The sequence below is a fragment of the Engystomops pustulosus genome, chromosome 8 (assembly GCF_040894005.1).
Source record: "Engystomops pustulosus chromosome 8, aEngPut4.maternal, whole genome shotgun sequence".
Lineage (NCBI taxonomy): Eukaryota > Metazoa > Chordata > Amphibia > Anura > Leptodactylidae > Engystomops > Engystomops pustulosus.
The window spans coordinates 101,342,624-101,486,802 of record NC_092418.1 but is presented as its reverse complement, the minus strand read 5'-3'; positions in this window follow the sequence as shown (position 1 = coordinate 101,486,802).

The window sequence follows — 144,179 nt, the reverse complement described above, 5'->3', positions numbered from 1 at the left end:
GCTATGTGACGTGTTGTGACGAAACCAGAGGAGAATCTATGCAGAATTTCTGTACTGATAACTTTTGAAACACTAGAGGTACCGTATGGAGATACAATTGTGTTCTTCTCTGACATGTCACATGATCAAGTATAGCGGCACCCGGACTGTAAATATATGATAATAATTGATCGTTCTGGCACTATCACTCATCCAAATCCAATATTTGTTTTATTATTAAAAAAGATTTCATAAATGCTGAAAGAACTAGAAGGCAATTGCTCTACGTGTATGACAATGCGATACTTATATCAATCCGGCCTTAGATGTATCAGAGATTGAAAAGTAGTGGAAGGTTTCCAGGTGTATGAATAAGAATATAATGATTAATATATGTAGACATAAAATAAACACAAAATACATAAATGTATCAAAATTAGCCGATGCAGAATTTCCATTTGACTTGTAAGAGTATCGTAGGGGTTTATTTAGGGTCCCAGTACCGTCAGTGTTTGTATTAATACATATTTGTTAAGAAAACACCATAAAAAGGGATCAAAAAGTTACACATTTACTAGGCACATACATTGATTATACATTGACATGCATTATGAAGCACATACCTTGAGACTGCTGTAGCTACACTGATGCATAAAACATATCTTGTTTAATCTCTGAGCTGAGGGGTTTTTCTGAAAAAAACTATTATAAAATTCAGGACCTTGGGAAAGCTGGATCCACATTACACACAGAGCTTTCTGAACAACCAAGACAGGACGAATCAACCTGAACTGGATGGCTCATACACAGCAGCTGGGGGATGGTGCAGCAATTGATTATTCTGCCTGGCAGGGAGAACAGTGATTACATCATCCTTTGGAGCAGTGCATAACTAAAGAAACCCCCGGAGCCATAAGCAAAGGGGGACATGACTTTGGCATGGGGGGACCTAGAACACTGGAAGTTTTTATGTAGCTGTATTCATTTAATATAGGTGGGTTCTGCTTTGAGAGGGCAGAGTGTAGGGTAGGGTGGTACTATGAGAGGGGTATGACCCAGCAGTAATTATCACTTCCTGTCCTGTGTCTCTCTTCCTCTTTCTCTCACCAGAAGACCATGGAGAAACATGCCCTCCCACCCGCCCTGTAGCATTACTACTCTACAACTGTTTACCTACTTTATGTATAATTAAGAAAACTTTATTGTACATTATTTGTTGGATCTTGACATTCTGGGACAGATTTACTTACCCGGTCCATTCGCGATCCAGCGGTGGATTCGGGTCTTCCGGACGGGATTCACTAAGGCAGTTCCTCCGACGTCCACCAGATGTCGCTGCTGCGCTGAAGATCCCCGAGGTCCGCCGGAGTGCACCTTGGTGAAGGTAAGTGCGTGTCCCGCGACACTTTTTTTTAAAAATGCGACGGTTTCTCAGAATCCGTCGGGTTTTCGTTCGGACACGCCCCCCATTTCCGTCGTGTGCACGCCGGCGCCGGTGCGCCACAATCCAATTGTGTGCGCCAAAAAAACGTGGCACTACAGGAAAAATCGTCGCAAATCGGAAATATTCGGGTAACACGTCGGGAAAACGCGAAACGAGCCCTTAGTAAATGACCCCCTCTGTATCTTGTACCATGTAATATTGCTATTTACTGCATTATGACAAGATAAAGTTGGTTTTATTCTTCTAAGCCCAGAGGAAGGACGATCCTTCAGCCATGGGTTCCCTAGAGGTTTCCTCCACAGGGGGGGTTTTCCTCTCCTGAGTGCTGTGGGATGACTCTTTGTGAGCCGGAGGTTAGCCAGATTTTATGGTTGCCTGGACATTAATTCATAATGTATATGTTCACGGCTTTTGTTTAAAAAGGAAACATATAAATAGAAACATATATTTAAAAAAAAAATGGGAGTCAATTTTAAGTAATAAAGAACGGCAGGTCTTTCTATCTGTCACAGCTTTGGAGTTGGCGGTGGAGGAGTTGGGTGGAAGTTGCTGGTCGACAAATTTTTAACTCCTAGAGGATGTTAATCCTCATGGTGGGGAACAGGCTGAGCTTTGGAAGTGGCCAGCCTGAAGGATGTCTTAATGGTAATGTCATCCAGGGGCGGGCACGGTGGTGAAGCACAGGAGTGAGGAGCTTCACAAGGGTCATTGGTGCCCTTAAAGTGGACTGGCTCTGCTAGAATGGCGGTGCAGAGCGTGCCGCCCCTTTATTGCTGCCTGGCCGGTGGGCTGTATGTCAGGCAGCTGGGGATCTCACAGTATAGGTGAATCCCATTCCTAGTAATTCACCCAACTCCTCCTCTAACTGTTTTAGTCTTGTGATTTAAATAAAGCTGTGGCCTATTTGACACCATAAAATAAAGTGTTTTGTGTTTATTTATACCGGACACAGTGTTCCCCTTTTCTTTTGAGCTGTTATGACGAAGTGAGGGTCCATCCCATATCCAAAAGTCATGTGAGAGGAAAACCATCGAGCCCAGAGAGAGAAGCGAAAGAGCTTCACTATCATAATTTTATAATTGTTTTTCTAGCAAAACCACTCAACTCTAGGATTAAAGACAATGGGGCAAATTTACTTACCCGGTCCTGTCGTGGTCCCCAATTTGGATGGATCGACAAGGATGAAGTCCGGCGCGATTCATGAAGATCGTGCACCCGAGTTTCTGCATCCGTCGCTTCCCCGCTGAGGTCCGCCAGAGTTCACCCTCTTCTTCCCGGTGCTTGTAAGTGCATGTCTTGCGACACAATTCTAAATGTTAAATCTTGCGCATTGTCCGAATCCGTCGGGTTGTCCGATGGCACGCCCCCTGATTTGTGTCGCGTGCCAGCCGGCGCCGATGCACCAAAATCCGATCATGTGCGACACAATCCCTGGTGCGATGATGCACAAAAGTGAAATCGCCGGGAAACCCGAAATTGCGCTCCGCGGACCCTTAGTAAATGAGCCCCAATATGTTTCTGCATCAGTATAGCTGCAGCCAGTGGCGTACCGACCGCGGTCGCAGTGGTCACCATTGAGACCGCATCAATGCCGACAGCGGTCGGTACGCCACTGGCAGTCGGGCAGGGGCCTCAGTCCGTCCGGACAGGAAGCTCCTGCCCGTCACTGTATAGTGCTCGATGTGGCCGTTTCCGGCCGGTCGAGCACTATTACTGGAGCGGTGTGGCCGGAAAACCAGCCCGGCGCACATCGCTCCATGAACTAGGATGCACGGCCGCGTGATGATGTCATCACGCTGCCGCACACCCCTTCCTGTCTGGCCGCGGGCTGAAGAACGAAGACGCGGGACTTGCTGCCAGAGGTGAGTGTACAGGGTTTTTTTTTTAATCAATCAGTTGTAAAAGGGGCTTATTGTATATAATAATTTGATGTAAAAATTAATTGTGCGGGGGGGGGGGGGAATATGTAAAAATTCATTGTGGGGGGGAGTAGAATATGTAATAATTCATTGTGGGGGGGGAGTAGAATATGTAATAATTCATTGTGGGGGGGGGGTAGAATATGTAATAATTCATTGTGGGGGGGAGTAGAATATGTAATAATTCATTGTGGGGGTAGAATATGTAATAATTCATTGTGGGGGGGGGCGGAATATTTAATAATTCATTGTGGGGGGGGCGGAATATTTAATAATTCATTGTGGGGGGAGAGAATATTAAATAATTCATTGTGGGGGGGCAGAATATGTAATTATTCATTGTGGGGGGGGGGCAGAATAGGAAATAATTCATTGTGGGGGGGGGGGGATATTAAATAATTCATTGTGGGGGGGGAGAATATTAAATAATTCATCATGGGGGGGGAGAATATTAAATAATTCATTGTGGGGGGCAGAATATGTAATCACTGAAATGTCGGTTAGTAGAAAGGGTTTTGAGGGTTTTTTTTTAGGTATAATTGGGGGGGGGGGGGGGCATTAGGAATTTTGTCCCGGGGCCCAGGGACTCTAGTTACGCCACTGGCTGCAGCATTCTCAAGGTATGTTTGCTTCATAATGCATCCAATCAAATGGTCGGTTTCCTTTAATTAGTTCCATTGAATTTGCCACTAAATAACTAATATTGATAAATACATTAAAAGTGTATAAAAAATAAAGCAAATGGCATAAATAAGCAAAAAAAAAAAATAGAAATAGTAAAAATGAATAAAATTAAGAATACAAACGAGTCATAGAATTAAAAATAAATAAATAAAAACGTATAAAATGCAAAAATTACTAAAAATTTTTTTGAAGTCAATTAGAGACTGGAACATAAAATCTTCCACTAATTGTCAAAGCAGAGACCTGCGTCCCATCCATTAATTATCTTCCTCTGATGAATATGACATCTCACAATCTGGTAATTATTAATGCATTAAATGATTAGTAAAACATTATCAGCGGATGAAATGTTTCCCCTTTTCTTTGTACTATTAATGTTTCTTATTTTTGGGAGCAGCGACTCGTCTCGTGGTTGTTTCCTAATTTAGATGTAACAGTCGGGATCGGCAAATATTTAAAGGAGAGAAAATCGTGGTCGTTATTAAAGACATTTGTCACATGACTTAATGATCTTCTCCTTCCATTAAGCCTCGTTGTAGGAGATGATCTGGGAGAGGGGAGGGGGGCGACGCTTCTGTTTAACCTCTTTAATATAGATCAGACGTCTGCAGGAGACATCACTTAAAGGAGCAGTTATGTCACAGCAGCCTGATCTCATAATCACCGCAGGATTAATTAGCTCAGGACCCAGCAGTGTCAGGCGCTCTCTGTTTGTTCACTTTTTTCACATCTTATAACATCTGCTACCGTAATCCCACAAGCAACTTCCAAAGGTTTTATATCTGTAGGGATGAGAAGGACTAGAAATATGCCGACTGCAGACAGTGTTATGTGTTGTACCTAAAGAGATGTGCACTGGGAGTAAATCCTCACACTGCTGTGCTCTGTGCTGTCTGTAGTGGTATATATTACTCCTGGAGAGATGTGAAATAAAACCTTTCTGTATGTTAGTAGCAGCAGGACAGTGAAATATATATTTATATTCCATGATTGTAATAATAGGGAATGTCCTCACACTGCTGTGCTCTGTGCTGTCTGTAGTGTTATGTATTACTTCTGGAGAGATGTGTAATTAAACCTTTCGGTATATAAGTAGCAGCAGGACAGTGAAATATATATTTATATTCCATGATTGTAATATTGGGGAATGTCCTCACACTTCTGTGCTCTGTGCTGTCTGTAGTGTTATGTATTACTCCTGGAGAGATGTGTAATTAAACCTTTCTGTATATTAGTAGCAGCAAGACAGTGAACTCCAGCAGACCTCGGCACAGCAGCGACACCTGGTGGACATCGGGCTCACGGACCTTAGTGAATCCCGGCAGAACCGAATCAGCGTCGGATCACGCCCTGCTGGATCGCAACTGGACCCGGTAAGTAAATCTGCCCCAATTTGTATATATATATATATATATATAATATGGCTTCACTAAGCTAAACATTGAGGGGGATTTACTAATTCTGGCACAAGCACGACTGTCGGCATCGGAGATCAGTCTCCGGAATGCACATCCCGATGTACTAAAGTGGCGCAAGGCTGTAAGTAATTAATGGGTAGACGGTAATAATCAGTCAAGCGCCATAAAAATGCCGACATCAATGAGATGTGCGCCAAAATCTTACATGGACTGCGCCATAATTTTGCTCTCTGACCATTTTTTTCCTGGTCTATTGTGCGCCAAAAATTGTGCCTAAAAATGGTGACAAAATACACATAAATGTGACGGATAATGTGGAATATTTAGGCCACTCCCACTTGCGCCAAAAAAAGACGGAGAAGTCAGGATAGTTGGAAACATCTGTTCTTTCCGGCGCAAACACATTATAAATGATCCGCAACAATTCTGCGCCCAAAACAACTAAAGATCCCATTTTTTTTAGGCGCAGTTACGATAATACATCTGCCCCATTGTATCAGCTGATAGAAAAAGAAGCAACGGGAATGGAGGAACAAATTCCGAACAAAAACTTATTTGTAATCTGTATCCATGGAGATGCACAGGTTTATGTAGAATTTATAACAATACAATCCTTACCTGCATGGCTCCCGCAGCCTTCATGTTCTGGCCAGACAACGCAGTGACATCATCAGGCGACCGGCGTTATGAAGCCCCGCCCAGCTCCACGGATTATTAATTGTATCCGTCATAAAGACAAAGAAATACATTGTAGCTGCTCTGAGTGATAACAGGAGGGGCCCCCATGTGGCAGGGGCCTGGGTTATCTGTCTGGTTTGCCCCCCTCCGCCCCCATAACGCCGATCCTGCCTTCTTACCTTGTGTTTGTTCTGGACAGAACATTTAGTGAAGTCATTCCAGGAGTTTCGAGAGCTATAACAGTTAATGGTGACAGATCAGGAGGAGAAATCTCCTTCCAGCACAATGTCACATCCCTGAGAAAGCAGCAGACGTGCGTCGTCTCCCTCATTAAGTGGCTCTTAAGATCTCTAATTAATACTGATTACGATCTTCATAACAATCTTTAAGATAACGTTCCGGAACATTCTCTGCATCTGCATAATAATCATCCACGGCTCAGCCCAGTCATCAAGGGGTTATTCCTAAAGTCTGGAATCCGGTAACCGTCCCTGTAGTAGAGGTAAATAAGGCGCCTGGTGGAGAATGAGCGATGGTCTGTAATGATAGGCCAACTTACCTACCTACTTACCTACCTGCTTCCTGGGGTAGAAGATCTCTCGGTGTTATCCTCTCTCTACCTGATGGTAGATTTCTTTTAATGCAGAGAGCACAGAGCACAGCAGTGTGAGGACACATCCCCAGTGCACTTGGAGAACCTACAATCCTGGAATATAAATCCAAATTTGACAGTCCTGTTGCTATTAACAGTATACAGAGGTAGATAGCACATCTTTCCTGCTACTAACAACATACAAAAAGATATAAATACACAATGGGGGTCATTTACTAAGGGCCTGATTCGCGGTTTCCCGACGTGTTACCTGAATTTTTCCGTTTTGCGCCGATTTTTCCTGAATTACCCCGGGATTTTGGAGCACACGATCGGATTGTGGCGCATCGGCGCCGGCATGCACACGATGGAAATAGGGGGCGTTGCCGTATGAAAACCAGACGGATTCAGAAAAACCGCCGCATTTAAAAAAAAAAAAGGGTCGCTTCACACGCGCTTACCTGCACTTGGCCCGGCTTGGTGAACTTCAGTGCATCGGGGGAACTACCTTAGTGAATCGCCGGAAGACCTGAATCCTACACACAGAGAACGCTGCTGGATCGCATCGCGAATGGACCGGGTAAGTAAATCTGCCCCAATGTCTAATACTGGCTGCAGGGAGCACAGAGCTCAGTAGTGTGAGGGCACACCTCCAGTGCAATTGGAAAAATACAATCCTGGAATGTTAATCAATATTAGTAGTATACAGAGGTAGATTACACATCTTTCTAGGAACAATACCTAATACTGGCAAGCAATGAGCACAGCAGTGTGAGAACTAGCCCCTTAGTTCTGCTGCTACTAATAACATACACAAAGGTCTGATGACACATCTCTCCAGGGACAATGTGTAACACTGAGCCAGCAATTATTGATTAGTCTCAGGTTGGACATGATAGATTTGGGGTGAATGGCCTGTATTTAGCGTTTATCACTATCTGTGTCTTCCTGACTCAGGAAGTTTTCAGTCTCTCTTTGCTTTTCAGATTATCTTAGAGATAAAGCAACAATCCGTGTAATTGCTCAGTTATGAAGACACAAGGGGAGTCACGGAGAAGAGTAGACGAGCTAATGGCGGCCGTCCTGTAGGTCATAGCCGTGTCCGTTTTATGAGCTCGGCAGCCGGCGCTGGTTCATTACAATCTTATTTATGTAAACCAGGTCAATAACGGGCGGATCCGCATCATTAACACTTCTCATCGGCTAAGACCTGGAGGATGGGGCCTCCTCTAAACCTGACTTTAAATGTTCTTCAAGCCCGGAGCCGCCTCTCCCCGGTCCAGCGCCGCTCGTTCTGTCCCGCAGGTTATCGCAGAGTCGGCTTCTTTATAGTTTATTGATAGCAACATAATGAGAATAACATCATTCAACTGGACACAACCCCAAGGTCAAAGCAACTTTTCATAAACTGCTGCTTACTTTACCTTGTAGCAGGAATGAGTGATGCACAATGGGGTGGCTATAGTCGCCATGTGTCTGTAGGAGCCGTCACATGCACACTCGGCAGTGCGGAAAGTTTATCTCATAAAATGGACTGGACATGTAACAGTCAACATGTCCAATCATTCCTTCTTCCAGCTGTAAGGAAATCAGTGTGTTTCATTAAAGGAAACCTGCTGTGAGGAACCTACTATCAGAAGTAGATCTGATGGTAGATTCCTCCTGCTGCCTCTGCCCTAATCTATAATGTGATAATCCTGGAACCGAACTTTAAAAAAACTTTATTTTAGTAACTTCAGAGGCTACTGGGGCGTGTACTAGCCTGGCGGGGCTCTGGGAGCTAAGGCTACTCCACGCCCCAGAAGCCTCTGCAGTTAATTTGCATATTACAAAAATACAGTTTTTTTACAAATTCGGTACCAGGATTATTAAATTACAGATTATGGCAAATGCAGAAGAAGGAATCTACCATCAGATCTACTTCTTCCTCATAGTAGGTTTTCTTTAACTTTACTTTTTACTTATAAATATGGAAGACTTACCCACACCTCCATCTCAACAATTTACAGCAACATAGATGGGGGTCATTCACTAAGGGCCCGATTTGCGTTTTTCCCAACGTGTTACCCGAATATTTCCGATTTGCGCCGATTTTCCCTGTATTGCCCCGGGATTTTGGTGCATGCGATCGGATTGTGGCGCATTGGCGCTGGCATGCACGCGACGGAAATTGGGGGGCGTGGCCGAACAAAAAAACGATGGATTCTGAAAAACCGCCACATTTTTTTAAAAAAAGTGTCCCGGGACTTGCACTTACCTTCACTAGGAATAGGCCAGTGAACTTGAGTGCATTCCGGGGAACTTCAGCACAGCAGCGCCACCTGGTGGACGTCGGAGGAACTTCCTTAATGAATCCCGGCCGGACCCGAATCCACCGCAGAGAACGCGCCGCTGGATCGTGAATGGACCGGGTAAGTAAATCTGCCCCAATGGGACTATAATGGAAATGTATGAGTCAGAGTCCATGAGTGACCAGAGGTCTTTGACCCCAAATAGTTTCACTCCTGATCATGTGATTGGGGTTAGTTACAGCAATGGAGCAGGACTAGGACTGTCTGGTGTCTTCAGTTCTCTGGTGATACATGAAGTACCAGCAGATGGGGGTCATCAAGCATCAGTCTTGGTCAATAGCAGCAAAGGCGTTTCTACTAAAAACTTTTTATGACTTTTTCAATGGAAAGGGCTTGATCAAACTTACACCCAACCGGACCACCGATCTGCTGTGAGGTACCATGTGGACTGCTTCCAGCTCCTCGCCCCTCCTTGTAGTGGGGTCCCTGTAGCTTTGGCTCCCAATCAGCTTCTGGCTAATACAGGGACATGGAGCTGAACAGCTGATTGGGGCGAGGTCAAGGCTAAAGATGGCGCTTCATCCATTGCCCTTCTTTTCCAGGTCTCCTCCGGAGCAGAGGCATAAGAGGTGAGCAGAGAGGAATGGGGACCCCACCCATGGGAGACATAGAGGACCCAAAGCCCATCCATTATACTGGGGGAATGCTGACTCCATTAACTCCACTTTTTTTTACTTTATTCCACTTAGTTCTACTTTTATTCCTTTCGTATGACATTAATATTCATTTCTCCCCTGCAGTTAAATAGTTAACCTATATATAGTCATTTTTTTCTTTGATTCCGTGCATTTTTATTCCGCTTTCCTCCTGGCTTAGACAGAACTTTTTTTTTTTCTGCAGCTTTTAGTTTTTGCCCTTTCCAGACATTGCCGGGGGCTTCCCTGGGCCCTACCCGGGGCACATGGGACCTTCCTATCGGGATCCAGCTCCCTCTTTAATAATGGACTGTGTAATTTAATGCATTTCTGACTTGTGAGGATGTCTGAACATATTTGACAAAAATGTGCAAATGTCATTGAGGGGGGTATAAAGAGTTCACTCACATCACCACTTCGGTTGCTATGGAAACAGTTTTGGTGTCCGACTAAAATGTCTGCATTTTGCTAGAAATGTGAAATTGCCTCGCGGTGACCCCTTCACAGACCATTATACTTGACTTCAATCATTGGGGATTTATCTCTCCGCATCACACGTCAATCAGACTGTTCATGAAAGTCAAATGAGGAGGGGAGGGGGATCCAGCCATCACAAGCAGCCAACGTCACCGGACACCAGGGGTCATCTCCTCCATGGGCAAAACTTTTCATATTTATATAGATTGACTCATTGATGAGGTCTTTAGGTTAATCCCCATCCGTCTCATCCATTCCTGGGGGTGATTGATGGAGACGAGGCTTGTGATGGCTTCTCATATCTCTCTGTGATACAATGTTACGAGAAGCTGCACATTCTGTGACAGAGGAAAAGTAACAGAGGTTCTGTCTGTATCTGTGTCTACATGTGACAATGTGACAATGTGTGACAACATGTGTTGCTACCGTCTTGTTACATTGGAACAAAATGCCAAACCAGCACTTCAGCAGAGCAAATCCAAGAAAGTTGCCAAAGTACGTTCCTTTATTCGGATAAAAAATCCATTACAACATGAGGGAAAACAAGCTGGTAATCACGTTTCCACGCTGGGCGTCTTACTCATAACCTACATGTGTATTGTAGTGTTTTACCTTGTATTGTAGTCTTTTTCATTTCAGCTGGCCGGCACGGAGGGCGGACCGGAAGGACCTCCCCGAATGATCACCTGAAACCAGGTAGTCACCTGCACCAGGAAGACGTCCAGATCATGTTGTGCCCGAAGGAGATCCCGTGGTAGGGTAAGCTGGCATTCTTTTTGTCTGCACTTGTTGCAGACAGAATATGAGTTTTTTTAGATTCGTCTTGTTACATTGTTTTATGGAATGGATTCTGGAACCAGTTCAGACAGGGAAATCCTCAATATCTGCCACTGAGCCTGATGGTATAAAAATCTGGCATAAACAACAAGAGAGATAAGATAAACTAAATTGTACCTCCCTAAATAAAAGGTGAAAGAGACTTATAGAAATACAAGTGTTTAAAACTTAGTTTTATTCCTCCCATTTATTTATTGTTTTTATTTTGTTACTTATTTATTTTCTCTATCATACAATTTTGTTAAACACTATTTACTCACAATGAATATAAGATAGTAAAACATACTGGTCCCTAAGTTAACGTATAAGTTCCTGGTAACATAATCTCAGAAACACAAGTTCTTTATGCCTACTTTTTAAGACTTTTTAAGTTTAATACACGGATGTGCAGTGCAAACATAAAAAATACTGAAAAAAATTGTTAAAAATAAAAAGGATGAGAATGAATAAACCTTACTATTGAGATAGATTAATTATTTAGTTCTGGGGTTTGCCAATTTGGGCAGCTTGTCCGGCTAAGAAGGATCCCCAATGACCGATTAGAGTTGTGTGTTCTGCCCTCACATTTATTCCTTTTTGGCTCCTACCCCCTGTCATGTTATTTCACCAAGAGGGGCTGTTCACATATTAGTTTGGCTGATCCCTCATTAGGTGCAAGTATTGTTCATACCTTATATGTTTTGACAGTGAAGTGTTATCATAATACAATTACCTCCAATTAACTGGATAACACATACCAGAGATTCTTTTATACCTAGGTTGTTTAGTGAGGTTTCTGGAGGTGTACAACTCCAAAATTCACATGGATGATAGGATGATAGGGCTAACCCTCCATAACTAATGATATAATCCCCTTACATGCTAAAAATCATAGTCCCTTTGTCTAGGATGTGAGCCAAGCCTTCTCCTTTGGAAATGTGAAAACCCTCCCTACCAATGTTTACAGGATTTGCCATAACCCAGGTGACTTGATGGGTTGCTAAGACCCCTAACAGAGATATTAAGGCCACCTAGCCCTAAAGTGTCATCAGGATTTGAATGTAGTAGAGACAATTTTTTTGTGCTATTACTACAAAAGTCCTTAAAGGGGTTATCCGGGTTTAAAAATCTTTTTATGGCCGGGCTGGGGAGGGATAGTTAAACATAATAAACATGGACTTACCTCCTCCGGCGCCGCCGATGTCCCGCGCCGCGGTCACTTCGATCCGTGCCCCTGTACACAAACAGGGGCACGGAAGCCGCGCACAGGTAGCTTCCGGTCCGCGTTGTGGACGGCTCCTCCCATCCGTCCCTATCTCTCAGCGTTGTAAGCGCTGGGAGATGGTGCGCATGGGAGCATACGGCCGGCCGGAAGCTCCCTGTGCGCCGGTGTAATGAAACCGGCGCACGGAGAAGACCGGCCACGGCGCGGGACATCGGCAGCACCGGACGAGGTAAGTACATGTTTATTATGTTTAAATAGCCCTCCCCAGCCCGGCCATAAAAAAATGTTTAAACCCGGATAACCCCTTTAAATGTTTGTATAATAGTTGTATAACATGTATAACAAATATAAAAAAGATTCCCTTGGTCACAGTGTCTGGATCTACAAATAATGTCCCAGGTTTAACAGGGTGGATTTTCATGGAGGATTTCCTATAAAGGAAGCAGCTTCTCTGTATATTTCTGCTCCTTCTTTCTCTTGTAGCGAGCAGCGTATCTGAAATCTAAAACACAGTAAAGAAAGGAGGCAAAAGATTAATATTTTGCTTTGATGATTCTCTAGAAAATGTTTGCAGAGAATCATTAGGAACCTTATCAGGTTGTGATCTGCTATCAGTGGTGTAAGGGACACAGAGATGATTCATACAAACTGCTTACATAAGGAAGAAGAAGGGAAAAGAAGGACAAAGCAACAGATTCCTTTAACACATTAGGAAAAATTTACTTACCTGGTCCTGTCGCGAACCCCGATTCGGACGGTCCGACGAGGATGAAGTCCGGCGCGTTTCATGAGGATCTTGCGCCCAAGTTCCTGCATCCGTCGCTTCCCCGCGGAGGTCCGCCGGAGTTCACTTTCTTCTTTCCCCATGCGACACAATTCTTAATGTTAAATCGGGTTGTCCGACGGCCACGGCCCCCGATTTGTGTCGCGTGCAAGCCATCACCAATGCAGCAAAATCCGAACGCGCGCACCAAAATCCCAGGAGAATTCTGCGCAAAATGGAAATCGTTGGGAAACCCGACGAAAATGCACTCCGCGGACCCTTAGTAAATAAGCCCCAGTATATTACAAAGTTTTCTATTTTCCGCTGAACTATTGATGATGCAAATTTTGTTAGATCTAGTTACACTTTAAGGCTTAAAACTTTCCAAAGTTGCTCCAGGGATCTCCTAACTTTCCCCGGCTGGACTTCGGACTCGTATGACTACTAGATCAGAGGATTGTTAAAATACAATCTGCAAAGTGAATGGGAAGTGCAGATATGATTAGAGGATGAATAATCCCTTACATTAATAATCTTCATGGCTAGAACGTTCCCCTCAACTATAAATATATCTTATGTATCATAAGATTAGACAATGGGATTTATGTTGGAGACAGAACTTTCTGTGTAACATTTATCTTCTATATTCTTTTCCAATGTAACAACCTTTCATTTTCCTACCATTGTCACTCTTCAGTGAAGTCTTAGTCATCTTTCATTATCACAACCTTTTCCTATGCTACTTCTTTCCACTTACTTCATCAAAGTCACCAAGTGGCGTCATGCAGAGATGTATCTTCAATCTCCTGGGTCCTGATGTAAACTCTGGCGGTCTGTAATAGATTGTACTGAATGACTGGGTTGGGAGCCTTGGAGAAGCTACAGGCAATGGATCAGCACCCCCTGATGACCCCTCATGCTCTGCTACTGTTAAGGTGCCGTGGTTGGGTTTGGCTGTGGCACCTAACAGGTTAACTACTCCTGGAAGCAACCACAGAGGTTGTTATACAGCAGACACCTGCCGAGTGTGGATAGGGCTCAGCTCCTGTGCAGTTTGCTTGGCCCACATCACTCCTGACTTCCTCTATGGTGGATTATATACATTTTTATCTATGGAACTTCCCCTTTTTTGGCAATTTTATTCCATTTAATTTAAAGCTGTTCAGGTTCTGGATGCAATAAAAGCAGTTGTGAATGTTATGCAGCTCCATTGAAGTGATTGAGGCTACAAACCCAGATCCCCAGATGAGCCCTTGTCCTGTTTATCAGAATTGTTTTGAATGATAGAAACCCCTATAACTCCAAAGTTAGGAGTGAGAAATCTGGCATGAAAATCCATCACAATAAACCAGGGACATTACTCATAGATCCAGGCAATGTGACTGTGGTAATCTTTAAATTTGCTATCCATGGACTCCTTCCTTCTAAAAATGTTAGAATTATGCTCTCGGGGGTGTTACCAGAGCCCCTCCATGTTGCTGCTGTTACATTGTGCAGAAGCAATTCCCCCTCCCACTGTGTGAGTGTACATCAGGCAGAGGAACGGGGAAAGTGCTGACGGAGCAGAGGGGAGAGCGACACAATGTAACAGTCTGTGAAGCTACAGCACTGGGGGGCTCAAGAGCACAATTTCAAAAGTTTATTTTAAAAGAAAAGAGGCCATGGATAACAAATATAAGAAGATTAGCGCAGTCACGGTGCCTGGATCTATGAGTAATGTCCCTTGTTTATCATATTGGATTTTGATGGTAGATTTCCTTTGGAAAAACAGATCTTTACTGGGTCCAACGAACAGAACGTTGCAAAATGAAATATTAGGTTTATGACAAGGTAGAAATGACTTTCGTCCCTGCAGAAATGGCCTCCCCCGTACATAGGAGGACAGATAAATGTGATATATGGTATAATCCGGCAGCTGGGAAGCCGCAGTTTCGGGCTCTCCACAGACCACTTCACAAACACTATTTAATACGCATAAAATACCAAATAAAATCTCCGCGAGACGGGTCCATAGAACGGAGAATCTGCATCCCTCCCGCTGCTCCTATTACAGTCACACCTGCATTGAATATTAATAAAAGTGACAATAGAGCGGGCAGACGGGAGGATTATTGACAGAACGTGCGCGCTGACCGCTCGCTGCAATTTAGTGCTTCATTTTATTATCTGCGTGCATCCACGGCGCAGGGCACAGCGCAGGCAACAAATTACATTTACATCACAAATACAAAGCTAAAAATAACTGCCCAGAAAAACACAAAATATAGCAAAAGTTTTGTGATAAACAGCAGGTGGTTTCACTGCCAGAAACTTTCTAGATGATTGTGTAAGGATATTGTCACCTCTGATGATTGGTCTGTTTAGGTAAATATTTGTAATTCTTAGAATGTAACAGTTATGGATCGTGTACATTCCGTGTTATCCTATGTTGTGCCATTACTCTGTAAGTGCCTGGATATTACTGAAACATATACAGCTGCAGGCTGCAGGAGACTGTGGGGTAGGTTCATCTTCCAGCAGGACGCCCCCCCAAACATACAACCTCCAGCCTCTACACGTGCAAAGCTGAGAGAGACGCCCCCCACAGACCTGTCACTGGCACTACAGGGGGTCCTGCAAAGTACTGACTCATTGGTGCTGATTTACTAAGGGCTCCGCAGCCGGACTTTCGTCGGGTTTCTCAAATTTTTCTGTTTTGCTCCGAATTCCGCCAGGATTTTGGTGCACGCGATCGGATTTTGCCACAATCACACCGGCTTTCACACGACAGAAATCGGGGGAGTAGCCTTCGGACAACCCAATGGATTCGGAAAAAATGCGGAATTTAAAAAACGAAATGTGTCGCAAGATCAAGAACTCACAAGCACCGAGAAAAAGCAGGTTGACTCCGGCGGACCTCGGCGCAGCAGCGGCAGAAGACTTAAACAATACTTTGTGGCTGTAACATTTTTTTTACTCTGTATATTTAATACTAGTCTTTATTTTATATTATAATCATATTCTGCAGAACTTTACAAATCATAAAAAATATATATATATATATATACACTCACCGGCCACTTTATTAAGTACACCATGCTAGTAACGGGTTGGACCCCCTTTTGCCTTCAGAACTGCCTCAATTCTTCGTGGCATAGATACAACAAGGTGCTGGAAGCTCCTCAGAGATTTTGCTCCATATTGACACGATGGCATCACACAGTTGCCACAGATTTGTCGGCTGCACATCCATGATGCGAATCTCCCGTTCCACCACATCCCAAAGATGCTCTATTGGATTGAGATCTGGTGACTGTGGAGGCCATTTGTGTCCAGTGACCTCATTGTCATGTTCAAGAAACCAGTCTGAGATGATTCCAGCTTTATGACATGGCGCATTATCCTGCTGAAAGTGCTGCTTGATGTCTCCCCCGTGCTGCTTGATGTCTCCCCCGTGCTGCTTGATGTCTCCCTGCTGCCTGATGTCTCCCTGCTGCTTGATGTCTCCCTGCTGCCGTTCCGCGCGTATCTTCCGACAAGTAAGCAGATGTGCCGAACATCTGTAATCTATTCTTCACTGTGTTCTTCACTGTCTTTTTCACTTAAATGATCCTGTGTTCACTGTTTTTATTCTATTCTTCATTGTTCTTCACTGTGTTTTTTTAATTAAATGCTCGATCTCCTGATCCTCTACATCTCTGCTGGGAGTATAAGGGGTTCTCTCCTCTCTATAATGTTAGGACATGAGAATCGGATAACATGGAGAAGGGGTGTCAGTGTGTGATGCTACATTTCCCTTTAACATTGACTATGCTATAACATATACTGAAGTGCTGTTTCTTGCAGTAAAAAACTGCCAGGTTTTAAGATTTTCTGAATTTGTCAATAAAAGATTAAATTGTAAATTGATTAAATTGAATTGTAAAATATAAACAGCAGAATTGTCATTTACTCTATAACCAACAAACCAATCATATTGAATTCAATTAAAGGAAATGTAAAGCAATGAGTAATTACTATGTGAGTAATACTGCATCAAGGAGCCCAAGCTGATCGGAACAATAGCCAGGTTGTTATGTAAATAGTAGCCACATATCTACAATCTGGACTTCTCCTTTAAATTATAAGGTTCTTTACTTTTACTTGTTGGCAATAAGCTTCTCAAAAAGTATCCGTCTGCTGTAACCCAGAATTTGTTTCTACTCAATGTAGAAGTTTGGCTGCATTCAGCTTCCCTGCAGCTCCCCCAAAGGTGTATTGAGGCATTGCAATATGTCCATTAAAATCAATGAGGGACACAATAGGATCTCCAGAAGGAGATTGGGAAAGAGGACCCTCAAATAGAAATTAGTGAATATTTTCAATCAGATTGGACCTGGCTCCACGAAGCTCTAACAAATTTATTTTTGTGTTTAAATATAGGGAAAAGCACAAAAACAGAATAAAAACATCATATAAATAGCAATAAAAAACCCACAATTTCCCCTTTTTCAATTTTACAGATGAAAGCGACTGCATGAGCGCGTTAGATGCGGGTACAGGCTGTACACAGGCTAATGAATATAATTAGGCAGCTACAATTTGTGTGGGGTTATGTTTTCAGACTATGCAAATTCCTGTGTGTATTAATAATGGATAAAGCACATGTTGAAAAAAGTGGCAGGAAAAGTGTTTATACCAATTTGGAGCAAATAATAAATGGAGAAAAAATTCAGCCAGTAAAATAAATACACATTGAGGCGTCTCTTTTCTCAGTGAAGAGGGACAGATGGGATTTAGGATACAGGAGGCTTCTGTACAGAGCAGAGCCTATTCCTGCGGAGGATGCAATGGACCCCACTGACTTCTGATGGGATCTGTTGGGTTCTCATAGGTTACCAGTGCTTAATCCTTCATATACTGGGACATACACTTATATCTGCAACAACCCTGCCAACGCATAGGCAGGCTGGTAGCATAGGCAGGCTGGTATAGGCCCTCTGACCGCCTCTGTGCCTATTTTCACTATGCCTTTGGGTAAGTGTGACCTGCATTGCTGATATCTACCATTACCGGATGGTACCTCCGGTTGATTGTATTGTTTATATGCATCGAGATCTACTTTCCCTATACTAGTCCTACTTTTGGACATAATTCATATTGGATATTTTTCTTGGCACATATTTGATTTTTGGGGCCTGTGGAGGAGGGGGGGGGGTCATTAGTTCTCTGTGTCAGTCCCATTTCCATCTGGGACACCTTGATTCCCCTTATGTTTAGATTTTCAGGAATCCCTCTTGGAAGTCATTCATGTGTATTACTTTGATATCTTAATAAAGTAAAATTGTTATTTTTCTTATAAGCTCTTCGTTGTTGGTGTTTGTCTGCACATAGAGGAAACCCGGGATCTAGGGGATCTAAGGGGGGCTACAGCTGGAGGCTACATGTAAGGTGTATGAGTATGGAGAGGGATGGGAATTGCAGTCTGATTTTATGTATATGGAGTTTTAATTCAAAACTTGCATCAGGGCCCATTGGAGTCTTCTTACATCACTGACCAAGATGATGACCGTAGCCCAATTTGATAAAGATGGCAGATCATGTCTATATCTTCATACCCATCAACCTTTAGCTGGATACTACAAGATGTGAGATCTTTCTACTATGGGGCCACTTATATACGATGTATAAATAGAGAAGGGAATGATACAATATAACCATCTGCACTGAGACTCCTCCCGGATACTGGATACATGGTCATACACACCAGGCACTGTCCCACATAGACTTCTTCTTCTCATTTCAATCATTTTTACTGTTATTGATAAAAAATGACTTATGTTTTGTCATCAATAAGTGTGAGCTCACAGCACGATGACAGCTCCTCCGCAAAATCAATTACAACCTGCCAGCTCCTGGTGAGAGGTAACAAATGGGCAAAATGGAAGCGCTGGTGGATAATTCTGTGTAATTAATGAATTAGAAGTATTAAGAGAGGCCTGGAGTGTAGATATAAATATACAGGGAGGAGGGGGGATCTATCTATCTATCTATCTATCTATCTATCTCCTATCTATCTACCTATCTATCTATCTATCTATCTATCTATCTGTCTATCTATCTATCTCATATCTATCTATCTATCTATCTATCTATCTATCTATCTATCTATCTATCTATCTATCTCCCTCATATCTATCTATCTATCTCCTATCTATCTATCTATCTATCTATCTATCTATCTATCTCATATCTATCTATCTATCTATCTCCCTCATATCTATCTATCTATCTCCTATCTATCTATCTATCTATCTATCTATCTATCTATCTATCTATCTATCTATCTCATATTTATCTATTTATCTATTGGCTCAGTGCTTTGTATATTTGATACATTTATAATGGCAGTTTAGATACAATGGGCCACATGTATCACTTTTGTGCGCCTAAGTGTAGCAGTTGCGCCTAAATTCTGGCGCACTGTTTTGCCAGAATTACCACCAACTGTGATTAAGGTAATTTCCTGCCTCTTATTAATCACTTTATTTGAATTCAGTTTAGGCGCAATTTTGGCAGATTTTCGGCGTAATGTTAGATTCGGGCACTTAAATGTGATCCCCCTACAAGCTCCTCTCTGCTTCTCCCACAGCCCTGAATGAAGATAACACTCACAGCAGCACCCAGGTGTGTGACACCCTGCACCCAGTGACCTCCTCAGCAGGGGCTTCTCCTGGAGGGGATCCCCCAGTGCTGGTCTCCTGCTGCACCCCTGTAATTCTGCACAGTATCCCCCTCAGATACCAGTGTAATCATCCTGCTACACGGGGGACACTTGTCTGTACTATTTGCAAAATTCTGCAAACTTCTCTCTGAGCTCAGGAGTTTGCAGAATATTTTGTAAATAGAAGGTGATAACTGTAAATAGAGTCTGCAGCTCCTGTCTGTAATGTATCTCATGTCTGTATTATATGTTCCAGTGTCTGGCTGAGCTTTGCTGCTAGAAATGAGCTGTTCTGCACAGGGGCTAAGTGCTACTTCTCAGTTAACGCCACCTTTGGGCTGGAGTGTTTTGCGCCTAAATGAACAACTTGCTAATGATGAATATCATTAGGCGCAGAAAAACATCTGGATTGGTAAGATAAATGAGGGAAAGCTGATTATTTTAGCTGCGCGGCTAGTTTGCCGATTAACCGCAAAAATGGCGCAAAAAGGCCAGTACGAAAAGGCGCAAAAATAACAGAAAAAAACAAGTTATAGATGTGGCCCATTTGGCTTAGTTCTATACATGGTAGATTAGTCTGTAATTGCAGTTTAGATACAGTGGAGCCCCGGACACCTCCATCAGTGCAGATATGTGTGTCGCATGAAGAATAGTGCAGCCCAAAATGGTCACGTGAGACACAAATGTGGCGCTGACACTTCTTAAAAACCTCAGCAAGCAGTTTGTACATAAAAGAATGTGCAAAGTCCGACAGAAAACTGGCGCAAATTGGGACACATTAGTAAATGAACCTCGATGTCTTAGCTCTATGTATGGGAATTGTATCTCTTGAACAGACATGTCCTAGGACAGTGATGGCTAACCTATGGCACTGGTGCCAGAGGTGGCACTCAGAGCCCTTTCTGTGGGCACTCAGACCATCATCAGAGATGACTCCAGGTATCTTCCTGCAGTCCCAGACAGCCCAGGACTTGCTGTGCACAGAGCTATTTTAAAGTGACAGCTCTACCTGGGACTATTTTCTGCTTTATTGGTGTCCTCAGGGTGCTGGTATCAATGAAAACTGTGACAGAGAAGGGAGTATAAATCACAAATTAAATTTCTGTGTTGGCACTTTGCGATAAATAAGCGGGTCTTTGTTGTAGTTTGGGCACTCGGTCTCTAAAAGGTTCGCCATCACTGTCCTAGGAGAATGCTGTAACTGACTGGACTATATACTAACCTATTGCAATTAAGAGGTTAATGATCTTCTGAAAGGGGGACCTGTCTAGAGATGATGTATCATAAATCTCAGTGCAGGGAGGATTTATGATACTTATAGCTATATTCACACTGCCGTTGCCCGCCCGTAACGTACCGTAGCGGGCAACGGCAGTGCACGGGGAGAGAAGGAGGTGAGCGCAGCTCACCCTCGCCCCTCTCCATAGAGATGCATGGCACACGGCGCCGTATTACGGGAAAAGATAGGACAGGTCCTATCTTTTTCCCAGGTACCGCTCTCGTAGGGCGCCGTGCGCCCATTGCTATCTATGGAGGACGTATATCAGCCGTATATACGTTGGCCGTATATACGTCCTCCATACAGTAGTGTGAATGTAGCCTTAGACTTCCAGCTGTTAGAGGAGACCGGAGAGTTGTTGCAACTGCTGCAGCCTAACAGTTACACCACTGCATGTATCTGCATCTATATATGTTCTATCTAACCATCCATCTATTGCATATCTCTATAGCATTACACACAACTAAAATAACATCTTAAAGGGAACCTGTCACCTGGGACCTCATTTTCACTAAAGACAGTAGCTCATTACAGCTACATTGCAAATATCTCTCTATGCGGTCTCTAAACTTTTGCATCACAATATAATTGTGTGTTATAACTTCTAGGATGAATAAGGTCCAAGAGTAAGTACGTGGGGTCGGCACACAGCCATGAAAAAGCTGGTGATTGCCACAATTCCTTTTCTATATGTTTTACAACTTACCTTGCATCCTGACAGAATCATCTGTGTAGTCCCAGGGGTTGGGCTTTTTTTTTTTGGATGCATTTAAAAAAATAACATGTGATTTGTCTGTGCTGCAGACTCCTCAGCTCTCAGCCCCTCAGCTTTGTGCTCCTGCACAGCTCCTCCCTTCTCCTCCTTCACAGAGGTCACAGCCTGGTGAGCTGACATCAGTAGGGGAGGGAGGAGCTGTACAGGAGCACAAAGGTGGGGGCTGAAAGCTGAGCTAAGTCACATGTTATTTTTTTGGAAATGCATCCAAAACAAAGCCCAACCCATGGGGCTACACAGAGGATTCTGTAAGGGTGCAAGGTAAGTTATAACACATATAGCACACAATTATAGTTTAATGCAAATGTTTTTGAAAGGCAGAAAGGCAGGTGTGCACTGCAGTTTTATTGGGCCTCCACAGCCTGTATTTAGTTAAAATGAGGAAACTACTATAGGAGCGATGCTCTGCAGCTCCGGGGGTAACTACAACAGAAGATGAATGATGCTCTATAGATTTTCTATCCATCTTTATATTTATCCCAGGACTCTGGTTCTTCTGTGTATCTATAACTATAAGTGTTGTTCCATTATTTCCTCTAATTGTCGAGCTCCATCCCTCTCCTTGTTCCGGGGGGCAGCGAGGCGGAATCTTAATGGTTTCCTTCTAAATAGAAAAAAAAACCTACACAATTATCTCCTGCGCCATTCGTCACGTCGCGGGCTCTTTAATTTAATCTCGCTGATTGTTTTTAAGGTTAAGCGGGGTATTAGGAGAATTTGCAGGACATTTATCTCACTAAATCAGCCAGGATTAAAGATTTAAAGCAGATAGTAATCCAATTATTGTGCTCGGCTGGAGGCAAACACTTCCCCGGATCCGTCCTCCCCGGATGTTATTGAAATGCAAATGACTGTCATAATAATTGTGTATTGTTTCCATGGAAGGATTAAGTCCTGACACGTGTTCATCAATTTTATCTGCCTCCTTATCTGTAGATTAGGAATTAATTGTAGCAAATCTTTATCGCACTGAACGTCACTTAAGTGGAAAGTAGGAAACTTCTCGCTTCTTCCCAAGAGGCGAGATTTAAAGGCCCAGGAACATGAATTTTATTGGAAATCTATATTTATTGTAAGTACATTTCCTACTTGGGTAACACTGGCGTTTTAGTTTAGTACCCGCATGTTACCATATATACTCGAGTATAAGCCGAGGCCCCTAATTTTACCACAAAACCTGGGAAAACCTATTGACTCGAGTATAAGCCAAGGGTGGGAAATGCATTGGTCACAGCCTCCCAAGTATATAGCCTGCCGGACCCTGCCTCATAGTATATATAGCCAGCACCTTCCCCCCATTATAAAGCCTGTAAGCCCATATCCCCCAGTATATAGCCAGCTCCCTGCCCCAGTATATAGCCAGCCCTCTGCCCGGGATATCGCTAGCAGCAGGGGAAGCCGGAATGGTGAATTTTGATATATTTTTTTACTCGAGTATAAGCCGAGTTTGGGGTTTCAGGACATTTGTTTGTGCTGATAAATTAGGCTTATACTTGAGTATATACTTGGTATATACATTGTATTTCCACAAGACTACATGGAAACTGTCAACATGTAGGCCAATCTATTATACCCCAAGACAAACCAGAGACAGGTTAAAAGAGTAACAATGGCTGCTTAGTAATCATATTATTACTAGCTTGTATATTTAAGCTTTATAGAAACTGTCAGCAGGAAGGCTAGATGATCAGGATACATAGGAGTGTCAGGATCCTGGATGTTTTTTAAGCCAATAATAATGGTAAAATGCAATACATTTAGTAGGTCTTTGATTAATTAGAGTAATTTATAAAATGTTTCTACCTTCCATGAGGGTCTTCATCAGATCTGATCATTTATAATTTGTGTGAATCTTATTTACCACTGAGTAAAATATGAAAAAAACTTGGATTCATCTGGAATTATATTGTTGAAATCTATTTTTGCCTTCAAGGCTGATTCTCCCCTTGAGCACATTGGGGCTCATTTACTAAGGGTCCGAATCGTGCACTTTCGTCGGGTTTCCTGGCGATTTCCAATTTGCCCTTAATTGCCCTGGGATTTTGGTGCACGCGCCGGCTTTCACGCGAAAGAAATGGGGGGGGGGGGGGTGGCAGTCGGTCCACCCGACGAATTCCGAAAAACCGCAGAATTTAAGAAAGAATTTGTGTCGCAAGATCAGCATTTACATGCACTAGGACGAAGAAGGTGAACTCCAGCGGACCTCGGCGCACTGACCTTTTTGAATCCCGGCAGACCCAAATCAACATCGGACAACGCGCCACAGGATTGGGACTGGACCGGGTAAGTAAATGTGCCCCATTGATTTGTTAGTGTTTACATGTAAATCATTTGTCATTTATCTTCATCATCTTCCCAGTGTTTTGTATGGTCTAATACATTTTTCAATGGTTATATAAAACCGGTCACCAAGTAGGCAATCTGATGAAGATCCACAGGTCAGGCCAAATACCAAGTAACCAAAACCAAGGACAGTGGCAGGACTCAAAAATTCATTGGATAACAGAGGATCTTATTAATTCTATGACATGTTTCCACCTTATATAGGGGTCTTCTTCAGAATAAATGACTCATGATGGAAGCCGATCAGGCCACAACCTGATATGGTGGGTTAAATGGCAGGTAGTGACAGCAGCAGAAACAGAAGCAGCCGCCTATTATTGGTCTCCAAATAGTAAAATGAGATACAAAGTTTCAAAAAGATTTTTGAAATATGTTGTGTAGAAAACATCGGGAGTCAGGTGCATTTATCCTCTAACAATGTTTCTATACGACTCAGTGGGAGTCATGGATGTCATTTACAACGAGTCACTTTCAGACACGATACATGGTCAGACATTTTGGTGACATCTTCTCCAAGGATAACAGTTGATTCTCAAGTCTCTCTGTTGGAATCTGTAGATCCATGACTGGTGTGATTGGTGGTCTCCAAAATGGCAGAAAGGAGAAGCATACGATGGCGGAACAACTCCGTAGTATAGATGCCGCTGCTTTCAGCCCATTGCTCTGCTCCTTTGATGTCCCCAACTCTGCAAGAGACGCTAATCTAGCGGGCGGAGGATGGAAAGATAAGGTGGTACAAAATATTTCTTCTTAGAGGTCCTGAGTATCACGCTATACAATATCACAGTCATTAGCAGGGACCTAACATGAGAAGGAGCGGTAAATGTGGTGCCCCTTGTCTTAGAGGACCCTATAATGTGTCTCACCCCAGAACGATAAATAAATACATTATAGAAAGTTGGGGCCCAGCACCCTTGGGCATTACAGGCTCTGAAGGCCCCCTTCGCGCAGGGACAATTGGGGTTTCATTGCTTCATATTGCAGCTTTACTTGTTCACCTGTTGTATCTCTTCTGCTCTACAAATGTTTCCGTTGTAATGATATTGTAGACTCGCTTAGAGCATCCCGAGCCCAAATCACCTGAAGCCTTGTAATATCCTCCGACAGCATCAGAACCGGTGCTTGTAGTGTCAGTGGATACACGGCGACGCATTTCAGGCTTTATTATTTGTTAATTAAATTTTCAATTAACTTTTAAAACGTTTGAGATTGTGTGTGCACCGCGTGTCCACCCCGAGTCACTTCCAATTAGACAGCCTGCTTAAAGCTGATATGGTGCTGGCAATGTAAACACTTCCCAGTGTGGGACCTTAAAACGTAAAAATTATTCACACAGTGAGCAAACACGGAGAGATTATAATTCCCTCATAAGAAAGACTTAGGACCCAGCTTCATGGAAACTCCTGGAGCTAGAAGCTGAAGAGTGATGTCACATAGAATGGAGCACGTTTACTGAAAATGGTGCAGTGTGTACTTTGTGCAGTGTCCTGTGTACTATGTGCGGTGTCCTGTGTACTATGTGTAGGGGGTGTACTATGAGTAGTGTCCTGTGTACTATGTGTAGGGGGTGTACTATGAGTAGTGTCCTGTGTACTATGTGTAGGGGGGTGTACTATGTGCAGTGTCCTGTATACTATGTGTAGGGGGGTGTACTATGTGTAGTGTCCTGTGTACTATGTGTAGGGGGGTGTACTATGTGCAGTGTCCTGTGTACTATGTGTAGGGGGGTGTACTATGAGTAGTGTCCTGTGTACTATGTGTAGGGGGGTGTACTATGTGCAGTGTCCTGTATACTATGTGTAGGGGGGGTGTACTATGTGTAGTGTCCTGTGTACTATGTGTAGGGGGGTGTACTATGTGCAGTGTCCTGTGTACTATGTGTAGGGGGGTGTACTATGTGCAGTGTCCTGTGTACTATGTGTAGGGGGGTGTACTATGTGCAGTGTCCTGTGTACTATGTGTAGGGGGGTGTACTATGTGTAGTGTCCTGTGTACTATGTGTAGGGGGGTGTACTATGAGTAGTGTCCTGTGTACTATGTGTAGGGGGGTGTACTATGTGCAGTGTCCTGTGTACTATGTGTAGGGGGGTGTACTATGTGTAGTGTCCTGTGTACTATGTGTAGGGGGGTGTACTATGTGTAGTGTCCTGTGTACTATGTGTAGGGGGGTGTACTATGTGCAGTGTCCTGTGAACTATGTGTAGGGGGGTGTACTATGTGTAGTGTCCTGTGTACTATGTGTAGGGGGGTATACTATGTGTAGTGTCCTGTGTACTATGTGTAGGGGGGTGTACTATGTGCAGTCTCCTGTGTACTATGTGCAGTGTCCTGTATACTATGTGTAGGGGGGGTGTACTATGTGTAGTGTCCTGTGTACTATGTGTAGGGGGGTGTACTATGTGCAGTGTCCTGTGTACTATGTGTAGGGGGGTGTACTATGTGCAGTGTCCTGTGTACTATGTGTAGGGGGGTGTACTATGAGTAGTGTCCTGTGTACTATGTGTAGGGGGGTGTACTATGTGTAGTGTCCTGTGTACTATGTGTAGGGGGGTGTACTATGAGTAGTGTCCTGTGTACTATGTGTAGGGGGGTGTACTATGTGCAGTGTCCTGTGTACTATATGTAGGGGGGTGTACTATGTGTAGTGTCCTGTGTACTATGTGTAGGGGGGTGTACTATGTGCAGTGTCCTGTGTACTATGTGTAGTGTCCTGTGTACTATGTGTAGGGGGGTGTACTATGTGTAGTGTCCTGTGTACTATGTGTAGGGGGGTGTACTATGTGCGGTGTCCTGTGTACTATGTGTAGGGGGGTGTACTATGTGTAGTGTCCTGTGTACTATGTGTAGGGGGGTGTACTATGTGCAGTGTCCTGTGTACTATGTGTAGGGGGGTGTACTATGTGCAGTGTCCTGTGTACTATGTGTAGGGGGGTGTACTATGTGTAGTGTCCTGTGTACTATGTGTAGGGGGGTGTACTATGTGCAGTGTCCTGTGTACTATGTGTAGGGGGGTGTACTATGTGCAGTGTCCTGTGTACTATGTGTAGGGGGGTGTACTATGTGCAGTGTCCTGTGTAGTGTGCAGGGGGTGCCAGATTCAGGATTTCTGGCGTATATTCTTCATGAATCTGGCGCCCCCTGCATTGTTCTGACAGAGTGTACCTACTTTTTTTGGTCTGACTGTGCACCAGAACGTCCCCTTAAGTGACAAAATTTGTGTCGCTTGAAGAATAGTGCAGCCGCGCCACAAAAGGGTCGAATCGTTTTTGCATGAAAGGACGTGCAAAGTCCGACAGAAAACTGTAACAAGGACCTTAGTGAATGTAAGTGCCCTAATGTCTACTTATGATACAAAGTATCAACTTCAGCCAGAGGTCACATCCCAAGAAGAGAGTGATGATGACCCATATCCATCAATGTATCCAAAATCTAAAGTATCAACTTCAGCCAAAGTTCATCTCTGAAGTAGGAAACAATCAGACATGTTTATCAATCAAATGAAACCTTGAGAACTTCTGCAGGATCAGTCTTCTCGTTGCAGCTTGATTGACATTTCTCTGTGGATATGTGTGTGAACATGGTCCTAACAGAGTTCTCAATATTTCACCAATCAGCTTCTATGGCAGTGTCCATTCATATATTCTTCCTTTGATTAGATACAGGTGCCTGTTAGACAAGTCTTTTGGGTCTGGTAATCTTCCATACTATAATGTGTTTCTGAACCTTGCTTGTACATTTCACTATTTTGCTGTATGATTTTGTATCTCGCCGCCATCTTGGTTTGACCCGGTTTGCCTGACCTCAGTATTTGTTTGTCTATGTCTTATTTATTTGTCAAACTGTTCTGTGCACTAACACAGAGTAGGGACTGTCACCAAGTTGTCACCTGAGCTTTAAAGCAGGGCCAGCAAGTAGGCAGGGACTGAGGGTGACTGTAGCACAGGTGTTGTACTTTTTCCTTGTCTTGACAATAACAGTAATTTTGACCAAGACTATGATAAGGAGGGATGGACATCCTCCAAGGTCAAATCAAGTGCAAGTAGACTTCTAGAAGATCAGCAGAAGATTCCTTCCAACAGAGTGTAAAAGTTGTTATTAGATAAGCTTATAAGTAACTAAAGGCTTGAGCATATTGAAATCTAACATTCCTGGTCCACCAATCCCTATGGATGATCTGCTGGTATTTAAGAAAGCAATGCTGATCACCCCCGGGTTCTTGCTGGACAGTAGTAAGTCCTAAACATGAGGACTTATGTGCCGGAAAACTGAATTATTTTGGAGCTTCAATAAAAAACCACAAAAACATTTTCTTAAGATGGTCGAAAGTGACCTCAATAGAATCTGTAATGTTTCATTAAGAAATATATAATATCAATAGAAAATATTGAGTAAGACATTGAAATTAATTGCCTCCGGTTGACCAAGTATATATGAAGGTGGAGTGGGTGACAGGGTTAGCAATGATCTTATTGATGATGTAGGTAATTGTTGTTGTAACTCGGGGTCATGACCATCCTCTGGGTAATGATGATATTATTGATGGTGGTGATGGTCATGATGATGACGCGTTCAGCCTCTCGAAATCAAATCAATATAACACTCAGACAAGCTCACGGTGGAGAAGCCAAGGGTTTGTCTTATTGTATTTAATAATCTTATTATCATGTAAAAATGTGTCACCATAACTATGTTATTGTAGATTCACTGCTGAAAATACGGGCATGGACTGCAGGGATGCCGATGATTTAAGCCTCTAATAATAGTTGTTTTGACTTTGAGGTGAATTAGTTGGATGAGGGTGGTAATCGTAAAAAAGAAAATCTACTGGGTGATTGTCATTTGGCTTGATGATGCGCTAGACTAGCGCGAAACGGCTTGTCGTCAGGCCGCATTCTGCCTATGTACACACCTCAATAAAGATTCCTTCGCACGAAACTGGTGAGTGCCGCTGTATTCTACTTAACTACTGGGTGATTGTGATCATAATAAAGATCATGGGGCTCATTTACTAAAGGTCCGAATCACGCACTTTCATCGGGTTTTCCGATGATTTTTGATTTGCGCCGAATTTCCCTGGGATTTTGGTGCACGCAATCTGATTTTGGCACATAGGTGCCAGCTTTCAAGCAAACAGAAATCGAGGGAGGGGGGGGGGGAGCGTGGCCATCGGACAACTCGACGGATTTGGAAAAACTGTGGAACTTAAAAAATAATTTTTGTCGTAAGCACTTACATGCATCGGGACGGAGAAGGTGAACTCCGGCAGACCTCGGCGCAACAGCAATACCTACATAATTGAGTGGATGATGGTGGTGACCATGACAAGAAGAACTAGTAGGATGATAGTGGTGATAAGGATTAGAATAATTAATTGGATTGTGGTGACCATGATGAAGATAATTAGTTGGATGATGGTGGTGGTTAGGATGACAATAATTAAGGGGGTGATGCTCCTGATGCGATGAATTAGTTGGATGATGGTGGAGATGAGGATTAGAATATTAAGTTGGATGATGTGGGTGATCTGTGTGCAGATAAATTATACGATGGTGGTAATCAAGATGGTGTTGATTTAGTTTGTGGGGATGATGTTTGTTGTTGAGATGTTCATCATTATGACAAAGATGGTGTCTTTATTATTTGTGTCCAGATTCCAGATCATTGATCATAACTATAAGTGGCTGTCAGGGCAGTTTGGTGGTCATCATAACATTGATGGTGGAAGGGTTTGGTGAAGACTGCCCTGAGCCCATGGCTGTAGGAATATTACAAGTCTGGAATCACTTCTTGCATCTTGCACCAGATTTGGTCTCTTGGGAAATGGAGGATGAGGCCCTTCTGTTGCTTGCAACCCTTTTGCGGATCTTCAAAGGTCCTGTAATGACTCTTGTGTACATGTGTATTCAGAATGGGAACATATATACAAGGATCTCATGGGTGAAGGTCCTTATTAGCAAAAAATTCAGTGGGTGGTTTGTGTGGCCATGGACCACCTAGAAGGCTTGGGGGCGGGGCTACTGCCCAAACCATCAGTATTATAATCCACTACTGGATGGTGGAGATCATTATTATGATGTTTCTTTGGCTCTTGTAGGATGACCAAAGATCATGACGATTATTTGGATGATGTTGGATCATGATAATGAGTTTTAAGATGATAGGATCAGGAAGGATAATGATTTGGTGATGATGACCACAGTCACAACCAGTTAGATTTGATGGTGGGATCAGGATGATTTTGTTGGAGTTGATCAAAATGATGGTATTTGCATAATTTCTTTGTTGATTTTCTTGTGACAGGTGATGAATGTGATGATGCTGTGGTGATGTCCATGACTTTCTTTTGGAAAATTGTATTGTGTTAAAGGGGTTATCTGGGTTTAAAAATTTTTTTATGGCCGGGCTGGGGTGGGCTAGTTAAACATAATAAACATGTACTTACCTCCTCCGGGGCTGCCGATGCCCCGCACCGCGGCCCGTCTTCTCCGTGCGCCGGTTTCATTACACCTGCGCACAGGGAGCTTCCGGCCGGCCGGATGCTCCCATGCGCACCATCTCCCAGCGCTTACAACGCTGAGAGATAGGGACGGATGGGAGGAGCCGTCCACATCGCGGACCGGAAGCTCCCTGTGCGCGCCTTCCGTGCCCCTGTTTGTTTACAGGGGCACGGATCGAAGTGACCGCGGCGCGGGACATCGGCGGCGCCGGAGGAGATAAGTCCATGTTTATTATGTTTAACTATCCCTCCCCAGCCCGGCCATAAAAAGATTTTTAAACCCGGATAACCCCTTTAATACAATATTTATGGTGAACTTTGAGTGTTGATGATTTATGGCAGTGAAATGGGTGGAGGCGCTGATATTCTTGTCATTTGGAAGATGATGTTGGTTTGTGGTGGAGATAACAGAGCATGATATTTGGAAGCCGGTGGTAGATCGTGATGGTAATTTGTTGACTAATTCAGTGATGATAATTTACTGGATGGTGGTGGAGATCATCACGACCATGATTATTATTTTAGTTTCTTGAGTATTTTCTTGTCTCACTTCCCAGGACTATCTCCCCCATTACCCCAAGATGTAATCTTAAGCCTATAAGAGCAGAATATACAGCGGTGAAATCTTCTCAGAGACAGTAGATGAGGTAATTGCACATCCCGTGTAGAGTAATGGGTGGCAGAGAGGCCAAGCTTGTTCATTTGCTCTGCATCATTAGCAAAACACGACACATCTGATGACTCTTCATACATTTGTGGAGCGATGAAGCACAGTGGAGGCCATTTAACTGAACCTCTCGTCTTATTTCTTCTCATTTTGTTCACAGTCAGCTCGAATAAATAGATGAAATGCCTCAAATTAGAGCGGAGACCCATAAAATCTCTCTGTATGGTTGGATTCTCATCTCGTATGTGCAAGTCGACTAACGGCCGTGATTAAATCTTCAGGATTCAGTGTCTATGCAGCAGATTGGTCTCAGGGTTCCTGCAGACACTGAAATACAATGGTGAGTAGAACTCGGAATGAATATCTCATGGAAACAAAACTATTCCCTGACTGGATGACGCAGAAGATTTCCTTCGGAGCCCGAGACAATTTTCGACATGTTGGAAATTTTCACATGTTACGTAAATAGAGATGAGTGGAGACCTCAGGGAGATGACAGGGGCTGTAATCAAAAAATCCATAGAACGCAACACTAAGAGGCGACTATGCGACACGGTGACTATTACCAGGATGTACAAGGTTTGCTCCAGAAATTTCTGCATTCCATTGACCTGATTGAGCAGGAAGCAAATAGATTTCTGGAGGAATTATGTAGGTTAATGGGACATCACAGAAATCCTACATTGCATTACAGATGTGTCCACACTTGGCTAAGCTTGTCTTTGGTTAAAGGGAACCTACCATTGAAATAAATCCACCCAAAATAAATACTTCATAAAAAGCTATGACTAAAAGTATTCCACTTATCCCTATGGTTCCTCTCCATGGCTGCAATGTTACATACTCGGTTTGTAAACTTATATGCAGCTCACCTGAAGTGAGTCCAATGACACTAAGTGTGTCCAATGATATTAATGGTGTCCTGAATGTAAAAGTTTACTTGCTATGTCCCGCCTCCTTGTTCCTGATTGACAGGTCTCACTGCTAGGACATGCTGCTGTATTGAAATGGTACTCAGGGACCATCTGCCAATATTCAACCACAGGCATATATATACAACTCAATTTACTTATTATTAGGTATAGTAAATGCATCAAATATTCTATGGGGCTTATTAACTAAGGGCTGGAATGGTTTGCCGTTTTCAGGATTTGCGCAGCTTTGATAGGTATTAACAGGTGTCTGCGCTGCGATTGTGTAGCACGCGATTGGTTTTTGGCGCAGCTGCGCAGCTTTTATGCGTCAGAAATCGGGGGGGAGGGGGGCGTGCCATAGGATGATCTGACTGTTCGGACTGAATTAATTTTCAAATTGTGTCGCAAGACAATGCACTTATATGCACCAGGAAGAAGAAGGTGAACTCTGTCGCGCACGATCTTAGTGAATTGCGGCACAGAGCATTATACATGGACAATGCACTTTTGGGGAACTCGCTGGACCGGGAAAGTAAATGTGCCCCTATATGTCAAATGTTTTACACAATGCCTTGCTGGAGAGAATGACCTCATCTAAGGTCCTTCACCCATTAATATTAACACCATCTATCCCATGCATGTATCTGATCACATGAAATCACACCAGTCTCCATGGAAGATTTGGAGAAGTAGAAGTCTATGGAGGCTGCAGATACATATATGAGGAAGATGTTGATGCCAATGGCTGAAGGACCTTTGATGAAATCACGCTGGTCACATGACATGAAGTGCTGAATGGTGAGAAGAAGCATATGGCATTGGGAGGAGTAGATGGGAGAGGCTGGCTGAGCAAGACATGCCTTCTCTGATGCCAGGTAAGATAACAAAGTTGATTTTATGGGTATGTGAGGTAAAGGGTGTCATTTAGTTACTTGGGCTCTGTAGGAAACTGTCACTACCTGTATTTGTGAAGAATGAGGTGACAGGTTCCCTTGAGAATTACTCAAGAACCAGATTCAATACACTCTTGCAACAAACCCTTTAAAGGCTGCAATTCATTACACGACCACTAGCAGGCAGTCTTAGGAATACATATATAAGATATGTAGAAATATCACAAGATGGCACAATATGGCATCATCTAAAAAGCTTCTCCTCCGATTACACCAAACACCAAATTACACCTTTCACACAATGATGGATCTGCCTGGAGAGGTTCAGCCAGTGAAGAGGAGACTGTGTGCAGCCACCTTCATGGCACTGTAACATCGCTGCTAGGAAACCACAAGCACCAGGGGAAATCTGGGCTTTGTCTGATGAATCCAAATTTGAGATTCCAACCACTGGGTCTTTGTGTGACTGAGAATGTGAAGGAATGGACTCTACATGCCTGGTCCCACCGTGAAGCCTGGAGAAGGAGGTGTGATGGGGCTTTGCTGGTGACACTGTTGGGTGCGATGGTGTGGGGGGCTTTGCTGGTGACACTGTTGGGTGCGATGGTGTGGGGGGGCTTTGCTGGTGACACTGTTGGGTGTGATGGTGTGGGGGGGCTTTGCTGGTGACACTGTTGGGTGCGATGGTGTGGGGGGCTTTGCTGGTGACACTGTTGGGTGTGATGGTGTGGGGGGGCTTTGCTGGTGACACTGTTGGGTGTGATGGTGTGGGGGGGCTTTGCTGGTGACACTGTTGGGTGTGATGGTGTGGGGGGCTTTGCTGGTGACACTGTTGGGTGTGATGGTGTGGGTGGGCTTTGCTGGTGACACTGTTGGGTGTGATGGTGTAGGGGGGCTTTGCTGGTGACACTGTTGGGTGTGATGGTGTAGGGGGGCTGTGCTGGTGACACTGTTGGGTGTGATGGTGTGGGGGGGCTGTGCTGGTGACACTGTTGGGTGTGATGGAGTGGGGGGCTTTGCTGGTGACACTGTTGGGTGTGATGGTGTGGAGGGGCTTTGCTGGTGACACTGTTGGGTGTGATGGTGTGGGTGGGCTTTGCTGGTGACACTGTTGGGTGTGATGGTGTGGGGGGGCTTTGCTAGTGACACTGTTGGGTGTGATGGAGTGGGGGGCTTTGCTGGTGACACTGTTGGGTGTGATGGTGTGGGGGGACTTTGCTGGTGACACTGTTGGGTGTGATGGTGTGGGGGGGCTTTGCTGGTGACACTGTTGGGTGTGATGGTGTGGGGGGGCTGTGCTAGTGACACTGTTGGGTGTGATGGAGTGGGGGGCTTTGCTGGTGACACTGTTGGGTGTGATGGTGTGGGGGGGCTTTGCTGGTGACACTGTTGGGTGTGATGGTGTGGGGGGGCTTTGCTGGTGACACTGTTGGGTGTGATGGTGTGGGGGGCTTTGCTGGTGACACTGTTGGGTGTGATGGTGTGGGGGGGCTTTGCTGGTGACACTGTTGGGTGTGATGGTGTGGGGGGGCTGTGCTGGTGACACTGTTGGGTGTGATGGTGTGGGGGGGGGCTGTGCTAGTGACACTGTTGGGTGTGATGGAGTGGGGGGCTTTGCTGGTGACACTGTTGGGTGTGATGGTGTGGGGGGGCTTTGCTGGTGACACTGTTGGGTGTGATGGTGTGGGGGGGCTTTGCTGGTGACACTGTTGGGTGTGATGGTGTGGGGGGCTTTGCTGGTGACACTGTTGGGTGTGATGGTGTGGTGGGGCTTTGCTGGTGACACTGTTGGGTGTGATGGTGTGGTGGGGCTTTGCTGGTGACACTGTTGGGTGTGATGGTGTGGGGGGCTTTGCTGGTGACACTGTTGGGTGTGATGGTGTGGGGGGCTTTGCTGGTGACACTGTTGGGTGTGATGGTGTGGCGGGCCTTGCTGGTGACACTGTTGGATGTGATGGTTTGGTGGCTTTGCTGGTTACACTGTTGGGGTTACATTGGAACAGCAGGGTTACCACAGCAGCGGCTGCTATTCCATACGGTTTGAGTTTAGTTGCACCATCAGTTATTTTTCAACATAACAATTACCCAAACACCTCCAGGCTATGTAAGAGCTATTTGACCAAGAAGGAGAGTGATGGGGGGGGGGGAGGGGAGGTACGCCAGTTGACCGGGCCTCCACAGTCACCAGACCTGAACCCAATTAAGATGGTTTGGGGTGAGCTGGACCGCAGCGTGAAGGAAAAAGGGCCAACAAGTCCTGAGCATCTCTGGGAACTCCTTCAAGACTGTGGGAAGACCATTTCAGGTGACTACCTCTTGAAGCTCATGAAGAGAGGCCAAGAGTGTGCAAAGCAGTAATCAAAGCAAAAGGACCTAGAATATAAGACAGATTTTCAGTTGCTTCACACTTTATTGTTAAAGGGGTTTCCTCGTGAAAGAACATTCTAACATTTCAATCACCTAGTGATGTTAACACAATAAAGATTGTTTTAACCCCTTACTTTAAAATGTTACTCAGTATTGCTATTTTAACTCCTATCACTCCCTAGGCTGCTCACTGCAAAATCCCAGGGTGTGGGTGGGAACTCTCTAAGAAGACACATTGGGGCAGATTTACTTACTCGGTCTATTCGCAATCCAGCGGCGCGTTCTCTGTGCTGGATTCGCGTCCGGCCGGGATTTATTAAGGCAGTTCCTCTGATGTCCTCTAGGTGGCGCTGCTGCGCTGAAGTTCCCCGGAACACACTGGAATACACCAAGCCGGGCGGAGTGAAAGTAAGTGCAAGCTCCGCGACAGATTTTTTTCTTAAATGCTGCGGCTTTTCCGAATCCGTCGGGTTTTCGTTCGGCCACGCCCCCCGGTTTCCGTTGCGTGCCTTCCAGTGCCTGTGCGCCGCAATCCGATCGTGTGCGCCAAAATCCCGGGGCAATTCAGGGGAAATCGGCGCAAATCGGAAATATTCGGGTAACACGTCGGGAAAACGCGAATCGGGCCCCTAGTAAATGACCCCCATTGGGGCAGATTTACTTACCCGGTCCATTCGCGATCCAGCGGCGCGTTCTCTGCGGTGGATTCGGGTCCGGCCGGGATTCACTAAGGTAGTTCCTCCGACGTCCACCAGGTGGCGCTGCTGCGCTGAAGTTCCCCGAGGCCCGCCGGAATGCACTGAAGTTCACCGGCCTATACCTGGTGAAGGTAAGTGCAAGTCCCACAACACTTTTTTTTAAAAAATGCAGCGTTTTTTCCAAAACCGTCGGGTCTTCGATCGGCCATGCATGCCGTCGCATGCTTGCCGGGATTGCGGCGCCACAATCCGATCGCGTGCGCCGCAATCCCGGGGCAATACAGGGAAAATCAGCGCAAATCGGAAATATTCGGGTAACAAGTTGGGAAAACGCGAATCGGGCCCTTATTAAATGACCCCCATTATCATCCATCTAGTTCTGTGGGGTGACAATGTAGTTACATTATCAGGGTACAGGTGTACACACTGACATTGTACTAACACACTGACACATAGAAAGAGAGATGTGACAGAACAGAGATGCGCGAGATGGCTATTACACAAAGGCTGACAGCCACCGGCTCACAGACCTTTATACTGCCAGCTCTGCTACATCTCTGTTCTCTGTACCTGCCTCCCCCTTCCCCTGGATCACTTATTTCCTTATAGTTTGTAGCTTCTCTCTCCTCACAATGTGCTGGCAGGAAATGAGTATCAATGTGAGCACCGTGCAGGGGGCGGGGCTACAGGCTCAGAGCAGAAAGACAAAGAAACTCAGTGTAAATGCACTATATAGTCATGAATATATGTTCCTATGTGACACATGGGTTTATATAGTGTAACTAAGACCTTCTCCATGGATATAACAATGTAGATCACGTTGAGACATCACATAAAGTTCCTTGCAACTAATAACATGATTTCTCCATAAATACATATTGTTCCCAATTATTCCTTCAGTTTTTTTTTACAAAAAGGGAGAAAAATAAAATGAATGACAAGTGGAATAGTAATTTGGGTCCAGCCTCCAGTCACTGTAGAGAGTCCCAGTATCTCGGCCTCCATTGAAGTGTCTGCATCCTCCTTGTACACGCTAATGGGGAGAACAATCAATTTCTCGTTAACTCTCTATATCTCACAGTTATTCCCTGTGTTAATTGCTGCTTTGCAGCGTGCAGTAAAGATTGTCTCCGGTGCAGCTCGGCGACGCGGTGAAGAGTCTCTGAGATGATCTCGCACCTCATTATTTTATCATTCATCATGATGTCTGTCAGCCTCATCACTTTCCCAATAACACAACATATGGAAATGAGTGTGACCTTCTCTCAGGCTCAGACTCTCATTTTCTGACTATGACATAACGCTCTCGATTTTGCTATTCCCGCGAGTTGGTGAAGAAGAAGCGAAACCTGTGGAAAAATAATAACAACCGCCAGCAATCACCGCATTTCACTTTCCTTCCTAAATTTCTAAGACTTTTGGGTTTTTGTGGAAGAAGTTTGGAAAGTTTGTAATAGATTGTAATTATACATCTCCACATTCCTGAGCAACAGGGGAGGTGGAATAGGAGACACCATTGAGATAGGGGGGAAATCATACAGACGATAGTGATGACCTGTCGTGGGATCAGTCTTTTAATGAATAATGACATATTGGGGGTTATCTGAACTAAAAAAAAATTAAGTAAAAGTTATTAATAACTTATCCATATAATAAGTCCTAAATATCAGACAGGGGGAGGCATTTCAACACAGAACACCCCCACAGATCAGATGATTTAAGAAGTCTCTAAATAGAGAATGGGGCAGGTAGAGGACAGCGCCGTTCCCTGGCTAGTGGCCAGACCAGGTTACTGCAGATCATTTAAATAGGAGTTAGGATGCAGTGACTCAATTTAGGCACAACACAGAGGAAGGCACTGTCTGCGTCTTGGTCCATTCTTTATTTATTATCAAGAACAATTGAGACCCCAAAAACTGAACAGTGTGTGTGTGTGTGGGGGGGGGGGGGGGGGGGAGTTGGTATTGGACCCTAACAATCTGATACTGAGCACTTAAACCTAGAACAGGTTATTATTTTTTTATAATTTTAAAGCAGATCCTGCAAACAGAAATGATATAAATAAATCCTCTCAGGCAGAGCAGATAGATGGAAATAAGTTTATCTGCAACACCCCTGCCAATGCATAGGCAGGTAGGAAGTTGCGAATAGCGACCTCTCTAGGTTAGGAGCTGTTAGGGAGACTGATCAGCTCTCTTGGAAGGTTCTGGAATCTAGAAATTGTGTAATTGCAACGGTAGGAAAGCAGCAGTAAGGTAAGTAACAGCAGTAACTGAAGGTAGGCAACAGCAGTAATGCTGTTATCTGTATTGTCCAATTAGGTACTTGTAAAGCAAGCTGGAAGCTGATAGGAGAAGTGCTACCACCTGACCAGGGGGGTATAAAAACCTCTGGTAGGTGAGAGCTTGTAATCCAGTCGGTAGAAAGAGTAGCAGGTCCAGTGTGCAGCTCCGTCCAGAGCTGCTGTGCACACCCACTACCAGAAAGAAGAGGTATCTCAGGACGCTGCCCAGAACTGCAGCTTCCACTATTTGGACACAGTTCTCCATGTACCAACCCAGCCTAAATCTTCTACCAGACTGAGAGTAACCTTCCTGCGGACCAGCTATCTCCCACCATCTCACCAGCTTGCTGATTCTACTGCTGCTGATGTTTGGCTCGTTGCCTGCTGTTCAATAAAGAACCATGAGCTGATTTGCACAACGTTGTCTCCGTCTGATCCCTGGATACGGCTGTAACCACCACGGGCTCCCTATCCATCACCAAAGAACTCCTACAGATACCTCAGGGACTGCCCCAGGGAGAACCAGTAATTCAGCCTCTCCCTCTATATTTCTTGCACACACCACCCGCTGGAGACCTGCCAGGCTGTAGGACAGTCCTCCGGTCCCCATACCAAGCACCGTGACACTAGCGTGCCTAGGCCGCAACTGCCAGCAACTCCGGTATTCTGGGCCCCGGCTGTCTCCAGGCCCCAAGAAAAGGCTAGGCCCCGGTGGGGAATGTTGCACATCCCATCAGCTCTGGCCTATAAACAGATGGTAAAGTTGAGTGAGATAAGTGCAGTATCAGACTACACACAGGGCTTGATTGTAGTCTGTAACCAAGGAAACACAGAGATCTGCATTGCACATGCACACACAACACAAACAAACATGGAATCAAGTCTTTTCTTCTTCTTTTTTGATTTGATGAACGGAAACACTAAATTCGGAATACTCCGAAGTTTGTGATTTTTATGCGTCTCTTACAATCCTGCAGGGAGAGTATTGATACTGGACGTTCTCCTCTGTTCCTCCCTCTATAGCGGCACTTGTTGTTGCGTTGCGGTCTGTGAGCTCCAAGTACTGGATGCATCAGCGCAGCTCCAGCCCCAGACAGAGAGGGAATAGAATAGAATACGTTATTATCCCCAAATCCCCAGCGGGAAGAACATATACACCAGAGGCTTATTACACTAGGGTGTTTTAGTTTTTATATATTTAATATTTCGTATTGTTATCATTGTTAATAATAATAATATTTATTCTCCAGAGCGCATCAGGTAAGATTTATCGCCCCTCTTGATGATGTGCAGCTCAGTGTCATAATAACATTGTAGCCATTATCCTATAACCGTCTTTATTTGGCTTCTGAGCTCCGAGACAGCTACTTATACCTCGCAGTGAGGTGACCACAGGTCGGAGCTCTCATCATTTTCAGATACAATACTGCTAATTATCCAAAAACTGCAAATATGGTCACCGGAATAAATTCCTGGAATTTCCCATAACATTTGATATTATTACACTGCAGACATCCCAGACCCTCCTGACCCTGTACCATGTATCATCCATAACATGTGATATTATTACACTGCAGACACACGGCCCCTCCTGACCCTGTACCATGTATCATCCATAACATGTGATATTATTACACTGCAGACATCCCAGACCCTCCTGACCCTGTACCATGTATCATCCATAACATGTGATATTATTACACTGCAGACATCCTGGCCCCTCCTGACCCTGTACCATGTATCATCCATAACATGTGATATTATTACACTGCAGACATCCCAGACCCTCCTGACCCTGTACCATGTATCATCCATAACATGTGATATTATTACACTGCAGACATCCTGGCCCCTCCTGTCCCTGCACCATGTATCATCCATAACATGTGATATTATTACACTGCAGACATCCCGGCCCCTCCTGACCCTGTACCATGTATCATCCATAACATGTGATATTATTACACTGCAGACATCCCAGCCCCTCCTGACCCCGTACCATGTATCCTCCATAACATGTGATATTATTACACTGCAGACATCCCGGCCCCTCCTGACCCTGTACCATGTATCATCCATAACATGTGATATTATTACACTGCAGACATCCCAGCCCCTCCTGACCCCGTACCATGTATCATCCATAACATGTGATATTATTACACTGCAGACATCCCGGCCCCTCCTGACCCTGTACCATGTACAGGGCCTGATTATAGGCGGGGCTCCCGGGGCTCGAGCCCCGGGGCTCCCACCATCTTGCCCCCCCCGGGGGCCCCCACCAGATCGCGTCCCCCGGTCCCTGACTCCTCAGCCACCGCCTCCCTTAGTCGTCCGCCCTCGCCACACGTCACCACCTCCACGCATATCCCCTTGCATGGCCTGCCCGCCCACCTGTCCGCCCCCCGGCACAAGTTACCGCCTCCCTTCAGCTGCATGGCCGAGCCGTCCACCCCCTGCCCGCCCATCCCGCTGCATTGCCAGGCATCCCCGCCCGCTCGGAATCCCGCTCATACTCCCCCGCCCCCCGAACAAGCAGCCTTACCCTGCATCCTCCGCATCCCGCACTCCTCCCCGCCGGAAAATTCAGCGGTCCTTCGCTCCCCGCACTCCCCCCCGGAACATTCAGCCGTCCTTCGTTCCCCGCGCCCACCTCCACCCCCTGCCTGAACATTCAGCCGTCCTCCGCTAACCGCCCCCACCACCCCCCCCGCCGGAACATTCAGCCGACCAATACCTCCCCTCCCCCCCAGGGATCAAGCAGTCATCCTCAGCTACCCCCCCTCCCTCCCCCCCCGCTCGAACACCCTCCTGACGGGACAGCCGAACACCCTAATAGGGTAAGTATACATTACATATTTATTTAGCAGTGTGTATATATGATGTATATTGTGTGTATATATGTATATACTGTGTATCTCTGTATATATGTATATACTGTGTATATACGTATATACTGTGTATCTGTGTATATATGTATATACTGTGTATCTGTGTATATATGTATATACTGTGTATCTGTGTATATATGTATATACCGTGTATCTCTGTATATATGTATATACCGTGTATCTCTGTATATATGTATATACTGTGTATCTGTGTATATATGTATATACTGTGTATCTGTGTATATATGTATATACTGTGTATCTGTGTATATATGTATATACTGTGTATCTGTATATATATGTATATACTGTGTATCTCTGTATATATGTATATACTGTGTATCTCTGTATATGTGTATATACTGTGTATATGTGTATATACATCTACTGTCTATATATTTATATACTGTGTATATATGATTCTACTGTGTATATAAAGTGTGTATTTGAATATACTGTGTATATGTGTATATACTGTGTATATATGCATCTACTGTCTATATGTGTATATACTGTGTATATATGCAGCTAGTGTATATATGTGTATATACTGTGTATATATGCATCTACTGTGTATATATGTAAATACTGTGTATAGATGAATATACTGTATTTATACACGCATATATTTGTATAAGCATATATATGTGCACATTTAAATATATGCATATATATATATATATATATATATATATATATATATATATATATATATATATATATGTATGTATAAATGATGTATGTTTATATGCTGTGTATATGGTATGTACGTATATGCTCTGTATACTGAATGTGTGTGTATTTCCCGTATGTGTGTGAACATGCTGTATATACTGAATGTGTCTGTATTTGCTGTAAGTGTGTATATTCTGTATGTATATGCAGCATGTGTGTATATGGTGTTTTTATACTGCATGTATATGTATATATGGTCAGTGTACACTGAATGTGTGTATATATATATATACATAATGTGCATGCCGTATGTGTGATGTATATATACTGTATGTGTGTATATACTTTATGAGTTTGTGTATACTCTGTGTATTAGTGTATAAATGTATATTGGTACATAAATGTGTGTGTATACTTGTATATATATATGTGTGCAAGCATACGAGTGTAGAACTTTATGTGTGTATATAAAGGTGTGGATATATCAGTGTATAAATGTGTGTAATTGTATAAACTGCGGGACTGGATGTCTGGTGCGGGCTGAGGTGTATGTTAAATGGGACTGCATATCTGGTAGGGAGGCGGCTGTATGTAGCTGTGTTACTGGGGGTGAGGCGGCTGTGTGGAGCTGTGTTACTGGGGGTGAGGCGGCTGTGTGGAGCTGTGTTACTGGGGGTGAGGCGGCTGTGTGGAGCTGTGTTACTGGGGGTGAGGCGGCTGTATGTAGCTGTGTTACTGGGGGTGAGGCGGCTGTGTGGAGCTGTGTTACTGGGGGTGAGGCGGCTGTGTGGAGCTGTGTTACTGGGGGTGAGGCGGCTGTGTATAGCTGTGTTACTGGGGGTGAGGCGGCTGTATGTAGATGTGTTACTGGGGGTGAGGCGGCTGTATGTAGCTGTGTTACTGGGGATGAGGCGGCTGTATGTAGCTGTGTTACTGGGGGTGAGGCGGCTGTATGTAGCTGTGTTACTGGGGATGAGGCGGCTGTATGTAGCGGTGTTACTGGGGATGAGGCGGCTGTGTGTAGCTGTGTTACTGGGGGTGAGGCGGCTGTATGTAGCTGTGTTACTGGGGATGAGGCGGCTGTATTTAGCTGTGTTACTGGGGGTGAGGCGGCTGTATGTAGCTGTGTTACTGGGGGTGAGGCGGCTGTATGTAGCTGTGTTACTGGGGGTGAGGCGGCTGTATGTAGCTGTGTTACTGGGGGTGAGGCGGCTGTGTGGAGCTGTGTTACTGGGGGTGAGGCGGCTGTGTGGAGCTGTGTTACTGGGGGTGAGGCGGCTGTGTATAGCTGTGTTACAGGGGGTGAGGCGGCTGTATGTAGATGTGTTACTGGGGGTGAGGCGGCTGTATGTAGCTGTGTTACTGGGGATGAGGCGGCTGTATGTAGCTGTGTTACTGGGGGTGAGGCGGCTGTATGTAGCTGTGTTACTGGGGGTGAGGCGGCTGTATGTAGCTGTGTTACTGGGGGCGAGGCGGCTGTATGTAGCTGTGTTACTGGGGGCGAGGCGGCTGTATGTAGCTGTGTTACTGGGATGAGGCGGCTGTATGTAGCTGTGTTACTGGGGGATGAGGCGGCTGTATGTAGCTGTGTTACTGGGGATGAGGCGGCTGTATGTAGCTGTGTTACTGGGGGAGAGGCGGCTGTATGTAGCTGTGTTACTGGGGGAGAGGCGGCTGTATGTAGCTGTGTTACTGGGGGCGAGGCGGCTGTATGTAGCTGTGTTACTGCTGGGATTGTGGAAAGGAAGCAGGAGGACGTGTATGTATGCTACACTCAGTGGGGGCCTCCACCAGATTTTGCGCCCAGGGGCCCCCACCAACCTTAATCCGGCCCTGACCATGTATCATCCATAACATGTGATATTATTACACAGCAGACATCCCGGCCCCTCCTGACCCTGTACCATGTATCATCCATAACATGTGATATTATTACACTGCAGACATCCCAGCCCCTCCTGACCCTGTACCATGTATCATCCATAACATGTGATATTATTACACTGCAGACACCACGATCACTCCTGACCCTGTACCATGTCTCATCTATAACATGTGGTATTATTACACTGCACACATCCCAGCCCCTCCTAACCCTGTACCATGTATGATCCATAACATGTTATATTATTACACTGCAGACATCCTGGCCCTCCTTAACCTGTACCATGTATTATCCATAACATGTGATATTATTACACTGCAGACATCCTGGCCCCTCCTGACCCTGTACCATGTATAATCCATAACAAGTAATATTATTACACTGGAGACATCCCAGCCTCTTCTGACCCTGTACCATCCATAACATGTGATATTATTATACTGCAGACATCCCGGCCCCTCCTGACCCTGTACCATGTATCATCCATAACATGTGATATTATTACACTGCAGACATCCCAGCCCCTCCGGACCCTGTACCATGTATCATCCATAACATGTGATATTATTACACTGCAGACACCACGATCACTCCTGACCCTGTACCATGTATCATCTATAACATGTGGTATTATTACACTGCACACATCCCAACCCCTCCTAACCCTGTACCATGTATGATCCATAACATGTTATATTATTACACTGGAGAAATCCCGGCCCCTCCTGACCCTGTACCATGTATCATCCATAACATGTGATATTATTACACTGGAGACATCCCGGTCCGTCCTGACCCTGCACCATGTATCATCCATAACATGTGATATTATTACACTGAAGACATCCCGGCCCCTCCTGACCCTGTACCATGTATCATCTATAACATGTGATATTATTACACTGGAGACATCCCGGTCCGTACTGACCCTGTGCCATGTTTCATACATTACATGTGATATTATTACACTGGAGAAATCCCGGCCCCTCCTGACCCTGTACCATGTATCATCCATAACATGTGATATTATTACACTGCAGACATCCTGGCTCCTCCTGACCCTGTACCATGTATCATCCATAACATGTGATATTTTTTACACTGAAGACATCCAGGCCCCTCCTGACCCTGTACCATGTATCATCTATAACATGTGATATTATTACACTGGAGACATCCCGGTCCGTACTGACCCTGTGCCATGTTTCATCCATAACATGTGATATTATTACACTGCAGACATCCTGGCTCCTCCTGACCCTGTACCATGTATCTCCCATCACATCATCCTGTGGCAGTGAGGTCCAGAGTTCCTGGTCTTATAGTAAAGAATCCTAAATATGATGATGTTGCAATAGTCCTGTAAGTGTCTTTGGTTTATCATGATGAATTTTGGGTTCATTTAATTAAAGGAAATCTCCTGCCTCTTTCACACCTATGAAAGCAGCGTCACTAACTCAATCTACTTTGCACCCTGATGGAATATTTGGTCTTGTAACGTAAATATGTAGGGTCTCTTTTTCCTAAAAATTATGTTTTTAAAATATGCTAATTAGCTGTAGGAGCTCGAGTGGAGGGGGGGGGGGTTGTTATTGGCTTTGAAACCTCTGCCTGGAGGGACTCAGGTGATGTCCTCCAGAGCACTTGCAGCTCATTACGATATCTTTTTTAGGAAAAGGAACCATAAAAAGGATTAAAGGGTCGTGCACCAGGGTGAAAAGAGGATTCAGTCAGTGAAGCTGCTTTGTGAGGTGAGAACCAGAGGGGAGATTTCCTTGAAGGTAGTGTGAGTAGAAGCAGAAGGACCCGGCTGATGCAGTTTTTAGTTTTACCCTTGGAACATTCTTGACCTTGAAGATCTTTCCGCTCTCCAGTGATATGAGCTGAACCTCCTTCTTCCATCGCCTCCACTAGTTACGATTCTTCTGAGGTTCTCGTCACCCGCAGTTAACATCCTACAAGTCTCGGACAATTTCTTCCTTTATTTATTTAATTGACTTTGGTTTTTTACGTCTCTTGCGCCGATACCCTTGAATCAAGTCGTCTGACGTCATTTTTTATGCAAAAATTTTCTTTGGGCTGCTATTTCATGCACGGATGAGCCGCCTTATTAACTAGCGAGTCTCTCCCTGATCTATGGAACAATTGGGAAACGGGACCTAAATAGTTCCCATATATCTCCCGCCCAAGGTAATGGCAGCAGAGACTTTACTCCTGCCTCTGCATAGTAATTACCGCGTAGGCGCCAAGACGCGGCGTTTATGTTCCCTCTGATTTGAAGCTTCTTTTCATGAACATTCTGTAAGAGGGAGGAAGAATATGCAATAAGTTCTCGAAGCAAAACGTTTCTGATTGCGATCGCTCCGGTCGTTCTTCTCCGCAATATTTTTAGTAGAAGGAAAATTCCATACATTAAGGCGATTGTTTGGAAAAACGAGGAAATATTGTGCTCTTAGCGCACGGCGGCTGCTATTACTGTATTGTGCATCTGCTGGGGATTCCAAGAGCCGGAGCTTAAAAATATACATTGTGAATAATTCATTGTACGGAGGGTTCTTAGTGCCGAGTGTTTATGGAGTTTGATGGAATGTTCTGAAAAGGTCACGTGCAGAAAGAACACTGAGCGGAAGAAGGGGGACGACTACCGAGTAGGTGACTGAACCCGCACAAGTCAATGTGGACCCAAAATTTGTGACCCCAAAATAGGTGTTAAATGAGGACCATAAGGGGCAGAGGACTGAAAAAATGGGGGATTTGCTCTGTCAAAAATGGGGTAAGGAAAGTATGTAAATAATAAAAGAAATAATAAGTTATTATCTCTGTACTAGAAGGTATAGGGTATACAAATTGCGCTGGGACACGTGACCCCGTCTCTTATACAACACAGTTACATGTTCTGCCTGTGTTATATACCCTTATTTGGGGGTATTATAGTAGTGGTATTCTTGTACATAGGGGCAGTATTATAGTAGTTATATTCTTGTACATAGAGGGCAGTATTATAGTAGTTATATTCCTGTACATAGGGGGCAGTATTATAGTAGTTATATTCTTATACATAGGGGGCAGTATTATAGTAGTTATATTCTTGTACATAGGGGGCAGTATTATAGTAGTTATATTCCTGTACATAGGGGGCAGTATTATAGTAGTTATATTCCTGTACATAGGGGGCAGTATTATAGTAGTTATATTCCGGTACATAGGGGGCAGTATTATAGTAGCTATATTCTTGTACAGAGGGGGCAGTATTATAGTAGTTATATTCTTGTACATAGGGGGCAGTATTATAGTAGTTATATTCCTGTACATAGGGGGCAGTATTATAGTAGTTATATTCTTGTACATAGTGGGCAGTATTATAGTAGTTATATTCTTGTACATAGGGAGCAGTATTATAGTAGTTATATTCTTGTACATAGGGGGCAGTATTATAGTAGTTATATTCTTGTACATAGGGGCAGTATTATAGTAGTTATATTCTCTTACACAGGGTACAGTATTATAGTAGTTATATTCTTGTACATAGGGGGCAGTATAATAGCAGTTATATTCTCTTACACAGGGTACAGTATTATAGTAGTTATATTCTTGTACATAGGAGGCAGTATTATAGTAGTTATAGTCTTGTACATAGGGGGCAGTATTATAGTAGATATATTCTTGTACATAGGGGCAGTATTACAGTAGTTATATATTTGTACATAGGGGGCAGTAGTATAGTAGTTATATTCTCGTACATAGGGGGCAGTAGTATAGTAGTTATAGTCTTGTACATAGGGGGCAGTATTATAGTAGTTATATTCTTGTACATAGGGGGCAGTATTATAGTAGTTATATTATTGTACATAGGGGGCAGTATTATAGTAGTTATATTCTTGAACATAGGGGACAGTATTATAGTAGTTATATTCTTGTACATAGGGGGCAGTAGTATAGTAGTTATATTCTCGTACATAGGGGGCAGTAGTATAGTAGTTATAGTCTTGTACATAGGGGGCAGTATTATAGTAGTTATATTCTTGTACATAGGGGGCAGTATTATAGTAGTTATATTCTTGTACATAGGGGGCAGTATTATAGTAGTTATATTCTTGAACATAGGGGACAGTATTATAGTAGTTATATTCTTGTACATAGGGAGCAGTATTATAGTAGTTATATTCTTGTACATAGGGGGCAGTATTATAGTAGTTATAGTCTTGTACATAGGGGGCAGTATTATAGTAGTTATATTCTTGTACATAGGGAGCAGTATTATAGTAGTTATATTCCTGTACATAGGGGGCAGTATTATAGTAGTTATATTCTTGTACATAGGGGGCAGTATTATAGTAGTTATATTCTTGTACATAGGGGGCAGTATTATAGTAGTTATAGTCTTGTACATAGGGGGCAGTATTATAGTAGTTATATCCTTGTACATAGGGGGCAGTATTATAGTAGTTATATCCTTGTACATAGGGGGCAGTATTATAGTAGTTATATTATTGTACATAGGGGGCAGTATTATAGTAGTTATATTCTTGTACATAGGGGGCAGTATTATAGTAGTTATAGTCTTGTACATAGGGGGCAGTATTATAGCAGTTATATTCCTGCACATAGGGGGCAGTATTATAGTAGTTATATTCCTTTACATAGGGGGTAGTATTATAGTAGTTATCTTCTTGTACATAGGGGGCAGTATTATAGTAGTTATATTCTTGTACATAGGGGGCAGTATTTTAGTAGTTATATTCTTGTACATAGGGGGCAGTATTATAGTAGTTATATTCCTGTACATAGGGGGTAGTATTATAGTAGTTATATTCTTGTACATAGGGGGCAGTATTATAGTAGTTATATTCTTGTACATAGGGGGCAGTATTATAGTAGTTATAGTCTTGTACATAGGGGGCAGTATTATAGTAGTTATAGTCTTGTACATAGGGGGCAGTATTATAGTAGTTATATCCTTGTACATAGGGGGCAGTATTATAGTAGTTATATTCCTGCACATAGGGGGCAGTATTATAGTAGTTATATTCCTGTACATAGGGGGTAGTATTATAGTAGTTATCTTCTTGTACATAGGGGGCAGTATTATAGTAGTTATATTCCTGTACATAGGGGGCAGTATTATAGTAGTTATATTCCTGTACATAGGGGGTAGTATTATAGTAGTTATATTCTTGTACATAGTTGTCAGTATTATTGTGGAACACGTTATTCATGCCCCAGGATTGATGTTGATTTCACAAGTCTCCAGTATCAGATAAATACCTACTCATAAAACACAGTGTAATGATGTATGTACACGGCACATGTATAATTTACACTTCAAAATCACATCAAAAAGAATAATGAATGCAGAGTATCAATGCAAAACAAAGTCTCGTGAATCTGCTTATAGACAGAGAACAGATGCAGATTTGTTACAGATTTCAAGGGCAAACTCCATGGGAAGCGTCGCTCTCCTAGACTTCATCTTTCCATTTTAATTACTAGAATTGGACAGTCTGACATATTTATATTTTCTGTCCTTCTTAGCTGCTGGTTCTTGTTGTGATACCTTAAGGACTACATATGATTTCCACAATTTATTCTTAGCCTCCAGAATTACCTAAAGACAGCTGTAGATCAGTAAAGGAGTCGTCTTATGAACACATGGATAATGAGCTGCAGGCAACAAAATGGTCATGGAGGGTCCAGGTCCCTTTACCACTGGGGTCCATATACCGCCCCCCCCCCCCGCCTCCTGCCATAGTAAGTATGATAGCAGCTGCATCACCTCCTACCTGTCACTTTGACCTGAAGTCAATTCTGCATCCTATCCAAACCCTATTGGAGATTATTCCACCTTCCATCCCATTCAGTCCCAGCAGACATGGTCCATTAAATGTTAGAGTTTAAAAAATTATTTGGACAAAGTATGAGGAAGTGGGTCCTAGGTGAGCATTTCCATTCCTATTCTTCTTTCAAACACTCCTCCTCTGCTCCTTATTCCACAACCACCCTGAGACTCTTCTGTTCCCCAGACTTCAGCCTCCTATGGACTCTTGATTCTTCTTCCAGTCTTCTTTCAGTAACCCTCCAACCTCTTTATTCCTACCAGACTCTTATGTCCTCTAGACCTCTGTCTCCTACAGACCCTTCATTCTTATTCCAGTCTCCTTTCCACAACCCTCCAACCCCTTTATTCCTACCAGACTCTTCTGTCCTCTAGACCTATGTCTCCTATAGACTCTTTGTTCTTCTTCCAGTCTCCTTTCCCCAACCCTCCAACCCCTTTATTCCTACCAGACTCTTCTGTCCTCCAGACCTATGTCTCCTATAGACTCTTCATTCTTCTTCCATTCTCCTTTCCACAGACCCCCAACCCCTTCATCACTACCAGAGTCATCTGGCATTGATTTATCTCTTGTAAAAATAAAATATCAGATGTAGTGAAATTCATCTGCCTGATCTTTTTCTCCATCTTCTTCCGTCAGGTCCTTACACACCTTGTACGGTCAACCACCTTCTTGCACTTGGTGGGTTAAGTCATTACTAATCTATAATGAATGAGAAGCCTCAGAGTAAAGATGCGGAATAAAAGTGCACACATTTTCCATTGCTACATATCAGCCATGAAATGCTGCAATGTTCTTGTATATGGGAAATTTTCCTCTATATTAGAACATTTCCAGGTTCCCTGCAAGGTGATATTTCATTGATTCAGCTCCTACTGAGGAATGATCTGTACCTGTAGCTGATTTCAGATTCTGGGTGGTAATATACAGTTCTTGCTGTTCACTATTTCATGGCTGATAGCCCGAGTTCTCGTTGATCCTGACCTGATGACTGCCGCCTGGTTCCTTCATCATTCCCATCATTGATAACATGATGAGGCTCACAGTGTGATGTCTTCTAGTTACCTCCGAGCATTCGGCAGGACATTGAGTGCTCACATCTACTCTGGGTTATTTACATTCAGTACTTTTCATCCTTCTTCCCCAGGTCCATATGATATATCACTCACCTGTTGTGCTGCATGTAAATGGCTTCATGAATTTTGTCTACTGTCCCCATTCTCCGGACTTTCTTAATGTGCATTTTAAATGCATGAAAACATAAAGATATAAAGGAATGGCTGCGAGATTGGTTACATGAGGTGGAAGACGCGGACACTACACCACAGGTGCACTGAAGAGAAGTCCTTACATCTCTGTAATTATCCACAAGCTGAAAATAGAATCTGAAACTTCAGATTTTAGACTATTTCTTGATGTGCATGTGCTGTGTCATGCTGGTGGCTCTCGGAAAACATCTCCACCTCCTCAATGGTGTTTGAAGTTAGTTTCAGTCCTTGGCTCCTTGCGTCTTGCCCTCGTAGGCATCTTTTCTCACTGACACATGTGGTCTCTGCTTCTATAGAGCCAGCCCATGTGCCCATGATAAAGGTGTCCCTGACCCATCATTATGAGACCCAAAGATTATACGGCACCATCTCCATGAAGGTTCCTGAGGGTTAAGAGTCAATTAAGTCTCCTGCGGAGATATCTCTTCTGCAGTGATATTTCTGATCCGAGCTTTGTGTATGTCTCCATCTCTGATTTGAACTCCTGGGAATGACCCCAGCTTTACCTGACCCTGCATATATTGGACCTCACCTTCATTCCATATCTAACCTCATCCTAAACTTCACCTGATCTTGACCATAGTTGGTGCCTGACTATTCTCTGCCTGATCCTCTGACTCTTTCAATGGCCTTCAGGGCCAGCGTTACCCAGAATCATGACAACTCTTGTACCCTATACTGGACTGGGTTGGGGTTGGAGGGAAATAGAAAAGCAAAACCAATCTGGTGAAGACTGGTGAATACTGGTGAAGACTAGGGATCTTTTGCAGTACAACCCCCAGGATATAAGCCCTAGTGGCATCACAGCTAGTTTATGGGTTCAGCTGAACCTCATTATTGTCCCAAAGGATCCTTTAGCACTTCTCTGGGCCATTAGAATGTATAAAACAGTGAAATGTCCCTGAAAATCAGCCAACGCTCTTACAAATGTTCCACCAGAAATGTACCAACCCCCTTACTGACAATACACATGTCCCATCAGTAGCAGCACCAAAGGATGCCCCAGCCATGAGGCGAATTGAACCTATTGCCTGCTACGGCAGGACCTCACAATTAAAAATAGTGGGGCAGTCGTGATCCAGCGGGCGTTCTCCGACGCTGATTCGAGTTCTGCCACAATTCACTAAGGCCGTGCGCCCGATATCCACTAGGTGTCGCTGCTGCGCCGAGGTCCGCCAGAGTTCTCCGTCCCGGTGTATGTGAGTGCTATTCTTGCGGCACAATTTTTTTTTTTACTTCCCCAGTTTTTCCGAATCCATCGGGTTTTCCAATGGCCACGCCCCTGATTTCTGTCATGTGAACGCCGGCGCCGATGTGCCACAATCCGATCGCATGCGCCAAAATCCTGGGGCAATTTGGCGCAAATTGGAAAAATTCGGGAAACCCGATGAAAATGCGTGATTCGGACCCTTAGTAAATTAGCCCCAGTGTCTCTTAAAACCGGCTGTCAGCATGTCATGAGACACAGCACGAAAAATGCACATAAAATGTATATAAATGGCTGGAAGTGGCGCCATTCTGGCGCTTTAAGGTTCTGCCTTTGTGTGTTTCACAGAACAATTACATCCTGAAAAAGTTGTGAATCCGAGAGAACATTTTGGCATAAGGTTGGGTGATCCAGTCACATGACAGGGACCTAAGTGATGCCGGTGGCCTCCATCTTCATTGGTTCCCTTATCTTCAGAGCCTCAGGTCCTCACTGCGAGCGCAGGCTGACAATCGCCCCAATATTGGATGTTCTGATCTGACATCCAGACAAACCCCAAATGTTCCTATTTCTGTACATTTCTTCCCCAGCATCGTCGAGTTTCCTGCCGTCACAGATTTCTATAGCTTTTTACTTAAATCCAATTATACAGCAAGTTGTAAGCAGCGCAGGAGCGGCACACAATCGCCGTATCTCATCACCCGGCGCGCTCCTGAAAAGCAGAGCTCAGAATTACATCTAATAAATAATCCTTCTCCAACATAAGTGATTCTTTTTGCTTGTGTTTTTTCTCTTGCTAAAAAAAGAAACGGCTTAAATAATGTTACAAATAAGACGTCAAACTGATACTTTCTATCCACGGCGGCGAATTCTGCCGGGATATCGGCTAATCATGTTATGGGTTGAAAGGTCCTTGTTTGTGAGCGTGAAGCTCGAGTTTAGATGGAAATCTCGTATCTGGTGTCAGAACGTTTCCATATTTCTCATTATAACACAATCTTATATGTAAGAAGCTTATAAATCTTCCTGTCAGGCAATTACTTAACACATATGTATTAGAAATGATGTTATAATGTATACATAATGCTATAAACATTTATTGGGATTACTGAAATGTATCATTAATTATATTTTCGGGAAAATCTTTTTTAACTCCAATCTTATGCAATAGAAACACTGGGGAGATAGTAAAGAGGCGGGGCTTATATCAAATGCACCAAATATAGAATCCAATTTTAAGGAATAAACTGAGCTAATAAGAGGCACAATGTTATAGCATCTAATAGTTCCACAGATACATCTGATCTGGAGAGATGTAAGATTACAGGACAGTTTCAGTATATAATGCCCTTCCAGTATATAATCTACATTGAGGCTCATTTACTAAGGGCTCCGCGGCCGCACTTTCGTGGGGTTTCCCGAATTTTTCCGTTTTGCGCCGAATTCTGATCAGATTTTGGCTCAATCGCACCGGCTTTCACACGACACAAACCGGGGGCGTGGCCTTTGGACAACCCAACGGATTCAGAAAAAAAGTGGAATTTAAAAAAAACAAATTGTGTCGCAAGATCAAGCTCTTACATGCACCGAAGCAGGTGAACTCCAGCGGACCTCGACGCAGCAGAAACACCTACTGGATATCGGGCGCACAGACCTTAGTGAATCCCGGCAGAACCCGATTTCCACGTTGGACAATGTGCCTCGGGATCGTGACAGGATCGGGTAAGTAAATCTGCCCCAGTGTGTCTCCTCTATATACTTCTATATAGCCCAGTATATCATCTACACTGCGTCTCTTCTATAGACTGGAGTTTATAGACCCGTATCATATACACTGGGGCAGATTTACTTATCCGGTCCATTCTCGACCCAGCGGCGCTTTCTCTGCGGAGGATGCGGTTTCTGCCGGGATTCACTAAGGCAGTTCCTCCGACGTCCACCAGGTGTCGCTGCTGCGCTGAATGCCCTGGAGTTCACCAAGCCTGAGGCTGAGTGAAGGTAAGCGCGTGTCCAGCGACACTTCTTTTTTTTTAAATGAGGCTGTTTTTCCGAATCCGTCGGGTTCTTTTATGGTTACGCCCCTCGATTTCCGTCGCGCGCGCCAAAATCCTGGGGCAATTCAGGGAAAATCGGCGCAAAATGGAAAAATTTGCGTAACCCGCCAGAAAAACGCGAATCGGGCCCTTAGTAAATGACCCCCATTGTATCTCTTCTATGAACAGTAGTATATAGACCAGTATATCATGTACACCAGTGGTCCCCAAACTACAGCCCGCGGGCCACATGCGGACCGTTTTCTTACGGCCCCCACCGTATCCAGCGCTTGGAGCGCCAGCGGCTCCTGCTGAGGCCCCCGGCAGGTCGCGGCAGTCGGGCAGGGGCCTACGTGGGGACAGGAAGCTCCTGCCAGTCACTGAATAGTGCTCGACGCGACCGCTCGAGCACTATTATTACAGGTGGAGTGATGTGGCGGGAAGACAACCCCGGCGCACATCGCTCCTTGAACCTGAATGCGCGGGCGCAAGATGACGTCATCACGCGGCCGCGCACCCCTTCCTGGCCGGCAGCAGCCCGAAGAAAGAAGACACGGGAGCCACTGCCAGAGGTGAGTTTAGGATTTTTTTTTTTTAACCAGCAGCAAATATATTTTGGCGGTCGGGGGGCCCTGATATAAAAAAAACTATTAATTATGGGGGCCTTAAATATAGTATAGGGCAGTATAGGGAATAATTAATAATGGAGGGGCGGTATGGGAAATAATTAATGGTGGAGGAGCAGTATAGGGAATAATTAATGGTGAAGGAGCAGAATAGGGAATAATTATTGATGGAGGGGCAGTATAGGAAATAATTAATGATGGAGGGGCAGTATAGGGAATAATTAATGGTGGAGGAGCAGTATAGGGAATAATTAATGATGGAGGAGCAGTATAGGGAATAATTAATGGTGGAGGAGCAGTATAGGGAATAATTAATGATGGAGGGGCAGTATAGGGAATAATTAATGATGGAGGAGCAGTATAGGGAATAATTATTGACGGAGGGGCAGTATGGGAAATAATTAATGGTGGAGGAGCAGTATAGGAAATAATTAATGGTGGAGGAGCATTATAGGGAATAATTAATGATGGAGGAGCAGTATAGGGAATAATTAATGGTGGAGGAGCATTATAGGGAATAATTAATGATGGAGGGGCAGTATAGGGAATAATTAATGGTGGAGGAGCAGTATGGGGAATAATTAATGATGGAGGGGCAGTATAGGGAATAATTAATGGTGGAGGAGCAGTATAGGAAATAATTAATGATGGAGGAGCAGTATAGGGAATAATTATTGATGGAGGAGCAGCATAGGGAATAATTAATGATGGAGGGGCAGTATGGGAAATAATTATTGGTGGAGGAGCAGTATAGGGAATAATTAATGGTGGAGGGGCAGTATAGGGAATAATTAATGATGGAGGGGCAGTATAGGGAATAATTAATGATGGAGGGGCAGTATAGGGAATAATTAATGATGGAGGGGCAGTTTAGGGAATAATTAATGGTGGAGGAGCAGTATAGGGAATAATTAATGGTGGAGGGGCAGTATAGGGAATAATTATTGATGGAGGAGCAGCATAGGGAATAATTAATGATGGAGGGGCAGTATGGGAAATAATTAATGGTGGAGGAGCAGTATAGGAAATAATTAATGGTGGAGGAGCAGTATAGGGAATAATTAATGGTGGAGGAGCATTATAGGGAATAATTAATGATGGAGGGGCAGTATAGGGAATAATTAATGGTGGAGGGGCAGTATAGGAAATAATTAATGTTGGAGGGGCAGTATAGGGAATAATTAATGATGGAGGGGCAGTATAGGGAATAATTAATGGTGGAGGAGCAGTATGGGGAATAATTAATGGTGGAGGAGCAGTATGGGGAATAATTAATGATGGAGGGCAGTATAGGGAATAATTAATGGTGGAGGGGCAGTATAGGGAATAATTAATGATGGAGGGGCAGTATAGGGAATTATTAATGGTGGAGGAGCAGTATAGGGAATAATTATTGATGGAGGAGCAGCATAGGGAATAATTAATGATGGAGGGGCAGTATGGGAAATAATTAATGGTGGAGGAGCAGTATAGGGAATAATTAATGGTGGAGGGGCAGTATAGGGAATAATTAATGGTGGAGGGGCAGTATAGGGAATAATTAATGATGGAGGGGCAGTATGGGGAATAATTAATGGTGGAGGAGCAGTATGGGGAATAATTAATGATGGAGGGGCAGTATAGGGAATAATTAATGGTGGAGGAGCAGTATAGGGAATAATTATTGATGGAGGAGCAGCATAGGGAATAATTAATGATGGAGGGGCAGTATGGGAAATAATTAATGGTGGAGGAGCAGTATAGGAAATAATTAATGGTGGAGGAGCAGTATAGGGAATAATTAATGGTGGAGGAGCATTATAGGGAATAATTAATGATGGAGGTGCAGTATAGGGAATAATTAATGATGGAGGGGCAGTATAGGGAATGATTAATGATGGAGGGGCAGTATAGGAAATAATTAATGTTGGAGGGGCAGTATAGGGAATAATTAATGATGGAGGGGCAGTATAGGGAATAATTAATGGTGGAGGAGCAGTATGGGGAATAATTAATGGTGGAGGAGCAGTATGGGGAATAATTAATGATGGAGGGCAGTATAGGGAATAATTAATGGTGGAGGGGCAGTATAGGGAATAATTAATGATGGAGGGGCAGTATAGGGAATTATTAATGGTGGAGGAGCAGTATAGGGAATAATTATTGATGGAGGAGCAGCATAGGGAATAATTAATGATGGAGTGGCAGTATGGGAAATAATTAATGGTGGAGGAGCAGTATAGGGAATAATTAATGGTGGAGGGGCAGTATAGGGAATAATTAATGGTGGAGGGGCAGTATAGGGAATAATTAATGATGGAGGGGCAGTATGGGGAATAATTAATGGTGGAGGAGCAGTATGGGGAATAATTAATGATGGAGGGGCAGTATAGGGAATAATTAATGGTGGAGGAGCAGTATGGGGAATAATTAATGATGGAGGGGCAGTATAGGGAATAATTAATGGTGGAGGAGCAGTATAGGGAATAATTATTGATGGAGGAGCAGCATAGGGAATAATTAATGATGGAGGGGCAGTATGGGAAATAATTAATGGTGGAGGAGCAGTATAGGAAATAATTAATGGTGGAGGAGCAGTATAGGGAATAATTAATGGTGGAGGAGCATTATAGGGAATAATTAATGATGGAGGTGCAGTATAGGGAATAATTAATGATGGAGGGGCAGTATAGGGAATGATTAATGATGGAGGGGCAGTATAGGAAATAATTAATGTTGGAGGGGCAGTATAGGGAATAATTAATGATGGAGGGGCAGTATAGGGAATAATTAATGGTGGAGGAGCAGTATGGGGAATAATTAATGGTGGAGGAGCAGTATGGGGAATAATTAATGATGGAGGGCAGTATAGGGAATAATTAATGGTGGAGGGGCAGTATAGGGAATAATTAATGATGGAGGGGCAGTATAGGGAATTATTAATGGTGGAGGAGCAGTATAGGGAATAATTATTGATGGAGGAGCAGCATAGGGAATAATTAATGATGGAGGGGCAGTATGGGAAATAATTAATGGTGGAGGAGCAGTATAGGGAATAATTAATGGTGGAGGGGCAGTATAGGGAATAATTAAAGGTGGAGGGGCAGTATAGGGAATAATTAATGATGGAGGGGCAGTATGGGGAATAATTAATGGTGGAGGAGCAGTATGGGGAATAATTAATGATGGAGGGGCAGTATAGGGAATAATTAATGGTGGAGGAGCAGTATAGGAAATAATTAATGGTGGAGGAGCAGTATAGGGAATAATTAATGATGGAGGAGCAGTATAGGGAATAATTAATGGTGGAGGAGCATTATAGGGAATAATTAATGATGGAGGGGCAGTATAGGGAATAATTAATGGTGGAGGGGCAGTATAGGAAATAATTAATGTTGGAGGAGCAGTATAGGGAATAATTAATGATGGAGGAGCAGTATAGGGAATAATTAATGGTGGAGGAGCATTATAGGGAATAATTAATGATGGAGGGGCAGTATAGGGAATAATTAATGGTGGAGGGGCAGTATAGGAAATAATTAATGTTGGAGGAGCAGTATAGGGAATAATTAATGGTGGAGGAGCAGTATAGGAAATAATTAATGGTGGAGGAGCAGTATAGGGAATAATTATTGATGGAGGAGCAGCATAGGGAATAATTAATGATGGAGGGGCAGTATAGGGAATTATTAATGGTGGAGGAGCAGTATAGGGAATAATTATTGATGGAGGAGCAGCATAGGGAATAATTAATGATGGAGGGGCAGTATGGGAAATAATTAATGGTGGAGGAGCAGTATAGGGAATAATTAATGGTGGAGGGGCAGTATAGGGAATAATTAATGGTGGAGGGGCAGTATAGGGAATAATTAATGATGGAGGGGCAGTATGGGGAATAATTAATGGTGGAGGAGCAGTATGGGGAATAATTAATGATGGAGGGGCAGTATAGGGAATAATTAATGGTGGAGGAGCAGTATAGGAAATAATTAATGGTGGAGGAGCAGTATAGGGAATAATTAATGGTGGAGGAGCATTATAGGGAATAATTAATGATGGAGGGGCAGTATAGGGAATAATTAATGGTGGAGGGGCAGTATAGGGAATAATTAATGATGGAGGGGCAGTATGGGAAATAATTAATGGTGGAGGAGCAGTATAGGGAATAATTAATGATGGAGGGGCAGTATAGGGAATAATTAATGATGGAGGGGCAGTATAGGGAATAATTAATGATGGAGGGGCAGTATAGGGAATAATTAATGATGGAGGAGTAGTATAGGGAATAATTAATGATGGAGGGGCAGTATGGGAAATAATTAATGGTGGAGGAGCAGTATAGGGAATAATTAATGATGGAGGGGCAGTATAGGGAATAAGTAATGATGGAGGGGCAGTATAGGGAATAATTAATGATGGAGGAGCAGTATAGGGAATAATTAATGATGGAGGAGCAGTATAGGGAATAATTAATGATGGAGGGGCAGTAAAGGGAATAATTAATGATGGAGGAGCAGTGCAGGGAATAATTAATGATGGAGGGGCAGTGTAGGGAATAATTAATGGTGGAGGAGCAGTATAGGGAATAATTAATGGTGGAGGGGCAGTATAGGGAATAATTAATGATGGAGGGGCAGTATAGGGAATAATTAATGGTGGAGGAGCAGTATAGGGAATAATTAATGATCGAGGGGCAGTATAGGGAATAATTAATGATGGAGGGGCAGTATAGGGAATAATTAATGATCGAGGGGCAGTATAGGGAATAATTAATGGTGGAGGAGCAGTATAGGGAATAATTAATGATGGACGGGCAGTATAGGGAATAATTCATGATGGAGGGGCAGTATAGGGAATAATTAATGATGGAGGGGCAGTATAGGGAATAATTAATGATGGACGGGCAGTATAGGGAATAATTCATGATGGAGGGGCAGTATAGGGAATAATTCATGATGGAGGGGCAGTATAGGGAATAATTAATGATGGACGGGCAGTATAGGGAATAATTAATGATGGAGGAGCAGTATAGGGAATAATTCATGATGGAGGGGCAGTATAGGGAATAATTAATGGTGGAGGAGCAGTATAGGATATGTGCAGTGCACAGAGGAATTTCTTATTTTTTTCTTATTTTTAAACTATAGTCCGGCCCTCCAATGGTCTAAGAGGAACCGTTAAAGGCCCCCTATGTAAAAAGTTTGGGGACCCCTGATGTAAACTATGTCTCTACTATAGACTGTAGTATATAGACCAGTATATCATGTACACTGCGTCTCTTCTAAGGTCGAGCTGCTGCATAGTAACGGATCACTGGTTCTAAAAGTTCATATTAATGTTATTAATCTTCTACTAAGGATTACAAGTCTGTTCTCTCATACAATACTGAGACTCGGGGCTGCTGAGTCAGGACGATATTAACTTGTTTGTTATCTCTGCAGGCGGACACTTGTTGTGCAGAGAAATTTGCTCTTTAAGAACAATATTTATGTTTTCTCTGCTTTCTCTACTTTTATATATTTGCCTTTTCTCTCTCAATATTCTACTGCAGTGCAGCAGGGAGGAAGTAAAGGACCGCAGTTATTTAGCAGATTGGCTGAGCCTCTTTTTTACATTGCATAATAGTTTTATCATGGAGCAAAGATAAAGCATAACAATATTAAAAAAAATAATAATTTCAAGTGATACATGGTAACAATGGGTTTTTGGATGTCTTGCATGTGTAGCTCGATCAAAGGGTTGGCCACTTCTTTTATATGTGTGTAAGTGTGGGTGGCAGGCAACTAGGTAGCTTACCAACCTGTAGGTAGTAAACCAAACCTATCCATGACATGGAAAAAGATGAAGGATCATGTCATCCTAACTGTCATGACCAATTTACCTTCCAGAACCTTATGATTCATGAATTCAGGCTTAGGGTCCTGGAAGCGAGAGCAGCTAGGATACGTAACCCTCCACCACTCGATATTTGATGGACAGGAAAGTCTGGCTGATGAGGTCAAAGATATTTCTGAGCCAAGGGCTTTACTACACGTTTCAGGAAAGTGGATCAACTAAGTTGTTCCCTTGGTAAGTAAAACTGGTTGGGTCTGGTGGCAGAAGGGTCCATGTTATCTCACAGATCCATAATATTATAAAGACCCAGACAATAACTACAAAGAAGAAGGAAAAACATAAACTTGGACGGATTGAACTGGAAACGTTCACGCAAACCCACAAACCAAGGTGGAGCCAAACTAGGATGGGCAAATCCAAACCTGCAGGAAAAATCAGACATCATGTCCAAGGTCTGGAAGCCAAATGAGCTAAATCCAAGAATGAGAAACAAACAAACCAGGCAGAGCTGAAGAATAAAGCAGCAGACATAAAAGATTGAAAGATTTTCCCCGAGGTTATGATTGGACCAGGAAGAGAGAAGAACAAGTCATCGAGACCTTAGAGGTCACTGATGCTTGGGTTCTTCTACATTTGTACTATAGGTTTTTGATCCCAAGTTTTTGAAGAACTATGACACCAAAATTACTGCGGATCCTGCAGTCTCCAGAGATCCCCAGATACTGGAGCTCTTCGACATCACATTTAGTAGTCGCGTCTTTCACACCCTCTATAAATAACCCTTATGTTTAGCTGCGGATTGTGGAAACACTGCAATGAGCTGTCAATTCTTGGTCAAATATTTGGACACTTGTCAATTGTTCTTGGTGTTTGTTGATCTTGTATAAACCTCAGAATAAAGTATCTTCACACATCCCTAATCATATAGTAATTATAGGAGCTCAGCAAATCATAACATACTGGGGCAGATTTATTACCAGTGTCATAACAACAGCACAAAGGAAAACACATCATTAACTTCTCACAAGACACCAGTCACAATTACAGTATGGATGTAATATCTATAGAATAATGCAAAAAATGTCTAACAAATACAAGTCCTCAACCTGCTGCTTTATAATAAGTGTTTTTTTTGTATAAATGACACCTATAGAATCATAAAGAATTCTATAATATAATAAGAAGAATGATAATAATAAAAATAACTTAAAAATTGTAAATTGACCTTGTTCATGTAACAACAAAAGAAGGAGACGTAGATTGCATTTCTCCAAAATTTCTTTAAAAAACATTTCATGATAACCATAAGCAACAAATTAAATGTAGATGGACATTGGATGAGATAACTTCCAGGTGATAGCATCAATATATATGAAAAATGCACTGAGCAAGCAAATACGTGTGAATCCAGACAAGTACCTGCCCCAATTTTCAGCATTACCTTATTGGTGCGGTACTTTTGAAATTGGAGGGAGTCACATATGTTACACAAGTACAAACACAAATAAGTAGAAAGGGTACAAAACTGGACAGGACTGGTACAAGTAGAAGGAAGACCCTGCCACCACGGCTCACATTCTATATCAGTGATGGCGAACCTTTTAGCGGCCGAGTGCCCAAACTGCAACCGCAAACCCCCCTTATTTATTGTGAGGTGCCAACCAAAAATTAAAGCAATAACTTATTGCTCCCTGTTCCTCAACAACATTCGATCATATTGACCTCCTGAGGGTAAGATGGAAAATTTGCATCATTTTAGCTTCTTTCCAGGGTCCCTCTATATACAGAGAATCGTGGGGCCAGCAGGAGGTCCTCCAAAGATAATTCAGCCCTGTCTACTCATTCTCCCTCTTCATATTGTCCCGAAGTAGCAAAGTAAGTATTGACTTTAATATATGACTGAAAGAAGCATCTTTTAAGTTGCTTGGAACTGCAGGAAGATTCTTTGAGTCCCGTCTGGTGTACTTGGGTGATGGCCCGGGTGCCCACATAAAGGGCTCCGAGTGCCGCCTCTGGCACCCGTGCCATAGGTTCGCCACCACTGTTCTATATGGATTGTCTCAAATGGAGCATTTACAATTCATCAATCTTCACATCACTCAACGGAAGGACTATACATAGATCCAAGCTAATAACAACCATCATCAATCTATACTCACCCCACACAATCAAATACATATTACCCAAGTATTGTCCTCCAAGTACCTACCATAATACTGCATGTCTACCATCAACTCACAGATATCTTAAATGGTATCTGTCATCACATTCTCCTAAATGGGGACCTTCTGGGAATCTACATGCTATCCTAATTGAGGGAGCAAGCCCACGTCTTTGAAGTGATGGCATATGGATAATGTATTATAAAACCCTTACAGGAGGGAATGAGAATGGTGCGTGCAGAGTATTTTAGCAGCTGATTCTACAGAAGGATCTGTGTTCTTTAGGCTAAGATAGAAGCTGATCAAGGAGTTCTGCACTCCCACCCATCAACTACCAAGACCTATTTTATCTATACAGTACAAGTCCTGCATTATAAATATTCTATATATATATATATATATATATATATATATATATATATGTATATATATATATCGAAGACAAATCCATAGCCTAAGCATCTCACCAAGTGTTGGACTTATTATAAAACTACACACATATTCCAAATGGGAATCCAACCATTTGTCCACTATAAGTAGACAAAGTATTTCACTTACTATCTAAGCCCATCCATCCACATTAGTTGATTTGCCATCAAACTATACAAATGCACAATGTTAAAGCATAAAAATTCCATATGGAGAACCTACAACCAAAGTATACATGAGCTAAAAGTAGATGACTTGGTGGAAAGAGTCACAAATATAAAGTAATTAACTGTGTGGCTTCCAAGTGGTAGACATATCCACAAGGTGTCACAGGTGCCCCAGTGATCTGCATTATGGATTGCAGACGCACTTGTCCACCTCTCCGTGTCTGCATCCTGCCCCGGGCTCACTTACCTCTCCACGCTCCTGCTCCCATCCCAGCTTCCCACTTCCCAGGATTCCTGAAATGCCGGCTTCTCCCAGCATTCCCTACCAGATGTTTGCGCTATATGCCATCGAGAAAGTTTCTGTCCTTCACTCCTTCGCTGCCAGCCCTGACCTTCACTCCTTCGCTGCCTGCAAAGACCTGTCCCCAACCATGAGATTGTCTGCCAATTTTGTACATCGACCTTGGCTGCCACTGCGGACAAGTGGCGCCTGTGGAATACTACAGCAAGTCCAACCCACTTTGCAGCAGGCTCTGGTGAAAACTGGGTGCCACTTAGATTCCGGTCCCTCATGTTGACTTGTGTCATTGCCCATGGGGTTCCAGGAGGTTCACTACCACAGAAGCCTGACAGAAGTTTTATAATTTGCATTAATCTATTTCTCGAAACATGCAAACATGCAAACATCAACTCATACTTGAGTGATGACCATTTCCTGATAAGTGCAATCATTTTCCTTCAGAATGGAAGCATCATCACAGAGAAATTAAAGCAATTACTTGACTTGTTGTAGGGACAGTGGTGGCAATCTTGCTCTTAATAGTCTATGATATGTTCACTTTACACTTAAACCAATGTATGGTTATTGTGTATAATATAGCTGTAGGGCAAACCGACAAATCAGAAGAGTAACTGCATCAAGCCTTGTGTATCTTCAGACTCTCCCATTTTATTCTAAGATTCTGAACTTTGGAAATGGTTGGGGCAAATGTTTCAAAGAAAAACCCATTTCTATGGTTACCCTTCAATTAAACATAAATCTATGACTTTCCAGTGCAATGTTAAAACCAATACATTTATCTAGACATTTCCTTTGGCTATAACTAGTTTGTAATTACCAGAAGTTTGCTTTGCATAGTAAAGTGAACCAGGGAACCTACTCAATAATTCACACAAGCACTTTCAAGTAGGTATAATCAATTATTGATCCCAACAGAAGAAATGTTCTCCCACAGATGAAGCTTTTCTCTTTTTTTTCCCTGGTTTTAGCTGAAATAAAAACCGTGTACAAAATGCATCAAATTGTCAAGCTGAAAAACATAAAGTTCAAGAGTAAAAAGGAGGTTAATCAGTGTGGAAACATATTTAGACATCAGATGGGAAGACGTACAGCGGGGAGCATGAGATTCAATGTCATGAAGAAAGTGTTCTGGATTCAACACCTGCTGTGGAAAAAGTGGAACATTTTCAAATTTACAAAATGATTTAAAAATTGAATTAGAATTTAAAAATAGCGATTTCCTCCCGAGATTGTTAACATTTTAAACTTTTAGATCAAAAACTTAAGAAAGTGAAAAATAAAGATAACACCAAAATATTGCTGCCACTGCTCTATCGGTCTTGTGTTAATGTGTTTTAAGATGGGAGATGAATACTGATGCTTCCCCAATTATTTAGTAAACTGGGGGACAGGGGGGGGGGTCTGAGGTATTGATATTAGGATAAGAAATCCCAGGATTGGACCTGATATGTTGCCGGTTCTACACCACGACAGAATGTATATGTTATGAGTGAATGTAATGTTGAATATATGGAATTTATGTATTGTAAGATGTAAAAAAAAATAATAGAAAAAAAACCTTAATTTCTACCAAAAATATTGGACATTTGAAAACATCACAAAAAAGTGATGTCTAAAATCCTACTCAAGACTATGGGGGAGATTTATTAATCTGTCCACGATGGAGTTCTGTCATAGTTTTCACTAAAACACTGTCTGCATCACGTTTATAAAGGGCTTTAGACCGTTTTCTGGCTCTCTTACTACTAGGTCGAGGGGTGTGGCATCATGCTAAAAAGGTCCGTGTGCCAAAAATACTTCTAAACAGACAAATTTTTGTCCTAACTTTCTGGAGTACAGTAAGCCAACTAATAGGATCTGCAGAGTACGACTAGAGAGTTCTATACTGCACCAGATTCATCATCCGGCACCAGACACTTATACGAATCTGGTACAGAATAAGACTTTCTAGCATGAAGTGAGGAAGACTCTGGCACAGATGTATCACCATCCTTTACTTAGGCCCTTTAGAAATAATTACAAATATTTAAAAAGCATAGAATCAGAACCACATTTCAACCAATTTTGATCCACATACAAATCACTGAATTAGTAATTAATAGTAAGAATCTGGAGTGGTAAGAAAAGGTCGGTAGATTCAACAGTGGAAAAAAGCTTCAAAGTTAAAATAAACACACCAAAGAAAATGATAGAGGTGGAAGTATAGGGCTATCCACTAACACCCCTAAATTTTCCAACTATACCTATTAATTCTACAAAAAAAAATATTAACAGATGCATATAACCACTTAGTAGAAATTTTAGATTTTTTATATGTTCAATAACAATATCAAGTTGTCATGGAGCTCCCGCGATCCATGTCGCGGATCGCGGGTACACCCGTGCTGTGCTGTGTGTCGTGTCCCCGTTCCTCAGCCCGGACTTACCTCTCCTGGTTCCTGATGCTGCCTCGGTCCTTTCTAGGCCGCACACCGGCTTCTCCAACTAGCCCGGGCTCTCCCACTGCTAGGATGCACGCCGGGTCGTCCAGACTTAAAAGGCCAACGTCCTCAGGATTGATTCTGCTAATCCAGCCTCGTCCTAATAATCCGGCACCTCCCTTCACTCCCTGCCGTATCTTCAGCATTGTTTCAGCATTCTTCATGGAACTTTCAAGGTTTCCACACCACGATTCCCACAGCAGTTCCTGTTGAAGTGATTGCCCATCAGCGTTTCCAGGCGCCTCCTTGTTTCCTGTATGTCTTCCAGCGTTTCCAGATGCCTCCGTGTTTCCTGTATGTCTTCCAGCGTTTCCAGATGCCTCCGTGTTTCCTGGCTCCAGCGTTCCTAGATGCTCCTGGTGGCTCCCGTGTTAGCTCTGCTCCAAGGACCTCTCAGTTCCTGTCTGCCTGGGTCCTGTGCCAGGTTCTGCCTGCTTGCCTGATGATTATTAATGTTCCCAGCATGAAGTAAAGTGCTAAGTAAATAAGACCTGAATCAGTCCAAGAACAATATAAAGGAGTTCTTCTTCCCCGGGGCTGTACCATGTCGGGGCTGTTTCTTCTGGGTCCGTGGTTGGTATATACTGTACGTATGTTCCCTTGCAGGCTCTGTTTGTAGGTACTGAGTATACGGGAAAACTATTCCCTCATTCCTTACCTTACTATGTGTTTGTTAGCCAGGGCTTTATATTGTTTTTGGACTGATTTGGGTCTTATTTACTTAGCACTTTACTTCATGCTGGGAACATTAATAATCATCTCTATCTTCTTTACACCTGGGCCATGTGGAATTTTTTGTCTGTATGTTACTCGTCTATCTGTGTGTCAATTTTATTTACTTGATTTTTATTGTACATGATAAAAATCTATTATAATCATAATCATCTGTTACAATTTTTTCTTTGTAGAATTGATAGGCATAAAAGTCAAAATAAAGTAAAAGTAAAAATAGCAGGTTTGTTTTTTATCGGTTGACAAAGTGAATGAACATGAGAAATTTTTGAAGGAATTCTGCTGTTCTAGACATGTTGGAGAACAAGGGACTTTGTGGTGGACATGTTGGAGACCTAAGGACAGGAACTTAGCAGAGAGACTGTTCTAGACATAAATGTGAAAAATCGGTAAGAGGTTGTTCCAAAAATTTTGAATATCTAAACAAAAATCTTCTGCGGGAACGGATTTGTTCAGGTCCTTCTGTTGCTTCATTTAATCCAAGACAAAACAGATTATGATGTGTTTACAGCTTTTTAAGGGTCGTATCGTATCATCAGTTTTTTAGGCTGAAGATGATACTTGATTACAAGCTGTAATTTGTTGCCATGGGCAGCTAAGAACATTCTTACTGTAAGACAGCTTGATAAATCTGCCCCATTGTCTTGGTGTTTTGGGTCATTCTGTTACGTAGAACACATTTCTGATTTCGGCTATTGCTGCTTTGTAGTATATTTGCTTCTTCTGCCTAAAACTTTTGCACAGGTCTGTAATTCTTATGGTAAGCAGTAGATATGCAGTTAGTCTACGGGGCTCATTTACTAAGGGCTCCGCAGCCGCACTTTCGTCAGATTTCCAGAATTTTTCCGTTTTGCGCCGAATTCCACCGGGCGCACGACCTTAGTAAATCCAGGCAGAATCCGAATCCACGTCGGACAACGCGCCACGGGTTCGCAACGGGACCGGGTAAGTAAATGAGCCCCTATGTCTGGGATTCCCTCCATAAATGTGATGAGATTATGGACACAAATAATCACTTATCTATCTAGTAATTGTCCTTAGAAATGAATTGTCCCGGTGAGATTTTTTGCAATAAAGATGTGACAAGCCCTGGGAATATGTGGACTATTCAGACACATTCAGGAGGTTGATAGATATTCAGACAACAATTAGCCGGGATCCTAACAATGAAAATAATCGAGTTCACAAAATTCAAAAGATTGACAATGCGGCAAACCCCAAGGTGCTCATTTCCATATATTTCATCATGTTTATACTCCGGACCCTATGAAAGGATCGTGTTAAAGATAATAATATGGTGCCGAGAACATTTCAAGGCAAATCTCACAAATCAGCCGCGCACAATAGCCGCCGCAGATAGGACTTTATAATGAGGCCTGATCCGCGCTCTAATTGAAGTCATTTGATTTCTCAAAAGAAGAATATTAAACCTACAATTCGGAGTGAAAAAATTTTGCCAGAGGCGAAGAGGCCACTGAAAGAATGAAAGAATCTTACCTGCAGAAAAGCACGTGAAATGTGGAAAGAAGACACTTTTTATACATTACCTTTGGGGATTAGTTTCATCTTTATCATCTTCCAGCAGATTGGAGATCTCCATTAGCTGTCTGTAGGCGCTCCCCCCCCCCCCTTTCTTTCTCTTTAAGCCTCCACGCTCCTCTCTAAAGTACACTCCTCTCTATAGTACAACCCACTCTATAGTACACTCCACTCTATAGTACAACCCACTCTATAGTACACCCCACTCTATGGCACACTTTGGGGCATATTTACTAAGGGTAATGCCGCACTTTCATCGGGTTTCTTGAATATTACCATTTTGCGCCGAATTGCCCTGGGTTTTTGGCACGCGCGATCGGATTGTGGTGCATCAGCGACAGAAATCGACAGATTTCGGGGGAAAGACAGAAATCGGGGGCGGGCCGTCGGACAACCCGACGAATTCGGACAAACCTCAGAATTTAAAAAAGGATTTGTGTCGCAAGATCAAGCACTTACAAGCACCAGGTAGAAGAAGGTGAACTCCGGTGGACTTCGGGGCAGAAGCGATGAATGCAGGAGCTCGGACACATCAGGTTAGTGAATCGCGCCGGACCCGAATCCTCGTCAGACAACGCACCGCGGGATCGCAGTAAATCTGCCCCTTTATTCTTTGTTAGACCACACTCTATAGTATACTCCAATCTACTGCACATCCCACTCTATGGCTCACCCCATTCTATGGTACACTCCACTCTATAGCACACTACTCTCTATAGTACACCCCACTCTATAGTACACTCCTCTCTATAGTACACCCCACTCTATAGTACACTCCTCTCTATAGTACACTCCACTCTATAGTACACTCCACTCTATAGTACACTCCTCTTTATAGTACACGCCACTCTATGGCACACTTTACTCTCTGGCACTCACCACTCTATAGTACATTCCAATCTACAGCACACCACACTCTATGGCTCACTCCACTCTATACTACACTACACTTTATGGCACTCTCCACTCTATAGTACACTCTAGTGTATGGTACACTCCAATCTACAGCACACTCAACTCTATGACACAATTTACTCTCTGGCACTCTCCACTCTATAGTATACAACACTCTACAGCATGCTGCACTCTATGGCTCACTCAACTCTATATAACACTCCACTCTTTGGTACACTCCATTCTATGATATACTGCACTCTACGGCACACTCCACTCTTTTGTACATTCCACTTCACAGCACACTTAAGTCTATGGTACACTCCATTCTGTGCTAATCTCTACGTTATGACTTACTCCCCTGTATGGCACAATTCTTTATGATATACTCCACTCTATGGCACACTCCACTTTTTGGTAAACTCCAATCTATGGAACACTGCACTCTATGGCACACTCCACTCTTTGGTAAACGCCAATCTAGGGAACACTGCACTCTTTTGTACATTCCACCTCACAGCACACATAACTATATGGTACACTCCACTCTGTGGTAATCTCTACTCTATGACTCACTCCCCTCTATGGCACACTCTACTAACTCTACTCAACAGTACACCCCACTCTTTGACTCACTACACTCTCTAGTACAATTCACTCTATGGAACACTCCACTCTATGGTATGCTACATTCTATGGTATTATGCATTTTATGGTACACTCCACTCTATGACTCACTTCACTATATGGTACCATCCACTCTATGGCTCTCTCTAGTTTATGGAAAACTCCACTCTATGTTACACTGCACTCTAGGGTTCACTGCACTCTATCACTTACTCCACTGTATATAACACTACCATCTTTGGTACACTCCATTCTATGATATACTGCACACTATGGTACACTGCACTCTATGGCACACTGAACTCACTCTACTCAATAGTACACTCTGCTTTGCTACATCATTAAATGCAATTTATCCTTTTAACAAATAATCCTACAAGTTCCACCATATATTTTATTATTTACTTGATACCATAAAAGCCCAGTAAATATCAGATTGGCGATTATGTATATGGAGATTTGGCAAAACCATCCTATCAATGGAAGGAAAATAAAATGCCATTGATTTTTCTATTCCCCGCGAGCTCATAAAGAACATCTACATATGACTAATCCTGATGTTTTATGCAGGAGGCAGGAATCCGCCATGCTAATTGATGAGGAAATATTCAATAAGAGGCAATTGGATTTTACTATTGGATGATAGATCTGAAGTAATAAGCCATTGTTATTCATAGTCTCTATTACATTAATTAAAAAAGTCTTTGCTTGTGAAGTTAATATTTTGCAATAAAAACTTAAAGCAAAGGAGATGCATTATCTGCCCGGATTAATCCACTTAGCTGGTGCACTCTGGGAAATTAATTACCAACACAAATAATGTGTGTAATGTAAAGCAGGAGCGGCTGTAGACATCAGCAGCTGCACACGACATCGATTCCCAATATTTCCTTCCCGTCTTTCATGATATATGGAATCCAGAGGAGATGCTGAGCCAAATCATTCACATAATGGACATCAAGGGGAAGGAGATCAATAGGGTTGGATGGGAGAAGTTCACGTGAAGTCACATTTGCATCTTTCGAAAAAATAAGTTGACGTCTTGTAGAAGAAAAGAACAACAAGATGAGAAGATGCTTCAATGTCCAGGGGAGCGTCTTCTCTGCTCGGGATCCTCAGTCCTGCTATTGTTTGCCCTTCTGCTCCGCTGTGTTCCTGGAACAAAGAAGAGCATCTCGCCTTCATCTACTGACAAGAAGAGGGAATCATGGAGGGGCAGACCAGACAATAAACTTCTTCAGTGGATAAAGTAATAAAAGTATCGGTAAAGTATAGTGAGTCTATGTGTGAGAAGGGATTGGGCTGGGATGTAGACCCTCTGGCCAACTCTGGCAAACTGTGGACGAGGACTCTATTGTTGCCTGGTTCATCGTCCTTATTGAGGTGAAGTCTATGTTTAGGGTGGCTACCCAGGTTGTGACCTCCACGAGAGACTTTATTGGACTGTTCTACAGGGTCCAGCAGGCAAAGGTAAAGTTTTACACAAATAAAAGTCAAAAGTAGATGCCCAGTCCAGGCTCGACAGGTCAGGTGGCAGCAGAACAACAGGAAGCAGACAAGAGTAAATCAGAGAAACCAGAAATATAGTGATAGCTCAAAACCAAACACATACAGTATATAAGCTTGTAGGACTTCGGGAAGCAAGTGGAAGACTTATAGGTTGTCCCTTCAAAGGTCTTCCATAATGGTCCACAGAATGAGGGACACATGTCTGATCTATGGGGGATCACCATTGTTTACAAGTCCTTATGGTGCATGGTGCATGGTGTATGTGAGCCCTGTTCATTACACTTCTATAAATTGAGTAATTTCAGCAATCCCGTAGAGGTGAATGAAGTGGTGGTCATTGAAGAGCACTACTTCTCTATTTAAATAGGGCACTTAGGCGATGTTGTACCATTGACTTTTTTAAGACCTCATTGGTTGGACCTCCAGCAAATGGACATTGAGTTAAGTGGCAACTGTGAGTCAACTGATTTATAGTAATGAGCACGGGTCAACGCGTGAAGCTAAAAAAGATCTGTGCAGACCCATATTCTTGTAAGAGCAGCAATGGGACAGTGAAACAATTTAGCAAACTTAATTTTGCTGTTGCTGGAAATCCAAATTAAAAAAAAATCTTCAAGAAAAGAAGAAATAAGTTTTAGGAAATCTCTTGAAGAGTTAAGCCAAGAGGCAGAAACTTGCAGCTAGTTTTATTGCCTGAAGGCATCTGCTCTGTATAACGTAAAGTCTGGTTTACAAATTTGCAATGGTTTTGTGAGTACACTTTTTTATAGCTACTTACTACAAGTCTCGGATATGTCAGTGTAACTTCATTGTAACCAATCTTTACAAAGTTGTTCAAACCTTGCTTTGCCTAAACTTGATGGAAATGGAGAATTTAGTAAAAAAACGTGAGAATGAGGGGTATTAGACTCAGTAGAGAATAGAGGGAATTAACAGTTTGAAGACCTCTATGATCTTCAGAAGATAAACCTCTAAAAGGATCGTGCAGTGGGCACCTCTCCTACTCCATAGTGTATGTCCAGCCCGACAAACCTTGTACAGTAAGTTGTTACATTATGAGTAGGGAGGGAAGCGGAGGGCTGTGACTTCCTTCCGGTGCCATGGATGGGGCAAAGTTCTGAAAGATTGATTAATAGCTCAACATCTAACGTAGGTTAAACAACCCAAAAGTCACCCACAAGAAAAGACATCCAGGAGTTTTCAAGACTTTTCCTGTTTCCCAATGATCTTCCATTGCCCTCATCAGTGCTGGTTTTACTTGTGGAATAGGATCTGATAGATTCAATTTATTTCATATGATGATGTTGGTGACCTAACTTTAGTTTTAGGTTGATGCAGCTCTGACCCCTGTGTAGGGACAGGAGGTTACCGTTGGTCAGTGGAAGACCAGATTGTTGGACCCTCGATGATCTAAAATAACTGGTAAGTGGTCAATGTTATTAATCCATAAAATCCCTTTAAGGCACAACCTCATACACATTTTGTAGTCATGATGTGGGGTATTGTAATGGGCAGAAAAAAGTCTATGGATTACTACAGGCTTCATAAATGATAGAAAACAGATGCTCTGCAGATCCGGAGACAAGGTCTCCAGCTAAACGAGTCACCCACAGCAGCTAATGATAATGAGATGACTCTGCTCACTCTGTCTATGTCTACACAGTAAAGCTGAAAGTGATCTGCAGAACCTGGGACATCTCTCTTGTATTATTGTACTTCTACCACAATCGGAGAAACACTAATATGAGGAGATACCTTCCCTTTTACAACTCTAAGCCTTGAAGTTACAATGGATTTGGCAGCGGAAGCCTCAGATGACATGACTCCGTCTGCGCGGGATACGTTGAGCCAAAACTTGACTTTTCTGTTTGTGCAGAGTCACTGAAATTTGGGAAACTCAGAAATAACTGAAATAAGATGCAATCAGAGTAGATTTACGCTGCCATCAGGGGGGCACATACTTCTCTGCTTGTGCACTTTATACATATTCAGCTTCACTCCTATTCCCTTCAGTAATTAATGTTACCAATGAATTGGAGCAGATTGCATTGGGTTTGCTTCATTACTTTATAATCTTCCATTTTTTAGTGTAGATCCCATAATATTTCTGCAGGTTATAGGGGACGCCATGGTCTGCCACTCATTGCTCCAGATCCTCCTGCAGATCGGGGGTCCTGGGATTATATTTGACACCTGAAAATGAGTTGGACTGTTCCCAGGATTGTGCAGAATTTATGAAATGATTTTATTAATTGGGCATATTGTCAGTGTCCAGTTTTTATTCATTTTTTTTCACTTTTTTTCCAGAATATACAAAATTAGTGCAAATACAAGTAAAAAAAATCAGTTTATAAAGTCAATTATTATATTGTTAATGTCTATTAATCAGACTAAGTAATCAGGGAGGATGTGGAAAATAACAGCACAAGATAGATAAGGAAAGTAGGTCCCACAGAGCAGACTTCCCCCTCATGGATACACAGTGCAGACTACAGGGGGTCCCTCTCATGGAGATACAGCGCAGACTTCAGGGGGTCCCCCTCATAGATACACAGAACAGACTTCAGGGTGTCCCACTCATGGATACACAGCGCAGACTTCAAGGGGTCCCCCTCATGGATACTCAGTGCAGACATCAGGGGGACCCCCTCATGGATACACAGTAGAGACTACAGGGGGTCCCCTTGATGGATACACAGCACAGACTTCAGGGGGTCCCCCTCATAGATACACAGAACAGACTTCAGGGTGTCCCCCTCATGGATACACAGTGCAGACTACAGGGTGTCCCCCTCATGGATACACAGTGCAGACTACAGGGTGTCCCCCTCATGGATACACAGTGCAGACTACAGGGTGTCCCCCTCATGGATATACAGCGCAGACTTCAGAGTGTCCCCCTCATGGATACACAGTGGAGACTTCATGAGATGGAGGAATAGAAGACAAATGGAAGATAAATGTATAGATATACAGATTTGTGATGGAGGGATAGAAGATGCGTCTTTTTCTCTTTGCATTTTGAGTTTTTTTGCCTTTGCATATTTTTTTCCACCTTTTCTGCAATTTTCTAAAGCTCGTGGAGCATAGATGTTGGTGCAGGATTTCTTACTTATCTGAGCCTCAATAGTCGCAAACAAATGCACAAAAACACCACCAGGCATAGGACACATCTACCACTTTCCTGAAGTTGTTTTGCTCCCTATTTGGTGTTTTATTGAATTATTATCAGAGATCAGCTGTAATTTTATAAACTGTTGTGTAAAAATGAAACTAGAGCTCTGATTGGTTGCCATGGGCAACTACAGCAGTTCTTCTCTCAGAAACTTCTGATAAATCTCTCCATAGACAAAATGGCAGCGAGAGTGAGTGGAATGAGAATGCCTGAGACCGACAGTCACTGGAATGAGAGTGTTTGAGACACACAGTCACTTGAATGAGAGTGCCAGAGACACACAGTCACTGGCATGAGAGTTCTCGAGACAAAGTCACTGAAAGAGAATATCAGAGACAGTCACTGAAAGAGACTGCCAGAGAAAGACAGTGTCAGTCACAGAGATGATTAGTGACAGTCAGAGACAGTCTATAAATACATATAAAATATGTTTTGTTAACCCATTCTATTTTGTTACAGTTAATAGCAGTTATTAACTATCCTAGAGCTACAGCTAGTAGCATATAAAAGTAGCAGTGAGAGTAGTGGGTGTTACATTAGGTCTCCAGTATATAGATCCGGGTCCGGCCAGGACATTGCGCTGCTCTCCTGGTAAATGCTTGTTTCTCTTTTTCTTCCATCTCTTTGATGTTGGTTATTTTGGCTTCTGTTATTGTTATGTTGATTAGAACAATTAGATCTTATGTTGATATGGAAACTGCTCGGAGGACATGAGGTCACAGAAGCTTCCATGGTGATAGGAGGTCGCGTTGCAGGATAAAGGAGGTGAATCTTTTCTCCTCTTCATTAGGCAGAGAAGTGTAACAGGCAGCGGGCAGGACTCTCTGACAGGACGGCACCGAGGCTCCAGGGGTCTCCGCCGGACTACAGATGGAGGTCCACATATGTCATGAGGATGGGAAACTTCAGCTAATTGCATGATCCTATCAATTCAGAGTAAACATCCTGTCCCCAAACTGCATCCCATGTATCATCAGCGCAGGACTAATTCCACCAACCCTGAGACTGGAGCAGAGGATTATGGGGTGAAATTGTTATTTTTCATGACACTGAGAATTGACAGAGTAACAATAATTGCATAAACAAGGCACATTCCAAAATAATCCGCCAGCAATGTCAGGGAGGATATAACCAATGTGAGGGATCAGATCGGAACGAATCCAGAGCAGACGCTGACCCCTGACCCTTACACATACCGGAGCAGAAGCTGCCGAGCGATATGCAAGAATATAATATCAGAGACAACAACAGGAAGTGAGAGGCAGTAATTATGTATCAGGTGAAATCGCTACAACACTACAATTATTATGGAACCATCGCCAAATCCAGTCTATAGAATCTAAAGATATATCCAAAATGTGATCAAAAAGCAAATAACATATAAGACTAAATAAAGAACTGAGAACAGAAGCTGAAAGTGAGCAAAACCAGAAGATCACAAATATTAATAAACGTGTAAAACAGCGTAATCAGCTGTCATAAATAATAACTTCAAAAATCTCACACATTTCTTCAATGCTTAAATATAACTTCTACAAAACAACTGCAATTCTACAAGAATATAATGACAATAATACTGCCTCCTATGTACAAGACTATAACAACTATAATACTGCCCCCTATGTACAAGACTATAACTACTATAATACTGCCCCCTATGTACAAGAATATAACTACTATATTACTGCCCCCTATGTACAAGAATATAACTACTATAATACTGGCCCCTATGTACAAGAATATAACTACTATAATACTGCCTCCTATGTACAGGAATATAACTACTATAATACTGCCCCCTATGTACAAGAATATAACTACTATAATACTGCCCCCTATGTACAAGAATATAACAACTATAATACTGCCCCCTATGTACAAGACTATAACTACTATAATACTGCCCCCTATGTACAAGAATATAACTACTATAATACTGCCCCCTATGTACAAGAATATAACTACTATAATACTGCCCCCTATGTACAAGAATATAACTACTATAATACTGCCTCCTATGTACAGGAATATAACTACTATAATACTGCCCCCTATGTACAAGAATATAACTACTATAATACTGCCCCCTATGTACAAGAATATAACAACTATAATACTGCCCCCTATGTACAAGACTATAACTACTATAATACTGCTCCCTATGTACAAGAATATAACTACTATAATACTGCCCCCTATGTACAAGACTATAACTACTATAATACTGCCCCCTATGTACAGGAATATAACTGCTATAATACTGCCCCCTATGTACAAGAATATAACTACTATAATACTGCCCTCTATGTACAAGAATATAACTACTATAATACTGCTCCCTATGTACAAGAATATAACTACTATAATACTGCCCCCTATGTACAAGAATATAACTACTATAATACTGCCCCCTATGTACAAGAATATGGCTACTATAATACTGCCCCCTATGTACAAGACTATAACTACTATAATACTGCCCCCTATGTACAGGAATATAACTACTATAATACTGCCCCCTATGTACAAGAATATAGCAACTATAATACTGCCCCCTATGTACAAGAATATAACTACTATAATACTGCCTCCTATGTACAAGACTATAACAACTATAATACTGCCCCCTATGTACAAGACTATAACTACTATAATACTGCCCCCTATGTACAGGAATATAACTACTATAATACTGCCCCCTATGTACAAGAATATAACTACTATAATACTGCCCCTATGTACAAGAATATAACTACTATAATACTGCCTCCTATGTACAAGAATATAACTACTATAATACTGCTCCCTATGTACAAGACTATAACTACTATAATACTGCCCCCTATGTACAAGAATATAACTACTATAATACTGCCCCCTATGTACAAGAATATAACTACTATAATACTGCCCCCTATGTACAAGAATATAACTACTATAATACTGCCCCCTATGTACAAGAATATAACTACTATAATACTGCCCCCTATGTACAAGAATATAACTACTATAATATTGCCCCCTATGTACAAGAATATAACTACTATAATACTGCCCCCTATGTACAAGAATATAACTACTATAATACTGCCCCTATGTACAAGAATATAACTACTATAATACCGCCCCCTGCGTACAAGAATATAACTACTATAATACCGTCCCCTATGTACAAGAATATAACTACCATAATACTGCCCCTATGTACAGGAATATAACTACTATAATACTGCCCCCTATGTACAAGAATATAACTACTATAATACTGCCCCCTATGTACAAGAATATAACTACTATAATACCGTCCCCTATGTACAGGAATATAGCTACTATAATACTGACCCTATGTACAAGAATATAACTACTATAATACTGCCCCTATGTACAGGAATATAACTACTATAATACTGCCCCCTATGTACAGGAATATAATTACTATAATACTGCCCCCTATGAACAGGAATATAATTACTATAATACTGCCCCCTATGTACAAGAATATATCTACTATAATACTGCCCCCTATGTACAAGAATATAACTACTATAATACTGCCCCCTATGTACAAGAATATAACTACTATAATACTGCCCCCTGTGTACAGGAATATAACTACTATAATACAGAAGTATATTATGTAGATGATGCCGTTGCGCTGTGGGTTGAGGCGTCTGATCTTCTTATCACTTTCGCAGACATTTTATTTCAGTTCTAGAAGAATCTTTCTAGTAACGTTCACCTTGTTGCTGTGATATTTTCGTGTAATAAGTGGCATTTTGAAGATTTTCTATGATATCTCGGATACATAATGTGCAGGAATTCTGAGGTTACGGAAGATTCTGGTGTCGCATTCCCTTTATGAGGTTACATTGAAGTGTTTACCGTAAGTAAATTCCGCTCTTGGGTGTAAGTTTGTGTCACAATCTGAGGAGTTTTCGTATGTTTGCAGCTTTGAAGCGTCTTTTTCAGGCTGCGGATCTCGCGGAGCCTCTACATCCGCAGCAGAAGATGTTATACGAGGACAACGTTACATCCAGACATCATCAGAACAAAGTATCTCTGTTTATGATGCAGGTGAGAAATCTGTCAAACGTCCACCAATGAGGGAGGCGCAAAGAAGAAAAAAAAACGTTCTAAACATTTGGGATTCTCATCATTGCCGGAGGGACATGTGATCTGCCTGATGTGCAGGCAGGAGAGGGTTAATCCCAGAACTCATCAGCCTCGTGTGCCTCATCAGCACATTGAGGTCGTCTCATTAACATGTTTCCCGAAGATTCCGCTTCATTTGTTACGTTTTCTCGCAGCTAATGACATGAAAAATTCCTTAAGTGTTCCTGCGTTATTATGAAGTAGATCAGATATCTAATGAAGTGCGGCTTCGGATTACGGGAGCGGCTGAGATTACAGCGGGGGATCGATCCTCTCCGCTTACACGTAGCAAAGACGCGCAGAAGGGGGGAAAAGTGACAGCAGAATAGAAACAATAGAAAGTATAAGGTTCTTCCACAATTTTTTAACATTTTATTGTGATTTTTGGTTATAGAAATTGCAGCACGAAATGGCAATATAACTGCAGCAAGAACTATGACAAAACTGCTCCATGTGAACTGACTCCTAGGATCATGCATATTACAGAATAAAGTTACCATCATCTGTACCATCACAATCCATCTTGGACATAACTCATAGATCCAGGAGACGGGACTGTGGAGATCTTCTTATTTTTGTTATCCATGGCCTCCTACCTTCTAAAATCAATTAATACTGATGTTGATGATGTTACCAGAACCCCTCTGTGCTGTAGCTATACTGGCTGTTAAACTTCCCCCTCCCACTGTGTGATATGACAACAGGCAGAGGGAGGAGGGGAAGTGCTGAGGGAACAGGTGACAAGGGAAACAGCGTAACAGCCTGTGAAGCTAAAGTATGGAGGGTCCACGATAACACATCTCCGAGCCAATGTGTCTCATCATCATAATTTTTATAGTTGATTTTAGAAAGAAGAAGATCATAGATATCAAAGTCAAAGGCCTGGATCAATAAGTTAGCGCCCAAACTCAGGCCTGAACTAAACTTTCAGCCAAACTGAGTGAACCCGAACCTGTCAGATTGCTGGGGAATAGGGATGAGCGGACCATCCCAATTCCCCAGCAAACTGACAATTTGATTTTTCAACACTAAGTTTTTTCATAAAGATAATTTCCTTTTAAATTAATTGAAGAATTTCCTCTGAAAAGACATAAACAGGAAAGGTGTATACGGAAAACGTATACAGTGCTCTGCGCTATGCAGAACGCTAACGAATCACTAATGAATCTCCTGCATCCATCCCCGCACTGCAGGTCGTCTATGGGATTCTCAGTCATTAAATTGTCGCTGTAGTAAAATAGGACCTGAATAAAAAAGCTGTGAAGTATGTGATGCACCCAGTGAATTTTATTACATTTTTTGTGGGAAGGAGGAGGAGAAGCAGGTAGAGGAGGAGGATAAGGAGGTAGAGGAGGAGTAGAAGAAGGCACAGGGGGAGAAGGAGGCAGATGAGGAGGAAGTGAAGGAAGAAGAGGGTAAGGAGAAGGAGGAAGAGGAGGAGGAGAAGGAGATGAGGAAGAAGAGAAGGAGGTAGAGGAGGAGGAGGTAGAAGGGGAAGAGGAGAAGGAGGAGGAGAAGGAGGCTGAGGAGGAGGAAGTGAAGGAAGAAGCGGAGAAGGAGGAAGAGTAGGAGGAAGAGGAGGAGGAAGTGAAGGAGGAAGATGAAAAAGAGGAAGAGAAGAAGGAGGAGGAGAAGAAGGAGGAGGAAACGGAGAAGTAGGAGAAGCAGGAGAAAGAAGAGAAGAATAAAGAGGATAAGGAAAAGGAGAAGGAGGAAGAGGATAAAGAGGAGAAGGATGAAGAGAAGGAGGAGGAGAAAAGGAAGGAGGAGGAGGATTGCTGAATCAACCATCTGATTTATTTCTTATACATTATGGATGAATAAAATATGGTGCTGAGGGCCTCCTCACTGATGGAGACGTCACATGGATTTTCTGGCAGGATTAGAGAAGCTTGGATTCTAATTGACAGATCCTGGAGGAGATTGTAACAGCTCCGCAGCAGTAACGGGAAGTAACCACGAGGAGCGGCACCACTGACACCGATGTGCGGTTCTCCGGCGGTTCTCCTGTGGTTTCCCAATGTGAGAGAACCCAGCAGGACGACCGCATGCAGGAACATCTACAGGGACCCTCAGTAATTGGGACAATCCAGGCATCTAGAAGGATTCCCAATGACAAAAGTGTCTGATAATAACCAAGATAAGTTTAACGAAGATGGAAATGCTAATAAATAATCCAATATTTCATATCCACAGCAGCAATAATGAGAAACTCTCATAGGAATAACTCCTAAAAGACATCTTAAAACTGAATTCTATTAAGGTAAAGAGCACCTATAGGATCATAGAGGAAATTATAGACAGATACTGACCAGTACTGATCTGAATAAAGCACTTGGGGTGAGATAGAAACTTACTATTAGCACCAGCATCTTGTGTCCATGACTGTGTTTCTCCGCTATCACCCAGCAGTATCAACAGAGTCATATAGGACCTTATAGACAGATACTGACCTGTACTGATGGCTATAAAGCACTTGGGGTGGGATAGAAACTTCCTATTATCTCCAGCAGCTTCTCTCTCTGTGTCTTGTGACTCCCTCAGCTCCAGCACAATCCCCCTCCCCACTCCATAGACTTTGTAATGTGATGGATGAGGTACCCTTGCTCTAGATCTATATGAACCTGAAGTATTACTTTATCCAGACATTGAGCAGGAAGCAAATAATTATTTTATATCTATTTATTATCAGTCAACAAGTTCCGAAAAAAAACTCAAATATATTTTGCTTAAAGTATCACAAACCAAAGTGAATCGAAGGTTCATACTGTGTAGCAGCTCAATCTGACGGCATATTGGGGCTCATTTGCTAAGGGTCCGAACGCCGCACTTTCATCGGGTTTCCCGAATATTTCCATTTTGTGCCGAATTGCCACGGGATTTTGGTGCACGTGATCGGATTTTGGCGTATCGGCGCCGGCTTGCACGCGACAGAAATCGGGGGCGTGGCTTTCAGACAACCCGACCGATTAGGACAAACCACGGAATTTAAAAAAGGAAATGTGTTGCAAGATCAAGCACTCACATGCACCAGGAAGAGGTGAACTCCGGCGGACCGCGGCGCAACAGCGACACAGGAGAGAACTTGGACGCATGATGTTAGTAAATCTTTCCCATTGTTGAATTGGCGACATTCCACATTCTACGGATTTATAAATATGGTGCATGCTTATCTGCTGTATAGAGACGCCATAGCCGAGGTGCAGCTACATCGTGCATCAAGCGGCCGTGTATCATCTCATCCAATCTACTTTGGGTGAGATTAAACCTTGTTTTCGATAGTTTGTCGCCTATAACTCTTCATATGTGATGATGAGGAATAATTGGGCATCTGACCAACCTAGTGGGGCTGTAAATATCATGATTATATTTGGACATTATACTAGAGATCCATATTACATACAGTAGAGATTTGGGGTGCTTTGGATTGGCAACAAACGCCATAGGGAGGAGCGCGGTGCGGCCATATTTATGGGGAAGGATCCTTTTCTCGTGTGCGGTGGGCAATACGCTCATTCATATGGATGGACGTGTGGTCCATTGAAATATGGAAAAAAAGGAAAACATTTAACAGCACAAAGGGCGAGTATTTCGGGAAGGCAGATGATATCCAGTAAAAGCATAAAGTGACTGAATGTCTCCAGTGTCTGCAGCGCGTACCGTACATGTATAGTGTAAGGACGCGGCCATACAAGAGACAAAAGAAAGAGCGCAACAATGTATCATGTCTGAATAATCGGATAATAAGGCTATAGAACACGGAGCGCCACATACATGGAACGTGCGGGGGCGGAAGAATTTACTGCATTGTGTGAACATGTAAGAAAGGATCAAGTACTGCCATGAGGAAGGTCACCGCCATCATCAGACTGAGAAGACAGTAAGTACCAGCTCATAAGTGGCGAAGGTCGTGTTGTAGATGATGCCTGAGCTAAAGAAAACTGTTACTCAAAACAGCCAATTATCGCACTTTTAGTGACTCACATAAATGTGGATTTTCATGCAGTTTCTTTGTTTCTTTCCCAGTCAATCAAACAACAACTTTTTTTTATTAGAAGCCTCCAAAGAATCCAACTAATACAGTAAATCTCTGGAGGAGGAGGGAGACGCAGCTGCAGGTTCATACTTCTAAAGGGAGCAGTAGTGAGGAAGTATCTGATTGGCTCAGCCATGATATCATAGTGGGAAGAGCCCGCCCACTCGTGACACTAGTGGGGCATAGACAGGCAGTGGCACAGGGGACAGTATGAAAAGGGTTCCCCATCATGTGAATGAGACACAGGTGTGAGTGTAGAGGACACATCTATACATCTATGACTAGACCCCTCCCCAAACATTGTGATCTCATGTGATGTCTGGCAATTAGCCATGAGTCGTTGTCCATGATCCGGCTCTTTCAGGTGAATGACAAGAGTCAACCTTGAATCAGGTAGCCGACCCCTTATCCTGTTAAATTTTGGGTTAATAGTGGAGCAGAGATGTGTAGTTGTCTGCCTAACAACCATTCTCAATATAGTAGCATAAGGAGCTGCTCAGGAGTCAGAAGAGCCGGCTCTATGTAATATCTGATCCAAATGATCCATCCAGACTTCTCATCACTACTGGCAAGTACTAAGTATTATACATCCTTCCCGATCCCTGTACTGAGATTTATGATACCCCACCACTTCCGACATATCCCCTCACAGGAGATCATTAACCTCTCAGCATCAGTAGTAGCAGCAGGTCAGTATATAGTCCAATAGGGGGGGCTGTAGAGAACAATGCATCTGCTGGGGTTACAGGATTCTCTTAGGATGCATCTGGATGGAGGAGATTGTACTCCATTCCCAGAAGATGTAAATACCACTGTATCTGATCCATATAGCATCAGGCTATGGGGGGACATGACCACTGGGTGGAATGGAAGGAAAGATGAATGTGGCCAAGTACAGAGATATCCTGGAGGAGAACCTCTTCCAGAGCTCTGGACTTCAGAGCCAACAAGACAATGACAAAAAGACTCCTGGCTGTACCAGCTCCAAAGCTGCTTCTACTCACCAGTAAGCAGAGGGGCTGAATATTTATCACTGGGGATGAATACTGCGCATTACTCGGGGGGACAGAGGGTGTATTACTGGGGGGGAGGGCAGGGAACACATTACTGGGGGAGGGTCAGAGTGCATATTACTGGGGGAGCAGAGGGCACATTACTGGGGGGCAGAGTGCACATTACTGGGGGGCAGAGTGCACATTACTGGGGGGGCAGAGTTCACATTACTGGGGGGTCAAAGTACACATTACGGGGGGGGGGCAGGCAGCACAATACTGGGAGAAGAGGGCACATTACTGGGGGCAGAGTGCACATTACTGAAGGGGCAGGGTGCACATTACTGGTTGGCAGAGAGCACATTACTGGGGTGGCAGAGGTCACATTTCTGGGGGGCAGAGAACACATTACAGGGGGTGGCAGACTGCACATTACTGAGGGACAGAGGGCACATTACAGGGGGTGGCAGACTGCACATTACTGAGGGACAGAGGGCACATTACTGGGGGTAGAGTGCACATTACTGGGGGGCAGATTGCACTTTACTGGGGTTGCAGATTTCATATTAATGGGGGACAGAGCACACATTACTTGAGTGCAAAATGCACATTACTGGGGGTGGAGGGCAGAGGGCACATTACTGGGGCAGAGGGCACATTACTGGGGGGCAGAGTGCATATTACTGGGGGACAGAGGGCACATTACTGGGGGGCAGAGTGCACATTACTGGGGGACAGAGGGCAAATTACTGGAGGGCAGAGTGCACATTACTGGGGGCAGTAGGCACATTACTGGGGGCAGAGTGCACATTACTAAGGGACAGAGAGCACATTACTGGGGGGACAAAGTGCACATTACTGGGGGGACAGAGTGTACATTACTGGGGGCAGAGGGCACATTACTGGGTGGCACAGTACACTTTACTGGGGGGCAGAGGGCACATTACTTGTGGGGGCCAATTGGCACATTACTGGGGGGCAGAAGGAACATTACTAGGGGGCTGAATGTAATTTACTGGGGGCAGAGTGCACATTACTGGGGGACGGAGTACACATTACTGGGGGGACAGAGTGCATATTACTGGGGGGACAGAGTGTATATTACTGGGGGCAGAGGGCACATTACTGGGTGGCACAGTACACTTTACTGGGGGGCAGAGGGCACATTACTTGTGGGGGCCAATTGGCACATTACTGGGGGGCAGAAGGAACATTATTAGGGGGCTGAATGTAATTTACTGAGGGCAGAGGGCACATTACTGGGGGGCAGAGGGCACATTACTGGGGGTTGCAGAGCGCATATTAATGAGCGACAAAAAAAAGTTTTGATGTCTCCAATTGCCTGCAATGAAATATACTTTCCATTCCCCCTGCATACTGGTATCTACCATACATGGCTCTGACCCCCGTGCGTTGTGCTCTCCTGTTTCCAGGTTCTGTATGTGAAACTTTTCCCTTTTTACTTTTTCTTCCTCCTAATAGCTTCCCATGAACTTTCAGAGTTGATATTATTATAATAATGTTACTTTTTTGTTGTTGCTATTAGTCTTATTTGTGCTCTTTCCATGACTAACGCCTCTTCCGCAGATTCTGACTAGTCCCCACATATTTCCCGCCTCTATAACTTATAATGGGGTTTTATTTTGCTAAAAACTCCTTGTAAGATTGTGATAAGAGGTTCTGCGCTTCCTTCTCATTCCATCAAGCTGCCGGCATCAATCTTCCCTGATGGGCGCGCACTCTTCATGCATTAGTCATTATTACCGATCGCTTTTTGGGTTCTTTTCATTGTTTGGTTTAATGAAACAGAAAATCATTTCTACCAACAATTGCTTTTCTTATAGGAGTTTATGTTACATCATCCTCTATCGTCTCCCCTGGTAACTGGATGAAAGTTCTTGAGGCTTCTATATATATCCATAAGTATCTATAATAATGTTAAAACCTCCTTCCTAATAGAGTAAGCCATCTCTGACCCCTCTATGACTACATCCCCCTCCCTCCCAAATAAACAGCGAGCTGCCAAGTCCTGTGTGTCCTGACATCTTTCTATCATAGCCAGCAGTGGTCAGGGGTCAGCATGGGCGCTCTGACCCCTCTGTGACTACACCCCCCATACACAGCGAGCTGCCATGTCCTGTGTGTCCTGACACCTTTCTATCATAGCCAGCAGTGGTCAGGGGTCAGCCCGGGCGCTCTGACCCCTCTGTGACTACACCCCCATACACAGCGAGCTGCCATGTACTGTGTCCCGACACCTTTCTATCATAGCCAACAGTGGTCAGGTGTCAGCATGGGCGCTCCTACCGCTCTGTGATTACACCCCCGTACACAGGAAGCTGCCATGTCCTTTGTGTCCTGACACCTTTCTATCATAGCCGGCAGTGGTCAGGGGTCAGCATGGGCGCTCTGACCCCTCTGTGACTGCACCCCCCCATAAACAGCGAGCTACCATGTCCTGTTTGTCCTGACACCTTTCTATCATAGCCAGGAGTGGTCAGGGGTCAGCATGGGCGCTCTGACCTCTCTGTGACTACACCCCCCATACACAGCGAGCTGCCATGTCCTGTGTCCTGACACCTTTCTATCATAGCCAGCAGTGGTCAGGGGTCAGGATGGGTGCTCTGACCCCTCTCTGACTATAACCCCCCCCCCATGCACAGCGAGCTGCCACGTCCTGTGTGTCCTGACACCTTTCTATCATAGCCAGCAGTGGTCAGGGGTCAGCCCGGGCGCTCTGACCCCTCTGTGACTACACCCCCATACAAAGCGAGCTGCCATGTCCTGTGTGTCCCGACAACTTTCTATCATAGCCAACAGTGGTCAGGGGTCAGCATGGGTGCTCTGACCCCTCTCTGACTATACCCCCCCCCCCCATGCACAGCGAGCTGCCACGTCCTGTGTGTCTTGACACCTTTCTCTCATAGCCAGCAGTGGTCAGGGGTCAGCCCGGGCGCTCTCACCCCTCTGTGACTACACCCCCCATAAACAGCGAGCTGCCATGTCCAGTGTGTCCTGACAACTTTCTATCATAGCCATCAGTGGTCAGGTGTCAGCATGGGCGCTCTGGCCCCTCTGTGATTACACCCCCGTACACAGGAAGCTGCCATGTCCTGTGTGTCCTGACACCTTTCTATCATAGCCAGCAGTGGTCAGGGGTCAGCATGGGCGCTCTGACCCCTCTGTGACTGCACCCAACCATACACAGCGAGCTGCCATGTCCTGTGTGTCCTGACACCTTTCTATCATAGCCAGCAGTGGTCAGGGGTCAGCATGGGCGCTCTGACCCCTCTGTGACTACACACCCCATACACAGCGAGCTGCCACTTCCTGTGTGTCCTGACACCTTTCTATCAAAGCCAGCAGTGGTCAGGGGTCAGCATGGGTTCTCTGACCCCTATCTGACTATACCCCCCATACACAGCGAGCTGCCATGTCCTGTGTCCTAACACCTTTCTATCATAGCCAGCAGTGGTCAGGGTTCAGCATGGGCGCTCTGACCCCTCTGTGATTACACCCCCCATACACAGGAAGCTACTATGTCCTGTGTGTCCTGAAACCTTTCTATCATAGCCAGCAGTGGTCAGGGGTCAGCATGGGCGCTTTGACCCCTCTGTGACTACATCCCTTCCCCCCTATACACAGCGAGCTGCCATGTCCTGTGTGTCCTGACACCTTTCTATCATAGCCAGCAGTGGTCAAGGATCAGCATGGGCGCTCTGACCTCTCTGTGACTACACCCCCCATACACAGCGATCTGCCATGTCCTGTGTCCTGACATCTTTCTATCATAGCCAACAGTGTTCAGGGGTCAGCATGGGTGCTCTGACCCCTCTCTGACTATAACCCCCATACACAGCGAGCTGCCACGTTCTGTGTGTCCTGACACCTTTCTATCATAGCCAGCAGTGGTCAGGGGTCAGCACGGGTGCTCTGACCCCTATCTGACCATACCCCCCATACACAGCGAGCTTCATGTCCTGTGTCTCCTGACACCTTTCAATCATAGCCAGCAGTGGTCAGGGGCCAGCATGGGCGCTCTGACCACTCTGTGACCACACCCCCCATACACAGCGAGATGTCATTTCCTGTGTGTCCTGACACCTTTCTATCAAAGCCAGCTGTGGTCAGGGGTCAGCATGGGCACTCTGACCCCTCTGTGACTACACCCCCCATACACAGCGAGCTGCCATGTCCTGTGTGTCCTGACACCTTTCTATCATAGCCAGCAGTGGTAAGGGGTCAGCATGGGTGCTCTGACCCCTCTGTGACTACACCCCCCATACACAGCGAGCTGCCATGTCCTGTGTGTCCTGACACCTTTCTATCATAGCCAGCAGTGGTCAGGGGTCAGCATGTGCGCTCTGACCCCTCTGTGACTACACCCCCCATACACAGCGAGCTGCCATGTCCTGTGTGTCCTGACTCCTTTCTATCATAGCCAGCAGTGGTCAGGGGTCAGCATGGGCGCTCTGACCACTCTGTGAGTACACCCCCATACACAGTGAGCTGTCATTTCCTGTGTGTCCTGACACCTTTCTTTTATAGCCAGCAGTGGTCAGGGGTCAGCATGGGCGCTCTGACCCCTCTGTGATTACACCCCCCATACACATTGAGCTGCCATGTCCTGTGTGTCCTGACACCTTTCGATCATAGCCAGCAGTGGTCAGGGGTCAGCATGGGCACTCTGACCCCTCTGTGACTACACCCCCCATACACAGCGAGCTGCCATGTCCTGTGTGTCCTGACACCTTGCTATCATAGCCAGCACTGGTCAGGGGTCAGCATGGGCGCTCTGACCCCTCTGTGACTAAACCCCCCATACACAGCAAGCTGCCATGTCCTGTGTGTCCTGACACCTTTCTATCATAGCTAGCAGTGGTCAGGGGTCAGCATGTGCGCTCTGACCCCTCTGTGACTACACCCCCCATACACAGCGAGCTGCCATGTCCTGTGTGTCCTGATACCTTTCTATCATAGCCAGCACTGGTCAGGGGTCAGCATGGGCACTCTGACCCCTCTGTGACTACACCCCCCATACACAGCGAGCTGCCATGTCCTATGTGTCCTGAAACCTTTCTATCATAGCCAGCAGTGGTCAGGGGTCAGCATGGGCGCTCTAACCCCTCTGTGACTACACCCCCATACACAGCGAGCTGCCATGTCCTGTGTGTCCTGACAACTTTCTTTCATAGCCATCAGAATTCAGTGGTCAGCATGGGCGCTCTGATCCCTCTGCGATCACACCCCCCGTACACAGGAAGCTACTATGTCCTGTGTGTCCTGAAACCTTTCTATCATAGCCAGCAGTGGTCAGGGGTCAGCATGGGCGCTCTGATTCCTCTGTGACTACACTCCCCATTCACAGTGAGCTGCCATGTCCTGTGTGTCCTGACACCTTTCTTTCATAGCCATCAGAATTCAGTGGTCAGCATGGGCGTTCTGATCCCTCTGTGATCACACCCCCCGTACACAGGAAGCTACTATGTCCTGTGTGTCCTGAAACTTTTCTATCATAGCCAGCAGTGGTCAGGGGTCAGCATGGGCGCTCTGACCCCTCTGTGACTACACCCCCCATACACAGGAAGCTTCTATGTTCTGTGTGTCCTGACACCTTTCTATCATAGCCAGCAGTGGTCAGGGGTCAGCATGGGTGCTCTGACCCCTCTTTGACTACACCCCCATACATAGGGAGCTGCCATGTCCTGTGTGTCCTGACACCTTTCTATCATAGCCAGCAGTGGTCAGGGGTCAGCATGGGCGCTCTGACCCCTCTGTGACTACACCCCCCATACACAGGAAGCTTCTATGTTCTGTGTGTTCTGAAACCTTTCTATCATAGCCAGCAGTGGTCAGGGGTCAGCATGGGTGCTCTGACCCCTCTTTGACTACACCCCCCATACACAGCGAGCTGCCATGTCCTGTGTGTCCTGACACCTTTCAATCGTAGCCAGCAGTGGTCAGGGGTCAGCATGGGTGCTCTCACCCCTCTGTGACTACAACCCCCCATACACAGCGAGCTGCCATGTCCTGTGTGTCCTGACACCTTTCAATCGTAGCCAGCAGTGGTTAGGGGTTAGCATGACAACTTGAAGAACTGATTATTTTTTTCCTACATTTACTGGTTCAAAGGAATATGTAGAAACATTTGTTGTTTAATCCCTGATCCAAGTGGTTTTGCTCAAAAAACTATTATATTTACAATTTACTTTTTTACTAAGGGTCCGCGGATCGCACTTTCGTCGGATTTTTCGAAATTTTTGGGATTTGTGCCGCTGTGACAGGTATTGAACTGGGGATTGTGTTGCAGCTGCCCTAGCTTTCATGCAACAGAAATGGGGGGGGGGGGCGTTGGACAATCCGAGTGATTCGGACTGAGCGCAGGATTTAACATTCAATTTGTGTCGCAAGACAATGCATTTACACCGGGAAGAAAAAGAAGAAGCTGAACTTCGGCAGACCTGAGGGAGGAAGCAACACATGCAGGATATCAGGCGCACGATCTTCGTGAATCGAGACTGGTTGAATCTTTGTGAATCTGGTTGGGCAATGCATTTTCGGGGATCGCGCAGGACAGGTAAGTAAATGTGCCCAATTCTACGGAGCTTACGCAACTTTCCAGACAAGACTAATTGGATGACTCATTCACAGCAGCTGGGGAATGTTGGCATAATTGATTACTTCTGCCTGTCAGAGACAACACAGTGATTACATGATTCTCTGAAGTAGTGCAATTGGAGAAGCTCTGGGGCAGCTACAAGAGCGACAGAGCCTCATCATCCTGAATTTTATAATAGTTTTTTTCAGCAAAACCACTCATCTCAGTGATTAAGCAAGATATGTGTCTGCATCAAAGTAGCTACAGCAGTCTCAAGATATGTTTGGTTCATAATACATGAAATCAAATGCTAGATTTCCTTTAATGTTATAGCTTGAAAACCTTCTCTAAAATCTGCTGATGCCTCATATAAGTTTGACTAGAGACGGATCACCCCCGGTGTATGTCTCCTCCATTATTCCTCATACATAATCTCAATGTCTGGAGGCTGCGGTAAAGCTTTTTGCTTTTTACATGAATCCTATCCTGAATCCTGTGAATACATTATTATAGAAAACTATGTTTCATTTTTTAGCTAAAAATCCTTCCAAATCTTTCCTCGCAGCAAGAGTTCATTCGGGCCCCTCCAGTAAAACCTTCCTATTTTCATGAGAAATGGAGGTTTTTTCCATTTTCTAATGTGCAATGTGGTGTTTAACATACTGACGACTTCCATTCAGGAATGTTCTAACCTGTGACAGTTTTCGTTTCCGGCCGCGGCTTCTAATACATCAGTACTAAATATTCCCATTTCAATGGAAGGACTAAATTAAAGGAGGCCCCCGGCCGCGACTCCTTTGTTTCTCAATTTCTTTGTGTGCAATGTGTGGCTTTCGTTGCATACTAAGAGCACCTGGCGCCGGCTCCTGCCGCAGCGCTGCCTCGCGCATGAACCCATCCGTCTCTTTATTCTTCAAAGTAACAAAAAAAAAAAAAAAAGCATCGGCAAAGTTATTTTTACTGTCGGGTCAAGTCATCTCCATCTCCCGCTCCCTGCGCCCCTCCCTCAGCTCCATTTTCAGATTTTATTAGGGACAGTGGAACACGGCGGATCTATGAATATTTTTTCTGTGAATCCTATGGACCTGGAAATGAGTTGTATAAGCGGCCGCTGTCCTTGTACAAGGCTGTGAATTCTGTTACAGATTCGGGATGCAGCAAACTTTAACTTGACACTTACACACTGAAACTTGATATATTGGGGGTCATTTACTAAGTGCCCAAATCGCTATTTTTCGTCAGGTTTCCTGAATATTACCGATTTGTGCCGTTTTTCCCTGAATTCCCCATGGTTTTTGGCGCATGCGATCGGATTGTGGCGCTTCGGCGCCGGCATGCATGCGACGGAAATCGGGGGGGCGTGGCCGTCGGAAAACCCACGGATTCGTAAAAACGCAGAATTTTTAAAAAAAAATGTGTCGCTTGACATGCACTTACCTGCACCAGGAAGAAGAAGGTGAACTCCGGCGGACCTCGGCACAGCAGCGACCCCTGGTGGACATCGGGCACACTATTCTCGTCGGAGAACGCTCTGCTGGATCTGCCCAATTGTTTCTGCAAATTTTAACCTTTCTTGCGTTTTGGGTCAAAGGTTTAATCCAACAGTTTATGTAGGTGTTTAAGGGTCAAGTTAAAGTTTGCTCTATCCATACACATGACATTTGCCTTATAGCAGCAGCGAGATTTATCTAGACCCCGATATAGACTCTAGATGCAGCGTGATATCTTGTCACTCAACACAACAAAGGCCACTGAAAAATCAAGATATAGGGAACCTGTCAGGCATATCCTACTAAACTACTTCTAGAATTTCCTCTTTTGTGTGAACAGGGTTTTACATAATTACCAAAGTATCAACATAAAACTTTTATCTTGAAGAAAACGTGATGATAATAAGAGAAGAGAAATGACTGGAGAACAGTTGAAGATTATAATGACATTTCCGGAGAGCAGAGGACCCCCAACCTGGCCACAGATCACCACTAGTCTCTCACACGTCTGCTGAGATCTGCTCCGCTCTTCTTCCGATCTCTTCCATAGTTCTGTCACTCTTGTGGGTTTCTTGGCCAGAACTTTGTCACTGAGGATATTCCAGAGGTTTTTTTTTAATTGGGTTAAGATCAGGTCTCTGGGTTATGGCCATTTCATTGTTTCAATGTTTACTGTTTCAAGGAACTTCTTTATCTGTTTTGCTATGTGACAGGCGGCATTGTCCAGCATGTAATTCCTGCTGCTTGAAGAGTGGAACACAAGAAAGGAACAACATGTTGGTGTAGCAGGTTCTGATACTTGCATTCACTCTGCCATGTAGCTGTATCAGAGGTTCCACTGCTGCTGCAGAAAACTATTTACCAAACAATGACACTTCCTCCACCACCTTTCACTGACTTCTCTATACACTTTTGTTTGAGTCTTTCCCTGGTTTGTCAACAGTCATAATGTTTCCCATCAGAGCCAAATAAGATAAAGCGTAACTGTAAACAAACAAACTAAGGACTCCAAGGCTTTTCAGCAAAGCCAGAAGAAGCAGCTCCTGCAGAACTCTGAGGGGGATGGCAAAGAAACTGCAGCACATAGGTAACAAAGATGATAGGCAAAGATTTTTACATCCCAATAGCTATTAATTTGTGGAAAGTACCCTTTCCTGACACTCTTTAAGCTTCTATCACTAAAATGAGCTGTGGACAGTTCTCTTCTGTCCACACAACGGGGCACATTTACTTACCCGGTCCATTCGCGTTCCAGCGGCGGCTTCTCTGACGAGCGTTCGGGTCTTCCGGCGATTCATGAAGGTCCTGCGCCCGATGTCCACCAGGTGGCGCTGCTGCGCCGAAGTCCGCCGAGGTGCCCCGGAGTTCATCGTCTTCATCGTGGTGCATGTGAGTATGGCCCATGCGACCAATTTTTTTTTAAAAATGCGGCGGTTTTTCCGAATCCGTCGGGTTACCGTTCGGCCACGCCCCCCGATTTCCGTCGCGTGCATGCCAGCGCCGATGCGTGCGCCAAAATCCCGGGGCAATTCAGGGAAAATCGGCGCAAATCGGAAATATTCGGATAACACGTCGGGAAAATGCGAATCGGGCCCTTAGTAAAGGACCCCCAACATGCTCCTCAGTAAAGCTAAGTCTCTTTTGATTCTTTCTGCTAATGAGAGGATTGGTCACTGCAGACTCAACTCTCAGTTCAGATGCTCTTAAATAATGTGACACTGTATGACAAGACAGGTCCGTTTGGCTATTCCAGCTGCAGTCATGAAACAATTGCCCGTGGAGATTCTCCACACTATCTTGTCCTCTATTAAATTTGTCCTTTGGGGTTAACCAGCAATCTTGGGGGACTTGAATGAGTTTGTGATGTTGTAAAGATGTAATATTCTAAAAAATCACAGACTTAGAACAACTTATTTTACTATGGCTGAAAAGGTCACCCCTTTATCCTTCATCTGGACAACCACTTAACAATTTTACAAAGTCAGTGAAAACTGGAAAGTTACATTAAACGGGTAATTCCACAAAGACAAGTTTCTTAATAATACTCAGGATGCCTGATGCTGGGGAGCTTATGTCTCCCTCTGCTCCCTGCAGCTGCCCCTTTCCCCTGCATTCCAGGAGGAGCTCACACTGACACACACTTACTTCCTGCAGGTAAACAACAGCAGCAGCCAGAATAGAACATAACGGGGCTCATTTACTAAGGATCCGCTGACCGCAATTCTGTCGGATTTCCCGAATATTTCCTTTTTGCACTGAATTTCCCCGGGTTTTTGGCACACGCAATCGGATTGTGGTGCATCGGCACCGTCTTGAATGCGACATAAATTGGGGGCGTGGCCGTCGGACAACCCGACGGATTCGGCCAAGCCGCGGAATTTAAAAACTAAATTGTGTTGCAAGATCAGCACTTACATGCACCAGGAAGAAGCAGGTGAACTACGGCGGACCTCAGTGGGGAAGCGACACATGAAGGAAATTGGACGTACACCCTTAGTGAATCGCAGCAGACCCGAATCCTTGTCGGACAGGGCACCGCAGGATAGCAACAGGACCGAGTAGGTAAATCTGCCCCAACATGCCGGTTACATTCATGTATCTCCAAATTAAAAGGCGTCAAGAGAAATCCCAATAATCGGTCTCCAGGGGATGGGGAACACTCTCTCTGTATCCACATAACTTACCTTCCGCCTCGCTCTTTGAGGAAGATTTCTGTGATGTCAAATAATAAAACTTTTATATAAGATAAGAGGAGCAGAGAAGTCTGAATATCTGTGATCCTTGTACATAGAATATTCTGAAATCTTTCTCCCCTTCATCTCCTAAATGTCCCTAATTTATAAATCATGTGGATGCTGCACTGCAGAAGGAATATGTAATCCTGCATGGAATCTGCTGCCCCCGGGAAGGTGCTATAGACCGGACATAAATAATGTTACCCCCTCAGTCTCCATCCATAGGTTGTTGTATGGTCCCTGGAGGACATTTATGGGGCTTGTGTCACATTTTTCCGGTGTACAGGCCCTTAAACGATCAAAAATCCTTGCACACCACCAAATGGGAGTGATGTTGTGTGAAACTGTGATGCACTAAGGGGTAAAGTTTGGCACGAAGCGTTCCTGCCCTGCACACTTGCCCTATCCCACCGTCAATAAATTTATCATATGGTATAAGTATGCCAGCGCTTGATGGCGTCCCCGCCCCCTGACATGTGCCGAATCTATCAAGAGGCTCCGCCCCCTCCCTGCCAGCCAGCGTAGAGGGCAGAGTAGTCACAATTCCGGACTATGGGGCAGATTTACTTACCCGGTCCATTCGCGATCCAGCGGCGCGTTCTCTGCGCTGGATTTGGGTCCGGCCGGGATTCATTAAGGTAGTTCCTCCGCCGTCCACCAGGTGGCGCTGCTGAGCTGAAAAGCATCGGAACGCACTGGAGTTCACCGGCTCGGGCTGAGTGAAGGTAAGTGCAAGCTCCGCGACACATTATTTTCTTTTTAAATGCGGTGGTTTTTCCAAATCCGTCGGGTTTTCGTTTGTCCATGCCCCCGATTTCCGTCGCATGCATGCCGGCACCGATGCGCCACAATCCGATCGCGTGCGCCAAAATCCCGGGGCAATTCAGGGGAAATCGGCGCAAATCGGAAATATTCGGGTAACACGTCGGGAAAATGCGAATCGGGCCCTTAGTAAATGACCCGCTATGTGTATAATCCAGCCATGATATGTTACACGCAGCTTCCAGGCTCGGAATGCTCTATTGCTAATATTTCTTCTGTATCCACTCTGCGGCCTGACTGACAGGTGGTCCCTGCAGACCCCGGGGCAGCAGATAACATGGCGGGGGGCGACGTGTAAACCGTAGCCTTGTTTTAAAGAACATGAAATCCCTGATACACGGCGTCTGTGAAGTATCCGTGACGCCAGCGCGGACACAATGCGAGGTGAGAGGTAACCTTTAAGTGAAGTCCAGGGCTCCCCGCACCTCCGACTGCTGTTTGTTCACCTTTCTCCAAATGTCATCGGCTTTTGTTTCAGATTAATGAATTCTGGGTTTAACACCAGGAAAATGTCAATTAGCTTCTGTATCTCCACAGAACAACACGGAGCTTTTCTCAGAATTTAACAATGATGAAAAAACAATGTATCTGCCGCGGTGGCAGAACATTCTGTGTTTTCACATGTTTTTCTCCCCAATTATATACATTTTTAAAGTTTTTCTGTTATTTTAGATGTTCTGATCACAATAGAAGTGTCTGATTTGAAAGATTGATTGATATATAGAACATAGGTAAGTAGTTATGTGATTAAATGGAGATAGATAGATAGATGATAGATAGATAGATAGATAGATAGATAGGAGATAGATAGATAGATAGATAGATAGATAGGAGATAGATAGATAGATAGATAGATAGATAGATAGATAGGAGATAGATAGATAGATAGATAGATAGATAGATAGATAGATAGATAGGAGATAGATAGATAGATAGATAGATAGATAGATAGATAGGAGATAGATAGATAGATAGATAGATAGATAGATAAGAGATAGATAGGAGATAGATAGATGGATGATAGATAGATAGATAGGAGATAGATAGATGGATGATAGATAGATGATAGATAATAGATAGGAGATAGATATGAGATAGATAGATAGATAGATAGATAGATAGATAGATAGATAGATGAGATAGATAGATAGATAGATAGATAGATAGATAGATAATAGATAGGAGATAGATAGATAGATAGATAGATAGATAGATAGATAGATAGATAGATAGGAGATAGATAGATAGATAGATGGATGATAGATAGATGATAGATAATAGATAGGAGATAGATGGATAGATAGATAGTAGATAGATAGATAGGAGATAGATAGATAGATAGATAGATAGATAGATAGATAATCACATAGAGAGATAGATAAGATAAGATAGAGAAAGCTACATCTGCACAAAGAAACAAAAACCTCCAGAGTTCCAGGCAGGATCCTTTGGCTAGCAATAGTAGAAAAGATGTAGGCAGCACTCCAGACTTCCAAAATTCCCAAAAAGTTTGGAATGGTGAAGTTTATTGAAGCAGTGGTGACTTTTCGCTGGACCCTAATCAAGCACTTAACAAGTGAATCCAACTGGGTTTATAGGAAATACATCATACAACAATGCATACAAGTGGGTGTGTCTTAAAGTGCAAAGTGCATAATTTGCATAAATTACATAGAAAAACATATAAAAGAGATCATTCATACAGTGATATATTTCATGTTTTGTACATCTCTGAATGATCATCACTACATTCAGCCTTGGGTGTGAACAAGTGTTTCATACACCTCTATTGGGTCAGGACGTTCCTGCATATGTTTAATAAATCTCCTTCCAGTTGGATCGAAAATTGTCCCCTCTCCTGAGAGTATAACAGGGGGAATTTGATATCTTGATCCACATTATTTAGGTACATGTGAAATTCAATGGGGCAGATTTACTTCCCCGGTCCGTTCGCGATCCAGCGGCGCGTTCTCTGCGCTGGATTCGGGTCCGGCCGGGATTTAGATTGGTAGTTCCTCCGTCGTCCACCAGGTGGCGCTGCTGCGCTGAAGTCCGCTGGAATGCCTCGAAATACACCGGCCTATCCTGGATGAAGGTGAGTGAAATTTTCGCGACACAATTTTTTTTTAAATGCGGCGGTTTTTCCGAATCCGTCGGGTTTTCGTTCGGCCACGCCCCCCGATTTCCGTCGCGTGCATGCCGACGCCGATGCGCCACAATCCCATCACGTGCGCCAAAATCCCGGGGCAATTCAGGTACAATCGGCGCAAATCGGAAATATTCGGGTAACACGTCGGGAAAACGACCCCCATTGAGTTGTGTACTAGACCAGATGACGAAGATATCGTCTACGTATCTCCACCACTACAGAACTGCGCTGAAGTGGAGGGACACATAGACAAACCTCTCCTCTACATCTGTCATCACGCTGTTTGTCTATTTGGACGCCATTTTCGCCCCTTTACTATATACCTTGTGCCTTGTTAGGTGTATACACACAGCATGATCACCTTGTCAAACAGTAACCACTTTCATTGCAAATTTATAATGTTTTGCATGGACACAACACTCTTACAACGCCCTTTTCCAACATTACGTCGCTCTCAGTGCGCATGCGCGATTTTTTGGTGCATGCGCAGTGGAGTGCCAGGGACGCCAGTACAAGTAGGTCACTGGACTGAGATGTATTAAACGTATGCGGGTACGTCCTGACCCAATAGAGGTATATTAAACAGTTTTACGCCGGTGCACACTACACTGATACAAAATTTCACATTTGTAACAAATGTTTCGAAACGTTATTGAGAAATATTCGGTATATTTTACATATTTGTTATTTTCCCTTCTATCTGCAGCTCCTTTATGTTCCTGAATCGCTTTTCCTTGCTATAAATTTTGCTGCTTTCCTATTTCTGAACCTGAAAAATGATGTCCCAGTAAAGTTGTGTGTATTGTCAGCGTCTGTAGTTTATTATCCTAATATAGAGAGATGTGGGGATGATGCGCGGGTGCGGCCCCTGTCTGCGCGCTGCACCTGTCCCGTCCTCCATTATCACAGACGTCTCTTCTTATTTCACTTCTGTCTTTACGTTGCGTTTATCCGCCGCGTCCATTCTTGTTCTTCTGATGATTCCCTTTTACTGCGCCATTTAAGTCTCACAATTTAACGGGGTGAATTATTATCCAATTAAGCGCAGCCTCCGAGGTGGTCGCGTTCCAATCGAGACGTCGCATATTTTGCGGGTTTTTTATCATTTATATTAATTCTGCTCTTGTCGTTGACAGATTGTGTTTTTTATTGGCGCCATTGATTTATCATATGTAAAGAAGGAAACCGCGGATCTCACAGAACTTTTATTTACACTCCGTTCCTGCCATCTCATTATCATCAATAGTCATGCGGAGATTTATGGCTTCTATCTCGTTTGTGGGGTGAGGACGACATAAATCCACCGAGATGCGAACCGACAAAATAAATAACAGCAAAAGAAAGAAACCCAAAATATCCGGAGCTGAAAGCCAAATCCAAGACAAAGATAAAGAGGGAGCGAGAAAGTGAGAAACCGCATAGAAATGTCAAAAGCCTCATCTATCTCTTATCTGTCTACTATCTGTCCTCTACCATGTAGAGTGTAAGCTCTTATGGGCAGGGTCCTCTCTCCTGTAGAGTGTAAGCTCTTATGGTCAGGGTCCTCTCTCCTGTAGAGTGTAAGCTCTTATGGGCAGGGTCCTCTCTCCTCTACAGTGTAAGCTCTTATGGGCAGGGTTCTCTCTCCTGTAGAGTGTAAGCTCTTATGGGCAGGGTCCTCTGTCCTGTAGAGTGTAAGCTCTTATGGGCAGGGTTCTCTCTCCTGTACAGTGTAAGCTCTTATGGGCAGGGTCCTCTCTCCTGTAGAGTGTAAGCTCTTATGGGCAGGGTTCTCTCTCCTGTACAGTGTAAGCTCTTATGGGCAGGGTTCTCTCTCCTGTAGAGTGTAAGCTCTTATGTGCAGGGTCCTTTCTCCTGTAGAGTGTAAGCTCTTATGGGCCGGGTCCTCTCTCCTGTACAGTGTAAGCTCTTATGGGCAGGGTCTTCTCTCCTGTAGAGTGTAAGCTCTTATGGGCAGGGTCCTCTCTCCTGTAGAGTGTAAGCTCTTATGGGCAGGGTCCTCTGTCCTGTAGAGTGTAAGCTCTTATGGGCAGGGTCCTCTCTCCTGTACAGTGTAAGCTCTTATGGACAGGGTCCTCTCTCCTGTAGAGTGTAAGCTCTTATGGGCAGGTTCCTCTCTGTTTTAGAGTGTAAGCTCTTATGGGAAGGACCACTCTCCTTTAGAGTGGAAGCTCTTATGGGCAGGGTCCTCTCTCCTGTAGAGTGTAAGCTCTTATGGGCAGGGACCTCTCTCCTGTGGAGTGTAAGCTCTTATGGGCAGGGTCCTCTCTCCTGTAGAGTGTAAGCTGTTATGGGTAGGTTCCTCTCTCCTGTAGAGTGTAAGCTCTTATGGGTAGGTTCCTCTCTCCTGTAGAGTGTAAGCTCTTATGGGCAGGGTCCTCTCTTCTGTAGAGTGTAAGCTCTTATGGGTAGGTTCCTCTCTCCTGTAGAGTGTAAGCTCTTATGGGCAGGGTCCTCTCTCCTGTAGAGTGTAAGCTCTTATGGGTAGGGTCCTCTCTCCTGTAGAGAGTAAGCTGTTATGGGTAGGGTCCTATCTCCTGTAGAGTGTAAGCTGTTATGGGTAGGTTCCTCTCTCCTGTAGAGTGTAAGCTCTTATGGGTAGGTTCCCTCTCCTGTACAGTGTAAGCTCTTATGGGCAGGGTCCTCTCTTCTGTAGAGTGTAAGCTCTTATGGGCAGGGTCCTCTCTCCTGTAGAGTGTAAGCTCTTATGGGCAGGGTCCTATCTCCTGTAGAGTGTAAGCTCTTATGGGTAGGTTCCTCTCTCCTGTAGAGTGTAAGCTCTTATGGGCAGGGTCCTCTCTACTGTAGAGTGTAAGCTCTTATGGGTAGGGTCCTCTCTCCTGTAGAGTGGAAGCTCTTATGGGCAGGGTCCTCTCTCCTGTAGAGTGTAAAGTCTTATGGGCAGGGTCGTCTCTCCTGTAGAGTGTAAGCTCTTATGGACAGGGTTCTCTCTACTGTAGAGTGTAAGCTCTTATGGGCAGGGTCCTCTCTCCTGTAGGGTGTAAAGTCTTATGGGCAGGGTCGTCTCTCCTGTAGAGTGTAAGCTCTTATGGACAGGGTTCTCTCTACTGTAGAGTGTAAGCTCTTATGGGCAGGGTCCTCTCTCCTGTAGAGTGTAAGGTCTTATGGGCAGGGTCCTCTCTCCCTGTAAAGTGTAAGCTCTTATGGGCAGGGCCCTCTCTCCTTTAGAGTGTAAGCTCTTATAAACAAGGTCCTCTCTCCTTTAGAGTGTAAGCTCTTATGGGCAGGGTTCTCTCTCATGTAGAGTGTAAACTCTTTTGGGCAGGGTCCTCTCTCCTGTAGAGTGTAAGCTCTTATGGGCAGGTTCCTCTCTGTTTTAGAGTGTAAGCTCTTATGGGAAGGACCACTCTCCTGTAGAGTGGAAGCTCTTATGGGCAGGGTCCTCTCTCCTGTAGAGTGTAAGCTCTTATGGGCAGGGTCCTCTCTCCTGTACAGTGTAAGCTCTTATGGGCAGGGTCCTCTCTCCTGTACAGTGTAAGCTCTTATGGGCAGGGTCCTCTCTCCTGTAGAGTGTAAGCTCTTATGGGCAGGGTCCTCTCTCCTGTACAGTGTAAGCTCTTATGGGCAGGGTCCTCTCTCCTGTACAGTGTAAGCTCTTATGGGCCGGGTCCTCTCTCCTGTAGAGTGTAAGCTCTTATGGGCAGGGTCCTCTCTCCTGTAGAGTGTAAGCTCTTATGGGCAGGGTCCTCTCTCCTGTAGAGTGTAAGCTCTTATGGGCCAGGTCCTCTCTCCTGTGGAGTGTAAGCACTTATGGGCCGGGTCCTCTCTCCTGTAGAGTGTAAGCTCTTATGGGCAGGGACCTCTCTCCTGTGGAGTGTAAGCTCTTATGGACAGGGTCCTCTCTCCTGTAGAGTGTAAGCTCCTATGGGTAGGTTCCTCTCTCCTGTAGAGTATAAGCTCTTATGGGCAGGGTCCTCTCTCCTGTAGAGTGTAAGCTCTTATGGGCAGGGTCCTCTCTCCTGTAGAGTGTAAGCTCTTATGGGCCGGGTCCTCTCTCCTGTGGAGTGTAAGCACTTATGGGCCGGGTCCTCTCTCCTGTAGAGTGTAAGCTCTTATGGGCAGGGACCTCTCTCCTGTGGAGTGTAAGCTCTTATGGGCAGGGTCCTCTCTCCTGTAGAGTGTAAGCTGTTATGGGTAGGTTCCTCTCTCCTGTAGAGTGTAAGCTCTTATGGGTAGGTTCCTCTCTCCTGTAGAGTGTAAGCTCTTATGGGCAGGGTCCTCTCTTCTGTAGAGTGTAAGCTCTTATGGGCAGGGTCCTCTCTCCTGTAGAGAGTAAGCTCTTATGGACAGGGTCCTATCTCCTGTAGAGTGTAAGCTCTTATGGGTAGGTTCCTCTCTCCTGTAGAGTGTAAGCTCTTATGGGCAGGGTCCTCTCTACTGTAGAGTGTAAGCTCTTATGGGTAGGGTCCTCTCTCCTGTAGAGTGGAAGCTCTTATGGGCAGGGTCTTCTCTCCTGTAGAGTGTAAAGTCTTATGGGCAGGGTCGTCTCTCCTGTAGAGTGTAAGCTCTTATGGACAGAGTTCTCTCTACTGTAGAGTGTAAGCTCTTATGGGCAGGGTCCTCTCTCCTGTAGAGTGTAAAGTCTTATGGGCAGGGTCGTCTCTCCTGTAGAGTGTAAGCTCTTATGGACAGGGTTCTCCCTACTGTAGAGTGTAAGCTCTTATGGGCAGGGTCCTCTCTCCTGTAGAGTGTAAGGTCTTATGGGCAGGGTCCTCTCTCCCTGTAAAGTGTAAGCTCTTATGGGCAGGGCCCTCTCTCCTTTAGAGTGTAAGCTCTTATGAACAAGGTCCTCTCTCCTTTAGAGTGTAAGCTCATATGGGTAGGGTTCTCTCTCATGTAGAGTGTAAACTCTTTTGGGCAGGGTCCTCTCTCCTGTAGAGTGTAAGCTCTTATGGGCAGGGTCCTCTCTCCTGTAGAGTGTAAGCTCTTATGGGCAGGTTCCTCTCTGTTTTAGAGTGCAAGCTCTTATGGGAAGGACCACTCTCCTGTAGAGTGGAAGCTCTTATGGGCAGGGTCCTCTCTCCTGTACAGTGTAGGCTCTTATGGGCAGGGTCCTCTCTCCTGTACAGTGTAGGCTCTTATGGGCAGGGTCCTCTCTCCTGTAGAGTGTAAGCTCTTATGGGCCGGGTCCTCTCTCCTGTAGAGTGTAAGCTCTTATGGGCAGGGACCTCTCTCCTGTGGAGTGTAAGCTCTTATGGGCAGGGTCCTCTCTCCTGTAGAGTGTAAGCTCTTATGGGTAGGTTCCTCTCTCCTGTAGAGTGTAAGCTCTTATGGGCAGGGACCTCTCTCCTGTGGAGTATAAGCTCTTATGGGCAGGGTCCTCTCTCCTGTAGAGTGTAAGCTCTTATGGGCAGGGTCCTATCTCCTGTAGAGTGTAAGCTCTTATGGGTAGGTTCCTCTCTCCTGTAGAGTGTAAGCTCTTATGGGCAGGGACCTCTCTCCTGTGGAGTGTAAGCTCTTATGGGCAGGGTCCTCTCTCCTGTAGAGTGTAAGCTCTTATGGGCAGGGTCCTATCTCCTGTAGAGTGTAAGCTCTTATGGGTAGGTTCCTCTCTCCTGTAGAGTGTAAGCTCGTATGGGTAGGGTCCTCTCTCCTGTAGAGTGTAAGCTCTTATGGGTAGGGTCCTCTCTCCTGTAGAGTGTAAGCTCTTATGGGCAGGGTCCTCTCTCCCTGTAGAGTGTAAGCTCTTATAGGCAGGGTCCTCTCTCCTGTAGAGTGTAAGCTCTTATGGGCAGGGTCCTCTCTCCCTGTAGAGTGTAAGCTCTTATGGGCAGGACCCTCTCTCCTTTAGAGTGTAAGCTCTTATGGGCAGGGTTCTCTCTTATGTAGAGTGTAAACTCTTTTGGGCAGGGTCCTCTCTCCTGTAGAGTGTAAGCTCTTATGGGCAGGGTCCTCTCTCCTGTAGAGTGTAAGCTCTTATGGGCAGGGTCCTCTCTACTGTAGAGTGTAAGCTCTTATGGACAGGGTCCTCTCTCCTGTAGAGTGTAAGGTCATATGGGCCACGTCCTCTCTCCTGTAGAGTGTAAGCTCTTATGGACAGGGTCCTCTCTCCTGTAGAGTGTAAGGTCTTATGGGCCGGGTCCTCTCTCCTGTAGAGTGTAAGCTCTTATGGGCAGGGTCCTCTCTCCTGGAGAGTGTAAGCTCTAATGGGCAGGGTCCTCTCTCCTGTAGAGTGTAAGGTCTTATGGGCAGGGTCCTCTCTCCCTGTAGAGTGTAAGCTCTTATGGGCAGGGTCCTCTCTCCTGTAGAGTGTAAGCTCTTATGGGCAGGGTTCTCTCTCATGCAGAGTGTAAACTCTTTTGGGCAGGGTCCTCTCTCCTGTAGAGTGTAAGCTCTTATGGGCGGGGTCCTCTCTCCTGTAGAGTGTAAGCTCTTATGGGCAGGTTCCTCTCTGTTTTAGAGTGTAAGCTCTTATGGGAAGGTTCCTCTCTGTTTTAGAGTGTAAGCTCTTATGGGCAGGGTCCTCTCTCCTGTAGAGTGTAAGCTCTTATGGGCTGGGTCCTCTCTCCTGTAGAGTGTAAGCTCTTATGGGCAGGGACCTCTCTCCTGTGGAGTGTAAGCTCTTATGGGCAGGGTCCTCTCTCCTGTAGAGTGTAAGCTCTTATGGGCAGGGTCCTATCTCCTGTAGAGTGTAAGCTCTTATGGGTAGGTTCCTCTCTCCTGTAGAGTGTAAGCTCGTATGGGTAGGGTCCTCTCTCCTGTAGAGTGTAAGCTCTTATGGGTAGGGTCCTCTCTCCTGTAGAGTGTAAGCTCTTATGGGCAGGGTCCTCTCTCCTGTAGAGTGTAAGCTCTTATGGGCAGGGTCCTCTCTCCTGTAGAGTGTAAGGTCTTATAGGCAGGGTCCTCTCTCCTGTAGAGTGTAAGCTCTTATGGGCAGGGTCCTCTCTCCCTGTAGAGCGTAAGCTCTTATGGGCAGGGCCCTCTCTCCTTTAGAGTGTAAGCTCTTATGGGCAGGGTTCTCTCTCATGTAGAGTGTAAACTCTTTTGGGCAGGGTCCTCTTTCCTGTAGAGTGTAAGCTCTTATGGGCAGGTTCCTCTCTGTTTTAGAGTGTAAGCTCTTATGGGCAGGTTCCTCTCTGTTTTAGAATGTAAGCTCTTATGGGAAGGACCTCTCTCCTGTAGAGTGTAAGCACTTATGGGTAGGGTCCTCTCTCCTGTAGAGTGGAAGCTCTTATGGGCAGGGTCCTCTCTCCTGTAGAGTGTAAAGTCTTATGGGCAGGGTCGTCTCTCCTGTAGAGTGTAAGCTCTTATGGACAGAGTTCTCTCTACTGTAGAGTGTAAGCTCTTATGGGCAGGGTCCTCTCTCCTGTAGAGTGTAAAGTCTTATGGGCAGGGTCTTTTCTCCTGTAGAGTGTAAGCTCTTATGGACAGGGTTCTCCCTACTGTAGAGTGTAAGCTCTTATGGGCAGGGTCCTCTCTCCTGTAGAGTGTAAGGTCTTATGGGCAGGGTCCTCTCTCCCTGTAAAGTGTAAGCTCTTATGGGCAGGGCCCTCTCTCCTTTAGAGTGTAAGCTCTTATGAACAAGGTCCTCTCTCCTTTAGAGTGTAAGCTCTTATGGGTAGGGTTCTCTCTCATGTAGAGTGTAAACTCTTTTGGGCAGGGTCCTCTCTCCTGTAGAGTGTAAGCTCTTATGGGCAGGGTCCTCTCTCCTGTAGAGTGTAAGCTCTTATGGGCAGGTTCCTCTCTGTTTTAGAGTGTAAGCTCTTATGGGAAGGACCCCTCTCCTGTAGAGTGGAAGCTCTTATGGGCAGGGTCCTCTCTCCTGTACAGTGTAGGCTCTTATGGGCAGGGTCCTCTCTCCTGTAGAGTGTAAGCTCTTATGGGCCGGGTCCTCTCTCCTGTAGAGTGTAAGCTCTTATGGGCAGGGACCTCTCTCCTGTGGAGTGTAAGCTCTTATGGGCAGGGTCCTCTCTCCTGTAGAGTGTAAGCTCTTATGGGTAGGTTCCTCTCTCCTGTAGAGTGTAAGCTCTTATTGGCAGGGACCTCTCTCCTGTGGAGTGTAAGCTCTTATGGGCAGGGTCCTCTCTCCTGTAGAGTGTAAGCTCTTATGGGCAGGGTCCTATCTCCTGTAGAGTGTAAGCTCTTATGGGTAGGTTCCTCTCTCCTGTAGAGTGTAAGCTCTTATGGGCAGGGACCTCTCTCCTGTGGAGTGTAAGCTCTTATGGGCAGGGTCCTCTCTCCTGTAGAGTGTAAGCTCTTATGGGCAGGGTCCTATCTCCTGTAGAGTGTAAGCTCTTATGGGTAGGTTCCTCTCTCCTGTAGAGTGTAAGCTCGTATGGGTAGGGTCCTCTCTCCTGTAGAGTGTAAGCTCTTATGGGTAGGGTCCTCTCTCCTGTAGAGTGTAAGCTCTTATGGGCAGGGTCCTCTCTCCTGTAGAGTGTAAGGTCTTATAGGCAGGGTCCTCTCTCCTGTAGAGTGTAAGCTCTTATGGGCAGGGTCCTCTCTCCCTGTAGAGTGTAAGCTCTTATGGGCAGGGCCCTCTCTCCTTTAGAGTGTAAGCTCTTATGGGCAGGGTTCTCTCTTATGTAGAGTGTAAACTCATTTGGGCAGGGTCCTCTCTCCTGTAGAGTGTAAGCTCTTATGGGCAGGGTCCTCTCTCCTGTAGAGTGTAAGCTCTTATGGGCAGGGTCCTCTCTCCTGTAGAGTGTAAGCTCTTATGGACAGGGTCCTCTCTCCTGTAGAGTGTAAGGTCATATGGGCCACGTCCTCTCTCCTGTAGAGTGTAAGCTCTTATGGACAGGGTCCTCTCTCCTGTAGAGTGTAAGGTCTTATGGGCCGGGTCCTCTCTCCTGTAGAGTGTAAGCTCTTATGGGCTGGGTCCTCTCTCCTGGAGAGTGTAAGCTCTTATGGGCAGGGTCCTCTCTCCTGTAGAGTGTAAGGTCTTATGGGCAGGGTCCTCTCTCCCTGTAGAGTGTAAGCTCTTATGGGCAGGGTCCTCTCTCCTGTAGAGTGTAAGCTCTTATGGGCAGGGTTCTCTCTCATGCAGAGTGTAAACTCTTTTGGGCAGGGTCCTCTCTCCTGTAGAGTGTAAGCTCTTATGGGCGGGGTCCTCTCTCCTGTAGAGTGTAAGCTCTTATGGGCAGGTTCCTCTCTGTTTTAGAGTGTAAGCTCTTATGGGCAGGTTCCTCTCTGTTTTAGAGTGTAAGCTCTTATGGGCAGGGTCCTCTCTCCTGTAGAGTGTAAGATCTTATGGGCTGGGTCCTCTCTCCTGTAGAGTGTAAGCTCTTATGGGCAGGGACCTCTCTCCTGTGGAGTGTAAGCTCTTATGGGCAGGGTCCTCTCTCCTGTAGAGTGTAAGCTCTTATGGGCAGGGTCCTATCTCCTGTAGAGTGTAAGCTCTTATGGGTAGGTTCCTCTCTCCTGTAGAGTGTAAGCTCGTATGGGTAGGGTCCTCTCTCCTGTAGAGTGTAAGCTCTTATGGGTAGGGTACTCTCTCCTGTAGAGTGTAAGCTCTTATGGGAAGGGTCCTCTCTCCTGTAGAGTGTAAGCTCTTATGGGCAGGGTCCTCTCTCCTGTAGAGTGTAAGGTCTTATAGGCAGGGTCCTCTCTCCTGTAGAGTGTAAGCTCTTATGGGCAGGGTCCTCTCTCCCTGTAGAGTGTAAGCTCTTATGGGCAGGGTCCTCTCTCCCTGTAGAGTGTAAGCTCTTTTGGGCAGGGTTCTCTCTCATGTAGAGTGTAAACTCTTTTGGGCAGGGTCCTCTCTCCTGTAGAGTGTAAGCTCTTATGGGCAGGGTCCTCTCTCCTCTAGAGTGTAAGCTCTTATGGGCAGGGTTCTCTCTCATGTAGAGTGTAAACTCTTTTGGGCAGGGTCCTCTTTCCTGTAGAGTGTAAGCTCTTATGGGCAGGTTCCTCTCTGTTTTAGAGTGTAAGCTCTTATGGGCAGGTTCCTCTCTGTTTTAGAGTGTAAGCTCTTATGGGAAGGACCTCTCTCCTGTAGAGTGTAAGCTCTTATGGGCAGGGTCCTCTCTCCTGTAGAGTGTAAGCTCTTATGGGCAGGGTCCTCTCTCCTGTAGAGTGTAAGCTCTTATGGGCAGGGTCCTCTCTCTACTGTAGAGTGTAAGCTCTTATGTGCAGGGTCCTCTCTCCTGTAGAGTGTAAGCTCTTATGGGCAGGGTCCTCTCTCCTGTAGAGTGTAAGCTCTGATGGCCCGGGTCCTCTCTCCTGTAGAGTGTAAGCTCTTATGGACAGGGTCCTCTCTCCTGTAGAGTGTAAGGTCATATGGGCCAGGTCCTCTCTCCTGTAGAGTGTAAGCTCTTATGGGCAGGGTCCTCTGTCCTGTAGAGTGTAAGCTCTTATGGGCAGGGTCCTCTCTCCTGTAGAGTGTAAGCTCTTATGGGCCGGGTCCTCTCTCCTGTAGAGTGTAAGCTCTTATGGGCCGGGTCCTCTCTCCTGTAGAGTGTAAGCTCTTATGGGCAGGGACCTCTCTCCTGTGGAGTGTAAGCTCTTATGGGCAGGGTCCTCTCTCCTGTAGAGTGTAAGGTCCTATGGGTAGGTTCCTCTCTCCTGTAGAGTGTAAGCTCTTATGGGCAGGGTCCTCTCTCCTGTAGAGTGTAAGCTCTTATGGGCAGGGTCCTCTCTCCTGTGGAGTGTAAGCACTTATGGGCCGGGTCCTCTCTCCTGTAGAGTGTAAGCTCTTATGGGCAGGGACCTCTCTCCTGTGGAGTGTAAGCTCTTATGGGCAGGGTCCTCTCTCCTGTAGAGTGTAAGCTGTTATGGGTAGGTTCCTCTCTCCTGTAGAGTGTAAGCTCTTATGGGTAGGTTCCTCTCTCCTGTAGAGTGTAAGCTCTTATGGGCAGGGTCCTCTCTTCTGTAGAGTGTAAGCTCTTATGGGCAGGGTCCTCTCTCCTGTAGAGTGTAAGCTCTTATGGGCAGGGTCCTATCTCCTGTAGAGTGTAAGGTCTTATGGGTAGGGTCCTCTCTCCTGTAGAGTGTAAGCTTTTATGGGTAGGTTCCTCTCTCCTGTAGAGTGTAAGCTCTTATGGGCAGGGTCCTCTCTACTGTAGAGTGTAAGCTCTTATGGGTAGGGTCCTCTCTCCTGTAGAGTGGAAGCTCTTATGGGCAGTGTCCTCTCTCCTGTAGAGTGTAAAGTATTATGGGCAGGGTCGTCTCTCCTGTAGAGTGTAAGCTCTTATGGACAGGGTTCTCTCTACTGTAGAGTGTAAGCTCTTATGGGCAGGGTCCTCTCTCCTGTAGGGTGTAAAGTCTTATGGGCAGGGTCCTCTCTCCTGTAGAGTGTAAGCTCTTATGGACAGGGTTCTCTCTACTGTAGAGTGTAAGCTCTTATGGGCAGGGTCCTCTCTCCTGTAGAGTGTAAGGTCTTATGGGCAGGGTCCTCTCTCCCTGTAAAGTGTAAGCTCTTATGGGCAGGGCCCTCTCTCCTTTAGAGTGTAAGCTCTTATGAACAAGGTCCTCTCTCCTTTAGAGTGTAAGCTCTTATGGGCAGGGTTCTCTCTCATGTAGAGTGTAAACTCTTTTGGGCAGGGTCCTCTCTCCTGTAGAGTGTAAGCTCTTATGGGCAGGTTCCTCTCTGTTTTAGAGTGTAAGCTCTTATGGGAAGGACCACTCTCCTGTAGAGTGGAAGCTCTTATGGGCAGGGTCCTCTCTCCTGTAGAGTGTAAGCTCTTATGGGCAGGGTCCTCTCTCCTGTACAGTGTAAGCTCTTATGGGCAGGGTCCTCTCTCCTGTACAGTGTAAGCTCTTATGGGCAGGGTCCTCTCTCCTGTACAGTGTAAGCTCTTATGGGCAGGGTCCTCTCTCCTGTAGAGTGTAAGCTCTTATGGGCCGGGTCCTCTCTCCTGTAGAGTGTAAGCACTTATGTGCCGGGTTCTCTCTCCTGTAGAGTGTAAGCTCTTATGGGCAGAGACCTCTCTCCTGTGGAGTGTAAGCTCTTATGGGCAGGGTCCTCTCTCCTGTAGAGTGTAAGCTCCTATGGGTAGGTTCCTCTCTCCTGTAGAGTGTAAGCTCTTATGGGCAGGGTCCTCTCTCCTGTAGAGTGTAAGCTCTTATGGGCAGGGTCCTCTCTCCTGTAGAGTGTAAGCTCTTTTGGGCCGGGTCCTCTCTCCTGTGGAGTGTAAGCACTTATGGGCCGGGTCCTCTCTCCTGTAGAGTGTAAGCTCTTATGGGTAGGTTCCTCTCTCCTGTAGAGTGTAAGCTCTTATGGGTAGGTTCCTCTCTCCTGTAGAGTGTAAGCTCTTATGGGCAGGGTCCTCTCTTCTGTAGAGTGTAAGCTCTTATGGGCAGGGTCCTCTCTCCTGTACAGTGTAAGCTCTTATGGGCAGGGTCCTCTCTCCTGTACAGTGTAAGCTCTTATGGGCAGGGTCCTCTCTCCTGTAGAGTGTAAGCTCTTATGGGCCGGGTCCTCTCTCCTGTGGAGTGTAAGCACTTATGGGCCGGGTCCTCTCTCCTGTAGAGTGTAAGCTCTTATGGGCAGGGACCTCTCTCCTGTGGAGTGTAAGCTCTTATGGGCAGGGTCCTCTCTCCTGTAGAGTGTAAGCTGTTATGGGTAGGTTCCTCTCTCCTGTAGAGTGTAAGCTCTTATGGGCAGGTTCCTCTCTGTTTTAGAGTGTAAGCTCTTATGGGAAGGACCACTCTCCTGTAGAGTGGAAGCTCTTATGGGCAGGGTCCTCTCTCCTGTAGAGTGTAAGCTCTTATGGGCAGGGTCCTCTCTCCTGTACATTGTAAGCTCTTATGGGCAGGGTCCTCTCTCCTGTACAGTGTAAGCTCTTATGGGCAGGGTCCTCTCTCCTGTAGAGTGTAAGCTCTTATGGGCCGGGTCCTCTCTCCTGTAGAGTGTAAGCTCTTATGGGCAGGGTCCTCTCTCCTGTAGAGTGTAAGCTCTTATGGGCCGGGTCCTCTCTCCTGTGGAGTGTAAGCACTTATGGGCCGGGTCCTCTCTCCTGTAGAGTGTAAGCTCTTATGGGCAGAGACCTCTCTCCTGTGGAGTGTAAGCTCTTATGGGCAGGGTCCTCTCTCCTGTAGAGTGTAAGCTCCTATGGGTAGGTTCCTCTCTCCTGTAGAGTGTAAGCTCTTATGGGCAGGGTCCTCTCTCCTGTAGAGTGTAAGCTCCTATGGGCAGGGTCCTCTCTCCTGTAGAGTGTAAGCTCTTATGGGCCGGGTCCTCTCTCCTGTGGAGTGTAAGCACTTATGGGCCGGGTCCTCTCTCCTGTAGAGTGTAAGCTCTTATGGGCAGGGACCTCTCTCCTGTGGAGTGTAAGCTCTTATGGGCAGGGTCCTCTCTCCTGTAGAGTGTAAGCTGTTATGGGTAGGTTCCTCTCTCCTGTAGAGTGTAAGCTCTTATGGGTAGGTTCCTCTCTCCTGTAGAGTGTAAGCTCTTATGGGCAGGGTCCTCTCTTCTGTAGAGTGTAAGCTCTTATGGGCAGGGTCCTCTCTCCTGTACAGTGTAAGCTCTTATGGGCAGGGTCCTCTCTCCTGTACAGTGTAAGCTCTTATGGGCAGGGTCCTCTCTCCTGTAGAGTGTAAGCTCTTATGGGCCGGGTCCTCTCTCCTGTGGAGTGTAAGCACTTATGGGCCGGGTCCTCTCTCCTGTAGAGTGTAAGCTCTTATGGGCAGGGACCTCTCTCCTGTGGAGTGTAAGCTCTTATGGGCAGGGTCCTCTCTCCTGTAGAGTGTAAGCTGTTATGGGTAGGCTCCTCTCTCCTGTAGAGTGTAAGTTCTTATGGGTAGGTTCCTCTCTCCTGTAGAGTGTAAGCTCTTATGGGCAGGGTCCTCTCTTCTGTAGAGTGTAAGCTCTTATGGGCAGGGTCCTCTCTCCTGTACAGTGTAAGCTCTTATGGGCAGGGTCCTCTCTCCTGTACAGTGTAAGCTCTTATGGGCAGGGTCCTCTCTCCTGTAGAGTGTAAGCTCTTATGGGCCGGGTCCTCTCTCCTGTAGAGTGTAAGCACTTATGGGCCGGGTCCTCTCTCCTGTAGAGTGTAAGCTCTTATGGGCAGGGACCTCTCTCCTGTGGAGTGTAAGCTCTTATGGGCAGGGTCCTCTCTCCTGTAGAGTGTAAGCTCCTATGGGTAGGTTCCTCTCTCCTGTAGAGTGTAAGGTCTTATGGGCAGGGTCCTCTCTCCCTGTAAAGTGTAAGCTCTTATGGGCAGGGCCCTCTCTCCTTTAGAGTGTAAGCTCTTATGAACAAGGTCCTCTCTCCTTTAGAGTGTAAGCTCTTATGGGCAGGGTTCTCTCTCATGTAGAGTGTAAACTCTTTTGGGCAGGGTCCTCTCTCCTGTAGAGTGTAAGCTCTTATGGGCAGGTTCCTCTCTGTTTTAGAGTGTAAGCTCTTATGGGAAGGACCACTCTCCTGTAGAGTGGAAACTCTTATGGGCAGGGTCCTCTCTCCTGTAGAGTGTAAGCTCTTATGGGCAGGCTCCTCTCTCCTGTACAGTGTAAGCTCTTATGGGCAGGGTCCTCTCTCCTGTACAGTGTAAGCTCTTATGGGCAGGGTCCTCTCTCCTGTAGAGTGTAAGCTCTTATGGGCCGGGTCCTCTCTCCTGTAGAGTGTAAGCACTTATGGGCCGGGTCCTCTCTCCTGTAGAGTGTAAGCTCTTATGGGCAGGGACCTCTCTCCTGTGGAGTGTAAGCTCTTATGGGCAGGGTCCTCTCTCCTGTAGAGTGTAAGCTCCTATGGGTAGGTTCCTCTCTCCTGTAGAGTGTAAGCTCTTATGGGCAGGGTCCTCTCTCCTGTAGAGTGTAAGCTCTTATGGGCAGGGTCCTCTCTCCTGTAGAGTGTAAGCTCATATGGGCCGGGTCCTCTCTCCTGTGGAGTGTAAGCACTTATGGGCCGGGTCCTCTCTCCTGTAGAGTGTAAGCTCTTATGGGCAGGGACCTCTTTCCTGTGGAGTGTAAGCTCTTATGGGCAGGGTCCTCTCTCCTGTAGAGTGTAAGCTGTTATGGGTAGGTTCCTCTCTCCTGTAGAGTGTAAGCTCTTATGGGTAGGTTCCTCTCTCCTGTAGAGTGTAAGCTCTTATGGGCAGGGTCCTCTCTTCTGTAGAGTGTAAGCTCTTATGGGCAGGGTCCTCTCTCCTGTAGAGTGTAAGCTCTTATGGACAGGGTCCTATCTCCTGTAGAGTGTAAGCTCTTATGGGTAGGTTCCTCTCTCCTGTAGAGTGTAAGCTCTTATGGGCAGGGTCCTCTCTACTGTAGAGTGTAAGTTCTTATGGGTAGGGTCCTCTCTCCTGTAGAGTGGAAGCTTTTATGGGCAGGGTCCTCTCTCCTGTAGAGTGTAAAGTCTTATGGGCAGGGTCGTCTCTCCTGTAGAGTGTAAGCTCTTATGGACAGGGTTCTCTCTACTGTAGAGTGTAAGCTCTTATGGGCAGGGTTCTCTCTCCTGTAGAGTGTAAAGTCTTATGGGCAGGGTCGTCTCTCCTGTAGAGTGTAAGCTCTTATGGACAGGGTTCTCCCTACTGTAGAGTGTAAGCTCTTATGGGCAGGGTCCTCTCTCCTGTAGAGTGTAAGGTCTTATGGGCAGGGTCCTCTCTCCCTGTAAAGTGTAAGCTCTTATGGGCAGGGCCCTCTCTCCTTTAGAGTGTAAGCTCTTATGAACAAGGTCCTCTCTCCTTTAGAGTGTAAGCTCTTATGGGTAGGGTTCTCTCTCATGTAGAGTGTAAGCTCTTATGGGCAGGGTCCTCTCTCCTGTAGAGTGTAAGCTCTTATGGGCAGGTTCCTCTCTGTTTTAGAGTGTAAGCTCTTATGGGAAGGACCACTCTCCTGTAGAGTGGAAGCTCTTATTGGCAGGGTCCTCTCTCCTGTACAGTGTAGGCTCTTATGGGCAGGGTCCTCTCTCCTGTAGAGTGTAAGCTCTTATGGGCCGGGTCCTCTCTCCTGTAGAGTGTAAGCTCTTATGGGCAGGGACCTCTCTCCTGTGGAGTGTAAGCTCTTATGGGCAGGGTCCTCTCTCCTGTAGAGTGTAAGCTCTTATGGGTAGGTTCCTCTCTCCTGTAGAGTGTAAGCTCTTATGGGCAGGGACCTCTCTCCTGTGGAGTGTAAGCTCTTATGGGCAGGGTCCTCTCTCCTGTAGAGTGTAAGCTCTTATGGGCAGGGTTCTCTCTACTGTAGAGTGTAAGCTCTTATGGGCAGGGTCCTCTCTCCTGTAGAGTGTAAGCTCTTATGGGCAGGGTTCTCTGTCATGTAGAGTGTAAACTCTTTTGGGCAGGGTCCTCTTTCCTGTAGAGTGTAAGCTCTTATTGGCAGGTTCCTCTCTGTTTTAGAGTGTAAGCTCTTATGGGAAGGACCTCTCTCCTGTAGAGTGTAAGCTCTTATGGGCAGGTTCCTCTCTGTTTTAGAGTGTAAGCTCTTATGGGAAGGACCTCTCTCCTGTAGAGTGTAAGCTCTTATGGGCAGGGTCCTCTCTCCCTGTAAAGTGTAAGCTCTTATGGGCAGGGCCCTCTCTCCTTTAGAGTGTAAGCTCTTATGAACAAGGTCCTCTCTCCTTTAGAGTGTAAGCTCTTATGGGTAGGGTTCTCTCTCATGTAGAGTGTAAACTCTTTTGGGCAGGGTCCTCTCTCCTGTAGAGTGTAAGCTCTTATGGGCAGGGTCCTCTCTCCTGTAGAGTGTAAGCTCTTATGGGCAGGGTTCTCTCTTATGTAGAGTGTAAACTCTTTTGGGCAGGGTCCTCTCTCCTGTAGAGTGTAAGCTCTTATGGGCAGGGTCCTCTCTCCTGTACAGTGTAGGCTCTTATGGGCAGGGTCCTCTCTCCTGTAGAGTGTAAGCTCTTATGGGCCGGGTCCTCTCTCCTGTAGAGTGTAAGCTCTTATGGGCAGGGACCTCTCTCCTGTGGAGTGTAAGCTCTTATGGGCAGGGTCCTCTCTCCTGTAGAGTGTAAGCTCTTATGGGTAGGTTCCTCTCTCCTGTAGAGTGTAAGCTCTTATGGGCAGGGACCTCTCTCCTGTGGAGTGTAAGCTCTTATGGGCAGGGTCCTCTCTCCTGTAGAGTGTAAGCTCTTATGGGCAGGGTCCTATCTCCTGTAGAGTGTAAGCTCTTATGGGTAGGTTCCTCTCTCCTGTAGAGTGTAAGCTCGTATGGGTAGGGTCCTCTCTCCTGTAGAGTGTAAGCTCTTATGGGTAGGGTCCTCTCTCCTGTAGAGTGTAAGCTCTTATGGGCAGGGTCCTCTCTCCTGTAGAGTGTAAGGTCTTATAGGCAGGGTCCTCTCTCCTGTAGAGTGTAAGCTCTTATGGGCAGGGTCCTCTCTCCCTGTAGAGTGTAAGCTCTTATGGGCAGGGCCCTCTCTCCTTTAGAGTGTAAGCTCTTATGGGCAGGGTTCTCTCTTATGTAGAGTGTAAACTCTTTTGGGCAGGGTCCTCTCTCCTGTAGAGTGTAAGCTCTTATGGGCAGGGTCCTCTCTCCTGTAGAGTGTAAGCTCTTATGGCCCGGGTCCTCTCTCCTGTAGAGTGTAAGCTCTTATGGACAGGGTCCTCTCTCCTGTAGAGTGTAAGGTCATATGGGCCACGTCCTCTCTCCTGTAGAGTGCAAGCTCTTATGGACAGGGTCCTCTCTCCTGTAGAGTGTAAGGTCTTATAGGCCGGGTCCTCTCTCCTGTAGAGTGTAAGCTCTTATGGGCAGGGTCCTCTCTCCTGTAGAGTGTAAGCTCTTATGGGCAGGGTCCTCTCTCCTGTAGAGTGTAAGCTCTTATGGGCAGGGTCCTCTCTCCTGTAGAGTGTAAGCTCTTATGGGTAGGTTCCTCTCTCCTGTAGAGTGTAAGCTCTTATGGGCAGGGACCTCTCTCCTGTGGAGTGTAAGCTCTTATGGGCAGGGTCCTCTCTCCTGTAGAGTGTAAGCTCTTATGGGCAGGGTTCTCTCTACTGTAGAGTGTAAGCTCTTATGGGCAGGGTCCTCTCTCCTGTAGAGTGTAAGCTCTTATGGGCAGGGTTCTCTGTCATGTAGAGTGTAAACTCTTTTGGGCAGGGTCCTCTTTCCTGTAGAGTGTAAGCTCTTATTGGCAGGTTCCTCTCTGTTTTAGAGTGTAAGCTCTTATGGGAAGGACCTCTCTCCTGTAGAGTGTAAGCTCTTATGGGCAGGTTCCTCTCTGTTTTAGAGTGTAAGCTCTTATGGGAAGGACCTCTCTCCTGTAGAGTGTAAGCTCTTATGGGCAGGGTCCTCTCTCCCTGTAAAGTGTAAGCTCTTATGGGCAGGGCCCTCTCTCCTTTAGAGTGTAAGCTCTTATGAACAAGGTCCTCTCTCCTTTAGAGTGTAAGCTCTTATGGGTAGGGTTCTCTCTCATGTAGAGTGTAAACTCTTTTGGGCAGGGTCCTCTCTCCTGTAGAGTGTAAGCTCTTATGGGCAGGGTCCTCTCTCCTGTAGAGTGTAAGCTCTTATGGGCAGGGTTCTCTCTTATGTAGAGTGTAAACTCTTTTGGGCAGGGTCCTCTCTCCTGTAGAGTGTAAGCTCTTATGGGCAGGGTCCTCTCTCCTGTACAGTGTAGGCTCTTATGGGCAGGGTCCTCTCTCCTGTAGAGTGTAAGCTCTTATGGGCCGGGACCTCTCTCCTGTGGAGTGTAAGCTCTTATGGGCAGGGTCCTCTCTCCTGTAGAGTGTAAGCTCTTATGGGCAGGGTCCTATCTCCTGTAGAGTGTAAGCTCTTATGGGTAGGTTCCTCTCTCCTGTAGAGTGTAAGCTCGTATGGGTAGGGTCCTCTCTCCTGTAGAGTGTAAGCTCTTATGGGTAGGGTCCTCTCTCCTGTAGAGTGTAAGCTCTTATGGGTAGGGTCCTCTCTCCTGTAGAGTGTAAGCTCTTATGGGCAGGGTCCTCTCTCCTGTAGAGTGTAAGGTCTTATAGGCAGGGTCCTCTCTCCTGTAGAGTGTAAGCTCTTATGGGCAGGGTCCTCTCTCCCTGTAGAGTGTAAGCTCTTATGGGTAGGGTCCTCTCTCCTGTAGAGTGTAAGCTCTTATGGGCAGGGTCCTCTCTCCTGTAGAGTGTAAGGTCTTATAGGCAGGGTCCTCTCTCCTGTAGAGTGTAAGCTCTTATGGGCAGGGTCCTCTCTCCCTGTAGAGTGTAAGCTCTTATGGGCAGGGCCCTCTCTCCTTTAGAGTGTAAGCTCTTATGGGCAGGGTTCTCTCTTATGTAGAGTGTAAACTCTTTTGGGCAGGGTCCTCTCTCCTGTAGAGTGTAAGCTCTTATGGGCAGGGTCCTCTCTCCTGTAGAGTGTAAGCTCTTATGGCCCAGGTCCTCTCTCCTGTAGAGTGTAAGCTCTTATGGACAGGGTCCTCTCTCCTGTAGAGTGTAAGGTCATATGGGCCACGTCCTCTCTCCTGTAGAGTGCAAGCTCTTATGGACAGGGTCCTCTCTCCTGTAGAGTGTAAGGTCTTATAGGCCGGGTCCTCTCTCCTGTAGAGTGTAAGCTCTTATGGGCAGGGTCCTCTCTCCTGTAGAGTGTAAGCTCTTATGGGCAGGGTTCTCTCTTATGTAGAGTGTAAACTCTTTTGGGCAGGGTCCTCTCTCCTGTAGAGTGTAAGCTCTTATGGGCAGGGTCCTTTCTCCTGTAGAGTGTAAGCTCTTATGGCCCGGGTCCTCTCTCCTGTAGAGTGTAAGCTCTTATGGACAGGGTCCTCTCTCCTGTAGAGTGTAAGGTCATATGGGCCACGTCCTCTCTCCTGTAGAGTGTAAGCTCTTATGGACAGGGTCCTCTCTCCTGTAGAGTGTAAGGTCTTATGGGCCGGGTCCTCTCTCCTGTAGAGTGTAAGCTCTTATGGGCAAAGTCCTCTCTCCTGTAGAGTGTAAGCTCTTATGGGCAGGGTCCTCTCTCCTGTAGAGTGTAAGGTCTTATGGGCAGGGTCCTCTCTCCCTGTAGAGTGTAAGCTCTTATGGGCAGGGTCCTCTCTCCTGTAGAGTGTAAGCTCTTATGGGCAGGGCTCTCTCTCATGCAGAGTGTAAACTCTTTTGGGCAGGGTCCTCTTTCCTGTAGAGTGTAAGCTCTTATGGGCGGGGTCCTCTCTCCTGTAGAGTGTAAGCTCTTATGGGCAGGTTCCTCTCTGTTTTAGAGTGTAAGCTCTTATGGGCAGGTTCCTCTCTGTTTTAGAGTGTAAGCTCTTATGGGCAGGGTCCTCTCTCCTGTAGAGTGTAAGCTCTTATGGGCTGGGTCCTCTCTCCTGTAGAGTGTAAGCTCTTATGGGCAGGGACCTCTCTCCTGTGGAGTGTAAGCTCTTATGGGCAGGGTCCTCTCTCCCTGTAGAGTGTAAGCTCTTATGGGCAGGGCCCTCTCTCCTTTAGAGTGTAAGCTCTTATGGGCAGGGTTCTCTCTCATGTAGAGTGTAAACTCTTTTGGGCAGGGTCCTCTCTCCTGTAGAGTGTAAGCTCTTATGGGCAGGGTCCTCTCTCCTGTAGAGTGTAAGCTCTTATGGGCAGGGTTCTCTGTCATGTAGAGTGTAAACTCTTTTGGGCAGGGTCCTCTTTCCTGTAGAGTGTAAGCTCTTATTGGCAGGTTCCTCTCTGTTTTAGAGTGTAAGCTCTTATGGGAAGGACCTCTCTCCTGTAGAGTGTAAGCTCTTATGGGCAGGTTCCTCTCTGTTTTAGAGTGTAAGCTCTTATGGGAAGGACCTCTCTCCTGTAGAGTGTAAGCTCTTATGGGCAGGGTCCTCTCTCCTGTAGAGTGTAAGCTCTTATGGGCAGGGTCCTCTCTCCTGTAGAGTGTAAGCTCTTATGGGCAGGGTCCTCTCTCTACTGTAGAGTGTAAGCTCTTATGTGCAGGGTCCTCTCTCCTGTAGAGTGTAAGCTCTTATGGGCAGGGTCCTCTCTCCTGTAGAGTGTAAGCTCTTATGGCCCGGGTCCTCTCTCCTGTAGAGTGTAAGCTCTTATGGACAGGGTCCTCTCTCCTGTAGAGTGTAAGGTCATATGGGCCAGGTCCTCTCTCCTGTAGAGTGTAAGCTCTTATGGACAGGGTCCTCTCTCCTGTAGAGTGTAAGCTCTTATGGGCAGGGTCCTCTCTCCTGTAGAGTGTAAGGTCTTATGGCCAGGGTCCTCTCTCCTGTAGATTGTAAGCTCTTATGGGCAGGGAACTCTCTCATGTAGAGAGTAAACTCTTATGAGCAGGTTCCTTCTCCTGTAGAGTGGAAGCTCTTATGGGCAGGGTCATCTCTCGTGTAGAGTGGAAGCTCTTATGGGCAGGGTCATCTCTCGTGTAGAGTGGAAGCTCTTATGATTTGGGTCCTTCTAGTATTAACCACCACTGTACAGGGTCTCTCCATAGCCACCTTGTCATAAACAGCTACAGAGAGATGTAATGTCTCATTCAGAAGGTGCCTGACATTGCGCTTCCGCTAGAGATCTCTTCCATCTTTCTCATATAGACTGAATAAATACATAAAGTATGTGCCCCCCTCCCTCCCAGACTCCTCTACTGACCATATTCCAATGAGATGTGATATGGATTCTCCCCTCCCCCTCCCATAACCCGGAGACCTGTCATTACTAAATCAAACATCCCTGCTCCACACATATTACATCCCAGGAAAAGATTATTCCTTAGTAAATCTTGCAAAGGAGCGAAACCATCAATATTTATTGGCCTTTTCTGGGGAATATTCCTCCTATTTGTTATGTAGCTTGTTAACTCCTTGTGAGCCAATGTCACTGAGATCCCACTGTCTGTGGGGACAGGACACTGAATGGTTACATGAGCTTCACAGGACATGAAGTCGCCTCCATGACACAGAATACACAGTTATCATTATCCGCCCTTCACTTTATCCATAGACTGAACAATGGGGCACATTTACTTACCTGGTCCTGTGGCGATCCCCGCTGTGCGTTGTCTGAGGATCATGCATTCTGGTGCTACTCACTAAGATCGTGCGCCCGATATCTTGCATGTGTCGCTTCCCCGCTCAGGTCCGGCGGAGTTCACCTTCTTCTTCCTGGTGCCTGTAAGTGCATTGTCTTGCGACACAATTTGAAAGTTAAATCCCGCGCTCAGTCCGAATCAGTTGGATCGTGCGACAGCACGCACCCTGATTTGTGTCGCATGAAAGCAGCGCAGCCTCGCCCCAATCTAACTGTGTGCGACACAATCCCTGCGCAGACACCTGTTCAATACCTGTCCGAGCCATGCAAATCTTTAAAACGGTGGAAAGTCCAACAAAAGTGAGATCCGCGACCCTTAATAAATGCTTGACCTTGGCGGAATATGACCCCCATGACCCCAGATAACACATAAGGAAAAGATTACAGGTTCTTAACTCATTCAGTTAATTAATATTATTGTTGCAGAATGACTTCCCATTGTTAGATTATCCCCAGCGCTGATATAATGGGGCTGATTTACTTACCCGGTCCTGTCGCGATCCCACGGTGCGTTGTCCGGCGAGGATTCAGGTCTGCCGCAATTTACTAAGATCGTGCACCCGAGTTTCTGTAGGTGTCGCTCCTGCGCCGAAGTCCGCCCGAGTTCACCTTCTTCTTCCTGGTGCATGTGAGTGCTTGATCTTGTGACACAAATTCTTTTTTAAATTCCGCGATTGGTCCGAATCCGTCTGCTTTTCCGATGGCCACGCCCTCCAATTTCTGTTGCGTGCAAGCCGGCGCCGATGCACCACAATCCGATCGCGTGCACCAAAAACCCGGGAAATATTTGGGAAACCTGACGGAATCGCGGTCCGTGGAGCCTTAGTAAATGAGCCCCACTGTATCCAGACATTGAGCAGATGATCTTCTCATTGCACAACACAATGGGGGTCATTTACTAAGGGCCCGATTCGCGTTTTCCCGACGTGTTACCCGAATATTTCCGATTTGCGCCGCTTGTACATGAATTGCCCCGGGTTTTTGGCGCACGCGATCAGATTGTGGCGCATCGGGGCCGGCATGCGCGCGACAGAAATCGGGGGGGGCGTGGCCGAACGAAAACCCAACGTATTCGGAAAAACCGCCGCATTTAAAAACCGAAATGTGTCGCTTGGGGAGCGCTCACCTTCACCTTCTATGGGATGGTGCATTCCGGGGCGTTAAGATTATTTTCGGCGCTGCAGCGCCACCTGGTGGACGGCGGAGGAACTACCATCTTAAATCCCAGCCGGACCCGAATCCTGTGCAGAGAACGCGCCGCTGGATCGCGAATGGGCCGGGTAAGTAAATGTGCCCCAATTTGTCCATTCGGGAAGGGCGACAAAATATTTTGTTCAACTCGACGCTTGACCCTTGGAAAATATTAACTTTGCTGCGTCTTATCTGCGGCCATACAGCGGCGCTTGTCTAACAGGATTCATTCATCAAGTCCTAATTTTCCTGGCGCTGTCTCCTTTTGGTCTGATTAAAATATGGAGGATTAATGTATCCAGTAAGCATCTTATGAATCTCATTATCCTTCAGTTAAAGTGTCATAATGACATGATTTGTGTCTTCTCCCCGAATACTCCCATGACCTTCTCACTCTGGTTTATACTTTATGCTAAAAAATGAAGTGTGGCGGACCGGACTTCCAGCATTGAATCTCATTTCGGGACGTCGTGTTGAGACGAGAGTTATTATCCCAAGTGCCGGCTAAATATTAGCGCTCTGTGGCATTTTCTGGCTTCCCGAATATAGAAACCAGATGTTTCATTAGGAGACGGAGGATAGCACAACTCTATTAAGTGTCACTGCACTGGAGGGCAAGCAGTTAAAGAGAACCTGCCTCTGAAATGAACCCTCCCAAAATATACTGCAATGAAAACTATAATCAGAAAGCGTCACCCTTATCCCTAAATGGCTCCTCTCCAAGGCTGCAATGTTGAAATATCAGTACGTAAACTCATATGCAAGTGTCCAATGACACTAAGTGAATCCAATGAGGTTCTGTATATTCAGTGGTTACTACATTGCCCCGCCTACTTGTTCCTGATTGACAGGCCTCACTGTTGGAATACTGCTGTATGGAACATTGTGAGGGAGTTCTGTTACATCATTGGGCATCCTGTTGCTACTTAAAGCATACACAAAGATCTGATTACACATCTTTTCAGGGAAAATACATAACACCAATTATTAATGTGCAGATTGTGTGTCAGCATTTACATGATCTTAATAAGTTGAAGATGGCATAATTATTTATACAGAGTTTGGGCAGTACGGTGGCTCAGTGGTTAGCATTACAGCCTTGCAGCACATTCTTCAAGTCCCAGGGCCAACATCTGCAAATAGTTTCCATCTTTGTGTTGGTTTCCTCAGAATCTTCCGGTTTCCTCCCACACCCCAAAACATACTGGTAGGTTGATTAGATTGTGAGCCCCATTAAGGACAGGGGCTGATTTGGCAAACGTGTGCAGCGTAATCTGGGGTGCGCTATATAATGGAATTATTATTATTAGGGTCAGTGTCCAGTATCCTGACGAGTTCTCTATCTGGGGGTCATTCTCTGCTCTTTAGGGGGTCATTCACATATTGAATTGCAGTCATAATAAGGCTGAGCATCTTCATACACATTAGTTATTCCTCCTGATGCCCTCTTCTACCTGCACCATTACCTAGGGTGAGGATGCATGTAGCTTAGATGCGGAGATGATGTCAGAAACATAAACCACAAGCCATGAAGACATTAGAGAAGATTCATCAATACTAATGGTCTCTATCCCGGTGCGGAGCGTGACAGGTTCATCATCAAGGTTATGGATGATGACGCTGTGCGGAAATCCATTCCAAACACCATATTTTACTGCCAGCCCCTGTAGTATATAGCCTGCCAGCCCCCTGTAGTATGTAGCCTGCCAGCCCCCTGTAGTATGTAGCCTGCCAGCCCCTGTAGTATATAGCCTGCCAGCCCCCTGTAGTATGTAGCCTGCCAGCCCCCTGTAGTATGTAGCCTGCCAGCCCCCTGTAGTATGTAGCCTGCCAGCCCCTGTAGTATATAGCCTGCCAGCCCATGTAGTATATAGCCTGCCAGCCCCCTGTAGTATATAGTCAGCCCTCTGTAGTGTATAACCAGCAGACCCCTGTAGTATATAGCCTGCCAGCCCCTGTAATATATAGCCTGCCAGCCCCCTGTAGTATATAGCCAGTCAGCCCCCTGGCTCGAGTATATACAGTACGTTTTAACTATCTCTATGCATCCCAAAAAAACACAGCAAAAAAAAATTAAGGTAACTAGCAAAAAAAAAAAAGTTATGGCCCTCAACCCGCCGTGTCCGAAAATTCACTAAAAATGTCCAGTCACTAGAGGCTTAATGTCCGGTCACTAGGGGTTAAAAACACCTTTGTTGGCTTTCTGAACTATTTCAGTGGTTTATATAAGTTTAATTCACATTACCTAGCTCCCTGTTAGCAGCCTGTGGTGAGTCCCAGGGAGGAGTAGCCCCTGCGCCGCTCCAACAGAGTGCACCATGGACTCTGCATTAAAAATGTTATAGATTTTTGATTGTGGGTAATGAAAAATGGAAATGAAAAAAAAGGAGCCCCATTGACTTCAACATCTGGATTCTGAGGTTCAGCACAAGAAAACTCAGGGGTCGCAGGCTTTGCAGGGCGTCTGTCTTTGACGCAAAAGAAAGAGCAAATCCAAAAAAAAGTTGCAAAAAGAAGAAGATGGTTGACAAATGTTCAAGCTATTTTTACCTTTTTTTTTACTATTATTGTTTTGTTATATTTTGTTATAGTTTTGTAGATTTTGTTTTGCTATTTTTTGTTCTTGGTGATTTATTTTGCTTTTTTTGCAGAATATTTTTCACTTCTCTTCCAATTCCTCAGACTAATTATTTGCTCTGTACCATCGGTTTTTGTGTTATTATTTATCTTGATGTCCCAGGAGACAAAATCTGCTACAAAACATAAGCCCCGAGTGCTGCACGAGTGGAAATACAGTACATTGGCCGTAATTAGGAATCAATAAAAAAGCTAAAAAATCTCTCTCATTTTATGTAGCCCCATTGATTCGAGGACTCGCTCATATGTAAAAGTCTCCGCTCTGATTTGCTTTCTCTTCTGAGGTTTTGCTGCTCATTTACCTTTAAGTGCAAATTAGCTTTAGCTGGAGAGGTCAATTAGGTCCCAGTGGGAATTGATAGCAGGCACTTACCTCTTAGTAAATGATTGCTACTTACTCCTCCATTAATCATATTATACATTAGAAGACGCTCCTGGCAATGCCATAGGCAGTCATTACTGTATGTACAGGATTGTGCTCCCCATCCAGAGCCATTCATAGGTAAAAGCATCGCACCCCATTAGCTAATGCACCAGGTGTCACATGAAGATTTGCTCCTTTTCACTTATTTCCAGGTCCCTTATGTAGCCATCCGCAATATGCGACAATGTATTGTAAGAGATGATAGGAAACAAAGTTGCAAAATGAAGATTATAAAAAGAAATTTGTGCATCGAGAACCAGTAATTATACACGGGGGAGGGGGACACATAAAATCCAGAGTCTACTCCAAACCTTTCCTGACAGCCGAAGGAATGAGGACATGATGTGCCTTAGGGTGAAGACACACGTGGCGTTTTTAGGCCGTTTTTAGTTAGTGCGTTTTCAGATTGTTAAAAACGCATGCGTTTTTAACCAGTTTGAATTAAGATAATTGCTCAAACCTGTCAAAAACGCATGCGTTTTTCAAAAACGTATGCGTTTTTTAACGCATGCGTTTTTAACGATCTGAAAACGCACTAACTAAAAACGGCCCAAAAACGGCCTAAAAACGCCACGTGTGTCTTCACCCTTAGGGTGAAGACACACGTGGCGTTTTTAGGCCGTTTTTGGGCCGTTTTCAGATCGTTAAAAACGCATGCGTTTTTGACAGGTTTGACCAATTATCTTAATTCAAACAGTTTTTTTTGAAAACGCATGCTTTTTTCAAATACGCATGCGTTTTTTAACACATTTTTAACAATCTGAAAACGCACTAACTAAAAACGGCCTAAAAACGCCACGTGTGTCTTCACCCTTAGTCTATAGCAGTGGTGGCGAACCTATGGCACGGGTGCCAGAGGTGGCACTCGGAGCCCTCTCTTAGGGCACCCAGGCCATCACCTAGCCACCATTCAGGACTCAAGACCTCCTCCTGCAATCAAGAGCAGCCCAGGACGTGCCACATTCAACATTATTATAAAGTAACTTGAAGTGCAGGAGGAGCTAGGAGGTTTGGACGTAGCTGGATTATCATTGTAGTCCATTTTCCCGACCTGTGATTCATCCTGTTAAGGGAACCGTAGAGGGAAACTACAATAATAATCCAAATTGCTCCTTCTTTCTACTGTATTTGTATCAGGATGCTAATACCGTACATTTGAAACGTTACTTTAATTTGGCACTTTGTGAAAAATATGTAACTTCTGCTTGTAGTTTCGGCACTCGGTCCCTAAAAGGTTCGCCATCACTGGTCTATAGGATTGCACTGGATCACACAGTATACTACAGAGGGAGCCATGTATGATGACAACTTACTGACAATGGGGAACATTTACTTACCCGGTCCCTTGGAGTTCCCAAAAGTGCATTGTCCGTCCGGAATGCCCTGTGCCGCGATTCACTTAGATCGTGCACCCAATATCCTGCATTTATCGCTTCCCTGGTCAGGTCCACCGGAGTTCACCATCTTTCTCTCAGTGCATGTAAGTGCTTGGCTTGCGACACAATTTTGAAGTTAAATCCCACGGTTTGTCCAAATCCGTCGGATCGCCCGACGGCCCAACCTGCCGCCAAAATCCGATCGCATGCGCCAAAAACCCCTTTTGAATCCCTGTCCCAGTGGCGCAAAATGGAAAGTGCCGGGATGTCCGACGAAAGTGTGGACCGCGGGGCCCTTAGTAAATGAGCCCCATTATCACTCAAGCACAAGAGAGGAGAAGCAGTCATACGAAATTGATTGATATTGACTATAGTTCTTAAAGGGATTATTGATTATAGGTCTTGAAGGGATTTTATCCATATAAGAGGCTCAACATCCAGAACCCCAGTAGATCAGCTGCTCTCTGGAGCTTATGAGCACCGCTCTGTGTGTAGTGGTCAGACCTGGTTACTGCAGATCAGTTATCAGTAATATAAATGGGATCTAAGCTGCGATGAATCAGTTCTGCCACCACAAAGAGGACGGTGCTGTCTACTTCCTGTTCCATTCCCTATTCTATCATCTGTTAGGAGGGGGTGCCTGGTGTTAGACCACCAAGTATCTGAATTTGGAGATCTATTCTATCTATTCCAAATCCTTATTCTCTTAGATATCAAGGTCAATAACAAAATCACAGGAGTGTATTAAAGTGGGTGACAATTTTTAAAACTTGATGTTGATGTGATGTCTTGGAAATTGATTGTCTGATTTTGCAGAAACTCTTTATTGCTATTCCTAAACCAAACGTAAGAGTAATGGAAGCCAATCTCATCAGTCTTACCTAAGTAGCCTTAAAAGCCGTCCACAGACAAGTCCCTGTAGTAGAACTGGACCTGTAACAATCGGGTTGTTAGGTGGAGGATCAGTATCAACAGATTGCCAGACCGATCAGAGGAAATTGAGTCAACACTTCAATCAATACTTCATATTGCTCTTAGTGATACAGTGCATTTATATTTGTCCTATGTGATACATTGGGGCTTATTTACTAAGGGTCCAAATGCTGCTCTGTCGTCGAGTTTTCGCTATTATTTCCCAGCACGTGGTCGGAAAGTGGTGCATCGGCCCCGGCTGGCATTCGACAGAAATCAGGGGGCGTGGCCGTCGGACAACCAGATGGATTCGGACAAACCGTGGAATTTAAAAAAGCAAATTGTGTTGCAAGATCAAGCACTCACATGCACCGGGAAGAAGCAGGTGAACTCCGGCAGATCTCAGCACAGAAGCGACACATGCAGGAACTCAGGCACACAATCTTAGTGAATCGTGGCAGACTCGAATCCTTGTCGGACAACACACCGCGGGATCGCGACAGGACCGGGTAAGTAAATCTGTCCCATCATTTCCATATTCGTCCAATGTGATACATAGTTTCCATATTTGTCCTGTGTGATACATTATTTCCATATTTGTCCTATATGATACATAGTTTCCATATTCACCCTATGTGGTACAGTGTTTCCATATCATCCTATTTCATATATAGCTTCCATATGCGTCCTATGTGATACATGATTTCCATATTCGTCCTATGTGATATATTTCCATATTCAATACATTGTAGAATTGTTTGCTTCCCAATAGCAGCAACAGGAAGAGTCCGGCAGAGTCAGACATGACATAAAGTCATGGCCCCCCCCCCCCCCTTCCCCACGTTACAGAAACATCCAGATCATTTCTCGGGGCCGGATCCCTCTCAACCTCTGCAAAAACGCATTATGATCCGTCCCCTGGCGCATCTCTAATTTGTAAGCATCTCATTGTGGTGGCTTCTATCTGCAGGAAGATTTCATCAGCTTGACTTACAAATCTACATTTACAAAATGCAATTATAGGATTTTGTAGCCAGATAACTAACCAAAACACCGGGGAGTCGAGTTGCATAACACGGGGATCGGTAACAAGCCGGAACCTTATACTCTGATGTCTGTGATTTGATAAAAGAGCGGAATCTTATTTCAATCCTTTTATCACCTGTGATGTCTTCCTGCCTATTCCGTGTCATTACTCTCTCTCTGTGTCCTTCAGACGCCGCTCGGAAAAAAAAAAACATAATTCAGGGCAATTTGATCTCTTGATGTCTTTAACACCTCGAGCGCTGAGTGACTCCGCACCTTGAGCCAAGTTCACCGCTGCACTCACTCATTGCGATACTTTGGCACCGAGTTGCTAATTTCTGTTTTTCTCTGAATCTACGTTTCGGGGGCCGTAATCTTTATTATTATTGTCATTCTTCTCTCTCTCCAACATTGTTCCTTTTCTCCTTAGAAATTGCATTAAGTGGAACCCAACCTGCGTCCTGTGATTATAGCCCAGGGACGAAATGTCTCTGTGTCATGTCTGACGCCACTTCACCGTATTATCTACTGTGCATCTGCAGTCGCCGCCTTTCCTCCATCCCTCCGTAGAGAAGACTCTGCAAATTACAACTCTGGAGACAATTTTAACAAGTCATCTATTATTTTCTTATTGATGGGTTTCCAAATACCGTTTGAGTGGTCTGAAAGACGATAATTACGTCGCTATAAGTGCAGACGCGCTTCACCGTAATGTTACTTCCTGGGATAAATGTCACTGAACTCCTATATTATAACAGTAAAAAACTGAAAATGAAACAAATTTGGACACTTTAAGGGTGAATTAAGGGAAAAAATGTCAAGCCAACATCTGTCGGACAAATATAAATTTCCCTGGGATACCGAATCTTTCACCTGGACAATACCATTGGACCATATTGGACCCATTGGAAACCACAGAAAGTTATATTTTGCTGCAACTTTTTGTATAACTTGCTAGTGGTAATGTTACAGTTTGTTACATCTTCATGGGATCAGCCCAAGGCAGAGCTGTCATGGTGGCTGTATCCATTAGGAGAACGTAGGATCCATGGCAGACCACAGGCTGGATCTACAAGTCAGATATATCTATCTATACATTTATTATACATTTCTTCCCACTGGTAACTGTGTAGCATGCAGGGAAAGAAGAGGGGAGGGGGAGTGTACAGGTCATTTCTGGGGCTCCAAGCACAGTTATGTTTGAGGGGGCCCCTTATAGCTCCCCTCTAAATAGCAGAGCATGAAGTTTATTGGTCTCTGCTGTTTTATGGCTTTCATGTGTATAAGTGTCAGAGGTTACTTATACACATGATCCCCCCATAAACACTATGGGGCTCATTTTCTTACCTGTTCCAGTTGCGATCCCGCGGTGCGTTGTCCGACATGGATTCAGGTTCTGCCCGGATTCACTAAGGTCGTGCGCCTGATATCCAGTAGGTGTTGCTGCTGCGCCGAGGTCCGCCGGAGTTCACCATCTTCTTCCCGGTGTATGTGAGTGCTGATCTTGCGACACATTTAGTTTTTAAAATTCCATGGTTTTTCCAAATCTGTCGGGTTGTGATTTCTGTCACATGAAAGCCGGTGCGATTGCGTCAAAATCCAATCACTTGCACCAAAATCCCGGCGGAATTCGGCGCAAAGCGGAAAAATTCGGGAAACCCGACGAAAGTGCGGCCGCGGAGCCCTTAGTAAATGAGCCCCTATGTATATACCTCATGTGACTATAGTATATTATATACTGTATTCACTATGCAGTCATTATGTATATATTTTGTTTTCCTATAATATATTATATACTATGTACACTGGTAGTCACTATGTATATACCTCATGCCTAGACTATATTGGAGATGGTTATAGTTATATATCTCCACCTTATAGTGGAGATATGGTCTCCTGGTAGCACCACTAGTTGGCACCTGCCTCCACAGGCACAGCGCTAGGTGCCAGGGCTCCAGAAGACGTCTTATGACCTGGGGCTGAAGTCAAATGATATTGGAAGTGGCAGAAAGACGAGTAGATTGCAATAAGAGGTTAAATCCTCTCCTCTCGGGAATGGTAACAATATTTTTGTACTTTTATAGCGCACACAGATTCGGCAGCGCTGTACACAGCTTGTCTATTTTATGCATCGGGCTGTGAGACCCCGCTGCCTGCAAGAGCGAGTCACATCTATAACCAGAGCCGGGCTCAGCAGAGAGGATACTGCCGCCATCACGTGTATGACAATGCATTTCATGCAGGGTTATAGCATCTGTCATGTCCCTGCCTCTCCTGGCAGCCAATGAGGCGGACCCCCACCCACCCAGAGCCGGGCACCCACTCATCATCATTGTGGAGCTGTCCTCGGTGCTGAAGTCTTGAGACACCTAAGGCTTTCAGGTTTATTTGTTCCGGGGATAAGATGTTCCTGTCGACACAATGTAATCTTTGTGTCATTCGTTCACAATAAGAATGGAAATTCTGCAGCAAATAAATGGAGAAAAGTTGTTTTTACTTTGTGTTTTCGAGACTTGGATGAAGTGGAAGATTCAAAAGGCTTTTTTCAGACACAAAGAAAAAAACTAAAGGGGGCAGGTTTTACAAAAAAGTAGGGAGCAAAACCAAAGCTCAACTATACGGCGGCTCCAATGGTGGCAGCTTATTCCTATTGCACCCCTAAAGCTGGACACGATTGTTCAGGTTCAGGACCCTGAAACTCAGCCTCCATGTACAGAGAAGATAGTAAGTGCCTGATTTTTGGGCATCTGACCATGAGGACACCATACAGTGCCTTCTCCTACCACTTCTATGGGAATCCTGGGGCAGTGACTGGGTGAGGGTCATGAGCACCTCAGGGAACCTGTGACTCCCCCATACTCAGTACTGGACCCCAGCACCGCTGTACTCAGGAGCTGCCGTCTTCTAGACTGTGTTACTATAGTGATTATATACTTTGGTGACACCCTGTTTGTATTGCCAGCAGGGATGTGGATACTTTTTGACAAGACGCAGCCATGTCATACCCTGGACAGTAATGAAATACAACATCCAATCTGTAGGGCGGCTGCAGTTAGTGTATGGCAATCACTTATAGACAGCGGCTGATGGATGCGGCCATGCACCTGTCAACACTATAAGCAATGAGGTTCGGGAAGTTTTTGTGATGTGATGCAGTAAAGTGTCGAAGAGACTCAGTCTATTAAACAGAACTGTATTCAGTGGATTGGTGTCCCTGGAAAAGTTATATTACAGCTACAGACGAGGAAAAGCTCTGCCTTAATGAACTTCTCATTATAGACCTGCAGCACATCCCACAGAAAGCACAAGAGATGGTGGTGAATGCTTCCTAGTTTTCATTCACTACTGTCAGCGAATAAACATGTAGACTGCAGGGTTATTATTGTCCCTGGAGATCTATGAAATCTTACTATAACACATCCCACCAGGACCTAACCATATGTGAGGGCAGATGCCATCCCCAGCAGATGAGGGGCCGACTGATGGATGTAGTTCTCTCCTGTTCTTAGTCATCTTCCATCACCTGTAAGGACTGATAAGGCGAAACTGTAATGTCCCGCTGGATCGGCCATTACTAAATTTAGCTAAAGTTACTTTCCTGATTGGTTGCAGATGGTTTGGCCAGCTCTCCCATGCAACCTTTAAACTTCCTTCACCTTTAAGAATGAAGTTTCCTTGGTTTGACTAGAAATCTTTGCTATAGTTATCATATTCAGCCATCAACTGCTCAAATGTAGGGTTGACACCTGCAGTACATCATGTTTTCTCCTGAAGGGTTATGTTATGTTCTTATCTTTCCTGCAGAATCAGAGGCTGTGATTGCTTGATGTCTTGGAAATCCTCAGGACAGAGAGTCTACAAAATCTTTCTCTGTCTGGATTTCTAGGTTGTATTTCTTTGTCTTTTGATCTCTACACATAGATTGTTGCCCAAGCAGCGGAGCCAACCTGGCTCCTATTTCCAGTCTTCTGACAACTGGATGAAGGCTGAGGTACTCCTAAATGCCCATTACACAACAGAATTATCGCCACAGTCAACCAATCCACAACCTTGTGTGTTCTTGCAGGAAGAATCGCTATCAGCCTGTTACCTGCTGCTTTCTGGCCTGTTTCTGCCATTAAAGCAACTCTGAGTTTGGCAAAGATTTCAATTGTCCAGTGTGACAACCACGAGCCTCCTCTTCACCACCTGCCCAGAGATCTATTCTTATACTCACCATGGGAGTGCCCAAGTGCGTCCCTTACCTACATTGCAGCGTCGCCCACTTCTTTCATCTCACTGCTGGCCCGGAAGGGAATGGACAAAGTCTATTTTCGTGGACCAAGCCCCGTGACATAACTCTGGTGCTAGGCTGCACTACAAGACACACAGGGACCAGGGAATCTGCCTGTTGGGTAAAAACAAGAAGAAGGGTGTATGGTGACAAGGTTCATCCTGGAGCACCCCCAGGGTCTATTCTAGATCGTGGTAAGGTAAAACTCACAATTAGAACAAGTCACAGTTCCTCTTGGACAGCAGCGGCAGTGCAGCCTTCCACCCTGCGTGGCCGTGGCATGCAGACTCATCGAACTGGCTGGGATTAAAATTAGGATGGATGGTCCACAGTGTCGGCTGTAATTCTCCAGCAGCCCAACAGCAGCTTTAGCTGAAATCTCACAGCAGACATGTTTTATCATCTCTGTTTCTGGCACTTTCCACAGTTCCAGCCAATCAGGAACAGCCTTCACCTCACAGGTGTCTACAAAACAGGTTAACCCTTTGGTAGAAGAATAAAATGCATCCTCTTTGGACAGTAAATTGCCTGGGGTACCCACAGGATATTAGAGCATGAAGGTGCTAGGTGAAAGCCGACCACAGGAAGATAACTGGGCAAAGAAAAATGATAACGACCCCACCTGCTGGTCATTATAATATCCTTATGTATGTTGTTAGTAACAGCTGGACTGTGAAATATAGATGCTTATTCCATGATTGTCGCCCCTCCATTTTCACTGGGGCTGTGTCCCGTGCTCTTTGCAGTCAGTGTTATGTGCTGTCCCTGGAGAGATGTGTAATCAGACCTTTGTTAGTAGCAGCAGGACTGTGATTTATAGTTTTATATCGAAGGCAACCTGAACAATCGAAGGGAACCTGAGCAGCCTGGACATTTACTGGAGTCAATGAAAATTGATCTGTGCTTGCCCTTTAAGACTAGAATCTACCTGCTGGCCACCTAATGCTCACCAAAATTACATGTGATAGTTATAGCTGTGGGGCAGGAAGTATTGCAATTTTAAGTCACAATGTAAGGAATGACATGGAAGTACAGACTGTGCAAGAAACAGATGTGTGAGCAGCAGGGGGACATGGGGTGCTGGCTGTGTGAGTAGGGGGACATGGGGTATTGGCTGTGTGAGAAGGGGGACATGGGGTGCTGGCTGTGTGAGAAGGGGGACATGGGGTGCTGGCTGTGTGAGAAGGGGGACATGGGGTGCTGGCTGTGTGAGAAGGGGGACATGGGGTGCTTGTGTGTGATAAGGGGGACATGGGGTGCTTGTGTGTGATAAGGGGGACATGGGGTACTGGCTGTGTGAGAAGTGAGACATGGGGTGCTGGCTGTATGAGAAGGGGGCATGGGGTGCTGGCTGTGTGAGAAGGGGCATAATGTGCTGGCTGTTTGAGAAGCAAGGGGACATGGGGTTGCTGGCTGTGTGAGAAGGAGGGCATGGGGTGCTGGCTCTGTGAGAAGTGAGACATGGGGTGCTGGCTATGTGAGAAGGTGGTCATGGGGTGCTGGCTGTGTAATAAGGGGGACATTGGATGCTGGCTGTTTGAGAATCATTTCTTGTGATGGGGTTACAATTGTTTTTGTCCTGGCACTGTGTGTACCCCACCATACAGGTGGATGGGGGGATTGGGTCCCTGGCATATAGGGCTGACCCCTCTTGCCCACCTCCTGCTAGGTTATTAAGCACTCACACTGCTGTCCGGGCCTCTGCAGCACAAGTTCCTATTGATTATAACCGGAGTGCTGCAGCAGGGGGTGATGCATTGTATTGTATGTTTGCCGCTCGCATGCAGGAAAACTGCACTGACAGTAATGAGTATTTATGGGCCTCCGATAAAACACAGGGAAGAATATTAGTCTCAGGATTAAATTGCCCACAATCCCATAGAACTATTTATTCTGCGGTTCTTCGGGCCGAGCCGCTTCTTACGTTTGTGCCGCTTTCCGCGCTCACAGACTGGAAATTATTACACTTCTCCAGAAACAGGGAACACTAAACCAATTCTGCACTTTTTATATTCATGTTGTTGATATATTTTGTCTCGCACAGAAATACTTAATGTTGTTTACTAAAATAATCGTGGAAAATAAAGCAAACTAAGTGCGGAGAACATCCCCGGCTCGTTTTGTTGGTTCAATTTCCTCCATGTTTAGAGAGTAAATGAGGTGATCAGGTGGGAACGGTAAATCACAGGGACTAGAAAAGACACAAACTGCTGCGAGCAGAGGTAAGTACTCATCATGTGATATAACTAGGCCAGGTAAGTACTTCTCATGCAATATAACTAGTACAGGTCAGTACTTATCATGTGATATAACTAGTACAGGTCAGTACTTATCATGTGATATAACTAGTCCAGGTAAGTACTTATCATGTGATATAACTAGTCCAGGTTAGTACTTAGCATTTGATATAACTAGTGTAGGTAAGTACTCATTATGAGATACAACTAGTCCAGGTAAGTACTTATCATGTGATATAACTAGTACTTAACTATACCAGATAAGTACTCATCCTGTGATATAACAAGTACAGGCAAGTACTCATCGTGCAATATAACTAGTAGAGGTAAGTACATATCATGTAATATAACTAGTCCAGGTTAGTACTTAGCATTTGATATAACTAGTCCAGGTAAGTACTTATCCTGTGATATAACTAGTCCAGGTTAGTACTTAGCATTTGATATAACTAGTCCAGGTAAGTACTTATCCTGTGATATAACTAGTCCAGGTTAGTACTTAGCATTTGATATAACTAGTCCAGGTAAGTACTTATCATGTGATATAACTATTCCAGATAAGTACTCATCGTGTGATATAAGTAGTACAGGTAAATATTCAACATGGGACATATCTGATTTAACTTGAAGAGGTAAGTACTCATCATGTGATACAAACAGTAGATTTAAATATTTATTATGTGATATAACGAGACTAGGTAAGTACTCATCATGTGATACAAGAAGTAGAGGTAAGTACTTATTATGCGATACAAGCTGTAGAGGTAAGTACTCATCATGTGAAACAATCAGTAGAGGTAAGTACTTATCCTGTGATACAATCAGTAGAAGTAAGTACTCATCATGTGATACAATCAGTAGAGGTAAGTACTCATCATGTGATACAAGAAGTAGAGGTAAGTACTTATCCTGTGATACAATCAGTAGAAGTAAGTACTCATCATGTGATACAAGAAGTAGAGGTAAGTACTTATTATGTGATACAAGCTATAGAGGTAAGTACTCATCATGTGATACAATCAGTAGAGGTAAGTACTTATTATGTGATACAAGCTGAAGAGGTAAGTACTCATCATGTGATACAAGAAGTAGAGGTAAGTACTCATCATGTAATACAAGCAGTAGAGGTAAGTACTCATCATGTGATACAATCAGTGGAGGTAAGTACTTATCCTGTGATACAATCAGTAGAGGTAAGTACTTATCCTGTGATACAATCAGTAGAGGTAAGTACTTATCATGTGATACAATCAGTAGAGGTAAGTACTTATCCTGTGATACAATCAGTAGAGGTAAGTACTCATCATGTGATACAATCAGTGGAGGTAAGTACTTATCCTGTGATACAATCAGTAGAGGTAAGTACTTATCATGTGATACAATCAGTAGAGGTAAGTACTTATCCTGTGATACAATCAGTAGAGGTAAGTACTCATCATGTGATACAATCAGTAGAGGTAAGTACTTATCCTGTGATACAATCAGTAGAGGTAAGTACTCATCATGTAATACAAGCAGTAGAGGTAAGTACTCATCATGTGATACAATCAGTGGAGGTATGTACTTATCCTGTGATACAATCAGTAGAGGTAAGTACTTATCCTGTGATACAATCAGTAGAGGTAAGTACTTATCATGGGATACAATCAGTAGAGGTAAGGACTTATCCTGTGATACAATCAGTAGAGGTAAGTACTCATCCTGTGATAAAATCAGTAGAGGTAAGTACTCATCATGTAATACAAGCAGTAGAGGTAAGTACTCATCATGAAATATCCTCTTTGTCTCTTACTCTGTAGGCTCAGTGATGGAGCCTTGGGGCAGGTACTATATGTCCTATATGACAAAACACCAGTAACATAAAGGAGGTGATTTTTCGCCTCTGCCCCAGTCTGGGGGGGTGTAACACTTTTTTTGGGATATGCAAAAAAAGCAGAAATACTGGACGTTCAACCAATTTTACCAACATTGGCCTCTGCAAGTTGCTTTTATCTCCATTTTTTTCACTCAGAAGAATCAGCAGCACCACACAGGACCAAAGATTGAAGTACTGACCTGTACTGCTGGGAATAAATCACTTAGCTAGAAACTTACTAAGGTCTGCAGCAGCCTCTGTCAGCGCCTTTATCACTAGAACCATCTGCAGGATCATAGAGGACTTTATAGAGAAGTTCTGACCAGTACGGAAGAGATTTAAGCACTTAGGGTGAGATAGAAACTTACTATTGTCTCCAGCAGCCTCTGTCTGCACCTCTATTACTAGAACCATCTGCAGGATCATAAAGGACTTTATAGAAAAGTTCTGACCAGTACGGATGGTAATAAAGCACTCGGGGTTAGATAGAAACTTACTAAGGTCTGCAGCAGCCTCTGTCTGTGATTCTATCACTAGAACCATCTGCCAGATCATAAAGAAATTTATAGAAAAGTTCTGACCAGTACGGATGGTAATAAAGCACTCGGGGTTAGATAGAAACTTACTAAGGTCTGCAGCAGCCTCTGTCTGTGATTCTATCACTAGAACAATCTGCCAGATCATAAAGGACTTTATAGAAAAGTTCTGACCAGTACGGATGGTAATAAAGCACTCGGGGTTAGATAGAAACTTACTAAGGTCTGCAGCAGCCTCTGTCTGTGATTCTATCACTAGAACAATCTGCCAGATCATAAAGGACTTTATAGAAAAGTTCTGACCAGTACGGATGGTAATAAAGCACTCGGGGTTAGATAGAAACTTACTAAGGTCTCCAGCAGCCTCTGTCTGTGATTCTATTAGTAGAACCATCTGCAGGATCATAAAGGACTTTATAGAAAAGTTCTGACCAGTACGGATGGTAATAAAGCACTTGGGGTTAGATAGAAACTTACTAAGGTCTCCAGCAGCCTCCGTCATAGTCTTCGTGTTGCTTTTATCATTCAGAAGCATCAGCAGAATCATGTAGGACATAACATAGAAGAACTGACCTGCACTGATGGGGAAAAGGAGATAAATTAAACAAATTAAAAATGTATAAATATAAAAAAAATATTATTTGCATTGAAAATGTTATAGAAACAACTGCAATCCCCAGGCTCCTCCACTCCAGCTGCAGAGGATATTGGTGGTTGTCGTCCTCGTCTCCTCTTGTGGTCTCTAAAGGACATGTCCTTATAATTTCTCGCTCGTCTGTGATGTCTTTCTTAATTTTAAGTGTCCAGCTAGAAGAATGGAGAACCCCAACACCCAGCGCTGAATTCCATCACAGACTCACAGATCTGCTTCTCCCTCATCAGTCCACAGTCTGATACATCAAATATTCTCATTTTAGAATGTATTAGAAAGTTTCCAGTAGCAGAACAAAATATGATAAAGGGGCTGGAGATTTAGAAGTCCCTGCTGATATCCTGATGTAATCCTTTCTACACTACTACAACACTGCCCACTATGTACAGGAATATAACTGCTATAATACTGCCCCCTATGTACAAGAATATAACTACTATAATACTGCCCCTATGTACAAGAATATAACTACTATAATACTGTCCCTATGTACAAGTACATAACTACTATAATACTGCCCCCTATGTACAAGAATATAACTAATATAATACTGCCCCCTATGTGCAAGAATATAACTACTATAATACTGCCCCCTATGTGCAGGAATATAACTACTATAATACTGCCCCCTATGTACAGGAAAATAACTACTATAATACTGCTCCCTATGTACAAGAATATAACTACTATAATACTGCCCCTATGTACAGGAATATAACGACTATAATACTGCTCCCTATGTACAAGAATATAACTACTATAATACTGCCCCTATGTACAGGAATATAACGACTATAATACTGCCTCCTATGTACAGGAATATAACTACTATAATACTGCCCCTATGTACAAGAATATAACTGCTATAAAACTGCCTCCTATGTACAGGAATATAGCTACTATAATACTGTCCCTATGTACAAGAAAATATCAGCTATAATACTGCCCCCTATGTACAAGAATATAACTACTATAATGCTGCCCCTATGTACAAGAATATAACTACCATAATACTGCCCCCGATGTACAAGAATATAACTACTACAACACTGCCCCCTATGTTCAAGAATATAACTACTATAATACTGGCCCCTATGTACAGGAATATAACTACTATAATACTGCCCCCTATTTACAAGAATATAACTACTATAATACTGCCTCCTATGTACAGGAATATAACTACTATAATACTGCCATGTACAAGAATATAACTACTACAACACTGCCCCCTATGTACAAGAATATAACTACTATAATACTGCCCCCTATGTACAGGAATATAACTACTATAATACTGCCCCCTATTTACAAGAATATAACTACTATAATACTGCCCCCTATTTACAGGAATATAACAACTATAATACTGCCCCCTATGTACATGAATATAACTACCATAATACTGCCCCCTATGTACAAGAATATAACTGCTACAACACTGCCCCCTATGTACAAGAATATAACTACTATAATACTGCCCCCTATGTACAGGAATATAACTACTATAATACTGCCCCCTATTTACAAGAATATAACTGCTATAATACTGCCCCCTATGTTCTAGAATATAACTACTATAATACTGCCCCTATGTACAAGAATATAACTACTATAATGCTGCCCCCTATGTTCAAAAATATATCTACTATAATACTGCCCCCTACGTACAAGAATATAACTACTATAATACTGTCCCCTATGTACAAGAATATAACTACTATAATACTGCACCCTATGTACAAGAATATAACTACTATAATACTGTCCCCTATGTACAAGTATATAACTACTATAATACTGTCCCCTATGTACAAGAATATAACTACTATAATACTGCCTCCTATGTACAAGGAAATAACTACTATAATACTGCCCCCTATGTACAGGAATATAACTACTATAATACTGCCCCCTATGTACAAGAATATAACTACTATAATACTGCCCCCCTATGTACAGGAATATAACTACTATAATACTGCCCCCTATGTACTGGAATATAACTACTATAATACTGCCCCCTATGTACAAGAATATAACTACTATTATACTGCCCCCTATGTACAAGAATATAACTACTATAATACTGTCCCTATGCACAAGAATATAACTACTATAATACTGCCCCCTATGTACAAGAATATAACTACTATAATACTGCCCCCTATGTACAAGAATATAACTACTATAATACTGCCTCCTATGTACAAGGATATAACTACTATAATACTGCCCCCTATGTACAGGAATATAACTACTATAATACTGCCCCCTATGTACAAGAATATAACTACTATAATACTGCCCCCTATGTACAAGAATATAACTACTATAATACTGCCCCCTATGTACAGGAGTATAACTACTATAATGCTGTCCCTATGTACAAGAATATATCTACTATAATACTGCCCCCTATGTACAAGAATATAACTGCTATAATACTGCCCCCTATGTGCAAGAATATAACCACTATAATACTGCCCCCTATCTACAAGAATATAACTTCTATAATACTGTCCCCTATGTATAGGAATATAACTACTATAATACTGCCCCTATGTACAAGAATATATGTACTATAATACTGCCCCCTATGTACAAGAATATATCTACTATAATACTGCCCCCTATGTACAAGAATATAACTACTATAATACTGTCCCCTATGTACAGAAATATAACTACTATAATACTGCCCCTATGTACAGGAATATAACTACTATAATACTGCCCCCCTATGTACAGGTATATAACTACTATAATACTGCCCCCCTATGTACAGGAATATAACTACTATAATACTGCCCCCCTATGTACTGGAATATAACTACTATAATACTGCCCCCTATGTACAAGAATATAACTACTATTATACTGCCCCCTATGTACAAGAATATAACTACTATAATGCTGCCCCTATGTACAAGAATATAACTGCTATAATACTGCCCCCTATGTACAGGAATATAACTACTATAATACTGCCCCCTATGTACAAGAATATAACTACTATAATACTGCCCCCTATGTACAAGAATATAACTATTATAATACTGCCCCCTATTTACAAGAATATAACTACTATAATACTGCCCCCTATGTACAAGAATATAACTACTATAATACTGCCCCCTATGTACAAGAATATACCTATTATAATACTGCCCCCTATGTACAAGAATATAACTATTATAATACTGCCCCCTATGTACAAGAATATAACTACTATAATACTGCCCCCTATGTACAAGAATATAACTACTATAATACTGCCCCCTATGTACAAGAATATAACTACTATAATACTGTCCCCTATGTACAGGAATATAACAACTATAATACTACCCCCTATGTACAAGAATATAACTACTATAATACTGCCCCTTATGTACAAGAATATAACTACTATAATACTGTCCCCTATGTACAAGAATATAACTACTATAATACTGCCCCCTATGTACAAGAATATAACTACTATAATACTGCCTCCTATGTACAAGAATATAACTACTATAATACTGCCTCCTATGTACAAGAATATAACTACTATAATACTGCCCCTATGTACAAGAATATAACTACTATAATACTGCCCCCTATGTACAAGAATATAACTACTATAATACTGCCCCCTATGTACAGGAATATAACTACTATAATACTGCCCCCTATGTACAAGAATATAACTACTATAATACTGCCCCCTATGTACAAGAATATAACTACTATAATACTGCCCCCTATGTACAGAAATATAGCTACTATAATACTGCCTCCTATGTACACGAATATAAGTACTATAATACTGGCCGCTATGTACAAGAATATAAGTACTATAATACTACCCCCTATGTACAAGAATATAACTACTATAATACTGCCCCCTTGCTGGGAGGTTGTGTGAGAGCAGAGCTCCTGAAGTCTCCTGATGTCTGGAGCGAGCCCAGGGCGGGGCCACCCTGGGTGGGGAGATTCCCCAAGCAAGGCCCAGGCTTCCAGGCCTACACCCGGAGTGAACTCCCAAAAGCTTTCTACTAGGGATGCAAATCCCAATGTTACTAACAGAGAAGTTTGTGGACAGAATGTTGATTTATTAAAGAAGAAACAAGACAAGGAAGTGAGTACAACAGTGAAAGCAGTGAGTCCCATGTCCATCCAGCATGGAGGAGCACAGGTGATGCAGAGTGTGAGATCAGCAGCAGGTGCACAGCCCCCCACTCCTGCACCCAGACAGAGGAGAACATCATTGGAAAGACAAACCCTGCAAGAAAATCTGCAGCAGAGGGATGTGGTGTCCAGCATGTCCTGTCCTGGCCGCACCAGATCTGCTGTAAAGCCACAGACCAGGCCTGCACAGTGTGCACCAGCCACAGCCACTGCCAGCACAAGCAGCAAGCCTGGGGAGCCAAGGCCAGAGACAGGAGGAGGACTACAGAGACCAGCACGGCAGCTGAAGGAGACCACCCGAGCGCCTGAGCTGCAGATGGCGGAGGAGATCCCGGCACTGGTAAGGAGGATGGGGGAGCTAAGTCACCATAAGCAGATGCTGCAGATGCAGATAGACTGTATGTACAGCCTGAGGACCGCGCACCCTGAGAGCAGCGCCCTGTACAACAGTAAGCTGCAGGCGCTAAGTAAGGAGCTGGCGGTGGTGGTGAGGGACATGGACTGTGTTCTGGAGAGGATGGGACCCCTGGCCGAGTCCTATAAGAACAGGGAGCGCTTTGCCCAGCAGAAGCAGAGCTGTAACCCTGGACCCCGGGCCCCTGCAGCACAAGTAGGACCCGTCCACCCTGATGCACCCCAAAAAATGTCAGTGCAAGTACTGAAACCTGCAAGCTTTTCTTTCCAGAAGGGACAAACTCAAGAGCAGCCGCAGATCCCCGCAGCAGATATAAATGCTGTAGTACCACAGGTCCCAGCAGAGACTGTGCAGCAGCAGGACAGTGGACTTCCATCCATGCATCATGGTGATGCGGTGACCCAGGAGAACTTTACTGTTGTGGCAGAGACTGGGGACACTGGTGGACATCTTGATGTGTCTGAGAGGTCGGGGGATGGAGGGGACTCAGAGTCTATCTGGGAGGTGCAGCCACCGGAGGATAATGTACAGGTGGATGGGGGGCAGGGGGTACAGGATAATGTGTGTGATTTTCCCCCACTAAGGGCACATTCACATGGCCGTCTGCGGGGACGTACATGCGGCCGCAAATTTGCGGCCGCATGTACGTCCCCATAGACGGCAATAGCGGCACGGCGGGGATCCGGTGCCACACATGTGTGGCACCGATCCGGGCCGCACACCGCAAAAAGATAGAGCAAGCTCTATCTTTCGGCGGATGTGCGGCCGTGCGCCGCTATTCTCTATGGAGGGAGGAGGGGCCACCTCCTCCTCACCTCCAGCACACGGCGGTATGCCCGCACGGCGGGCATACCGCGTGTGAATGTACCCTAACATCGAGCCCCCCAGAAGAGTCAGGTCCCTCTAGAGCTGACCCTCCCCCCAATACCCAGAGTGAGACCCGTCAGGAACCTCCCAAAAACGCCTGGAGCCGCGGTGCTCCCTCCTTCACCTCCGGCGCGCACTACTCCGGGCAGGCATTTAAGAGGAGGAACGTGGTGCGCTTTAAGAACAGAGGTGCAAAGGAAGATCTCCCGGATAGGAGGTTTGTGGTGCGGGATCTCCTGTGCCACCAGATGGGGTTCACGCCTGATGATATCCTGGCAGTCATCAACCTTCCAGACAGACAGGGCTATGATGTCAGCTTTAAGCTTATGTCCAGTCTGGATAGGTTTTGGGATAAATTACCCCGGCTTGGGGACAAGGACGGCTGGAATAAGTTTACATTTGTCCCCATATCCAGACCAGGTACTGTGGTAGTTAATATAATATTCTGGAATGAGTCTGTTCCCCCTCAGGATGTTCTAGTGTGGCTCAGGCGCCATTGTGATCTGCTGTCTGACCTCACTAAGAACAGGGACACTGACGGTATCTGGACTGGAGGGTGGAAGGTGCTGGTAAAACTGCGCCAATATAACAATATCACCCTACACCTCCCCAACTCCTTCTTTATAGGGAGAGAGAAAGGTGTCTGTTTCTACCCAGGGCAACCACGGAAGTGCTTTAGGTGCGGTAGGATTGGTCACGTGGCCAAAATATGTACTGTGGTAAAATGTAACCTGTGCGGGGAGGTCGGTCATCTCAGTGCCACCTGTGAGAAGGTCAAGTGTAATCTATGCGGTGAGATGGGCCACCCACACAAGGATTGCCCAGAAGCCTGGCACAACATCGCCAGGGACTTCTCAGATGATGAGATGGTACAGGAGGCAGACGCCTTAGAGGAGGAGGCCCTGGTGTCGGGCCAAATTCTGACTAGGCGGGAGGTACAACAGGGCTCAGGTGAGACAGTACCGGCACCGCAGCAGTCAGACAGCGCTCAGGGGAGTGTGGAGGTTGTAACCCAGGAGAAGCCTCAGGCAGCCACCTCTGTAACATCTACTGAATATGAGGAGGTGAAAAAGAATAAAAGGAAGAAAAAAGACAAATCCTCCCGAAAGCCTGAGGAGTACAGTGCAGAGCCTAAGACCAGGAGAAAGTCCATTGGTGATACTGGGGTCATGGTCCTTTCCAACCGGTTTGATGCTCTGTCAGAGTCAGATGGGGATTATGAGCGAGAGCTGGAAAGAATTGATAATGAGTGTGAGGTGGACATAGGGGCCCCCCCAACTAAAAAGAAGCCCCCTCCTGAAGATACCGCTGTAGAGTCAGACATGGAGACAGGTGGAAGACAGGGGGACATTGACTCTGACACATGATGATGGGGGTCACTGCTCTGCTTTTTCTCGTTGTGATGGCTGGGTTCTCTCTAAAAGTTGCTTCTAGCAACGTCAACAGCATTAAAGTAAGAAGGACCAGACACGCCGTGTATGACCACCTAAGATATCTGGACGCTGATGTTATCTTCCTGCAGGAGACCCGTCTGACCACCTTAGGGCACCTCCGTGAGGCTGAGCGTGAGTGGCGGTCTGGTCCTTCTTACTGGTCACTGGCTGTGGAGCCGTACGCCGGGGTCGCTATACTGTTTAACACCACAGACGTGACGGTGCACAGGCTGATGGAGGTCGCTATGGGGAGGTGCCTGGTGCTAGAGGTGACCATCCATGGTAGGCGGCTCCGGCTGATTAACATCTATGGCCCACAGACAGTGACAGAGAGAATCCAGCTGTTCAATGAGGTACGGCAGTATCTATTTACCTCTATCCCTGTGATAATGGCGGGCGACTTTAATGTTACCATGACATCAGGTGACAGGTCCTCGGGCAGAGCAGTGGTCAGAGACTCCAAAGTCCTAAAGAGCATTATATCACAGGCCAATCTGTGTGATGTGTTCACCCTGGATGGTAGGACACCTAAATACACCTACTCCTGTGCTGACAGACATAGCAGGATCGATATGGCGTTTGTCAGTCCCTCAGAGAATCTAAGTGGGATGAGCGAGAGAGTCGTCCCATATTCTGACCATCTGGCCTTATTGTTTTCCATGGGAGCCACTAACCGCTCGGATATTGGTCGGGGGTTATGGAGGCTCAATTCCAGCGTCCTGGATGATGTCTATGTCCAGAATTGTATCCACTCCCTTTTTCAGGACCAGCTCCAGA